The sequence below is a fragment of the Phocoena phocoena genome, chromosome 1, assembly GCF_963924675.1.
Source record: "Phocoena phocoena chromosome 1, mPhoPho1.1, whole genome shotgun sequence".
Taxonomy (NCBI): Eukaryota; Metazoa; Chordata; class Mammalia; order Artiodactyla; family Phocoenidae; genus Phocoena; species Phocoena phocoena.
Window position 1 is genome coordinate 115,197,866 of NC_089219.1, and position 144,179 is coordinate 115,342,044.

Consider the following 144,179-nt stretch of genomic DNA (forward strand, 5'->3'; position numbering starts at 1 on the left):
GGTTTTTTATGATAAATTGGTATTGAATTCGATAGGAAGCTTTTTCTGCATCTATTGAGATGATCATATGGTTTTTATTGTTCAGTTGGTTAATATGGTGTATCACATTGATTGATTTGTGAATATTGAAGAATCCTTGAATTCCTGGGATAAACCCCACTTGATCATGGTGTATGATCCTTGGAATATGCTGTTGGATTCTGTTTGTTAGTACTTTGCTGAGAATATTTGTATCTATGTTCATCAGTGATATTGGTTTGTAGTTTTGTTTTTTTGTGACATCTTTGTCTTGTTGTGGTATCAGGGTGACAGTGGCCTCATAGAATGAGTTTGGGGGTGTTCCTCCCTCTGCTATATTTTGGAAGAGTGTGAGAATATTAGTGTTAGCTCCTCTCTAAATGTTTGATAGAATTCGACTGTGAATCCATCTGGTCTTGGGTTTTTGCTTGTTGGAAGATTTTTAATCACAGTCTCAATTTCAATGCTTGTGATTTGTCTGTTTATATTCTCTATTTCTTCCTGGTTCAGTCTCAGAAGGTTGTGCTTTTCTAAGAATTTCTCCATTTCTTCCAGGTTGTCCATTTTATTGGCAGATAGTTGCTTGCAGTAATCCCTCATGATTTTTGTATTTTTGCAGTGTCAGTTGTTACTTCTCCTTTTTCATTTCCAATTCTGTTGATTTGAGTCTTCTCCATTTTTAATTTGTGAGTCTGGCTCATGGTTTATCAATTTTGTTTATCTTCTCAAAGAACCAGCTTTTAGGTTTATTGATCTTTGCTATTGTTTCTTTCACTTCTTTTTCATTTATTTCTGATCTGATCTTTATGATTTCTTTCCTTCTGCTATCTTTGGGTTTCTTTTGTTCTTCTTTCTCTAACTGCTATGTGTGTAATGTTAGGTTGTTTTTTGAGATTTCTCTTGTTTCTTTAGGTAGGATTGTATTGTTATAAGCTTCCATCTTAGAACTGCCTTTGCTGCATCCTATAGATTTGGGGTCATTGTGTTTTCATTGTCATTTGTTTCTAGATATTTTTTGATTTCCTCAGTGTTCTCTTGGTTATTTAGTACCGTTTTGTTTAGCTTCCAGGGGTTTGTATTTTTTACAGTTTTTTCTTATAATTTATATCTAGTCTCATAGTGTTGTCATCACAAAAGAAACTTGATATGATTTCAATTTTCTTAAATTTACCAGTGTTTGATGTGTGACCCAAGTTATGATCTATCCTGGAGAATGTTCCATGAGCACTTGAGAAGACAATGTATTCTGTTGTTTTTGGATGGAATGTTCTATAAATATCAATTAAGTCCATCTTTTTTATTAATGTGTCATTTAAAGCTTGTGTTTCCTTATTTATTTTCATTTTGGATGATCTGTCCATTGGTGAAAGTGAGGTGTTAAACTCCCCTAGTGCTTGCGTTGCTGTCGATTTCCCCTTTTATGGCTGTTAGCATTTGCCTTATGTATTGAGGTGCTCCTATGTTGGGTGCATAAATATTTACAATTGTTATATCTTCTTCTTGGATTGATCCCTTCATCCTTATGTAGTGCACTTCTTTGTCTCTCGTAGTAATCTTTAAAGTCTATTTTGCCTGATATGAGTATTGCTACTCCAGCTTTTTTTTTTTTTTTTTTTGCAGTACTCGGGCCTCTCACTGTTGTGGCCTCTCCTGTTGCGGAGCACAGGCTCTGGATGCGCAGGCTCAGTAGCCATGGCTCACGGGTCCAGCCTTTCCATGGCATGTGGGATCTTCCTGGACTGGGGCACAAACCTGTATACCCTACATCGGCAGGTGGACTCTCAATCACTGTGCCACTAGGGAAGCCCCTCCAGCTTTCTTTTGCTTTCAATTTGCATGGAATATCTTTTTCCATCCCCTCACTTTCAGTCTGTATGTGTCCCTAGGTCTGAAGCTGGTCTCTTGTAGACAGCATATATATGAGTCTTGTTTTTATAACCATTCAGCCAGTCTATGTCTTTTGGTTGGAACATTTATTCCATTTATATTTAAGGTAATTATCAATATGTATGTTCTTATTACCATTTTCTTAATTGTTTTGGGTTTGTAATTGCAGGTCTTTTTCTTGCCTTGTGTTTCCTGCTTAGAGAAGTTCCTTTAGCATTTGTTGTAAAGCTCTTTTGGTAGTGCTGAATTCTCTTAGTGTCTGTAAAGGTTTTAATTTCTACATGAAATTGGAATGAGATCCTTGCTGGGTAGAGCAATATTTGTCATAGGTTTTTCCCTTTCATCATGTATATATGTCCTACCACTTGCTTCTCATTAGCAGAGTTTCTACTGAAAGATCCGTTGTTAACCTTATGGGGATTCCCTTGTATGTTATTTGTTACTTTCCTTTGCTGCTTTTAATATTTTTGTTTGTATTTAATTTTCGATAGTTTGATTAATATGTGTCTTGGTGTGTTTCTCTTTGGATTTATCCTGTATGGGACTCTCTGCATTCCCTGGGCTTGATTGACTATTTCCTTTCCCATGTTAGGGAAGTTTTCAACTATAATCTCTTCAAATATTTTCTCAGACCCTTTCTTTTTCTCTTCTTCTGGGAACCCTACAATTCGAATATTGGTGCATTTAATGTTGTCTCAGAAGTCTCCAAGACTGTCCTCAATTCTTTTTTCTTTATTCTGCTCTGTGGTAGTTATTTCCAGTATTTTATCTTCCAGGTCACTTACCCGTTCTTCTACCTCAGTTATTCTGCTATTGATTCCTTCTGGAGAAGTTTTACTTTCATTTATTGTGTTGTTCGTCATTGTTTGCTGTGTCTTAATTCCTCTAGGTCCTTGTTAAACGTTTGTTTTATTTTCTCCATTCTATTTCCAAGATTTTGGATTATCTTTACTATCATTTCTCTGAATTCTTTTTCAGGTCGACTGCCTGTTTCCTCATCATTTGTTTGGTCTGATGGGTTTTTACCTTGCTCCTTCATCATTTGCATATTTCTCTGTGTTCTCATTTTGCTTAACTTACTCTTTTTGGGGTCCTCTTTTCTCAGGCTGCAGTTTCATAGTTCCTATTGTTTTTGGTGTCTGCCCACAGTGGGTAAGGTTGGTTCAGTGGGTTGTGTAGGCTTCCTGGTGAAGGGGACTAGTGCCTGTGTTCTGGTGGGTGGGACCAGATCATGTCTTTCTGGTGAGGCAAGGCTGTGTCTGGTGGTGTGTTTTGGGATGTCTGTTAACTTAGTATGATTTTAGGTGTACTCTCTGCTAATGAGTGAGGTTGTGTTCCTGTCTTGATAGTTGTTTGCTATGGGGAGTCTAGCACTGGATCTTGCTGGACGTCGGGTGGAACTGTGTGTTAGCATTGAGACAGAGATCTCAGGGAGAGTACTCGCCGATTGATATTAGGTGGGGCCAGGAGGTCTCTGTTGGTCCAATGTCCTGCACTTTGCTCTCTCACCTCAGAAGCTTTGGCCCGACATCAGCTCAGAGCACCAAGACCCTGTCAGCTACACAGTTCAGAAGAAAATTAGAATAAAAATAAATTATTAAAATAAAAAAGTAATAAAAAAAGAGAAAAAAAAGAAGAGAGCAACCAAGCCAATAAAAAAAATCCACCAATGATAACAAGTGCTAAAGACTTCTGAGCTGTGTAGCTGACAGGGTCTTGGTGCTCCAGGCTGATGTCAGGCCAAAGCTTCTAAAGACTATAATAAGACAAATGTAAAAATCAGTAACAAGTCAGTCACAGACAGCAAACCCCAAGTCCACAGTTGCTTCCAAAGTCCACTACATCAATTTTGGGTTGCTTTGTTGACTATTCAGGTATTTCAGAAATGCAGGGTACCTCAGGTTACTTGTGGGGATTTAATCCACTGCTCCTGAGGCTGCACAGAGAAATTTCCCTTTCTCTTTGTTCACACAGCTCCTGGTGTTCAGCTTTTGTTTTGCCCCACCTCTGCTTGTAGGTTGCCCTCAGGCTACTTCCCCCGCCCCCCCCCCCCCCACCCCCCGCGGAGACAGGACATGGCTAAAGCAGCAGCTGATTAGGGGGCTCTGGCTCTCTCAGGCCACAGGGAGGGAGGGGTAAGGCAGTGATAATTGGAATGCGGGGTGAGCCTGTGGTGGCAGAGGCCAGGGAGATGTTGCAACAGCCTGAGGTGTGCCGTGTGTTCTCCCAGGGAAGTTGTCCCTGGATCACTGGAGCCTGGCAGTGGCGGGCTGCACAGGCTCCCAGGGTGAGGGTGAGGGGCGCATGTAGATAGTGACTTGTGCTTGCATACAGGATTTGGGTGGTTGCATCCTTAGAGTTAATGTTTCATGCCTGTCTCTAGTGTCCGAGCTGATAGCGGTGGCTCGCGCCTGTCTCTGGAGCTCGTTTAGGTGGTGCTCTGCCTTCTGTTGGCAGACAGGGAAGGAATCCCCTATCCTCACGTACTCCAAAACAATGGTCTCTTGCCTCTCAGACAGGTCCAATTTTTTTCCCAGACTCCCTCCAGGCTAGCTGTGGTGCACTAGCTCCCTTCAGATTGTGTTCACACAGCCAATCCCAGTCCTCTCCCTGGGATCTGACCTCCTAAGCCTGAGCCTCAACTCCCAGCCCCCACCCACATTGGTGAGTGAGCAGACAAGCCTTTCAGGCTGGTGAGTGCTGGTCGGCAGTGATCCTCTGTGTGGGAATCTCTCTGATTTGCCCTCTGTACCCCTGTTGCTACGTTCTCCTCCATGGCTCCGAAGCTACCCCGCTGCCCATCCCCTGTTTCCACCAGTGATGGGTCTTGCTAGTGTGTGGAAACTTTTCTTCCTTCACAGCTCCCTCTCCAAGGTGCAGGTCCTGTCCCTATTCTTTTGTCTCTGTTTTTTCTTTTTTATTTTCCCTACCCAGGAACATGGGGAGTTTCTTGCCTTTTGGGAAATCTGAGGTTTTCTTCAGCCTTCAGTAGGTGTTCTGTAGGAGTTGTTCCACATTTAGATTTCTTTTCTTGTACTTGTGGGGAGGAAGGTGATCTCCCCATCTTACTCCTCTGCTGTCTTGAAGGTCTCTCCCCAATTAAGGCATTTAAGTTACTACATTTCTCTATAAATACAGCATTGGTCATATCCATTATTTTGTTCTGTTGTTTTTTTCCTTCCTAACAGTTTTGTAATTGTTATTTATTGACCAAATATTTTTTTGTTATTTATTGCCAAATTTTTTTTTTTTTTTTTTTTTTTTTTGCGGTATGCGGGCCTCTCACTGTTGTGGCCTCTCCCGTTGCAGAGCACAGGCTCCAGACACGCAGGCTCAGCAGCCATGGCTCACGGGCCCAGCCGCTCCGCAGCATGTGGGATCTTCCTGGACTGGGGCACAAACCCGTGTCCCCTGCATCAGCAGGCGGACTCTCAACCACTGCACCACCAGGGAAGCCCCAAATATTTATTATTTACTATAGATATTTCCTTGCTGATACCTAAATAATTTGTTATTTATAATTTTTTTTTTTGGTGTGTGTTAATGAGAGAATGATTTATATAAGTTCTACTTTTAGAATTTATTGGATTTCAATTTTTTGTTTCTTTCAAATTATTCCTTGTAAAGTATTTTCATTAAATTAATTTTCAGAGTGCATATTATTTTTTATTTTCTGTATATGGGACCCATCATGGTTTAATGGTACTGAATCCATATACTTCACTGCATATGCAAATTTGCTTTTTATTATATTTCTAGCAATATTGACTTACTAATTTTGTTATAGAATCTGTTTTTAAATTCTAAATAAATCTTTTGGAATTTAACATATATATTCTACCCCTAAATGCATCAAAATTACAGCAGGAGTATTAAAAACATAAAATCACTCACTAAGAAGTCAGACAAGAAAGGACAACACACAGGAGATATTAAAAATTTATAGAAGCAAAAAATTTAGTTCCAAGTAGAAGAGTGAGTGCTGAAAATAGAACAGCACAAGGTGGGAAATAAATGAAAAGCAACGAATTCACAGCACAGAACATCCTCCTCTCAAGTGAGTTTCTCAGATGACACAAAATGAGTAAGATTGGTTTCATGTCTTCCTAAGGAACACAGCTTCTCAGACAATGCTTGTTAAATCATCTGCCATGAAGGACCAGTTAGTTTTCTTTTTCCATTTGATCATAAGCCAATACTTCAGCAAAGTGCAATAAAAATGAATTGTTAGAAAAAAGAAATGAAAAACATAACTGTTCTATTCTTTGTTCCAAAAGATGTGTCCACTGATTAGATGTTTCAATAATACCAAATTCCATAAAAGTTGCTTAATACTTACAATTTTTTTGTTTGCTTTTTTCCTTTTATTGAGGTATCTTGGCATACAGTACTGTATAAATTTAATGTGTACAGCAAAACGATTTGGCTAACATATATCATGAAATGATTATCATATTAAGTTTAATGAGCATCCATCACCTCATATACATACAAAATTAAAGACAGAAAAGGTTTTTTCCTTGTGGTGAGAAATCTTAAGATTTACTTTCTTAACTTTCAGATATATCATGCAGCAGTGTTAATTATATTTATCATGTTGTACATTAAGTCTCTGTTACTTATTATCTTACGACTTGACATTTGTAGCTTTTGACCACATTCAACCAATTCCCCCTCCTCCCACCCACCAACTCTGGTAACCACAAATATGATCTCTTTTTGTATGTGTTTGTTTATTTTTTTTTAATTTAAAAAATTTTTATTTTTTAATTTTTTTTGTGGTACGCGGGCCTCTCACTGTTGTGGCCTCTCCCGTTGCAGAGCACAGGCTCCGGATGCACAGGCCCAGCGGCCATGGCTCACGGGCTTAGCCGCTCCGTGGCATGTGGGATCCTCCCAGACCGGGGCATGAACTCGTGTCCCTTGCATCGGCAGGCAGATGCTCAACCACTGCGCCACCAGGGAAGCCCCTGTTTATTTGTTTTTGAAGTATAAATGACCTACCACACTATACTGGTTACTGTTACACAACATAGTGATTCAATATTTCTAATAATTTCAAAATGATCACCACGATCATGTTGTATGACACCAATGATATTACACCATACAAAGATACTACATAAAAATTGACTATATTCCCTACATTGTACATTTTCATACAAATTCTCAGAGGAAATGTAAAAAAATGCATAGAATAGAAAATATTATAATTAATATACTCATATAAAATATATTGCATCTATGAAAGTACAGTATATTATATTCACATTTTATGGAAATAAAATACACTGATAGGAAAGCCGACAAATTGTGATTGACATATTGATAAATTATCACAAAGTGAACATGCATGGGTCAAAAAATAGACTATTACAAACAAATACCTCATTACTCATTCACTCTTCTTCAACAGAAACAACACTCGTGCCTTCTAATATCATGAATTAGTACTTGCCTAGTTTAAAAGTTTATAATAATAGAATTCTAGAGAATGTATCCTCTAGAACTATTTTTATAGTTTTCTCCAGCTTTTTTTTCCCCCCCTCTCTTCCTATCTGCTTTTTTTGTCATGGCCTTGTTCATCATGTTTATTCAGTCTTATTTTTCTACAGGTTTACACTTCATTTATAAAATGGTTTCCCTTTTTCTTTTTGAAACTTCTTCCATTTGGTACATTATAGTGATTCACAATTTTTATAGGTTATATTCCTTTTATTATTATCAATATTAAAAAATATTGGCTATATTCCCCGTATTGTACAATATATTCTTGTAGCTTAATTTATGCATAATAGTTTGTACCTCTGAATCCCCTACCCCTATATTGACCCTTTCCCTTTCTTCTCCCAACTGGTAACCACTAGTTTGTTCTCTATATCTGTGAGTCTACTTCTTTTTTGTTTTATTCACTAGTTTTTTGTATATTTTAGATTCCACATATGAATGATATCATGCAGTATTTGTCTTTATCGGCCTGACATTTCCGTTAGCAGAATGCCCTCCATGTCCATCCATGTTGTTTTAAATGGCAAAATTATATATATTATATATATATTATATATATATATTTTTATACATATATATATATACACCACATCTTTTTTTTCCCCATTCATCTGTTGATGGACATTAGGTTGCTTCTATAACTTGGCAATTCTGAATAATGCTGCTATGAATATTGGGGTGCATGTATCTTTTTGAATTAATGTTTTTGTTTTTTCCAGACATACACCCAGGAGTGGAATTCCTGGGTCATATGGCAGTTCTATTTTTAGTTTTTTGAGACACCTCCATACTGTTTTCTATAGTGGCTGCACGAACTTACATTCCCTGAAATGGTTTTACTTTCATTTCTAGCTGCTTCCTGATGTTCCTCTGTTTCCCAAACTTCTCTTTCTCTGACCACTCATAACTGAATTATTTTGAATTATGATCTTTGTTGTTATTTCACATATTCTATCACTTCTAAATTTCTTTTAGCTTATTTTGAAATATTTGGTTAGTTTTCACTAATTTTATGAGTATATCTTCCCGGCTTTTGCAGGTTGTGTTCCCCAGGAGGCACACACTGAGAGCCCTTGGCATGTAGGATGTTTATTAATAAACGCCTGGGACTAACACCCGTGGAATGAGGGGGTTGTATTGGGCAGGGAGAGAAGCTAAGCTGAAGGCACTCCTAGTGTCAGCCTCAGCTTGACCGACAGCAAGCTCTGTAGAGGTGTCCTGAGTTGGGCCAAGATGACCAAGAGTTTAAAAACCTGCATCAGTCAGTGTTTGGGCATGGGCTGCTACAGGTAAGGGCAGTAATTTGGGTGAGTTGTCTATGTTGCTTCCAAAAACCTGGAGAGGCAGACAGCTGAAGCCGGCCTACCCACAGCACTACCATCAGTTGGGGCAACAAGTCCTTTGTTTGCAGGAGAATCTGTACAGTGTATCTTAGTTTTCACTACAGAGGCACAGTTATTTCCTATAGGGATATTCTGCTGTTTTTTTTCTATAATAATTTTGAGTGGGATCTGAGCATGCCCTTTTTCTGGCTTCATGTTTCTGTGAGACTGATTTTCTTGTACTCTTAGAAGGGGAGGCTGGTCTAGCACAGTATTCCTCGTTTTGTAACTGTAAGGCTCTCTCTTGTGTTGTCATTAGAATGTATGCAACTCTTAATTGGAGCATGTGCACTTCCCTTGTTTTGGCTGATGTTCTCAGATTGGCCAATTGATGTTTAAGCTATTGCCTTTGGACATTGTTTTTTGTCCTTGCTCTTCTCCTGATATTAGGACTGCCGGAAAAATTGCTCTTTTCCTCTGTTTTCTCTTTCATGATTCTTAATACCATATTTTGAGTTCCTTGAGTATCTTTTGTTGATTTGTTTTTGAGATGTTGCCTTGGGGGTCTTAATTTACCTTTTGCATTTACATTTTTCCTTATCTTACTCTTAAATTAAGGGATAATTTATGTAAATAAAATTCAAATATTTTAAGCATAAGTTATTTGTGAGATTTTACAAATACGTTCACCCATTTAACCACCACGCCAATCAACAAATACAAGATTTTTGTCACCCGCAAATTATTTTATACCATTTCCTAGTTGACCTACCTCAACTAGTTCCTTACCTCAGGAAAACACAGTATTGATTTCTTTTATCCAGCTTTATTGAGATATATTGACAAATAGCATTGTGGAAAGTTAAGGTGTACAAAATGATGCAAAATGATTACCACAATAAGGTTAGATAGCAGTACCATTATATCACATAATTATCTTTTTTTTTTTTTGGTGAGAACATTTAAGATCTGCTCTCTTAGCAGCTTTGAATTATATAATATATAGTATTGTTAACATAGTCACCATACTGTATATTAGATACCCAGAACCTATTCATCTTATAAATGGAAGCTTGTACCCTTTGATCAATATCTCCCCATTTCTCTCAACCCCAACCCCTGGCAACCAACTTTCTAGTCTGTATGTCTATGAGTTCAACTATTTTAGATTCCACATATAAGTGAGATCCTATGGTATTTGCCTTTCTGACTGACATATTTCACTTAACATAATGCCTTCAAGATCTATTCATATTGTTACAAAAAGGAAGGATATCCTTCTTTTTTTAATAGACGAATAAAAAAGAATTTTTACAATATATTTTATAGGGAATTAATATATATATATATACATATATTTACTTATAATTTTTCTACCTTTAGCTCTTTTTAAATCTGCTGTATTTCTTGTGTCTTGTCTAAGAAACACTTTCCTAAACCAAGGTTAAAGAAACTTTCCCTTATATTTACTTCTAGAAGTTTAATAGCTTTAACTTTTATGTATGCTGTGAGTTTAATTTGTTTATGTTCCATCTCTTAACCAAATACATTGAAGCATAATTAAATACAATAAGACACCCATTTAAAGTATACAGTTTGATGTGTTTTGACAAGTCTGTACACCTGTGTAACCACCACCATGATCAGGATACAACACATATCCATCACCCTGAAATTTCCCTCATGCTCCCTCCCTATCAGTCCCCTATATCACCACCAGTCCCAGGAAACCAATGATTACTTTTTGTCCCTAAAATTCTTTCACAGTACTAGAATTTCTTATGAATAGAATCACACGGTATCTACTTTTTGCTTTTTGGTTTCATTCACTGGACGTATTTTTGAAATTTATCCCTGTTGGGTATGATGTAGTAGTTCATTCTTCTTGTTTCATTTTATAAATACACTACACTTTGTCCAGGCACATGATGATTGACATTTAGTTTTTTCTCAATTTACAGGTCTTAGGAATAGAGCTACACAAATATTTGTGTACATGTATTTACATAACTGTATGGAGATATTTTTCATTCCATTAAGCAAATATCTAAGTGTGGAATTGTTGATTTATATAGTAAGCATATGTTAACTTTACAAGAGATTGCCAAACAATTAGGCAAAATAGTTTTGCTATCTTACACTCTCAACAGCAATGTATGACGGTTACCAATTACTTGACATACTCAATAAAAACTTGCCAGTCTTAATTCCATCCCTCAAGTAGATGCACAGTGGTACTTAATTGTGGTTGGAATTTGAATTTCCACGATGACTAAAGATGCTGAATATCTTTTTTGTGTGTCAATTGGCCATCTCTGTATTTTCTTTAGTTAAGTGCCTCTCAAATCTTTTATACATTTCCTAATTGGAATGTCTTTCCAGTTTTTAGATTGGATCATTTGTCTCTTTATTGATTTGTAAGGTCTTGTATTTTCTAGGTATAATTTTTTTGTTGCATATATATTATGTAAATGTCTTTACCATGCTGTGATTTGCTTTTACTTTTTTATCAGTGTCTTTTGAAGAGCGAAAATGTTTTTTTTTTTTTTAGTTTTGCTAAAGTACATTTTATTGACATTGACTTTTATAGTTCATGTGTTTTGTCTCATATCTAAGAAATATTTGCAAAACCTAAGCTCACTAAAATTTATCCAATGCTATTTTCAAGAAGTTAACTTAGAGTTAATATTGTATGACTATACCTGAAATGTAAAAGCTTTGGAATTACATAGATCCATTTACCCCTATCCTATTCTTTATTCTAAAGTGTATTACATCTCTATACATTAAAAACCCATAAGAAAATGTAATACTTTTTGTTTTATTCATACATATTCTAAAGAAATTAAGAAAAAATAATGTTTTATGTTTAGTCAAATATTTATGATTTTAATGCTCATCATTTCTTCTTGATGATAGGTTTTTTTTTTTTTTTGATGATAGGTTTTTAATGTCTATACTTATTCCTAGTATCCTGAATGTAAAGATGAGGTTTTGGAGCAAGGATAGATTATTATTATTTACAGCAATAACTGAATAGGTTTCTACTGACCTAATTCTTCTGAGGTTATGTGATGAGAACCAGATGTCAGCCTACATATATGAGGGTCTGCACTATATAATAGAAATCCTGAAATTAGAAAGCTGGAGCCTATGTATGAATTGAATTGTTGCTAACCTCTCCCATTGAAATATAAACACATAATTATGGGAAGATAAATCTCTCACTAATTATTTAGCTATATTTTAGGTTTCAAAACTTGTCCTTTAAGCTAGATCTCAGGTTTCTTTACTCAGAAAGCCTAACTAAGAGGAAAAATAAGAATGTTCACTTTATGACACCTAACAATTTTCATTTCTGTCTAGTATAATTTCCCTTTTCTTGAATAATTTCCTTTAGTATTTCAGATAACACAGATCTGTTGATGACAAATTCTCTTTGTTTTTAAACTATATAAAGCTGTCTTTATTTTGCTTTTAACCTTGAAGAATATTTTTAGTGGAAATATAATCCTGAATCGGTATTTTTATTAATTATTTTTCTTTCATCATGTTTAGGATTGTGTTCCACAGTTCTCTTGCCCCCGCATTTTCTGGTGAGAGCCAGCATTAATTTGATTCCTATTTCACTCCTTGTATGATGCTTGTCCTTCATCTTCTTTTTCTTTCTTTTGTACTTTCAAGATTTTTCTTTATCCTTTCTTTTAAGCAGTTTGACTATAATGTGCCCAGGCATGATTTTCTTCATATTTATCCTGCTTGAGATTTGTTGGGATTCTTGAATCTATAAATTCATGTCTTTAAGAAAATTTGTGAAATTTTTGACCATTATTGTTTTCAAACAATTTTTCTGCCTTATTATCTAGCTCATTCCTTTCTAGAATTCCAATTACATGTGTGTTACACCATTTAACATAGTTTTCCAGGTGCTTGAGGTTCTGTTTGCATTTTTTTCATTGTTTTCCCATCTTCTTCACATTGGGTTCCTTCTTCTGATCTATCTTCACATTCACTGTTTCTTTACTCTGTTATCTCCATTCTTCTGCTAATCTCATGCAATAAAGTTCTTTTTTCCAGATAATGTATTTCAGTTCTATCATTTTTCTTTTTTTGTTGTTGTTGTTTTTTTTGTGGTTTCTATTTCTCTTCTAAAATTTCTTATATGCTTATAAGAAAGCACATTTTCCTTTACATCATTGGACATAGTTATCAAAGAAGTTTTAAAATCTTAGTCTACTAATTTCAAAATTGAATTATATATAATTAGGTCTACACTGACTGCTTTATTTCTTGAGAATGGCTTTATTTCTTGAGAATGGCCATGTACTCCTGGCTCTTTTTTTTTTTTTTTTTTGCTGTACGCGGACCTCTCACTGTTGTGGCCTCTCCTGCTGAGGAGCACAGGCTCCGGACGCGCAGGCTCAGTGGCCATGGCTCACGGGCCCAGCCGCTCCGCGGCATGTGGGATCTTCCCGGACCGGGGCACGAACCCGCGTCCCCTGCATCGGCAGGCGGACTCTCAACCACTGCGCCACCAGGGAAACCCTCTGTTTATTTCTTTTGTACTTCTGGACTGCTTTGAGTCTTTCCACACATGTGTGCTTCAGGAGTCAACCAGAAATTTGGGCAAAATATATACAGAGGTTTTGAAATTATCTCTCTGGCTCTGTCTTTCCAGGATTTGCTCCTCCCCTTCCAGCAGATCTAGTTACCCCAGACTCTATTTTCTGGTTCTTTATGCCAGGAAGTCTGTTGGTTTTCATTTTAAATTTTAAGCTTTTCACAAACAGTGGTGACTGTGGTCTTCATTCAAACAAAAACTCTATCAAAGAGAAATCATCCTGTGTACTTACCTTCTTCCAAGTGTTGAATGCATTCTAGATCTCCCTGCTTTTATTTATTTTAAAGTTTTTATTTTATTTATTCATTTTCTTTTGGCTGTGTTGGGTCTTCATTGCTGCTTGCAGGCTCTCTTTAGTTGAGGCGAGCAGGGGTTACTCTTCATTGCAGTGCACGGGCTTCTCACTGCAGTGACTTCTCTTGTCATGGAGCACGGGCTCTAGGCATTCGGGCTTCAGTAGTTGTGGGGTGCGGGCTTAGTAGTTGTGGCTCACGAGCTCTAGAGCGCAGGCTCAGTAGTTGTGGCGCACGGGCTTAGTTGCTCCACGGCATGTGGGATCTTCCTGGACCTGGGCTCAAACCTGTGTGCCCTGCACTGGCAGGTGGATTCTTAAACACTGCACCAGCAGGGAAGCCCCTGCCTGCTTCTATTCTATCTCCAGTGTGTTCAAGTAGCTGCTTTTTTTGTTTTTTCCAGAGTTTGTAGTTGTTATCTTCAAGATGTTTGACACACCTAGTACTTAACTCATTCAGACCAGAAGCAAAATTCCTACTTGCCTTTACTTTTATGAAAGTTACACCCCCAAATTTTAATAAAATATTTTATGCAATTTAAGTATTTTTCTTAATTCCTACTGAATCATTGATTCAGTTGAAAACTAATGCAGGAAATATAAAATTATATAGGTGTCTTAAGAAGAAAATTTAATTTGGGAAATTGTGTGCCTACAAATTATTGGAAAGTTTGAAAGAATCAGAAGTCTGTCACTGGAATTATTGATTTAAGAGACTTGACCAAGCTGAAATCTACAGGTCAAAGAAATGCTGCTGCTGCTGCTGTAATATTTTTACTGTCTTCTCACAATACTCACAAAAGTAGGGAGCAGAAACTGAGTCTAACTCTTACAGTATACTCTCAGCACTCCGGTTCTTATTATTTTGCTTCTCTATATAAGCAAGATAAAAGAAAGTTGACCTCAGCTTTGCTTTCCATTTTACTACCATGAGGAAAACTGAGAAGAGAATGAAACTGAAATAGAGAAGAAAGAAGACCTAAGAAAACAGATAAATTGAGCCTGTGGTGATGTCATAGCCTATTATTCACAATTTGCCTGTAACTCATCATTTGATGTTCTGATGTTTGTTCAGATATGGGAGTGATGAAATGGATTCCTTTTATCTACTGATTCTAATATAACTTGAATTTTTTTCACTTTTTACAGTACAATAGACATAAATTATACTGGAACCATTTCAAGTGTATCAGTCAAGGGACAAACGCTACCTCCTCCATCCCTTGTCATATGTTGGGTGAAAAGTCCTGTGAAGTCAATCATGCATCGCTCCAACTTCTATCTAGAAAGAATATTGATTAAATTCAAGATTTAGCTGTGTGAGACTGAAAATCTTTTGAATTGTATGGCTAAGAGTGGAGTTTTAAGAATTTCATCTTCATTTTTTCCGTTATTTGGATAAAGCCAGCTTATTGCAAAAGAAATCTAGCACAAAGTGTGAAGCTAAGTAAGTGAAAGACAGAAAAACTATTCATTTATTCAACAAATATTTATTGAATACTTATTATGTATCAGGCAATATCCTAGAGATGAGCCTAAAAAATTTAGCAAAACAGGAAAAAATTTCCCATGGAGATGGAAAATAGAGATATAAATGAAAAAACTATAATTTAAAGGCACATAAAATTGTGATATATGTTAAAGAGAAAAAGTAAATTATAGATGAGGATGTTTTTCAGAGGTTGACTTCTGAGTCAATACTCAGCATAATGTTGTAATGCAAGTCTCTGAATTGAGCCATATCTGATGAGATTTGTCTTGAACTTCCCAGTGATTTAAGCTAATAGATTCTCTTTCCTTATGCTGGATTGTATTGTGCTTCATTCACAATAAAATCAAAGCTACTGATTAACATACAACAGTCTTCTTTTTATAATTTTTAAGATTTCTTCTTTACACTTTTCCATTTCCATTTCTATCTATCACTTATGTGCAGAGTATGCTTTGTGTATTGGTCTTGGTTCTCCAGAGAAACACAAAGAACAGAATGTATTCATATACATTCTATTCACAGGAATTGGCTCATACAGTTACGGAGGTTATCTTAAGTCCACAATTGTTTCAAGAAGTGATTCTGAAATGCGACTAACTGCAGTATTTTTCAGATTTATTCCTGCTCTGACACCTTAGAGGTCTTTGAACAGATTTCTTTAAAGGCTTATGCAGCACAAAGGCTGAGGACTTGGCCAGCACCCCATGGGGAAATGTTTATTTCGGAAGATGCACTGAGCAGACCAGCTGTCCAAGAAATCCAGGAATTCAGCAGCTATTAGGAGGGACTGTTGTGCACATTTGAAAATTGCTGGAAGCAGCAGTATCTACTGTCATATCTCTGTTGGTAGCCTCTGAAAATAGTATAACTGGAAATAAAAATCTGAGTCAGTAATCATCTCACTTGGGAGTTTCTGCTGTTCTGAGAACAAATGCTGGGGACTGCCAACAGGTACTTCTCTGCCCGTAGCCACTGATGAGATCTGCAACAGAGTCAAATGCAAGAAGACCTTGATGCTAAGTGCCTGCAAGCCTTTCTGACCTCTCCCTGTGAGTCGCTCTTGACTCATGAGGGAAGGTAGAGAGGGTGAATTTTTTTTCATTATCTCACAGAAGAGGAAGAATAAAGATTTCTAGAAACTTTAAAGGTCTAGAAATTGTGTTGGCTGAGTCCAGCAACAGAGAGCTTGACTTTAACTTCATTTCAAATACAGGATATGAAAACTGTCACACAAATGCGGAACAGGCACTTAACTGTTTTTCCTTCAACCCCACAAACTCTCTCATCTGCTTTTGGTCAGTCCAACAGAGAACTGCAGGAAAGAATAAGGATAATTAGGAGACTAACCAAGCCCTCTAGGATGCTACCTAAGATTTTTTCATCCTATCCCCTACCCTTGAGGATGACACTTGATTGGAGGTCTTTTCACTCCATCAAGCTAGGAAGAAGTGGAGTATCATCTCTGTGACCTGCACCTAAACAGTCCACAGCTTTCCTTCAGTCCTCAAACCTGTTCTTTGCCACTGTTCTTCAGCATCTCAGTTTTGCTAGCTAAGATATCGCCCTTCCTCATCCCTCACACTATGCTCCTATGCCCCTATCCTTGGTGCAGAAACTGAATTTGTAGAGTTCAGATGAACCTATACTAAAAAGAAGAACTTTGCTTCTTCTTTTGCAATGATAAAACAGGCTTTACTTGCCCTGATGAAGTCCAAGGAAGAAAAGGGCTTCTCCAAGTTCAGGAACTTGAGTCTAGACTTAATGTCATACCTACTACACTCACCATGAGCAGATAAATTGTTAATATTTACGTACAACATTGTATGGTTTCCTTAGATTGAATAACCAGCTCTGAGGGGTGGAATACAAGCAGAAGAAACACTCTTTTTCACGGAGGCATTGACCACAGATGTACAGGGAAAATATTCTGCCTACACATGTGTCACAAAAGGTCAAAGGGAAGAAAATCGAGTCATGGCAAGAGGTAATTTTAATCAGTGTAAGTACATAATGATTTCCATCCATTATCTTACTTATCTTCGTAACATCCCCATAATTAATATAGGTCAGAAATTATTCCAACAGTTTTCATATGTTTTATGTACTCCAATCCTCAGTACAGTAGTTGTATCCTTCATGAGAGGACATGTTAGCAGCAGAACTGAGAAAAGGATTCAGAAGAGCCCTTAGGCTTATATGTTGGAATTTACAGAAAGACCACTTGCTATATATCTATGATATATAACCGCCAAGGTACTTCTTATTTTCTTCTGGGTAATATAAAAATTTGATGTTTTGTTTATCTGGTTTCCTTCATTACACATTGTATGTCTGCCAAAATTAATTCAAAACACCTTTTATTGTCATATCCATCAATAGCATGACATGATTTGTTTTTTAAACATTTGCTGTTTAATACATTCATCTTATAGAAAATGGAGATTATTTCTAGCCCTCATCATGGATTTCCCCAGTCATAAAACATACAGGCTCTACTGTCTTGTTTACTTATTTAAATCAGTGTTCCAAAATATCCTATATATTCAGATGCTAGCATCTGAGAGTCATTGAAAGACACCACCATGAACAGTGTTATTAAAAGCTTTTAAGAGTTGTTATGGCATGGGAATAAAACAATATCAACTCTGATATGCACAAATATACAGCTGATGATTACTCCATAGTGTATCTCCTATCAGAAATGGTTTATGTCATGAGAAGCACAAACCAGTACCTCACAACATTACCTAGAAAAATTATTCAACTTTTATATCTCTAGATATTTTAAACCATCTCTTAGTGTCATGGTCATAGGTGTTGATTTTTCCTTCCATAATCTTGCTTTTTCCACTTTATCTAAGGTGCAGAACACCTAGTTGTTGATTGAAAGAAGCCTAAAATCTGCAGGGACAGATGTAGAAGTCGTTGGACAACTTCCTTAACATGCTAAGTAAATGCTTGTCAAGGCTTAGGTCCAAGACTCAGTCACTTGATTCCCATATGCCAGCCTCTGTATAAAGGCAAATGATACAGATGTCACAGGGTAAATGCTTCACTGACTTCAGAGTACAATCAATCATGCAGTGATAATCCAAGATTATTCAAGGAATTTGTCTTTCCAAGTACCTTTCTGAAAGCATTCTTCACGTCTTTATTCCTGAGGCTGAAAATGAGAGGGCTGAGGAAAGGAGTAATGACAGTGTAAGGGACTGCTGTGAGTGTGTCATCTCCTCATGATGCTTCTGGCTTCAGATAAACAATAGATGCAAAACCAAAGTGGATTATGACCACTGTGAGGTGGGAAGCACAGGTAGAAAATGCCTTCTGCTTGCCCTCAGCTGATGGGATTTTGAGGACAGTGGAAAGAACAAAAACATAAGTGAGGATGATGAGCAGGAAGGTGCCCATCAAACCTGACACTGAGATCACTGTTACAATGAATTCTGTGAGGTCACTGTCTAGACAGGACAACCTCACAACTGCCCGCATATGACAGAAGAAGTGTTTGACAAGGTTGGAGCCACAGAAAGAGCCTCTGAATATCAGTGTAGTCTCTATCACAGAGATAAAGAAGCCAGCAACCCAAGCAGAGGCCAGAAGTTTTCCACATACCATGTTGATCATAAACAATGTATATCTGAGAGGGTTGCAGATGTCCAGGAAGCGATCTAATCTCTCAGGGACAGTGGAGCCTGACAGCCGATCTTTGGGTAAGAGATATGCAACTTGCCCTGACCTCTGATTTTTCCTTCAGTGCTCTGCATAGACTCACATGAAAACGGGCTTGTGGAACGGTGTTATAGATACAAGGGATTATTGTTGAGCAAACTCTTTCTTATTCTGTATTCATGTTAGTGTCCTACAGTGTCTGAGAAGAGTTATCATTGTTTGGGGGAAATAATGTTAGATTAGGACTCAAGTCACATCTTCTCTGATCTTGGCTTTCTATGACTTCAAGGAAGTCACTTTACCATCTTGGCTCTGTTGCTTAGTCTATAAAATAATATCCATCAAGCCACCCAACCTCAAGTTCTAATAGGCAACGTGTCTGTGTCCACATGTGCATTATGTGGCAGTGTTATGTACGAGGTTGGTATGAATGTATGTGTGTTTTACATATCTACATAGGTATGTGGCGTCTGAAAATATATGCATTTACAATGTATGTGCACTGTAATGGTAATGTAATACTACCATTAATGTAATATTAATAGTAAGTATGCAGTGCAGAGTGTTGGTTTTTGTTTGGTTGTTTTTTTTTATACTGCAGGTTCTTATTAGTCATCAGTTTTATACACATCAGTGTATACATGTCAATCCAATCGCCCAATCCAGCACACCACCATCCCCACCCCACCGCAGTTTCCCCCCCTTGGTGTCCATAGGTTTGTTCTCTACATCTGTGTCTCAACTTCTGCCCTGCAAACCGGTTCATCTGTACCATTTCTCTAGGTTCCACATACATGCATTAATATACGATATTTGTTTTTCTCTTTCTGACTTACTTCACTCTGTGTGACAGTCTCTAGGTCCATCCATGCCTCAACAAATGACTTAATTCCATTACTTTTTATGGCTGAGTAATATTCCATTGTATATATGTACCACACCTTCTTTATCCATTCATCTGTCAATGGGCATTTAGGTTGCTTCCATGACCTGGCTGTTGTAAATAGTGCTGCAATGAACATTGGGGGGCATGTGTCTTTTTGAATTATGGTTTTCTATGGGTATATGCCCAGTAGTGGGATTGCTGGGTCATATGGTAATTCTATTTTTAGTTTTTTAAAGGAACCTCCATACTGTTCTCCATAGTGGCTGTATCAATTTATATTCCCACCAACAGGGCAAGAGGGTTCTCTTTCCTCCACACCCTTTCCAGCATTTGTTGTTTGTAGATTTTCTGATGATTCCCATTTTGACTGGTGTGAGATGATATCTCATTGTAGTTTTGATTTGCATTTCTCTAATAGTTAGTAATGTTGAGCAGCTTTTCATGTGCTTCTTGGCCATCTGTATGTCTTATTTGGAGAAACGTCTATTTGGGTCTTCTGCCCATTTTTGGATGGATTGGGTTGTTTGTTTCTTTAATATTGAGCTGCATGAGCTGTTTATATATTTTGGAGATTAATCCTTTGTCTATTGATTCATTTGCAAATATTTTCTCCCATTCTGAGGGTTGTCTTTTCATCTTGTTTATGGTTTCCATTGCTGTGCAAAAGCTTTGAAATTTCATTAGGTCCCATTTGTTTATTTTTGTTTTTATTTCCATTACTCTAGGAGGTGGATCAAAAAAGATCTTGCTGTGATTTATGTCAAAGAGTCTTCTTCCTATGTTTTCCTCTAAGAGTTTTATAGTGTCCGATGTTACATTTAGGTCTCGAATCCATTTTGCATTTATTTTTGTGTATGGTGTTAGGGAGTGTTCTAATTTCATTCTTTTGCATGTAGCTGTCCAGTTTTCCCAGCACCACTTATTGAAGAGACTGTCTTTTCTCCATTGTATATCTTTGCCTCCTTTGTCATTGATTAGTTGACCAAAGGTGGGTGGGTTTTCTCTGGGCTTTCTATCTTGTTCCATTGATCTATGTTTCTGTTTTTGTGCTAGTACCATATTGTCATGATTACTGTAGCTTTGTAGTATAGTCTGAAGTCAGGGAGTCTGATTCCTCCAGCTCCATTATCTTCCCTCAAGACTGCTTTGGCTATTCGGGGTCTTTTGTGTCTCCATACAAATTTTAAGATGATTTGTTCTAGTTCCGTAAAAAATGCCATTGGTAATTTGATAGGGATTGCATTGAATCTGTAGATTGCTTTGGGTAGTATACTCATTTTCACAATATTGATTCTTCCAATCCAAGAACATTTTATATCTTTCTATCTGTTGGTATCATCTTTAATTTCTTTCATCAGTGTCTTATAGTTTTCTGCATACAGGTCTTTTGTCTCCCTAGGTAGGTTTATTCCTAGGTATTTTATTCTTTTTGTTGCAATGGTAAATGGGAGTGTTTCCATGATTTTTCTTTCAGATTTTTCATCATTAGTGTATAGGAATGCAAGAGACTTCTGTGCATTAATTTTGTACCCTGCAACTTTACCAAATTCATTGATTAGCTCTAGTAGTTTTCTGGTGGCATATTTAGGATTCTCTATGTATAGTATCATGTCATCTGCAAACAGCGACAGTTTTACTTCTTCTTTTCCAATTTTTATTCCTTTTATTTCTTTTTCTCCTCTGATTGCCGGGGCTAGGACTTCCAAAACTATGTTGCATAATAGAGGTGAGAGTGGACATCTTTGTCTTTAATTTTTGCCAATTTGATTACTATGTGTCTCAGCGTGTTTCTCCTTGGGTTTATCCTGTATGGGACTTGCTGTGCTTCCTGGACTTGGGTAGCTATTTCCTTTCCCATGTTAGGGAAGTTTTCGACCATAATCTCTTCAAATATTTTCTCTGGTCCTCTCTCTTTCTCTTCTCCTTCTGGGACCCTTATAATGCAAATGTTGTTGTGTTTAATGTTGTCTCAGAGTTCTCCTAGGCTGTCTTCACTTCTTTTCATTCTTTTTTCTTTATCCTGTTCCACAGCAGTGAATTCCAACATTCTGTCTTCCAGGTCACTTATCCCTTCTTCTGCCTCAGTTATTCTGCTATTGATTCCTTCTCGTGTAGTTTTCATTTCAGTTATTGTATTTTTCATCTGTTTGTTTGTTCTTTAATTCTTCTAGGTCTTTGTTAAATATTTCTTTCATCTTCTCAGTCTTTGCCTCCATTCTTTTTCCGAGGTCCTGGATCATCTTAACTATCATTATTCTGAATTCTTTTTCTGTAAGGTTGCCTATCTCCACTTCATTTAGTTGTTTTTCTGGGGTTTTATCTTGTTCCTTCATCTGGTACATAGCCCTTTGCCTTTTCATCTTGTCTATCTTTCTGTGAATGTGGTTTTTGTTCCACCAGGTGCAGGACTGTAGTTCTTCTTGCTTCTACTGTCTGCCCTCTGGTGGATGAAGTTATCTAAGAGGCTTGTGCAAGTTTCCTGATGGCAAGGACTGGTGGTGGGTAGAGCTGGCTGCTGCTCTGGTGGTCAGAGCTCAGTAAAACTTTAATCCACTTGTCTGCTGATGGGTGGGGCTGGGTTCCCTCCCTTTTGGATGTTTGGCCTGATGCAACCCAACACTGGAGCCTACCTAGGCTCTTTGGTGGGGCTAATGGCAGACTGTGGGAGGGCTCATGCCAAGGAGTACTTCCCAGAACTTCTGCTGCCAGTGTCCTTATCCCCATGGTGAGCCACAGCCACACAGCCACCCACCGCCTCTATAGGCAACCCTCCAACACTAGCAGGTAGGTCTGGTTCATTCTCCCCTGGGGTCACTGCTCCTTCCCCTGCATCCTGATGTGCACAATACTTTGTGTGTGCCCTCAAAGAGTGGAGTCTCTGTTTCCCCCAGTCCTGTTGAAGTCCTGCAATCAATTCCCACTAGGCTTCAAAGTCTGATTCTGTAGGAATTCCTCCTCCCATTGCCGGACCCCCAGGTTGGGAAGCCTGATGTGGGGCTCAGAACCTTCACTCCAGTGGATGGACTTCCGTGGTATAAGTATTCTCCAGTCTGTGAATCACCCACCCAACTGTTTTGGGATTTGATTTTACTGTGATTGTACCCCTCCTACTGTCTCATTGTGGCTTCTCCTTTGTCTTTGGATGTGGGGTATCTTTTCTGGTGAGTTCCAGTGTCTTCCTGTCGATGATTGTCCAGCAGCTAGTTGTGACTCTGGTGTTCTCGTAAGAGGGAGTGAAAGCATGTCCTTCTACTCTGCCATATTGGTTCCTTCCCCTCTATTTAATTTTTAACAGGTCACTTTGGAATGGTTTTTTACCGTGTTTCCTGCTTTTCCTCCATACTCCAGAACTCTACACTCCACAGGCCCTCCTTCCCATGTGCTGCCTCTCCCCTTCCCTGCGGACCCTAACCAGTGCAGAGTTTTGAATGTGTAAAATGTGCATAATTATGTGTGAGTGCTTTGTATGGGTATGCATGTATATATGTGCCTGCATATGTGTAGTCATGTATGTATGTGCACATATGTGCATATTGTGTATATTTGTATTCATGTATGCACATATACACATGTGAGAATAGATCCATACACCCATGTGTCTAATAAGTATATTTCTGAAGTTTATAGCTGTCTAAAAAAGAGTTTTCTTTTTGAGTTACAACAGGTACAAAGAAATGAGAATCCACCTCATCTTGCCTTCTAAAGAAACAATGCATCTTCTGGCAAGGCAGAAAGAATCAAATCTATCAGGGATGTCACTCAGAATGGAGCAGACCAATGCAAACTTCTGCAGGGGCTTTGTATTCCCGGGCTCCTCTAGCTTTGGGGAACTGCAGCTCCTGCTCTTCGCATTGTTCCTCTCCCTGTATCTTTTCACCCTGACCAGCAATGTCTTTATTATCATAATCATCAGGCTCGACAGCCATCTGCACATCCCCATGTACCTCTTCCTTTCCTTCTTACCTTTCTCTGAGACCTGGTATACCTTGGGCATTATCCCTAGGATGCTTTCCAGCCTGGTCAGGCCATTTTCTATGTGGGCTGTGCTGTCTAAATGTTCTTCTCTGCTTCGTGGGTCTGTACCACCTGCTTCCTCCTAGCTGTCATGGGCTTTGACAGATATGTAGCCATCTGTGCCTCACTACACTATGCCAGCCGGGTTGGCACCTCCTTCTTGAGTGGGTATCTCTTTGGGCTGGGAATGATACTGGTCATTTTCCACCTCCCATTTGCAGCTCCCATGAGATCCAGCACTTTTTCTGTGACACGCTGCCAGTGCTGAGCCTGGCCTGTGGAGATACAGGCCTGAGTGAGCTAGGGATCCTCCTGGTCTCCTTCTCCTCATCACTATCTCCTACACCTACATCCTGACAGCAATCCTGAGGATCCCCTCCAATGAGGGGAGGAAGAAGCCCTTCTCTACTTGCCCCTCACACCTCACAGTGGTCATTGTTCACTATGGCTGTGCCTCCTTCATGTACCTGAGACCCAAAGCCAGTTACTCTCTTGAGCGGGACCACCTTATTGCTGTCACCTATACTGTGGTAACTCCTCTTCTCAATCCCACTGTTTATAGTCTAAGAAATTGGGCTGTGCAGACAGCCCTGAGAAATGCTTTCTGAGGGAGATTGCTGGGTAAAAGATGAAGGCTACCATAATGGGACAGTTTCCTCTATGTAGGCTGGACATACACCAGAAACCCAGGCCACTGGGCCAGATATTCAGGGCTTTAGACCAAAGCTACCCCACCTCCAATTCCCCAAGAGAGTCCCATCCTGTCTCTTGCATACCACCCGCCCCCCCCGCCCCACCAGGGCTTCTGGGGAATGCAGATGCAGGGCTTCCTGCTCTGGTTACTGTGCTTAACTCACACTGATCTCAGAATCTGAATTTTCACTTTCAGCCTCCCATACACCACACTTAGTTCCTGAAACCCAGTTCATTAAGAATTTTCTAACTGAGCTGAACAAGATGAGGGGAGTTTCAAGTGCCCAAGTTCAAAGCAGGGCTGGCTGGGGTCCTGCCAGGTATACTGTAGAGATTTCTAAAATCATTACATAATTAGATTATCTGACCAATAATATTCTTCCAAGATCTGAAACTCAGTGACTATCAGGTTGGCAAATCAGTTTGAATGCTTTCCTAAATGAAGAGGCCAGTTATTATTATTTTTTCTCTCCCAAAAGGTGTCTTTAATCTTTTTATGTAGTTGTCTTCTTTATCTCTGGCTCATTATTACTTTGCCCTCTTCTTTTTAATTGGCTTTTCTAGTTGGGTAACTTCTATTTCAGAAAATAGATTTATTTCCTATTTTCCTCAATAATAGTTGTTGCTCTCTAATGACCTCCTAATCTTGGGTGTAAGGACCTCTTCACTTGCGTCACTCCCTAATATGGATACTACTCTTTAGAATCTATGGTGGAACTCTCTATCCTGCCTATTTTACTTTCCACTCACAACATGTCATGCACGGTACCAGACATTTCTGGGGATAAGTAAAGGTGGAATGAATTCACACAGTTGTCAGGAAGGAGTTTGAATACAGATTCTGCCACTTACAGTGTGACCCTGGGTAAGTTATTTAATCTTTCTCAGCTTCAAAGTCCTCACCTGTAAAATGGTTGTAACTTCATAGTTTTGTGTTCCTGACTAAACAGGGTCATACGTATAAATAATTTAGTGCAATAACTGGATCATAATAATCTTCCAAATGTCAGCTGCTACTATTAATAATGTGTTAAGCAAAGTGATACTGGCTTTTAGTTTAGGAAGAGGTTATTCTTGGTAGAGGATCATAGCAGATTTCATGTCTAAGGTAGTACTTGAACTTGTTCTTAAAGAATGAGTAAATTTTGAATGCAGTAAGTGGAAATAAAGTACATATATTCTAAGACAGAACAGAATAACTACAGTCTCAGTGGCAAGACAATATAGGCTTATTACAGTGTGGTGAGTTGTCCAGAGGGACAAAAATATCTTACAAATGATGGGTGAAGTTAACTTGGGTTAAGATTTCTTTGAGGAGAGCATTGTGAATACATTGCTTCAGACTTGATGCTTTTGGTAGTGGAAGATAGGACACAGTATACCTTTGAGCAGAGAGTGGGGTTGAATCTGGGAAGTGATTTAGGAAGATTAATCCAACAGCAGAGAGGATGATAAATCTCAGCAAGCAGAAAACAGAGCCAAAAATATCAGTAAGAAATTCATTGCCATCATTTAAAGAAAGGCAAAAAGACCTGAACAAGGATAGAGGTATTGGACACTGAAAGAAATGGAAACATAAGAGATTCTGAAAATGTAGGATTCGTGTGATTCTTCAATGAGTTAGAAGTAGGACAAGACTTAAGAGAGAGGAAAGAACTTACATTGGGGGAATATTTTTCAGATAGGAATCCATATTCTTCCATACTCTCAGGGAAGAAACACATCCTCTAGGGAGAATTCAGTGGAAATCAAATTTGGCAGGAAGAAAGCTAGTGCAAGAGAAGAGAATAGGTTGTAGAGAAGTAGGAGATTTAGTTAAATGGCAGAAAGGACTTGGGTTAGTGGGGAGAAAAGCCATGTACTCTAGGCTCCTTTTCACTAGGTCTGGAAGTAATCTCCTCATTGCATTTAGGTATTTGAGCAAATTCATTTCCAAAACATATTCAGTTCATCTAGCATAACATTCCCTAAATGTACACTCAGCAATGATGGGTAAAGATGTTCTAAAAATTGCTATGTAATACTCAAAGGTCAATCTACCTTCCAAATGTGGTAGTCTTAAGTATGAAAGGCTATAAAAATCACGTGAGGGATCTTTCAGTATATGTTCCTGGGAGCCATCTCAATAGAACTTGACACAATTGATCTGGGGTCACAGGCAGGAATAGTTTACAAAATGTGCCTAGGTGATTCAAATTCCCTCCCTTGATTACAAATATGGCCATGTGCTTAAAAAGAACAAATCCTCCTCCCAGGTATATACACACATATACACATAGCAAAGCAGAGGTCCCTCTGATGTGAACATGACCACATATGCTCAACCCATGGTTCTTTTTTTTTTTTTGGTGGTACACGGGCCTCTCACTGTTGTGGCCTCTCCCGTTGTGGAGCAGAGGCTCCGGACGTGCAGGTTCAGTGGCCATGGGTCACAGGCCCAGCCGCTCCGCGGCATGTGGGATTTTCCCAGACCGGGGCACGAACCCGTGTCCCCTGCATCGGCAGGCAGACTCTCAACCACTGCGCCACTAGGGAAGCCCCAACTCATGGTTCTTTAAAGAGCCAATTAATTCCATAAAGCTCTGGAGTCAGATTTCTTGAGTTTAAAGCCTAGCTTTGCCACTTTTTAGATGTGTGATCTAGAGGAAGTTTATTAACATTTCTGTGCCTCCATTCTCAATGGCAAAATGAAATTTTAACAGTATCTATTTTGTAGGCCTTTTTGTGATGATTAAGATAAAATCTTTAGAACAGAGTCGGCCATACATGAAACACCCAATATGACCATATTTTATTATTTGGAGTTTCTAGGCAGTATCACTTTAGCATGACATATTTGTTACCTAGTTCATGCTGGCAGAAGCCAGCGCCGGCAGTGTCCAGCACGTTATATTTCATGATATAACCAGCCAAAGAAGAGTAAAGTGCTGTTACTTGGCACTTTACTAGGAAGATGGACCTAGAGTAGGTACTGGGAAATGGATCAGGCTATAGGAAAAAAGAATCAGATGGCTTCCAGGCAAATGTTTGGCATCAGGGAAGCCCATAAAATGTAAAAGGGAGAGTTCTGTTAAGAGTGGGATAGTTTTTGAGTCCCAACCAAGCAGTAGGAATCATAAAAGAGAAATCAAGAATGTAGCCACAGGGCTGGGTCCCAGGGGCAGGCTCCCCTCTATAAATTTTATAAATATTTAAAGAAGAGAGTTACCAAGGAGCAGCAGGGATTCCAGTTCAAAGTAAGTAAACAGAAGGTCAAGAAAAGATCAGTTTGAAATATGAGGAACTTAACCCTGAGATCAAGAGGAAAATTTGATACAAGTTCTAATTGTTATAATATTATAAATTGAATATTTATAGTCCACAATTATGTATGATAATTTTTTGCTTGAGTGCATGGATGGTCAGAATCTGATTTCAGAAGATGCTGTATGTAATTCTAACAGTACCATCTTCTTGAGGAATTTTTGTTGATTCTTTAGATAAATACTATCTTCTTTAGCCTCTATATTATTAATCTCTTTTTATGAGATGGTACTACTGGTCCTTTGCCTTAAAGACTTACCACATGCCTAATAATCTGATTTAGGATTTACAGATACTTGGCAGGGTTCAGGAGAAGAATAAAACCATAATCACCTCTGCCTTTGGTTATTACAAACATACATTTTTTAGATTTTCCATATTCAGGCAGTGTGATATTAAATGATACTGATTTTTGATGGCCTAATGGGCTATGAATATTTTCAACTGTAATCATATTTTGTAACTCATAATTTGGTAACACAATTTAGACATTTTTGAACATTTTTTGAAATACTTTTTTTATTGTCATACTTCATAGTACCCAATCGTTTAAGCAAAAATCACTAGAAACACTTATACATTATTAACAGCAAAGACAGCTTTATAGTTTTAACCAAAATTTCTTTAAATGGCTCCTGTGACAGGATTTGTCCCTTAGCAAGGACTAATTTCTATACAAAGAATGGGATTGAGACTTGAAATAGTAACCAAGTGGCAATATACATGGGTTGGGAGGTGGAGACTGTTCCTGCAGGATACAAAAACAGCTAAGCAGTTTCATACTGAGCAAAGAAATGAACTAAGTCTTCTCACAAGCAAATGACAGCATAAATTTTTACAAGTCAGAACAGAATGTCAGCATTCAAACCTGTTCAGATCAAACCTGGTCTGGAAAATATTTGGAAATAGCACCACCTCTTGTTTTTTTTTCTTTTCTTTTCTTTTTTCTTTTTGAGCTTATTATTATTATTATTATTAGAGTATAATTGCTTTCCAATGTTGTGTTAGTTTCTGCTGTACAATAAAGTGAATCAGCTATATGTATACCTATATCCCCTCCTTCTTGGACTTCCTTCCCCCACATCCCACTCGTCTAGCTCACCACAGAACACTGAGCCGAGCTCCCTGTGCTATACAGCAGGTTCCCACTAGCTATCTATTTTACACATGGTAGTGTATTTATGTCAAACCTAATCTCCCAATTCATCCCACCCTCCCCTTCCCCCTCTGTGTCCACATGTCCGTTCTCTACGTCTGTGTCTCTATTCCTGCCCTGCAAATATGTTCATCTGTACCATTTTTCTAGATTCCACATATATGCGTTAATATACGATCTTTGTTTTTCTCTTTCTAACTTACTTCACTCCGTGGAAGCAACCTAAATATCCATCAAAAATGGATGGATAAAGAAGATGTGGTACATATATATATATATAAAGGAGTATTACTCAGCCATAAATAGGAACAAAATTGGGTCATTTGTTTTTTTCCTTAATTCTATAAAAATTCTACTGACTCTTAACAATAATAGGAGATAGAAGTAAATCAAAACAAAGATTCTTTTTATCACATTAAAATTTTGGAGAAAATCCAGGGACATACAGGACAAAAAGAAGACCTGCCATGCCCATATTTTGCTGTTCTGAGAGTAATAACATTCACTCTAATGGGGAAGTATGAAAAATGGACAGATTGAGAAGAAAATGTGTGCTGTGCTGGTCTTCTCTGTGTGATTCCATTTTATAGACTAAAATATTGGGGTTTCCCAGAATATCAAATATCTCCATTTTCAAATGTAAGAATTTAAACACATTTCAAGCTCAAGAAACACTGTTTGTAATTTATTTTGGATCTTATGTATCTACTGCACCCAAGCACTTATTTACAGTGTAATTAGCTGTCTATATTTAGATGACAGTACAATTCTCAGAAATATAGAAACCCAATTGAGTCAGGAACATTTTACTTCATATTGTTCTATCAAAAAGAACTTTGAAAAATGTTTTTTTTGAAAGGAAATACTTTATTCTATAATCAGAAAAAAACACAAAATAATAAGGATAGGTAGAACTCAACAAACGAAAAATAGAGACCTTGTTTAATACCCCTCAGCAGTGACTAGTTGCATATAAAACAAACCCATGGCCTCCTCTCCTCCAGTTTTGTTAATGCCTTTATCTCCCAAGCCCGAGAATTTTTTCAGGTCCTGCAATAAATGTAAAACACAAACACACACACCACACACACACACACACACACACACGACTATCTTTCCACCCTCTGTACTCGCCTGTCTCCTTCATCCCCCAATACTTCCCACAACATCAAGATTCTCTGACCCAGGAATAGCTGCTTATCACTTGCCAAAGTAGGAACTGATGAAGCCAACATAATCATAGCCAGCAGGCTGGCTTCGGCCCCGTGGGTCCATGTATTGCTGCATATGTGAGGCACAGAATGACACTTGTTCTGGGGTTAGGGCCTGAAACATAAAAAAAAAAAAAAAAAAAAGAAATACAGTCATCAGGATTAAAAATAGCTGGCTCTTTGGGGCTTCTAATATGCCCTAAACTCAGGAAATGGAGAGACTTTGGAAGAAGCAGCCGGTCCTGGTCCTATCACGTGCTTTTCTTATAGAAAGAAATCTATAATTTCTAATGAATAAGACCAACTCATCTCTTCAACTTAGTTCTTATCCAAAAAGTCCCATCTCACTCTGACTGCACTATTTACACCATTCTCTAAATTTGGCTTATTAAATAAACAGGATAAATAAATAGCCTTAAAAACCAAGTAGCATGTTTGGGATTGACACTGATAGTCATTAGAGGTTGACTGTAGGTTTTTGAGTTGTGTCAAGACAACATGAGTGATCAAAGCAAATGATATCCAGTGCATAACACTATCTGAGAAAAAGTGGGGGAGGGGAATGTGGTTGCCTATGGTAAGTAGGCAGCCAAGCCTGAGATGAGCAAAATGTTGATTATGATGAGAGTGTAATGAGAGTGGATGCAAACTGGAATCTGACCTGCTTCATGTCCTCTTTGGTAATATAGGCCTTGCCCTCTGCCAGGGCTTGGAAAGCATCCTCTAGTTCATCGCTGGACTTGATGTTCTCTGACTCCTTGACGATCAGGAAGTCGGTATAGTCGGTTTGTGAGATATAGCCCTTTCTGTTGGGAGAAATAGATCAGGAATTGTTCCCTCTCAAGACAAAGAGGAAGGCAGATCCCCTTCTCATCCTACTCAGTGTCTCAGAGACAGAGAGAAGCTGGATTCTCCAAGTGTCTGTCCCATCTCAGCTCTGTGAGACTATGGGGCTATGATCTCTATTTGACCCACATCCTCTTGCCCTTACAGCCAAATAAACAGTTTCCTAAGTTCTAGCCTCTGTTTCCATATGGGTCAGTCAGCCTGACTCTCTAAGTAGAATTTGGGGATTTTCCACTAGCACCAGTCTCTAAGTATCTCAAGCTCTTCAAGTTGAGTTGAAGTCCTCTATTTCTGATTTTTTTGGTCCTTGGTATAAGAAAGAATTGGTCTCTAATAGTAACGTAATCCCTCTATGACTCTGTCCCACCCTCACAATCACACAACAGCCCCATCCGCAGGAGCTGGCCTTTGAATAATCCATGTCTCGTTAAGATCTTACACAAGGGAAGGAATTATTCTCTCAAGTTCCTTTCTCTGAACAAGCTGAAATTCCTAGATCAAACATAAACCAGGAATTGAACAAATTGCAGAGCTGGTGCCTGAGTTGGAGTTAGTGCCATGAACTTCTGAGATAATCCTAAAAGGCCACCAAAAGCTGCTCAATTCATTTATGGTAGTCTGTATATTCCCACTCTCAAGATGAATTAATTTCATATTTTATGGATCATTTTACTTTCTGTGCTTGACCCCCCCCCCCCCCCCCCCCCACCAAGCCTCATTCCCTGCTACGGTCTGGTCCTTGGTTTTCCTCCTACCTCCCTGGATCAACAGCATCCAGGAATTTCTCAAACTTGGGCTCAGGTTCACCTTCCTCCACCATGGGCAAGTAGTAATTGAGCCCTCTCAGGCAGGACCGGAAATCTTTGTGACTTAAGCGACCTGTCAAATTCTCATCAAAGTGCCTAAAGAATAAAAACATTTTATCAAGTTCAATAAGAATCAGATTTAAAAAGGAAAGAATAGTTATTTTTGTACTAGTTGGGGCTTTAGTAGCATTCCATAAGTTTATCAGTTGAGTGGAGAGCTTGCCTGTGTTTCCACACTTTTTTTTAAAACATAATCGATGGAGGGAAATGAATAAAATGTTGAACATAAAATAAATGTATTTCCTAAAATCAAGGAATCCCATAGACATACTAAAAGCCAAGACTTGAAGCTAAATAACATATCTATATCTTCATTTAAGATCCTACTAAATCACACTGAGGGAAAAAATAATAGTTACTTGGAAATTCATTCTGATTGTCTGGAAAACAAAGAACCAATCAACTATGAAGTTATACTCACCTGAAGGCTGTTTCAAACTCCTGTAGTGTCTCCTCACTCAGACCAGTGATGTCTCTGAAAGGAAAAACAAAAATTAACCTATGAAATAAACAGAGAAATATAAAAAGACATGCCATAAGAATAAGAGAGGAATTTTAGCGACTATTATGCTAGTCAAGTGATCTAGTTCAGGGGTTGGCAAACTATGGTCTGTGGGCCAAATCCAGTCAGTCACTCACTTTTGTATAGTCAATGAACTGAGAATGGTTTTTACATGATTAAAAATAATCAAAAGAAGAAGTCTGTTTCCTTAAACATTAAAAATTGTGAGAAATTCAAATTTCAATGTCCATAAATAAAATTTTACTGGAACATGTCCATGCTCATTCATTTATGAATTAACAATAGATGTTTTCTCTTCACAGCAGCAGGGATGAGTAGTTAAACCAGAGGCAATATGTCTCACAAATTGTATGATACTTATTATCAAGATCTTTACAGAAAAAGTTTGCCAGTCTCTGATCCAGATAACTAATGCTGCCAAAAAAGCTATGGAGAACTAAGGCTGCTCTGATATAATTAATTTATTAAGAAAAAAAATTTTCTCTTCTGCTCTATACTTTGAATATTTATTTCATTCTAGACATTTCGGTGGGAATTTTACAAAAGGGAGTGCTTTCTGAAGAGGTCATAGATGGTGAATAGACTCAGAGAAATGGATGGTGAGTAGACACAGGGGTTTGGGAGCACTGTGTCCCAGTTTATAATAGCCTCCTATAAAAAGAGAAATAGTCATTCTGTGGGTCAGAAAAGAGAGAGAATATCGGTTCTGGGGATAGTGAGTGTACTATCGCTGAAGCAACTCCTGTATACAGTACCCCAAACTTTAGTTCTTGGAGCTAAGTTTCTAATACCTAACACCACCCACACCCTTGCCCAGCCCTGGCCATGGGTTCTCAATACCTGGCTTGGATCTGTTGTTCCAGACTGTGTTGCCTTCTCATCCCAAGCTGGTAGAGCTGGTCCCACTGCTGAGCCAGCCCAATGGTGCTGTATTTAATGTCCAGGACCAGAGCCTCTTCTAAGTTTTCCCCCAGGTCCTCAATCTTGGTCAGCTTACGCTTCATTGCCTGGATCTCCTTCTGCTTCCTCTGGAAAAAGATAAAGAAGAGAGGCAGTCACCCAAGGTACCAGATCCAAACCTAGGGATGATACAGAAGGTAAGAAGCTGATAAGTTTAGACTTCCCTTCATTGCTCCTTTTCAATTATCTTCAGGAAATTTCCTGTCCTCTGTAAAAAATGAACTACTCAGGAAAACCACCTCACTTATATTTGTATTCCTCATTTATAAAGTGGTGGAAAGGTTAAATGATATGACTTCTATCATTCTGGTAATCTGTAATATATAAATCTAAGTGTCAACAGTTATATACTGCAGATAAAGAAGGGTAGGATTTCCAGGATCCATGCTCCCAGTGATTTGCATCATGAATTATTTGCACTATTGATTGTGGTTGAGCTCTGAGGTCCACTTAAACTTCCCAGTGTTCACACTTCAGTCTCCTTCATTGGCTTGGACAGACTTCCACAAGACTTTTCTGTCATTCAGGCATATTATATGCCAAACATCTACATTTAGGTCATGTTTTCTGAACAGGGGAATGTCTTTTCCTAAAGAGGGGAGGAGTGAATTGGTTGTGATGAGGGGGGTAGTTGTGAAAACATATTAGATATTACAATGGTTTGTGGCCCTCCAAAAATTAATCCTGTCTGACAACATCTTTTTAGCATTAAGTTCTCTGATTAGGGATAAATTAGATTTAATTAGTTAAATTTTTATTCTGGTGGTGGGGGGAAAGAAAATAAGGTTAAGGTTAAAAACACTGTTCTAGCCAACTGTTTGGTTTTTTTTTGGGCCATTTTATTTTATTTTTTGAAACATCTTTATTAGAGTATAATTGCTTTACAATGGTGTGTCAGTTTCTGCATTATAACAAAGTGAATCAGTTATACATTTACATATGTTCCCATATCTTTTCCCTCTTGCATCTCCTTCCCTCCCACCCTCCCTATCCCACCCCTCTAGGTGGTCACAAAGCACCGAGCTGATCTCCCTGTGCTATGCAGCTGCTTCCCACTAGCTACCTATTTTACATTTGGTAGTGTATATATGTCCATGCCACTCTCTCACTTTGTACCAGCTTACCCTTCACCCTCCCCATATCCTCAAGTCCATTCTCTAGTAGGTCTGAATCTTTATTCCCGTCTTGCCCCTAGGTTCTCCTGACCATTTTCTTTCTTTCTTTTTTTTTTTTAGATTCCATATATATGTGTTAGCATATGGTATTTGTTTTTCTCTTTCTGACTTACTTCACTCTGTATGACAGACTCTAGGTCCATCCACCTCACTACATAAACTCAGTTTTGTTCCTTTTTATGGCTGAGTAATATTCCATTGTATATATGTGCCACATCTTCTATATCCATTTATCTGTTGATGGACACTTAGGTTGCTTCCATGTCCTGGCTATTGTAAATAAAGCTGCAATGAACATTTTGGTACATGACTCTGAATTATGGTTTTCTCAGGGTATATGCCCAGTAGTGGGATTGCTGGGTCTATGGCAGTTCTATTTTTAGTTTTTTAAAGAACCTCCATACTGTTCTCCATAGTGGCTGTATCAATTTACATTCCCACCAACAGTGCAAGAGGGTCCCCTTTTCTCCACACCCTCTCCAGCATTTCTTGTTTGTAGAGTTTTTGATGATGGCCATTCTGACTGGTGTGAGATGATATCTCATTGTAGTTTTGATTTGCATTTCTCTAATGATTAATGATGTTGAGCATTCTTTCATGTGTTTGTTGTCAATCTGTATATCTTCTTTGGAGAAATGTCTATTTAGGTCTTCTGCCCATTTTTGGATTGGGTTGTTTGTTTTTTTGATATTGAGTTGCATGAGTTGCTTGTATGTTTTGGAGATTAATCCTTTGTCAGTTGCTTCATTTGCAAATATTTCCCTCCATTCTGAAAGTTGTCTTTTCGTCTTGTTTATGGTTTCCTTTGTTGTGCAAAAGCTTTTAAGTTTCTTTAGGTCCCATTTGTTTATTTTTGTTTTTATTTCCATTTCTCTAGGAGGTGTAGCCCACTGCTTCACTCAATTATTAAGAGATAATCTAGATTCAATTTTATTTTCTTACCACATCAAATAATAACAGAAATTTGTCAATGTTGCAAGTTGTAGGCCAGGAGCTTTTGCATTTGTTCCCTTACTTAATCATTAGAGTAAGTCTATAATGTAGCTATTATTGACTCCATTGTATAGATACAGAAATTGAAGTTGAGATTTAAGCAAACTGACATCCATGTCCATGAAGTGGTGGCCAAAGATTAGAATGCAAATTTTTGGCAGGGTTGACACCAGAGACTTAGGCTTTTGACTTTTGGGCCAGGGGACTTACCTAAAAGAATCACCAGTTTCCTTTGAGTAGTTTTTCTTGCACTCTTTGTAATTCCAGCAATGTTTAGAGCTAATGAATGAACATTACTTACTTTATTTGCTTCCAGCTGGGATTCTAGAGTTCCTGTTTCTTTCAGCAAAGATCTAGTTAAGAACCAGAGGAATACATTACTTATAATATCAGAGGTCAGTATTTTACACAAACAGACCAACTCAAAACCCCTACACTTCTATAGTTCTTCCAAGTTATATAGCTTTTCTGAAATGAATTTTCACAATGCCAAATTTTCACAAGACCAAACCCTCTCTGTTTATTGGCAACAAATGAAAAGGAAAGTAAGGCTCTCCCAGTTCTTCTCTGCCTACGAGAAAGCTTCCATACTTCCCTCCTAGTTATTATTCTCAAATATACCCTTAACCTAATGTAGGCAAGACTTCACCTAGTGGGGTGTAGGGCCAGAATGATATACACTTTGCTTCTCTTTCTTACGCCACATTTTACTTAGGGACCATCAGATTGCAATGGGATGAAGATGCTTTAGTACTAAGGCCTCCTTAACTAATTCTTTCAGAATGATACAACAAAACAAACATGATAACATAAAATACTGACCCATCCAGAAAATAATCCCTGGATATGGAGGTCCAGATCAGGAATCAGAAGAGAGAAAAGTGAAATCACACGTTAACATGGTTTACTTAAATGATCTTCTTTCTTCAGATTTATGATACATTCTAAATTCTTTGTACCTAGAAAGCATGAACCTGTTCCAGCCACTATCCCCAAAGTGTCCCCACACTGAGAAGCTCAGAGCCTTCTGTGCATCTCTTTACTTTAGGACGAAGGGCTCAGGTGTCAGGTGATATGCTCAGTGTTGGGCACCTGCTGCCAGGGGAGGAGGGACCAAAACCAGAGGCAGAGGAGGGTGAGCTGTATATCTGCCTTCCGTCAGATGTTTTATTTAGCCATGATACAGAATTTCTTTTTGTTCATTTTCTGATTTATCCTTGTCAATGGGTTTGTAGGAACAGTAGCATGGATTGCCTGAAACAACACTTTAACTCCACAATGCTGACCCACCTGCTGAATATAGTCTACCACCTTTGACCATTTACTCATTTATTATACCCTCTAAGTCTCCTCTTTTCCAGGCCATTTGCCCCAGAAGATGTGACAAATGTTATTTTCATGTATAGAACATTTTGCATTTAATAAAAGCAATTAGCATATATTATCTCACTTGATTCTCTTCACTGTTTTAGTAGTCAAGCAACATAATAATTTCCTATGAAGTATTCACAGTGTACTCTGCTCTGGTTGTGCCAATAAATACATATGTGACCTTGATCAAGTCAATTCATCTACTGAACTTCTTTCCACATTTGGAAGCAGTGGTAATGGGATCAGCTCTGTACACTTTTCAAGGTTGCTCTGAAAGTTGAGATAATGGATCATAGAAATACTTTGTAAAGTACAAAGGGGAAGGCAAACATAAGGGACTGTTACTATTTTTGGACTGTAATTATAGGCAAGAGGGAAATAAAGTATCAAGGAGAGAATACAGAATGGGCAATGAGATGAAATTCTCATTTCTCAATTTTGCAATGATTGATTTAGAGTACAGTCGATTCCAAATACAAAGCACAGACAGGATATGGTGATTTTAGGACAGCATAAATACTGTAAGAGTTCCCCTTCCTTCCCTCAGTTATGTATTTCAACCCTATAGTAAATGGAAAGTATAGTGTAGGGATCATGAGTTTGGGGGTATCACAGCACACCTGGTCTGCACGATCCAATCAAGGAAGGCACTGGCATTCTGTTCAAATTCTTGGCACATCTCAAAGTTCTTGACCTGTCTTGACTCTTCCTTTTCCAGCTCCTGCTCCCTTTCCTAAAACCCCAAATCACAGATAGTAATGTGCACATTGCAGGCCTTTCTTTGAATAAAATAACTGTTTCTGAGTCTCACCTGCACATCTTCCCTCTTCCAAATCTCACCTATCTTCCAATACTATTGCCTGTGTGCTCACTTTTCTTCCAGCCCATCTCTTCTCATCTCAGAAATGTGAAAGAAGCTTATGCAACTTCCCATAAGTACTTACAGGTGTTACCAAGCCCAGTAACAAATAAACTAGTAACAAAGGCAAATCTTTCTTCAACTCAATTTTTTTCCAGTTGAAATTTCATTTAAATGAACATAAATGTAGCTTTAAAGGAAAAGATAATGAGTTGCCAAATGAAATTGGTGATTTTATAGTGAAATTTTTCTTTGTAAACTTTTAAAATACTTTCCATAGCTTCAGTAATGAGCATTACTATATACAGACAAAAAGTAAACACAAACACATTAAAAAGGCACTTTTGGAGATGTGTATAAAATAGAGAATGCCTTGGAGTATATACACTGTAAAGATATATACAAGCCTCATGAACTTCTCATAACCTATTTTTAGAGCCATCTCCTGGAGCTTGTGCTTGCTTCCTTGAATCACCACTCAACACCCAGATGCTTGAGACTCTAACCTATAGGGCATAGGGCTATGCCTGTTGTGAACATATTTCCAAATTTTTTCTTAGATTGTCTCAGTACATGACTGCTGTCCCAATATAATTATTAATAGTGTTCCTTTCTTTCTCAAAAGTCCCCAAACTTGGATAATATATCAAGTGATCATGCTTACTATAGCCAAAGGAACTCTCTGCTTTGCCCCAAGCTACCTTGACGATGTCAGATAGGTGATTCCAGATCCTTTCTAGCACCTCCACTGTTAACCACGTATAGGGACTAGAGGACACATTTAAGGCCTTAATCTGCTGGTCTAGCTCTAGCAAATAGTTGAAGTCTCCTTGGGCCCTTGCCAAGGAGGCCAAGAAATCCTCATGGTCCTTCTTCAGCCGCTGAATTGCATCCAGTGAGACACAGTGCACAGGCTCTGACAGGTCCTCCTCAGCATTCTCACACCAGTTGTTGAAAGCTGAAGCCTTGTGTGCAAATTCCATGAATAGATCCTCGGCCTAGAGAGGAAAAAAAAAAGACACCTCCATCTTTTCTGATAAAGCTCATCAGCAGAAAAGAAGACTGAGGATAAAAAAAATGACTATTGGGGCTTCCCTGGTGGCGCAGTGGTTGAGAGTCCGCCTGCCGATGCAGGGGACACGGGTTCGTGCCCCGGTCCGGGCGGATCCCACATGCCGTGGAGCGGCTGGGCCCGTGAGCCATGGTCGCTGAGCCTACGCGTCCGGAGCCTGTGCTCCGTAACGGGAGAGGCCACAACAGTGAGAGGCCCGCGTACCACAAAAAAAAAAAAAAAAAAAAGACTATTTTCAGGGCCAACACTCTAAGAGGGCAGAACTAAAACCAATGAAGACCATGTGATCAGATGGATGGACATGTAAATTCAAGGTACAAGCCCTGATCCTAGCATTTTCTCTTTTTCTTCCAACACTTACAAATGAAGTTGGATGACTTCTAGGATTATATTAGCTATAAGATTCCAAAAGTGGCAAGGGTAGATTGCAATGATAAGATTTCATGATTTCTTGTTCTGATGTCTGTGTTCCAAGTCTACTTGGCACATAGTAAACATGCACAAATAAGTGTTAAATGAATGAATGGATAATTGATTGAATAAAAAATATCAATTTGTGGCATAGGCATTTCTTCTTTCTCTCCTCTGATCTTCTGCAGACCACACTTCTTTGATGTCTGTTTGCGTATACTGAGTACTCATCCTACCTTCCTTCTGAACCTTGTTCAAGGCTCATCTCATGCCTGAATCCCCTGCTTAAACCCATTTCCTACCCTCTAACCTGTATCCTTATCCATGCAATACTCTTTGGAGTTATTTATATGCTCTGAATGACTTTGAATTTCTAAATGAGAGAAATAGCATGGATTTTCCCAAACAGTAGGTAATAGAAAAGTTTTAGATTTAAAATACATCACATAGGGACTTCCCTGTTGGCTTGGTGGTTAAGAATCTCCCTGTCAATGCAGGGGACACAGGTTTGAGCCCCGGTCCGGGAAGATCCCACATGTTGCAGAGCAACTAAGCCTGTGCACCACAAATACTGAGCCTGCACTCTAGAGCCTGCGAGCCATAACTACTGAAGCCCATGAACCTAGAGCCTGTGCTCCACAACAAGAGAAGCCACCGCAATGAGAAGCCCGTGCACCGCAACAAAGAGTAGCCCCCACTCACCGCAGCTAGAGAAAGCCCGTGCGCAGCAAGGAAGACCCAATGCAGCCAAAAATAAATAAATAAATAAATTTGTAACAAAAATTGAAATAAAATACATCATATATTTTGGGTCAGCAGATTGTACTTTCAAAGAAAGTTATGTTATACAGATATGAAAATCAGTTTTCATCTCCAAACATAGGGGTTAAAGAGAAGAAAATTGACCCAAATGGAAGGAGACTGCAAAGGTATTACACCATTACACCTTCTCTGTATTCATTTCAGCAATCTATACACTAAAATAGACCAAACACAGAGAAAACTAATATTGTCTCTACCCAAGAAGGACATGAAAACCTATAAATAATGTCATATTATTTTCATAATATTATGTATCAACTGAATATTTTACAAAGATTTTAAAATCATAAAATAAAATAAAACTCTTTGCAGTTTGAAAATTGAGTAAAATAGACTTAGAACGTGAAGTATCTTCTTATGTAGAATGTGTGTATGTACATATATGTCTGTGTGTGTGTATATATATATATATAGATATGGATATGCAGTTTTCCATTAATTGCTTTAACTTTTCACTTAAGATTAATTTCTGTAGGTTCCATGTCCTTCAATAGAGTAGAAATTAATTAAGGGTCTGATTTTGTACCTGTGTGTTTTCTGATTCCTGTAACTCCCTACCTTAACTTGTTGCCAGGTGCAATACTTCCCTTAACTTGTTGCCAGGTACAATACTTCTTATGGTCTAGAAATACTCAGCAATTTCACTGACCATCTTGACTTCCTTTTACTATTAATATTTTTATCATCAACATCTAATACCTTAGCAGCCACCACTAGAAAGAACATTTTAAAACTTATATCCATATAGAACATGGTGGTTTATATTGCATTTTCGATCTATTATCTCTTTTAATACTAATAACATAGAAACAGATATGATGGTGATATTATCTTATTTTATAAATAGAGAAATCAAGGTTCAGAAATGTTAAGTTACACATGCAAGGTCCCCTAGCTAGGAAAGATGAGAACACAAGTTATACTTGTCTAATATTCCTTTTATTTGAGTTAGCAAAAAAGACAAGGACAACCTTGACTCCTACATGCCAGTATTAGTTCTTCCATACAATAAGATCTTCTATCCCTTGTCTCACCTACCTGTTTCCATTATATGTACCTGGCTTCCATCATAAGTCAGCTGGATAACTGATAAATCAGTCAAAAAAATACTCCCTATCAATCTAAAAAAATGAATTACTTCTTGCTCATAAGAATGTCTTCCTGATTCTTTGCAATGTACTCACTTAAATGTCTATAGTATTCAAACACGGTTTCCAGTATCTATTTCTGGATTTCATGGCTAAGGTACAGATAATTGAGGCCTGATGGTGATTCATCATTTTTTTTTTTTTTTTACCTTCTGTAGGGGCAGCTGTTTTTCCAGCAATTCCTGTCTGTGGGCTTCAGAAGCTTCCAGCAGCTGTTCCCAGAGCCTCAGCAGGGCAGCATGGCGCTCTTTAATGGATTCAGTCTGGCTGTGCTCAGCAGCCACCAGTTGGTTCTTCAGGTCAGTTATCTCAGACAGTCTCTCTTGCTGGAAACTCTGCAGACTGGCATGCAGTGTGTCCTGAGAAAGACCCATAGAGAAGCTGTGAACAGAAAAATAATGCAGATTCCAAGGGGTCATTCATACCTGGGTTCCACCAGATTGGACCTATACAAGAGTTTAGAGTGATGCCCATGGAAAATGAAATAGGACTTAGAGACTTTTGTAAACATTTGGGATTGGAATTATAGTTAAATTCCAGTGTTTTAAAATTGGATTTTAGATTAGGTACAAAATTAATATTAAGAGAGTATTGAAGCATGATGTGATATTCCAAATTTTTCCAAATCAAAACTAAATTCTTCTTAAGGCTCATATTTTAAGAATCTTTTATATCACTTATTAGATTTTGCATTCTTATTAGCACTAGAAATTGTGGGAGTATGCAAACTAACAAAAGACCTTATATAGGTGCCAGTTATACAAATGATTGTGTGTGTGCATATGTGTATGCAAATGATATCAGAATCACAAAATTCAGGATGTTCCACTTCCAGCTTTAACAGGATGGTATTTGACCAATTCTCCCTTTGAGAACAACTTTTAATGCTGGATAGAAGTACAAAAAATCAGCTGTTTGAAAGGGATCAGAATGTAACTCAGGTAGCTATAACTTGAGGGATCAAAATTCCAGGGAGAAGGAAATAGTAGCAAACTAAGAGTAATACTCTCTGTCACTTTCCCCTTTGAAGTATAAGCTGTACAGGGTGAGGTAGTAGAGGAAGCAGATGCTCAGATCTTTTGATCATCTCATGGAACTAAAGGGACAAAAATTGGAGTTCTGGGAAACTGGGGCATCCACGGTTTGAGGAAATCATGAAAAGGGAGCTGCAGAAAAGGAGGCTCAATAATCTCCCTGTATGTCCCCATCAGGGTATTTATAGATTCCTAAACACAAGTCCTAGAAGTCAAGCAGAAAACAGTAGCTAAGAATGTAAAATCTAAAGAATCTAAAGTCTAAAGAATCTAAAATCTAAGAATTTTCTGCAGTCACACAGTGCTGTGATCAGGACACATCAAGTAGGAGCAGACTTAGTGAAAGAGGTTTAGTTGAAACCTCTAAAGTCCCTAGGTTTAAGAGCAAACTGAAAAAGGCTAGTCCTCAGGAAAACTGAAATCACATCTTGAATCATTACTGAAAAAAGTGGGGTTGGATAGGGGATAGGGTAGGGGAGGTGTTAAATTATAGCTTTAAATAAAACTCATGAATTAATTACTTTAAATGTAAATGGATTCACTACTCCATTAAAATCATCAATAGATAATAAATCAATTCTCATCTATATTATATTTATAAAAGATACATCTAAGACTTACAGACACTCTGCACTTCTATGTTCATTGCAACATTATTCACAGTAACCAAGATACAGAAGCAAACTAAGTGCCTGTCAACAGAACAATAGATAAAGAAGATATGTGATATACACATATGGAATATTATTCAGTCAGGAGGAAGAAGGAAATCTTGCTGTTTGCAACAACTTGGATGAAACTTAAGGGCATTATGCTAAGTGAAATGTGTCAGAGAGAAAGACAAATACTGCATAATTTTACTTACATGTGGAAACTAAAAAAGCCAAACTTAGAGAAACAGCCAAACTTAGAGTACATTGGTGGTTGCCAGGGGCTGGGAGGTGAAGGAAATGGGGAGAAATTGGTCAAAGGGAACAAACTTCCATTTATAAGATTAACAAGTGCTGGAGAGCTAATGCACAGCATGGTGATTATAACTAATATTTCTGTATTATGTACTTTAAAGTTGTCAAGAGAGTAGATCTTAAATGTTCTCACCTTAAGAAAGAAATGGTAATTATGTCACAGGATGGAGGTGTTAGCTAATGCTACAGTGGTAACCATTTTGCAATTTATAAATGTACCAAGTCAACAACAAAAACAAAAAATATAAAGGCATAGAAATATTTTTTAAAGGGTTGGAAATAGATATACATTGCAAAGAGTAAACAAAAGAAAATTGGTATCGTATAATAATATATGGAAAAAAATTTAAGAAGTGTGAAAAACAAACGTGTTATTGGAGAGAAAGAGAAACTTTTCATAATTAAAAGAATCAATTCATCAAGATTATTTCATAATTCTAAATGTCAACACAACTTTTAACCTAGCTTTAAAATATATAAAAATAAAATGTATAAAATAAAATATTTAAATAACATAAGTAACAAAATCTGATAGGTAATATAAATTATTGCAAAATACACATTCTTTTCAATTGTACAAAGACTATTCACCAAAAGAGTGAATAAAAAATTTTTTTAAATTTTAAAAAATCAAGTAATATCAAAGGAAGTTAAAAAATAATAAAGATATAAAAAGATATTAATGGAATATAGTACAAAGATACAACAGAGAAAAAAATTGGTTCTCTAATAAAAATGAACACCTACTGGCAAGACTGATGAGGGAGAGAAAACTAGCAAATTATCTCTATCATGAAGGAAAGGGGAACAATATTACAGGTCCTACAGACAATAAAACCACAAATTTAGGAATGAAATAATCCTGTGTGAAGCTTCTGTGTGATATGGGTCTTGGACTTCACGGGCATCTATCAACAAGGCAACCCTGCTCTCACCTGCTTTGCCAGGAGAGTGAGGAAGGCAGCGAGGTCTGCACCATTGCCATTGGTCTTCAGGCTTGTTTCTTTCTCAGCTGAAGAGCAAAGATAATTAATAAGAAGGGAAATAGAGTTGGTCTTGTATCAGCCGTGGTAAGGAGAAAAGGAATATTTACTATAGGCCACAAGACAGCCTCCTAACTCTCAAAGCAGATGATTCATTAGAATATGGGGGGTGTAGGGTCCAGTGAATTGTTTTTCTAGACTTATGCAGGATAAAGCTGACTGAAACAGAGCTGGAGCCAAGAGGACTTTTGAATGTTTCATAAGGAAAACTGCAGACTAGAGATAAATTATAAGTAAGTCAAACACACAGTTTATTGCCTAGAATGTTTTGCCATGGCCTTATCTTGCTGAATATCACATGTGAAATTACCAGTTTCCAAAAAAAGATGTTCTCTGGAATTATAGTACTTAGTTATCCACTCAGCATGTGCCTCTGTGTGTTTGTGTGTGTGTGGGCATGTGTGTGCTTGCACATGTGTGAATGTAATTGTAATTGTGTCCAGACAGGATAGGAGTGAGTAATGAAGGGAACATCTTCATTCCCATGGTAAGCAACAGAGCCCCAGGATCCATTCTATAAATGGAATTATCGGCGTTTCTCAAACCTAAGACCTGGGCCCTCACACATCATACCTATCCAGGCCTCAACCACATCAGCCTTCCAGTTGAACTGCTGAAAGTCATAATCATCTTCTAGTTGTAACTTCCAAGCAGCCATTGCCTTGGCCAGAGAAGGGGTCTTTTCTTTTAGAGCCTCTATCTTGGTAGAAATCTTCTCTTTATGCTGACTTTCCTCCTGTAACACCAAGGCCGAAAGGAGGAGAGACAGATATACTGATGAGTGTCCAGGGCCAGAAATGTGAATTCTTTAGTATTATTAAAAAGCTTTCATCTCTCTCATTCCAAATATATAGCTACTCTCTTCTAGGTCTAGTGAAATTATTCTATTATTCACCTATAATAGAATAATATCTATGCCACCCAGATGATTATTTCTACCCCAGCATTTGGACAATCTTCTCATGTTTGTCCATATAAGTGTGATCTTCTTAGTTGGCATAAGCATCTCAAACGTAAGGAGTCACCTCTGTTTAGGATTCTTTTGTATTCTTTAGGATTCAGCATTTAGATCACTGAGCCTCTGTTAAAACAGGCAGTTAAACAAAACAATGGTTCTCAAATTACAAAGAGGTTTCAGTGGGGTCCTCATCTCTAGAGGCATGCAAAGAAATTTCTTCACATTCTTAAAATACTCTATGACCAAAGCAAGTCACGTATAATATATTTTTTAAGCCCGTATTCTGCAGAGGATAAGAGTAAGAGTGTCAACAAATGATTTTTTTAAAAATCTAAAAAGTGTACCTATAAGAACTTGAAGAAAAAACTTCCAGAAAACAGAAATTGAATAAAAAATTATTTACTGAAACAATAACAACAATAACAAAAACCAGCTTAGAAGAGATTATCAAAGTTCTACGTATGATTTTAGCACTGCTCATGATTCTACATTTGGGCCAATCCCTTTTTGAAAATCCTTTTTTGACCCGGAACCCCTAGCACAGCTCACCTTGCTCAGGATGTCTTCTCCTTGAGCACACACATTTTTCACTCGGATCTCATGGACAGCGAAGTCATTCTCCAAAGCTTCGAGTTTCTTTAGCAAGCTCTGTGTAAATGAGTCAGTGAGAATCAAAACTTCCAAGACTAGACAATCTATCCCACTTACATTCTGATTCCTTTTGATGCCATTCACCAGGGATGATTCAAGTAAATTGGCAGACCAGATGAGTGTTCCCTTACTCCTGCATAGCTCCACTAAATTCCTCTCCCCAAACTCTTCACTTGCCAGAAAGGCAACCTTACCAGAAAAAGAGCCAAAGGAATACAAGTGACATTGTTTCTAACTTACCATGTGACCTTAGACTTTTCTGGATTTGGGAATGAGTGTTGATCAAGGTAGTACATAAGGATTTCCCCACATTGAAATTTACGTAATTCTAGGAAACATTCCATCTAGTGGAAAAATATTAAGTATCAAGAACATCGTATACTAAGAACTGACCTGAAAGTTTTATTCTTCCACCACAAGAAAGATTCTAATTTTACAGGTGAAAATGCTGACTACTTAAGAAAAGATTCCAAGAGAAGAAAATTGATCCATTCAGCCTGTTACTCACTTGAGTAGCAGCCAAAGTGTCTCCAGAATCCCCTTGGGTAACCATAGCTTCCTTTTCACTGATCCAAGCTTCCTCCTCCTCAGCATTCTCCATGAATTCCAAGTATTCTAGGGACTCTCCCAACCGAATCCCTCTGTAAGAGGAAAGTAAACCCCAATAGATAAGAAAAAACTAGTAAACAGTGGGAATGAAGCAGAGTGGAACTATCTTGTAAGATTTTAATTGGCTATAGGACTATATGGTTATAAGGGAGAAAAATATCCCTTCATTCATTTATTTATTACTAAGCACTGCATGTAATGTTAAAACTGGAGAGATGTATAAAGTACAACGGGGATGTGGGGGATAACGTGGTATGAAGGATAACATGTGTAGGGCAACAATGATAAAAGACAGCAGCTGCAAGTGAGCACAAGAATAGAGGTATATTCAGAACACAGAGGCAGTGTCATTTCTGCCTGGGGTACATGGGGAAAGCTTCATGGAAGACTTGGCATTTGAGCAGGCACTTAGAAATTAGACAGAGATTGGTAGCTGGGGAGAAATGCTGAGCAAGCACTTAAATATCTTCTCTATACCAACCGAATACCTGTAATCCAAGAAGAGAATTGGGCCTCATAGCCCCAACTCACCGAGCCTTGGTCAACTCTTTGAGCTGGTCCCAGTGTTGAACAAACTGATCCAGCCTCTCCTGGATCTCCTCTCGCCCCACGGCAGCCTTGTCTCCCAGCCTCTCCGCCATATCCAGCACATTCTGAAGAAGAAACCCCCTCCATGTCACATTACCCCGCAACCTCTCCCCATTTATCCACAGTTTCCTGGCAAAAAGTGTCTAGCCCTTCACACCCTCTGGCTCTTTTACAAACTGGAAGTACTCAAGGTGGTCCTGACAATCCTGGGAGAATGAAGAAAGCTGCAGTAAGATCTAGCAAGCTAAACGTCGCCAAGTATTCGAACAAATACCTTGACGTTTGCATGAGGCTACTTTTCAGGATCTGCTTTATGCATTATTCGTGGTCACAGGGTGACCCTGTTGCCAAGCCAAGACTCAGGGCTGCCCTCTTTCCATACGGCTCAGCTCAGGTACAGATTTTCCAGATGTCCCAAACTGTAACCTAATTGTCAGCAATTGTGCCCTGGACTAAAAGTGCTCCTTCCATGGAAGAGCATGAGTTTCCATGCAGATTCTTCTATTCATAGGAGTCAAAATGTGGAGGAGAACACTTGTGAACTCTACAACTAACTCTCTATGTGACCTTGGCATGCCACCTTCATGTTTTGTAGCCTCAACCCATTTATCCATAACATGGACTACTATTAGATTATCCCAGTCTTTTCAGGTTTCATATTCCTACCTGGATGATGGGTTCATGTGTCACCAACTCCCCTTCTAGGCGTTTGTGCTTCTTCAGTAAGTTCTGAACCCCCTGCAGATCCCTCCCATAATCCTGGGATCGCACTCGTACCAACTTCTCCCTAAGACCAAGGAAAATACAAAAAGTGTAGACTTTAGACATCTGAGGTCATCCTAAAATGAAGGTTTTCTAAGAGTGTGTGTTTGGCTGGGGGTGGGGTGGGGGTAAATTCTGGAACACGGTGGTGTCATTAATCACAAAGTTAATTAGAGGCAGAGGCTTTCAGCAAAATATCTGACTGATGGTAATACAAGTTAAAATAACATACTGATCTCTACCATATGCATAGCCGTAACAGCCTTCCCATTATTTCCTTTGCCTGTCTACGTGTGTATATTCTCCACTTTGCTCAAGAACTTACAGTAATGTTTCTCTTGCAAAAAATGTGAAAATTAGAGACACACACACCTACATATATACACATACAAACATATATGCATATATGACTTTTGTCATTTTTGTCTATTAATATCAGTAACTAGGTAAAATAGGTATAAAGAGGGACATTATAGGAATCATGGCCATTGGATAGGTTCTGAGCGTAAAATGTTTGTATATCACCATGAAGCATGGTAAAAGACATCGTAGACAAGATTATATCATCTTACTATTTCTAAAAAGGTTCAAAAATATCCTACTAGTTGCCCTATGCACATTTTTTCCCTCTAATTCATTGATTACAAGTAAGAATCAGCAGGTTTGTAGAAGAGGAACATGATGAGGCAGGGTGGAAGTAGGGCAAATAATTTAATTTCTAAGATATTCCAATCACGTTTTTTATAACAAAAGTAGAATTAGCAATAATACCATACCAGGTACTATGTAACATTTTATGCCAGTGTCAAGTTCAGTGGCATATTACAACAGATACACAAGATACAGAAAGAATCACGACAAAGATCTCATCAGTCCGGCAAGTTGTAAATGCTCAGCTGTCTCATTCAGAATAAGCATTACACATTCTTTCCAAAACAAATATATACAGTTTCTTAATTTTCCTCCCAGAATGTATATGAACTGCTCCCCACTCCTTCCATGCCTGTCTCCCTCTGCCTGCGTACAGTGAAAAAATTTGGGAAAAATAAAACCAATGTTCATTTCAGGCTAAGGCAGACATGATTAAGAAATAATGTGAACTGCAAGAAGCAACTATGTATTTCATTTCAGCATCAAATAAGAACATGTTTGGTGGATTATCTATTTTCTTGGACTAGCCATGCAATGTGAGCTGGCAGTACATACTCTATCCAGAATTCCTCATTGTCTAGGTCCTGGAAGAACTGGAACAAGGCATAAGCCTCTTTCAGTTTCTCATGATGTTCAGCTGCCAATTTCTGGACATTCAGGAAGCGCTCGTTGACATTATCCCTTTTCTCCACAATCTGGTCAGTATTGAAGGTCCCGCTGGAGATCAGATCTGCAGCCAAGGTATTCAGGTCCTTGAGTGCATCCTAGAAAGCCCAAGTGTCCTCAGTGAATAGTATAGTATAGGTATTAAGTAGACCCTGGACTTTAACCACCACTAGTTCAAGTTCAAAGACTGGGTCAAATAGATCATTTTTGAAGATAATGAATTTGACCTTATGCTCTTTTAACTCAGATTGGATAAGGGCAAGACCAGAGGCAATAATGGATAGCATGGCTACATTATTCGAACTATACATTTGGCCTTCTGATGTTTTCCCCTGTATTTTCTTCCTCCTCCCCATATGGAAAATAAGACCTTGTTGAACAATGCTGTGTCTCTGCAGAACTATCTTTTCACAGTGCAGAATATGACGCAGATTGATGGATTGAAATATTCAAGAAGAAGCTACTCTATTGGTAATATTCTTAGGCTGGTCCCACCCAGAGCACAGCCTTCTTCTGTGTCTCTTTGCATTCTAAGTCTGTCGCCTAGTGATGTCACAGGGAATATCATCAAGTCCTGAAACTGAACTTAGAAAGCCTTTGACTTCTTGCCCTTTCTGTGGATATCTGTGTTACCCAATAAAACCGATAATATAAAATGCTACAGTGTGAAATGAACACCTGTCTGAATGTTTATTACAGCTCTCAGGACACATCTATGCTTGATATTAGGATACAACTGGAATGCTCCATAGAATTTTCAGAGTGTATTTATAGTTCATCTCCACAGCATGTGTCCCCTATTTTTTTTTTTCAGTTCTGTAAAATAAAATTCTATTTTCTCTCAAAGACCAGATCAGATATTCAGCTTTGGAAGAGATTGAATTTATATACATAGGTCATTAAAAAGTAAACAAGATCATTTTTAGGATCTACTTCTTGGAGTCTTAGAATCTATTCAATATAATTTAATGAAAATAGGTTAATGGCTTTGAAGCCCATGGACTTGACCAGATTATAATGACTGATGGATGAGAACACTAAGTTCAGTTTTGCAAGCCTATGTTCTCAAGTGGACTCCTAAGACAGGAGAGAGAAATGTCACAAACATTTCCATTCTGGCCAGAGGAGTGGGATTCCAACACTACTTAACCTTTCGGGCCAACATCTCTGTTTCCAATAGCTGATGCTTCTTTAGCAAGTTTCCTGCCGAAGCCAAGTCCCTGGCGTGATCTTTCATGGACAGCAGTGTCTCTGCCTGGGAATGGAAGGATAAACAAATAAAGCTGTCAGACGCAAGCTGTCTTTAAGGAGACCAAGATTAGCAAATACATCCTCCAACTTTTCCCAAGAAGAGTCAAGGAAATTGTTCATGCAAAAGTCTGTTTATCTGACAAGTATTTATTAAGATCCCATGCCCACACCATTTCCAGGTATAATTACCTCTGAGAGCCAGAACTCAAAGTCCCGGATGCCTGTGTTGAACCTCTGCTGGCGACTAGCTTCGTTGAGCTTCTGTCCTTTGTCAATTGTTCTCTCAAACAAGTAGTCCCAGTTTTTCTCCAACTCTTCTACTTGACCCTAGCCTCCCAAAATTGAGTGGTCATTATGGTGTCTAGGGTCCTGTGACAACTTGAAAGGATAACGTAGGGAGGCTCTGGAGTTAGGGTCTAGTCAAAATCTGCCAGTACTGGAATCTTATATATTGATATTTTAAATCAGTTATGCTGGTTTAAATCTGAGAAAGCAACGGGAGGTGTTAGAAGAAATTTTGAATAAAGGGTCATGGGCTGATTACGGAGGCTGATGCCTAAATATCAAAGCTCTTGGTAGTAGGGTTAGAAAATATAAGGCAAGCATGATAACACATAGGAATTAAGTCTAAAGCTTTCTTGGAGGTCAAGGTACTGAGTATGATGGGAGTGATAAGGTCTGAGCATCACTATTTTCCTCCTCCTTTGTGCAAAAATCAAAGGGAAGACAATTAACTATGAAACATGTTTCATATCCCTACACATGAAAACATTGAAAGAGTATAAAAGATTTCTCTTCGTGTGCCTTTGTAGCCCAAAATCCATTGTGAGCAGAACCTACCTTCATGGTCTCTTCATTGCCATCACATGCCCTCCTCTCAATCAGAGTGTTCCCCAAGGTGATGACTCCTTTCACCTGTTCAGCTCGGCCATAGACCTCATTTTCAAAGGTCTTGTGCTTCAGATATTTTCTCTGAAGGGAAAGCAGAAACTAAATTACCACCTAATTTAGGAAGCAAGATGAGATAAATTCTGTTTAAAAGGAAGAGTTAACATTTCTATCATAACCAAGGTGATGATAACTTCTGAAGAACTCACTCCACATTAGACTCAGAAGTCCCTGAAGGCAGTGACAGTGCTCTGAACAGTAAGGAAGGGTTCAGTATCACAAGGTGACCATTCATCCAACAATCTTAGTATGTTGAAGTTTTCCAAGATTCTTATCTTGAACTTGCCTGAATGTTGGTGGGGTCTTTGTAAGATTCATCACAGGCTATGGGCAGCATCTCACTGATCCATTCTTCTTGGTCCTTGAGGTCATGGTAGAATTGTTTTAGATCAGCATAGTCTCCAAGTTTCGTTCGCTCAGCAATCAGCTGTTCTTTGAGAGCCTTCCATCTGGAAGTCGGGGCTAGATTACTCTCTGTCCTCTACCCTTCCACCAAGCTTTGATGCCATATGCATGAATCTTCTTATTTGCTTACCTGCCCTTTCTCTTCTCATTATTTATATATTTATATGTCATATATATAAACATAGTTATATATTATTTATTCATATATTTCCTTATGTATTACATATTATATTATATATTATTATATATTCATATGTTATATATAACACAGTCTCATTATTTTCAGATATAAAATAAAGTGATTAAGTCAGGTAATTTCTAAGGTAACTTCCAAGTCTTTCATTTTATGAGTCTAGATCAGAACATTTCCCAAATTTTCAAGATAGTTTTAAGCATTTAGAAATGAGAACTCAGTGTTACTACCATCCTCAATGTTAACAAAGAGGCCACTTTGCTACATCTACCTATAACTCACAAAACAATTGCTTGGGCCTGACCTGTCTAGTACCCGTTGGCGCCGAGCAGAAATCTCTTCCTGGGCATAGTGGTCATCAGCTATGAGCTGCTCAGCAAAAAGTTCTAGTTCAGTGATCTTCTTTTCCTAGATAAAAGAAAGAGAAAAAGCCCAGATGCACGGAAATTAGGCCCTTCATGCAATCCCAGACTCCCTCCTAGAAAAGGTCGGTGATATCTTTGTGGTTTCACAAAGGGAAACAAAACCAAGGCCAAAAGGTAAATGTCTTATGAGGAGGTGGGTTTTAACTCAACAAGAGGAGAAACAATAATGATACTGAAATGAGCTACTTCCCATCTCAGTATGGTGCTGAGTTCCCTATAGAAGAGACACTTCCCATGGCCATTGTAGAAGATGATTCCCACATTGGATGGGATGTTAGGCAGTATATAAAATAGCTTCCAATTTTAAAAGTCAAGTTTTAAAAAGCTGGATTTAAAGTAAAAAGTCCAGTGTCCCATGCTACTTGGCTAAGACTAAGCCACCATGTGCCCTGCCTACTTCAGAGTTTTCTCTAAGAATCAAATGGGAATTAAAATAAGTATAAACCACAAACATGTGTAGAATTTCTGTTATTATTACTAATAGCTATTATTGGAGTTCTTATGTGAGTTGTTATTACCTGGGCAGTGATTGCTTTGTCCAAATCGTCACGTTTCTTCATCAAGGCCTCCAGACTGTCTAAGGAACCCTTATCATCTGACCTTAGGTAATTCTCACGTACCACCATCCAGCTCTCAGCCTGATCACAGTTCCCTCGGAAAAACTATGGGGAATAAAGTTGAATGTATATGATATATTCATTCCAGGTGGACAGAGGAAATTATCTCCCCAATCTCCTGTGATATTGATATAAGGGACCCTGTAAGGTGGGCCAATATTCTTCCAAGAAACATTTATACCATAAATCTTAGATATACTGGATCTTTTCCTCTTCCTTGAAAACATGTTTTATGTTCTCATATAAGCTATACTCTCATATAAGTATATATCTCTATATATCTCATATAAGCTATACTCCATCCTTGGAGTATAGGAAATACTCTCACTATTTCCCATATCCTATACATGAATACTGGCTGGTTATTTCTTTAAGACTCTGGTAAACACTATTTTTCAGGGTAAGCTGTGACACTCTCACTCCCTTCCCTTAAAAGTGTTAATCACTCCATCTGCCATAATCTCAAAACACTCATACATTTTATCAGTAATTATCTTACTGTATGAGAATGATCTGCCTACATGTCTAATTTCATTACTTTTAGGAAAGGGACACTATCTTACTAATCTTTGTGTTCCCAGGGCCCTGCACACAGTAGGTTCTCAATAAAACAAAATCAATCAAACCCTCAATCAATCAATAAAGTATAATCACCCAATTTTATGCCCCCATGCCCTGGGACTGACCCCTATTTTGTTTGCCTTTTTTAACAGGAATAAGGAGTAAAGAACACCACAATGAACAGTCTACAGAGCAGGAAATACAATGTCAAATAATCAAGAGATGCCCTTATGCTTTCACCATGGAAGTCCAGTGAAATAAACACCTGTATTAACCACATAAAATTGCATAGATGAAACAGAGTGCAGCTAATCCTGCCTAATGATTGGGAATTTGCAGTACCTGCAATTCAAGACACTGATCTAGCATCTTCTTCCGTTGTTTCCAAGCTTTCTCCAACTCATCTCTCTCTAGTTTGACAGCTTGAAGTTCTTCTTCAATTTTAGGGCTGGCACGGTGCCCACTGCTTATAAGATCTGTACCGAAGTCTTCTAAGGCTTGGAAGGTGGGAGCCTCGGCCTCCATTTCAGCAAGATGCTCCTGTGGCGAAAAGGGGGCAGAGATTGGTGAGGCCAGTGACATCTCACCAAAGTTGTAAAATGAGGGAAGGTCGTGAGGTCATGTGATCAGGGACTACAGCTTTTGTAACCATACCTGGTGTCGCTCTATCATGATCTCTGTGCCAGTTAAGTCCTCAGCTAGCTCCTGGGATGATACCATACCACCAATGCCACTGAGCCAATTCTGTTGGTCCCTAGAGAAAGAGAAATATTGACAAGAGAACCTTGTAACTTGCTATAGAACTGTCTGTCCTTGGGCTTTTTCTCCTCTAGAAAACATTTCCATATCAGTATTTTCTATCACGTTTATATACTTCACAAATTTTAGACTTGTTGTTTTCACTTTATAACTTAATAATAGCATTCCCTTGCCTTTGAAATTTTCTTCACTTATTATCTCTTTTGATTCTTGCAATCATTTTGTGTAGAATTCTGGGAATTCTTTTCTTTCCATTTTGGAGATGCAGAAGTTGGCCTAGAGAATGTAAGCAATTTGCCCATGTGCTAAAACTAAAAGCAGACATCTGGAGTAGAACCCAGACACTGGAATCCTGGACTGGTATACATTCCATTACTCCTAACAAGTCCTGTTCCTTTAAAGTACATAGATCTTGGGTTTAAAGATCTATTTTAGTATAGAATCTCAGGGAAGGCATGTCTTTCTTCTTACTTTTATTCCCAATAGAATCCAGTACATGATTCTGTCCAACACATACACACACATAGCACCCCCAACCCCTACTCCTGTGCTATTGACTAAATCAGGGCCATTTCCCACTCTTTTAGCAGTCAAGAAATTAGGCAAGGAGAGCTCAAGTCCATCTGCTCCAGATGGTGAATGTCAAATAATAATGCACTGACTTAAAAAATTATATATGATGGTCAGATTAAGCATCTCATGAAGAATGCCCTTGCTCTTGTTTGCTAATTAGGAATCAGTAGCTTTAGGGCAGAATGGTCTCTTCTTTTGTAAACTTATTTATTCACTTATTTAAACAATTAAGTTTTATTGGGTGTTTACTATGCACCAGACATTGTGAAAGAGATATATTTGTGCCTTCCAGGAGCTCACACTTTATATTGAAAGAAGAAAGGAAAAGCAAACAAAACATAGACACTAATACATGTTTTTAAAAAGTACTAAAAAGCAAGACTGTCCTAAAGAGAAAATAAGGTGTTAGAGTTGCTCTGAGGGTGGGGATATTACTTTTGAAATATTGAAGAGTAAGACTTCATAAAGAGAAAGAGGCAGCATTTAACTTGGAATCTTAATTACAGGTAGAACCTATATATACAGAGATAGATGAGCATATATATGATTTGGGGGAATGAGTATGGATGCTATTTATTTATACTGTATGAAAAACTATAGCTTTCCAGAGACCCTGAATTGGGGAAGGGTTTGCCAAGGGCAACTACAATCATTTGCCAAAGTTGCCCCCTTTTTTCTTCAAAAGTGTTGCATTGCAAACTACTACTTCCTGAACACTCAATTCTAAATGATCCTCTCAGCAGACTGATATGATGGGGCAGAATGTGAGAACTCTTCCACAGATAAAGTGCATATTTGCTAAAACGTGATAATGTCTAAAGTCTTTAGCAAGGCAGTGAAACTTCTCCAGGACTTAATTTTAACATTTCTGAGTTTATCTCTTGCTAGTTCTCCTTACCCCTGTGACATACAAAACCCAGGCTCTAGCTGTCCCCACATCATGGATATTCTGTACCTTTCTTATTCTCACACTTTTGTTTGCATAGTTCCATCTATTTGTTAGGATGTGTGTTTTGGGCTGTATTATGTTCTACCATGGTTATCTGTATTCTTCTTTGCTTCTCCAGTAGACTACTCCCCCCCCCCATATCCTGTAATTCCTGCTATAGCACCCTATATATAGTATACACGCTATAGAAACTTACTTAATTGGCATAGATAATCTCACATTCCTTCAAACTGAAATATTTCAGTTTGAAGGAATTGGCTTGAAATATTGAAAATGAGAATTTTGTGCCTTACCAGAGGTACAATCTGGACCTAGAGGTACACTCCAAACCCAGCAGTGAAGAGCACCTGTACATAGACTGCTCCTAGATGCTCCACTCATGGGCCAGACTTGGAAATTGCCCACCCCACCAGGTGGAAGTCTGCCTCTGGAGCTTTACCTGGCCTGGCTGAGGAACAGGAAGAATTTTAGGTCCTCCTGTAGGGTCTCCTTACGTTCCTCCGTAAGCCCCAGCAGGTCATCCCAGGCCTGATTCAGCTCCAGTCGCTGCCTTTGCAGGTCATCGGTGGCATCTGGGTGGGACTCACTGAGCCGATCTGCTGTCTCCCCCAGTACAGCCACCTAGGAAGTCAAGAGCTCTGACAATCAGCCTGGAGCCGCACCTGAATCCTAACAAAGGAAGAGTTCCAAGCCCTGGCGGTGCTCCTTCCTCAAATAGACTTCAATGAGGTACAAGAACACCTTGCTACTTTATAAAATATTGTACATTTAAGAATAAGCCTTTGTAAAAATAAATAAACAAACAAACAAACAAATAAATATATAAGAAGGCTATCAGGCAGGGTGATTGACTTGGCTGGTGGCAAGTGTCTAATTCTTAATGTGAAAATCTTTTCAATGTAGACATTTTCTGTGCTTCTTTTTTCTTTACATAATAATGCAAGTTCTATGATGTCTCTGATTTTTCCAGAGTGTATCTGGCAAGCTCTAGAGTTCATTTTTTGGTCAGAGTAAGATTAATCTCCTTCAGTCCCTTGCTAAGGAAACTCTGTACCATACTCAGGCATAGACCTGGCCATTTCCTATTTATCTGAGGCTGCTGACCTCCAACTAACTTTGGTAAGTTCTGGCCTATTGGAACTCACTAAAGAGGTACTTAGATAGTAGGAAGTTAATTTACAATATATTTTCCCTCAATGAAATTTGGTGCAACCACTGTGGAAAACAGTATGGAGGTTCCTCAGAAAACTAAAAATAGAATTACCCTATGATCCAGCAATCCCACCCCTGGGCATATATCCAGACAAATCTATAATTCAAAAGATACTTGCACCCCTATGTTCACAGCAGCACCATTTACAATAGCCAAGGCATGGAAACAAACTAAATGTCCATTGACAGATGAATGGATAAAGGAGATGTGGTATGTATATAAAGGAATATTACTCAGCCATAAAAAGGAATGAAATAATGCCCTTTGCAGCAACATGAATGCAGCTAGAGATTATCATACTAAGTGAAGTAAGTCAGAAAGAGAAAGACAAATACCATACGATATCATTTATATGTGGAATCTAAAATATGACACAAATGAACCTATCTATGAAACAGAAACAGAATTATGGACGTAGAGAACAGACTGGTGGTTGCCAAGGGGGAGGGGGTTGGGGGAGGAATGGAATGGGAGGTTGGGGTTAGCAGATGCAAGCTTTTCTATATAGAAAGGATAAACAATAAAGTCCTACTGTATAGCACAGAGAACTATATTCAATATCCTATGATAAACCATAATAGAAAAGAATATAATAAAAGAATGTATATATATATATGTATAACTGAATTACTTTACTGCACAGCAGTAATTAACACAACATTGTAAATCAACTATAATTTTTAATAATTTAAAATGTTTTCCCTCCATGTGAATGGTTCTGGGGCATGCCCTCTTAGTGGACTTGCCTTAGGGACAAGGTAAAAGTATGAGTATGGAATAGGATAAAAGTACAAGTATGGAGTAGGATAAAACTATAAGAATAAGAGACTCAACAATAAAACCAAAGAAAAGGACATTAATAGGTATAAATATGAAGATGAACGCGTTGGAAAAGCTTAAAAGCACGTCTCACCTTTTCCTCCAGGGGTATGAGGTCTCTCTCAAAGCCCTCGTGCTGTCGCTGAAGGGCCTGAACACTGAACAAGTCTGAGCCAGGGTCAGCAGCACTGAGGGCCTGGCACTTCTTCTCAATCTGTTCCTTGGTGTCATCTGCTTCTCTGGTACACGACAGTGAAGAGTTTAAGAATAATAGGCATACTAGAGGCAGACTAGCTGAGTTCACAAAGAAGTCATCACTACCATCATCATCATCCTTTTTAATGTGTTAGAACTTAGGTGTATTTAATCTTTACAACAACTACTTGAGGCCTAGTTACTATTACCAGTCCCATTCACATATGAGAAAACTAAAGCTTAAGAGGCTAAGCAGAAAGAAAAAAAGTTAACTATTTTTTCAAGGTTATACCATTGCCAAATGGTGGAGCCTAACTTTCAACCAGGTAGCCTGATGGCAAAGCTCCATGCTTAACTGTTATGTTTCATGATTTTCCATCTTAAACCATTCTAAACAAGATCTGTCTGAATTTCAGTTTTCCCTTCTCTGACTATTCAAAAATACATTTATACACAGTAAAGGTGTTTGATTTTCATTAGGCTTGTTCATTCATTTGTTTGCTTAATTAGTTGTGTGTGTTTCTTAGTGTAGACACAGATTTGGAAATCAAACATAAAAAATTGTTGAATCAACAGTTAGAGTCAATGTGATGTTTCTTGCCCTCTACTGTCTACTTCTAGTTCAGAAATATAATTACTTAAACCTCTTGTTTCAACTTCAATTTTCATTCACTATCATGAAAACATATAAAGACTGCTAATTATGTATGTACCAGGGCCCAAGCCTAGGTACTAGAAAATTGAAGTTGGTTGTCTGGGAGTAGCCTATGTGCCAAGTGAGGAATCTACTACTGAAGCAACTAATTTCCAATTTTCTCCAGGAAGAAGGGTTAAATTTACAGCTATGGATCTACTATACTAAATAGAATTGGCAGTTCTTGAGTGGGTTCTAGAGTAGCATTGTTTTTCAGGTAAAATTCTTACCTGTGAAACATTTGGACAGCATGGGCACTGCCCAAGAGCTGGCGCTGTTCCTCTGCCAGCCTCTGCAAGGACCCCCAGCGGGCATTCAACTCCTGAAAGAGGCAAACACAGACTTTAGCTAGGGAGCTAACTCAGACAGCTCAGTGGTGTCTAAAGACTAGATGATTGTGGCTAAAACTTCCAAAAGTATGTTGAATAAGAGTGGTGAGAGTGGGTAACTTTGTCTTATTCCTGATCTTAGTGGAAATGGTTTCACTTTTTCACCATTGAGGATGATGTTGGCTGTGGGTTTGTCATATATAGCCTTTATTATGTTGAGGAAAGTTACCTCTAAGCCTACTTTCTGCAGGGCTTTTACCATAAATGGGTGTTGAATTTTATCGAAAGCTTTCTCTGCATCTATTGAGATGATCATATGGTTTTTCTCCTTCAGTTTGTTAATATGATGTATCATGTTGATTGAATTGCATATATTAAAGAATCCTTGCATTCCTGGGATAAATTCCACTTGATCATAGTGTATGATCCTTTTAATGTGCTGTTGGATTCTGTTTGCTAGTATTTTGTTGAGGATTTTTGCATCTATGTTCATTAGTGATATTGGCCTGTAGTTTTCTTTCTTTGTGACATCTTTGTCTGGTTTTGGTATCAGAGTGATGGTGGCTTCGTAGAATGAGTTTGGGAGTGTTCCTCCCTCTGGTATATTTTGGAAGAGTTTCAGAAGGATAGGTGTTAGCTCTTCTCTAAATGTTTGCTAGAATTCACCTGTGAAACCTTCTGGTCCTGGGCTTTTGTTTGTTGGAAGATTTTTAACCACAGTTTCAATGTCAGTGCTTGTGACTGGTCTGTTCATATTTTCTGCTTCTTCCTGGTTCAATCTCCGAAGGTTGTGCATTTCTAAGAATTTGTCCATTTGTTCCAGGTTGCCCATTTTATTGGCATACAGTTGCTTGTAGTAATCTCTCATGATCCTTTGTATTTCTGCAGTGTCAGCTGTGACTTCTTTTTCATTTCTAATTCTATTGATTTGAGTCTTCTTTTTTTTCTTGATAAGTCTGGCTAATGGTTTATCAATTTTGTTTATCTTCTCAAAGAACCAGCTTTTAGTTTTATTGATCTTTGCTAGCATTTCTTTCATTTCTTTTTCATTTATTTCTCATTTGATCTTTATGATTTCTTTCCTTCTGCTAACTTTGGGGTTTTTTTTTGTTGTTTTGTTTTTCTTTCCCTAATTGCTTTAGGTGTAAGGTTACATTGTTTATTTGAGATGTTTCTTGTTTCTTAAGGTAGGATTGTATTGCTATAAACTTCCCTCTTAGAACTGCTTTTGCGGCATCCCATAGGTTTTTGGTCATTGTGTTTTCATTGTCATTTGTTTCTAGGTATTTTCTGATATCCTCTTTAGCCACAGCAATCAGAGAAGAAAAAGAAATAAAAGGAATAAAAATTGGAAAAGAAGAAGTAAAGCTGTCACTGTTTGAAGATGACATGATACTATACATAGAGAATCCTAAAGATGCTACGAGAAAACTGCTAGAGCTAATCAATGAATTTGGCAATATATCAGGATACAAAATTAATGCACAGAAATCTCTTGCATTCCTATACACTAATGATGAAAAATCTGAAAGTGAAATTCAGAAAGCACTCCCATTTACCATTGCAACAAAAAGAATAAAATATCTAGGAATAAACCTACCTAAGGAGACAAAAAACCTGTATGCAGAAAATTATAAGACACTGATAAAAGAAATTAAAGATGATATAAACAGATGGAGAGATATACCATGTTCTTGGATTGGAAGAATCAACATTGTGAAAATGACTCTACTACCCAGAGCAATCTATAGATTCAATGCAATTCCTATCAAACTACCATTGGTATTTTTCACAGAACTAGAACAAAAAATTTCACAATTTGTATGGAAACACAACAGACCCCGAATAGCCGAAGTAATCTTGAAAAAAAAAAATGAAGATAGAGGAATCAGGCTCCCTGACTTCAGACTATACTACAAAGCTACAGTAATCAAGACAGTATGGTACTGGCACAAAAGCAGAAATAGAGATCAATGGAACAAGATAGAAAGTCCAGAGAAAAACCCATGCACATAAGGTCACCTTATCTTTGATAAAGGGGGCAAAAATATACAGTGGAGAGAATACAGCCTCTTCAATAAGTGGTGCTGGGAGAACAGGACAGGTACATGTAAAAGTATGAAATTGGAACACTCCCTAACACCATACATAAAAATAAACTCAAAATGGATTAAAGACCTAAATGTAAGGCCATACACTATCAAACTCTTAGAGGAAAACATAGGCAGAACACTCTATGACATAAATCACAGCTACATCCTTTTAGACCCATCTCCTAGAGAAATGGATATAAAGCAAAAGTAAACAAATGGGACCTAATGAAACTTAAAAACTTTTGCACAGCAAAGGAAATCATAAACAAGACAAAAAGACAACCCTCAGAATGGGAGAAAATATTTGCAAATGAAGGAACTGACAAAGGATTAATCTCCAAAATTTACAAGTAGCTCATGCAGCTCAATATCAAAAAAACAAACAACCCAATCCAAAAATGGGCAGAAGACCTAAATAGACATTTCTCCAAAGAAAATATACAGATTGCCTACAGACACATGAAAGAATGCTCAACATCATTAATCATTAAATAAATGCAAATGAAAGCTACAATGAGATATCTCACACCAGTCAGAATGGTCATCATTAAAATATTTACAAAGAAGAAATGCTGGAGAGGGTGTGGAGAAAAGGGAACCCTCTTGCACTGTTGGTGGGAATGTAAATTGATACAGACACTATGGAGAACAGTATGGAGGTTCCTTAAAAAACTAAAAACAGAACTACCATACGTTCTAGCAATCCCACTACTGGGCATGTACCCTGAGAAAACCATAATTCAAAAAGAGTCATGTACCAAAATGTTCATTGCAGCTCTATATTTACAATAGCCAGGACATGGAAGCAATCTAAATGCTCATTGACAGGTGAATGGATAAAGAAGATGTGGTACATATATACAATGGAATATTACTCAGCCATAAAGAGGAATGAAACTGAGTTATTTGTAGTGAGTTGGATGGACCTAGAGACTATCATACAGAGTGAAGTAAGTCAGAAAGAGAAAAACAAATACTGTATTCTAGCACATATATATGGAATCTAAAAAAAAAAATGGTCATGAAGAGCCAGGGGCAAGATGGGAATAAAGATGCAGACCTAATAGAGAATGGACCCGAGGATAAGGGGAGGGGGAAGGGTAAGCTGGGACAAAGTGAGAGAGTGGCATGGACATATATACACTACCAAATGTAAAATAGATAGCTAGTGGGAAGCAGCCGCACAGCACAGGGAGATCAGCTTGGTGCTTTGTGACCACCTAGGGTGTGGGATACGGAGGGTGGGAGGGAGGCAGAGGCAAGAAGGAAGAGATATAGGGACATATGTATATGTATAACTGATTTGCTTTGTTATAAAGCAGAAACTAACACACCATTGTAAAGGAATTATACCCCAGTAAAGACGTTTAAAAAAAGACTAGATGGGGCTTAAACCCTGGTTGTTTTCATCTTATCTCCTTTAGAAAATGCACAGGTTTCTTTCTTTCTTGGATAGCTTGAACTTGGGTCTCATCTATGCCAATGTAGCTAAGAAAGGAATTAGTTTTCCTCCGAAACTGATGGTCTAGGATGGAACAATCAACCTTAGAGCAGCAATTGCTATTGGCTGCCACAGAGATACATTACAACCTCTGAAAAGTGAGTGGAAAGTGTTGCCTTGGTAGGTAGAAGGTATTACCTTTCTCTATGAGAAATATAATGCCATTCTGCATCGTGAAAGGACTAAACCAGGTAGCTTCTTAGAGCCCTATTTTACTGTAGAGAGTAAGCAAATTGTTCCTATGCACTTTCCTTCTCACTCTTACCCCAGGTCAATCACCACAAAAGGAGGCAGAGAATTCATCCTCACTTGTTTATGACGACTCAGAGAACTGGACTAGACATTCTATTAATTCGTTACATCTCTTATGGAACCACAAGTCCAAATCTGAGTCAGGTCTAGAGTGCCTTCTCCCCCATCTCTACTACCTATATTCTTCTTTCATCAGATTTTACCAGAGTATCACCTCCAGTAAACTTTCTTGATTAACCACTTCCCACTGTCTGCCTTTTCTTTGTATTCATGCATTTAATCACTGAATTTCTTGTGGTGATGGGGTGTGTGTGTGGCAATTTATAGATTTCAGATCAGTTAAAATGGATACATGGCTGGACTATCTGAACTATTTCCTTTGACCTTTCCTGTAGTTAGCTCCATACTGCCATTACCTTCTGCATGTTCTAGTTGATCTTCAGGATATGCAATTAAGCATTTTTAAATGAAATGAATATTTCCCAAACCTGGTAGTGAGAAGAAAGAAGGAGCCATAGTTACCTGCTGTATTTGAGCTCCTTCTGGTGTCAGAAGCTCTTCAAATTGAAGATCATCAGCCACCTTGTTGATATCCCTCAGCCGAGGCTCATTGGTCTTCAAATCCTAGGTGGGAAAATGTATCCAGAGCAGTATAAAACCCCTTCTCAAGAATCTTTCATACTTACCTGCTCATCTTTGCCCCGACTTGGCTACAGGTTAAAACGTATTGCTAACCACATTTGCAGTACACAGCAAATTGCCTTCCTCCAGTCTGCCACAAAGAAGAGAACCTTTAAACTCCCTGATACCCAGTGGCTTTCAAAAACGTGGCAAGACAGCTGTTATTTATATGGATTATGGAGCACATTAATTTTCCTAGATTTCTCCCTGGATTAAATTATAACATCAAAGGGGTCTATACCTGAGCCATGTAATGTTCTTTGCTACCAATACAAATTCCTCCATCCTTTGTAGGATTTCATTGTCTGAGTTGCAATTTGCTTATATTAAGATGTTGTAACAGCTCTAGGGAACTCATCACCACGTCTATGGTGATGACATTGTTTATTCCACTATACAATGGCCTTTTAATGAGTTTTCTCATGGAAGTCTCATTCTTGGTATTCTGTTATAAATTGTACCCTTTTTTCTCCCTTCCCTTTCTTTCACTTCTCTCTGTCTCCATATGTATATATATGTACTTTATCTTTATCTATTGATCGATCGATAGCTTTGTATAGCTTTGTATTCCATGTGTAAGGAAAGTACCATATGGAAAAGAAAGAAGGAAGTAGTTTATACTAATTGCTAGTTAAAATAATAGAATGGATCTGAGAGAATAAAGGAGAATGGAAAGGTTTTAGGTAGGCAGAAAATTAGAAATTGTCTGGTTGTAAAGTCAGGTTGTTCTTCCCACCTTTCCATCCAAACTTCTGCCCCATAATTAGACCTTGCAAGAGTCTCACAACACCCCATCTCAACCTGGGAAGCAGGAACACAAGACAGTATAGGACAAGTTGTGAAGATTCTGGGAGACCAGCATTTCCAGTAGGATGTGGGAGTGGCAGGAAATGCAGGCTGCAAAGTCAGGGTGACTAGTTTCCTCTGCATTTTCCTTCCACTTGTAATACCCAGAGAAATATTTGAAATGTGGAAGTCTCAGTAGTTTTGGGGAGGATATTTAGCAAATATGAAATTAAGGAGTTACTAAGGAGGAGATATGAGGTAAAAGGAAATGATGATAACCCTTGTAAAGCTGTCTAGAGGAGGTGGTTCTTCTTTCTCACCATTTGGAACTCATCAAACTTTTTCTGCAGCTCCCAAACATCATCTAATTCCACCCCGCTGTTTTCTGCCTTTTTCTCTCGGATCCAGTCCAGCATGTCTCCTGCCTCATAGGCCAGCAAAAACTCATTGTAACGTTGCAATAGATGACGTCTGCGTTCTTCTGCCCGATCCAGGAGAGAAAGGTACCTGGGTGGAGAAACAAAGAGAATGGGAAATGTGGAATAAGAGATGGAGAAAACACAAAAGAGTAGAAGCAGGGTGAGAAAGGGAGAGAATGAAAGGGAGAAAAATGAGAGGGAGGAAAAAAAGAAAAAGAAAACAGTAAAGAGAAGAGGAAATAAAGATGGAAGGAAAACAGCATTGAGAACAGAGAGAAAAAAGTGTTCCATTTAAAAACAACAAAAATGTCAATGTTCCAACAGTATGACTGTCAATACACCTTCCTCATTCTATAGAAGTGAAAATCTCACATTCCTATTGACAACTGGATATGAAGTAGCTTGGCATAGTAAACAAAGTTCATATGGAAGTCAGAAGACCTTTTGATAACCTTGAAAGAGTGAAAGACTGCCAGGCAGGGAGTCAGAATACGTGACCCTAATATGTGTCTGACCTCTGGCACTTGACTTAATGGTTCTGGGGTTCCCTTTCCTCATTTAAAAAGTAAAGGGTTTGAATTACCCTAAGTTAACTTTCAGCTCTTAAAATCTGTGAATTTGCAAAGCATTCTTAATCTAACAGATATAGACTCGTAAGACGTGTTTTTGACCAATCTGGAATGTTTGGCCAAACACTGTTCTGTTCTCCAGCCTTCAGAACTTACTGGTTTTCAATCTGTTCCTGACGCTGGGTGATGTTGCCTGGTTCTTCTCGCCTCCATTGCGGGAGCATAGGAAACTCATCACGGGCAAGTTTCCTGACGTAGACAGCTGGCACAAAGCCCTGGTGATCATCAGCTTCCACTTTCCACCAGTCCTAAAGGGAGAGAAAATGCCCACTTCTTCCTTAGTTCTTGGAAAAGCCACATATAGGAGAAGTTTTAACCCTCATAACTAAGTCTCTAGGAAAAGGGACAGGCTGATGGCCAGAAGAAGCAAACCATTGCTTATGGGTAGCATATAATGTTTATATATTACAAAGAACATACATCAGAAGTTGCAGGAAGTGCAGAGATAAGCCTCTTAAGTCAAGGAATTTGATGTTAGATCCTTAACTTTGATGAGGTTTTCAAAAACTGACAGCCATTCTCTTCATGATGGGGCATTTTGTCCACTAGGAATTCACAAAAAACCCATAGGGCCAGGACTGAACTGGGCTTTTCGTGGGTGAAGCACCTGTATATGACAATATTGTATAATAACTTCTCACCATCCCTCTCCCAGAGCCCCTAAAAATTGTGTGTTGCCCTGAAATTCACCTATGCAAATGCTTTATGCTTAAGTATGACCTTTATCTCCACAGGAGGGTTGCTATACTAACTGCTCTGGAGTTAACATCCTCAGAGAATAATGTGGTGAAATGAAGAAGACTGGGCAAAGAGAAAAGAGGACTGGAACACAGCTTATTTAATAATAAAATTCTTGCTTCTCTAAAAAAATTACTTGGCCTCAGAGTAACAAATCCCAAGCTCTCTTCTTTTCTTCTCAATCGTTTTTGGAGATTAATGAAGCATTAGAATATAAAAATATTTCTCATGCTCTTATGAGAAATATATTTAAAATCCTAGACAATACTTTGTCAGTATGCTCACAGTCATAAGGGCTAAAGAAAATCTAAGTTGGCAAAAGACTTATCCTTGAACAGGCTCCTCTTAACACCAGCCATTTTTGTTCCATTACTAGGAACACTGGGTCAGAAGAGCAAGGAAAGATGAGAAGAAAGAGGCAGTTTAATCCTGTAAACATATTACAGAATTGTCACTCATGGCTTACATGTCTTTGGGCTAGTTACTTAAGATCTTTGAGTCCTCACTTTGTTAACTGTAAAATTGGTATTATAATCTCAAAAGATATGTACAGGATCCTACACAGCATCTGAAGGAAAGATACTGCTCAATAAATTATGGTTATTTAAGAGAGAGGGAAATAGAAAAATATTGGCTGGTTAAAATATGGGTATCTGGCAGGGTTGGGAGAGTCGACTGCAAGAGCCACCCTGTTGATGGGAAGAAAGGTCGAAGGGAAAGTCACCTTGTTGATGGAACTGAGCAGTGTTAAGATATCATCTTTCTTCATGGTGACTTCTCGGGGGCTGCGGGCCTGGAAGTCATATAAGGCCACAACCCTCTCTTCTCGAGCAGCTTCCTCCACAGGTGCAGCCTGTTGTTGCTGAACAAAAACAGTAAGCAGAACAAGCCAGTCACCCGTAGGAAAGATTTCTCTGTACAGCCTAGCCATGGTGGGCCGTCCCTGCACCTTGCAGGAGAGAGGAGCCCCTGGCTGAAATCTCTTACATGGCTGCCAGTAACAGAGCTATTGCAATATGCCATCTTCAGAGATATCATTCCATCCTAACACTTCTCAGGGGACAGGTGGGCTGGGAAATACGAACACAGAGCGAGCAAGTAAGAATGTAAGTTTTCAAAAACATATTACATGCTCTAAACTACCAGTTCTTAAGCAGGCAATAAAGGATTGTGTGTATCCATGTTTCAGAAAATTGTTTGAGAAAGTGAGAGACCCACTATCTCTCATCACCTTCTCCATTCCCTGGGTCTTTAAAGCATTTTGTCAAGCAACCGTGGACTTTCTTTTTTAGAGATGAGTGATCTACAGCACAGGAAAGGCCACAGAATTTTAAAAGTTGAGAACATAAACTGAGATCAAATATCTTGTCTCTCTCTCCTTTTTAACCTGTCCTCTAAGGTATAGTCTTCTCTGATTTTCATTTTTTCCAAATATCATATCTCTCAGAGAATGAACAAAATATAATCCCTCTTCATAAGCAATGGCCCACATCTTCTTCAGATTGGAGCTGAAGATGTACTTCCCCTTACATATCCCTCTGATTTTGTATCCTTCAAATACTGCTTCCTCATAACTTACAATTCATAAATCCACCTGTTTTTGTGTAGGCACTCACTGTGCAGAGCTTGAGGAAGGCACAGCACCGAAGCTCTGTAAATATATATTGACTTGACAGAGTGAGTCTATGTCTTTTCTACTCCCAGTGTATGGATTCAGAGCCCCTCATAAGACAGAATTCCTTGAATGTGAGAAGTGTGTCTCTGTTGCTTCCACTATACTAGGAGATACCCATATCATTTAGTTGATTGCAGCTCCCATCACTCTTCAGGACACTTATTTTCACCTTGCAGTCTAGCCATTCTCACATTCTCAATCCTTTGCATTTCCCATTTCCCAAATACACTTGATTATTTTGTGCTTCAGTGCATTTGCTCTCATAGCTTATTCACTAGAAGAGCCCTTCTTCTCATTATCTGCATAGTAAACTACCCTTAAAAAAATAAACTGGTTTGCCTCAGCTATGAAGATTTTCCTATCCTCCAGCACTCTTATTTCAAGAGAATGAAACACTCCTTTCTTTGAGATTCTTTTTCCTGTTCATATATCTATTATATGCAATTATTTGTTAAAATTTATGACCTAATAGACTGTAATTTTCCTTCAAGTCAGGATTATTTTTTATTCATGCCTGCACATGGTAGACATTTAATAAGTGTCAGTATAAAAAAAAACTAAGAAAGGGAGGAAATAAATCAAGAGGGAATATAAGAGGAGAGATGCAAATAAAAGAAATAGGAAAAGACAGAGAATGAAAGTATAAAATGAAAAAGGAAAGTAAAAAAATAATATACCAGTGAATAAATGATAATACTTACTGAGAAATTCTTATAAACTAAATCTCTGTAGGTGCTACAAAGATGCCACAGTGCCTGCCTAAAGATCGCAGGACTTATTATTTTCTATTGCAGTTGCTTCGACCATGTAAAGTAAAAACTGGTAACAAAGAGAATCTCCTAATTCCTTTTCCTCTGTGGTGGAGAATGTGATTCTTGTCATACCTAAGTCCTTCTTACCTGGCAGGCTTCTGCCTGATCCCGAAGAGCTTGCATACTGTTTCCAAAAGCCTTCAGATCCACTAGAAAGGCCTCATGCTTCTTTAGAAGAGCCTGAATTTGTTGATGGGAAGATCATCAGAAGCAAATACAGGAAGAACACTAAGCATCCCTGGGGAGTGTTTCAACTATTGTTTTGTGTTATACTTATTGTCCTAATTCCTGGTAAGAGACACTCTCCACATATAATAAATTTTTTAACTCTAAATTTGCAAGTATCAAGAAAATAAGAGTTAAATGAACAATATCAATATATTTGCTTTAATCAAAATAAAGTCAAATTGCACAAGTGTCTTCTCAATGCACATCATAGCTGAAAGAGGACACTGCTGAAAACATTGCTTTGTAGGATTAAATATTGGCATAACTTTAGATGCCCATGTCAAGTATTTCTAGTGCATAGGGTTTGTGAAATACTATACTGGCAGATCATAGGACAATGAGCAAAACAAAGAAATGGATATAAAGGGTAATTATAACCTTAGAAGTTCTTCTTGCCCCAACATGTCTGTGTCTGCCTGGCTTTATTACAATAAAGTAATTAAGTATATGTTAAAACTATGGTTGGTTTGTGAAATCCCAAGCTCAGACTGGGAAATTTAGGATGGGACCAAGACAGGCATAGATGTCTGGTCATGCCTTTTTGGGCTTAGATAATCTCTAAGAAATATGGCTCTCTGTGGGGTTAGGAAAATGTGGTGTATCTTTTGGGATTTCTGTTAACTCAGGTTATCCCAGCAGATGAAGGCCAAAGGTTATCACTCTGTAAACTCTGAAAAATCTGAGAAAACCTGTAGTTGTCACACAATCTAATCAGGTACTAATTTGGTACTAATTTGGTGAGTACTAGACAATATCCTTCCCTGTGCCCACCTTACCCCAGCTGCTTCTTCATCAGCCCCATAGTTAGTGTTGTCTACTATAGGTTCCCTCTCTCTAATCCATGCTTCTGCTTCATGCAGGTCAGCTAGGTATTGCTGGAACTGGACATTGGCTTCAAGATCATTCTGCCGTCTAGCAGCTCGAGCCTGGAGAGATTCCATATTCTCATTCAAACTCTTGACCCTAGAGGCCACATCTTCTGCAGCAAAGTGTCCTATGGAGTAGTTATAGAAAAGGAGAATTTTACCCTCATTAATATCCACTATACTTTAATCCTTTTGGTGAGCTGGGAGAGAGAAAGGGAGCCATGAGAATGACGCTGCATGTAGCCAATGTGACATTTCACCTGAGTTCCTGGGAACTGGGATGTCATAAGTGAGATTAAGCATCAATAGATGCTAATGGGGGATAGGGTATATGTGTGGTGGTGAATTGGGTGGTACAATCTCTGATATACGGACTGAAAACAAAAGACCTATGTGTGGGTACTGCTCAGAGTTCCAAAAACGTGTATTCTCTAGCTTAAGCAAAAAATTCAGCAGATTTTCATTCTTTTTTAACATCAATGAATTAAAATTCATTCTTAGGATTGTGTTAAGTATGTTTTTTAGAATTTGGTGAACACCTCTACAGATAAACCAAGAAGATACAGTGAAGTGTCAGCAAAAATCCACAAGCAGATTTTCATTTTTACCCATAAAAGATTGATTACTGCAGGAATTGTTCTCCCATCCTAAACAACTAGAAAACCAGACACAGAGTAAGAAACAATGATTTTCAGAAGATAGGCAGACGAGTGTGACTCCCGAGAGAAGGGAAAGAAATGAGCTGTGCCTTATGACTGCCACAGTTTATGCCTGGGGCAGTCTGTAGACTGCAGTGCTGGGAGGACTAGCCCAAATAGAACTAGCAATCACACCATTCTGAGGAGACAGAGATCAGAGTTGGGGGAAGACAAGACAGCTAGAGCTCGTGGAGCAGGGTACTGAGAAGGGTGCTGTACTGGGGATGGAGTTTTGGGGATACACAGAGAGGTCCCGTGAAGTATGTGACTGATTACTCCTTTGCACACATGTGTCAGGAAACTCTTCAAGGGTAAGGAAAAGAAGACTGGAAAGCAGTAGGCCAAAACACTCCTAAGGTCACATAGGGCTGTGAATAATTAAAATTAGCTCCCACCAAAGTGGAAAGATTTTATAATACATGAGGTAGTATCCTCAGAAGGGTTATACCTTAGTAGTGGACTAGTCGCTAAATTAGTTCCAGAATAAAAACTTCCCTGGAAGAATCATAAGAAAGCAGATCCAAGAAGCTCAATGATTGCAAAGCTAAAGAAACAAAGACCACTACACCAAGTTATACTGTAATCAAATTGGCGCAAATTGGTGAAAACCAGTGATAAAACAGTCAGAGGAAAAAAAGACCTTACATACAAAGGAGCAAAGATAGTAATGAGAGGAGACTTCTCACCAGAAACTCTGCAAGTCAGAAGACAGGGCAGCAGCATCTTTAAAATGCTCGGAGAAAGACAATATCAGCCAAGAATTTTATATCCAGTGAAAATGTGTTTCAAAAATGAAAGCAAAAGGAAGTCTTTTAGACCAAAACAGAAGCCCAGAGAATTTATTATTAGCAGGGCTTCACTACAGGAAATGTTAGAGGAACTTCATGTAGAAGGAAAATTATACAGGTAAAAGTATCAAAGTAGATAAAGGAATGAAGCCCTAAAATTGAAAAAAACTCATAAATCTGGCACAGTGATGACAGGTCAATTCAATCTGAATCATAACATACCTTCCTCTACCATTTTGTTTCCCCTCTCTGTTATCACTTGGATGCGTGGCTCATGGCTGGCAATATTAGCCTGGATGACTTGGTGTCTGTTCAGAAGATTCTTGGAGGAAATCAGGTCCTTGCCTAGAGATAAAAATAATTTCAAGGTCATTGTTGTAGTGCACAGAATAATAAGAAGCTACTATACTTCTTTTTAACTCTTGGACCTACAAGTTCTTCCCATTGAAGTTCATTAAGTGGGCTTCCTAAAATTTATGCTGTTTGTCTGAATTAACTCTGCTCAGCTTTGTTCTTCCCCTTGCCTCTTTGTACTAAGAAAATGCATTATTCTACAAAGGACAATGAATAAATCACTCTTCTCTTTGGATGATAAGTAGAAAGGCATGTAACTCTTCAGCTCAAACTTCCAATAATTTCATGCAACCAATTTTCTTTCAACATATTGTGGTATAAAAAGCAGGATCTTCTATTTGCTTATTTCTATGGATGCCAGAAAGTTATTAAGTCCTCTAAACTAAAAATAACCGGTTTTTAGTTTTTTTTGTAAAGATTAGACATAACTTACAAAAAGTGCCTCACTCGTTGGTTAACACTAACAAGCACATAATAAATACTATGTGCCGTTAATTTCCTGCTTCTAAAGTCCCCAGTTCCAGCTATCTACTTCATCCTCCCTGTCTCCCGTCAACACTTCAACTCTTTTTCCTCCAAAATTTTCTTCCATATAGTTCACACTAAATGTCTCCAGAAACCCTCTATGCCCGTCTCTCCCTCAAAGAGATATTTTCTCTTCTAGGATATTTTCCCAGACTAGCCCCTCTGTTGTCATATGGTCCAGCCTCTCACAGATGTACCCAATACATGTATATTAAGTTTGCATTATATTTATGTGCACTTTTTTCTGTATTTCTATGCAAGTGTCCTGGCACTAACAATGGTGGACTGATTGATTCCAAAGGAAAGAAAATTATATACTTTATCTGCTGCTTCACCCCTTCTATCCTTGTAATAGCTCATACATATCCTTGTGATAGCTCCCCTTATAAAAGGGAGCCACTGACAATATAAACAAAAACACTTGTGACCTCAAACGCTAACCATGACCACTCAGCCAAGGACCTTGGCAATAACTTAGAGCAAGTAGCAAAAAGCTGGTTACTTTAGCTCTTCCCAGAGGCCTTAAATTCATGGCATTCTTCATGTCTTGTTTTAGGAGGAAAACTTCTCAGTATGAATTATTAAAAAATCTTTTTTTTTGGAAAGCAGGAAAAATGTTCAAGAGTCTAAGGAGAAAGACCTAAGGGCAAACTTTGCTACGGTATCCCAGATCCCTCAAACTATCTGCAGACCTTGGTCTTCTCCTTATGGCTCCGCCTGCTTGGGCTGTACGGCTGCACTAACCAAGGTAGGTGGAAGCTGCAGAAGGTTCAGTCTCTTGGATCCAGGCCTCCTCATCCTCTGTGTCTCTGCAGATCTGGTGCAGGAGGAGAAGGTCAATGAGCTTGTTCTTCCGGTTGGCCAGCTGCTTTTTCAGGTCTTCAAACCGAGACACCAGGGACTCCTGCCTTGCCCGTACGTCCCCAGCATTGGGATGGCCTAGTTCTTCAATATATGCTGCCAGGTCTGTGAGGGTGTCCACCTGATCCTGAGGAAGAAATAGAATCGGTGTCAGAAAATCCCATCATTCAGTAGAAAAGGATGAGAGTTTGGTATCTGGCATGGAGGGCAGGACGGGGGGGTGGGTGGTGATGAGGAGAATCAGCTCTATATGTACTCAGGTTTAAACTTCTAATCAAATCAGTGAAATAGAGTGGGAAAGTTTGCTACACTAAGAACCAATTCTTCAAGCTAAAGGCTATTTATAAGAAAGTAGTTCTGAAACCACGTGTTAGAAAGGACAAAATATGTGTAGAGTGTGCCGAAGAAATCAGGGAAACCAGAACTACAAAGGCTTGCTTGTTTGGGAGTAGTGATAAATTGAGGCCCCAAAGAAAACAGCAGGAGGCTTCTTCTATCTCAGTTCCCTTTCCAGCCTCTTTCTCACCCTTTAAAATGAGCTGGAACTGTAAATAACAAGGAAATTTCTGAGGCTTAAGTTTGTTGCGTAACAGGAACCATGCCTATGAGATGAAATGTGACGTTACAGAAACAAATGTCCGAACCTCAGAAAGAAAAATTAAAAGGCCTTTCTTTGGCCACTAACTAGTATGAATTTAAGTAAATAATGGTCCCCATTTGGGTCGTATCTGAGAAAGGAGGAAAATAGAAACAGAAGTTTGAAGGATCTTCCTAGAAATAAAATTTTAATCGTATTACTATATGGTAAAATACATACGAGAGATTCGTCTCATCTTTATTAATGAGGTCAACTGTAACTGGTCTAGCAAGAGCACAGAACACAGGATTTTTGCTTGTCTGCTTGTTTCATTTTGTTGTTGGAATGGGGGTGGTGGTGATAAGAGAAGTTCTTCAAAAAATGGATGAGCAGCAGGTATTGGTTTTACTTATTCTATTTTGCCATCCAGTGTTCAACCTACACAGGGTTTGATCTATCTCTTCTTAATTTGGAACAAACCATTGATCATCAATAGCTTCTTAAAATGTATACTCACTTCTCCATAAAGAAATAAAGGCACCACAAAGAGTTAAAATTAAAATCTCCTACTAGCCAACGGTTCTCATCTCTTAGGACATTTTAACTTTGAAAAACATCGTTGTGTCATAGAGTGATTTTCAAACATCATAATTGTTATCATGATTATGGTTCCATTGTACTAGTTGAAAGCTAATGTAGTGCAAGAGGCTTCAGACTAAAGAGACAGACTTGACTGCTCCTCAATTGACATTTTATCCAGCTCTTCACCTGTTTTCATAATAGTTTCCTCGTCGATATAATAAGGACTTTGGGCTAGAGAATATTCATGATCTTTTCCAGCTTTACTAGTCCATAGCTAAAATTTTTTTTTGCAAGCATGATATCTTAGCCGCTACTCCAACTAGGAGTGTAACCAAGGGGAATTCTATGGGACCTTCCCGGGACAGATCCCTCCCATACCCTCTGTTTTAGCTCCTCTTTGAAGTTGCCAGGTAATAGTATCTGATGCATATTTCCTGACTGCTTCAGATGCTAATACCAGCACCAAATGGAAGAAATTAACTAGAATACTCGATGATCATGAGCACAAAGTCCCCAGACCTTCTGGAACTGAAGGATTAATAATGTTAACTGCCATGTTAGCTCAGCATCAACCAATCAGAGAATTGTGCATGAGCTGATCACAGACCCCCACGATGCCCCCTCCCTCTCCTGGCCTTTAAAAATGCTTTGCTACTCAAAATGGATTAAAGACCTAAATGTAAGGCCAGACACTATCAAACTCTTAGAGGAAAACATAGGCAGAACACTCTATGACATAAATCACAGCAACATCCTTTTTGACCCACCTCCTAGAGAAATGGAAATAAAAACAAAAATAAACAAATGGGACCTAATGAAACTTCAAAGCCTTTGCAAAGCAAAGGAAACCATAAACAAGACCAAAAGACAACCCTCAGAATGGGAGAAAATATTTGCAAATGAAGCAACTGACAAAGGATTAATCTCCAAGATTTACAAGCAGCTCAATAAGAAAAAAACAAACAACACAATCCAAAAATGGGCAGAAGACCTAAATAGACATTCTCCAAAGAAGATATACAGATTGACAACAAACACATGAAAGAATGCTCAACATCATTAATCATTAGAGAAATGCAAATCAAAACTACAATGAGATATCATTTCACACTGGTCAGAATGGCCATCATCAAAAAATCTAGAAACAGTAAATGCTGGAGAGGGTGTGGAGAAAAGGGAACACTCTTGCACCGTTGGTGGGAATGTAAATTGATACAGCCACTATGGAGAACAGTACGGAGGTTCCTTAAAAACCTAAAAATAATACTACCATATGACCCAGCAATCCCACTACTGGGCATGTACCCTGAGAAAACCATAATCCAAAAAGAGTCATGTACCAAAATGTTCATTGCAGCTCTATTTACAATAGCCAGGACATGGAAGCAACCTAACTGTCCATTGACAGATGAATGGATAAAGAAGATGTGGCACATATATACAACAGAATATTAGCCATAAAAAGAAACGAAATTGAGATATTTGTAGTGAGGTGGATGGACCTAGAGTCTGTCATACAGCGTGAAGTCAGAAAGAGAAAAAGAAATACTGTATGCTAACACATATATATGCAATCTAAGAAAAAAAAAGTCATGAAAATCCTAGAGGTAAGACAGGAATAAAGACACAGATGTACTAGAGAATGGACTTGAGGATATGGGGAAGGGGAAGGGTAAGCTGTGACAAAGTGAGAGAGTGGCATGGATATATATACACTACCAAACATAAAATAGATAACGAGTGGGAAGCAGCCACATAGCACAGGAAGATCAGCTCGGTGGTTTGTGACCACCTAGAGAGGTGGGATAGGGAGAGTGGGAGGGAGGGACACACAAGAGGGAAAAGATATGGGAACATATGTATAACTGATTCACTTTGTTATAAAGCAGAAACTAACACACCATTGTAAAGCAATTATACTCCAATAAAGATGTAAAAAAAAAAAATGCTTTGCTGAAACCCTTTGGGGAGTTCTGGATTTTTGGGGCTCAAGCTGAGGCAAGAGATAGATGGCCCCCAGGCTGGACAGTTTCTCCCCTGTGGACAGACATTCCAAAATAGCAGGAGAGAGGAGTTGAACCCTGCCTAGGTAAGAGCTAAAAAACCACATATTCCTCATTCTTGAAGTCAAGGAGACCTTCCAAACTACACATGTGCAGAAAAGCTCCCTGAAAGTAGAAAGGAAGAGGGCGCCACCCCATAGTAGGTGATGTCAACCTACCCATAGGCCTCTTTGCTAAAATCCATCTTGGCTAAGAGATGTGCATGCACACAAGGGAGAACACTGAGATATACCAAATATAGACTCAGAACCAGAAAAAGCAAGATGACTAGCCAAAGGAAACCCGGAAGAAATGCCCCATATAAGTGATTCAAACTATCACGAGGGTGTGACTCTCTCTCTGAGCCCACCTGTGTGTCTATCCACACATACTCATTTTCCTCCTAATAAACACTTTACTTGTTTCACTACTTTCCGTCTCTCTGTGGAAATTCATTTCTACACAGCTGATGGGCCAGGGCCTTGTCACTGGTCACTGGTCCCTGGTTGTCTAGTGGCTAGGATTCAGTGCTCTCACTGCCTCAGTCCGACCTCAACATCTCTCCGGGAACCGAAACCTTGCTCCAAGCTGCTACAGGCTGAGACCATCTGAAATCAAAGCCACCCATTCTTGCATGGCCCTGCAATCAACCTTTCTCTTCTCCAAACTCCGAGATTTCACTTTGTTGGGCCTCACTGTGTGTTGGGCACAAGAGCTTGTGTTCCATAACAGAACAAATTCCAAACTAGGGTCAAATACTCCTACTTATTGCATGTTTACACATGCTGTTCCTCTTCTTTATATGTTTTTAGTTACTTTTCACCAAATCTTTTCTTTTCCCTTCTTTGAAAATCTGTTCCAAACTCTCCTCCTCCATGTAGATTTCAAAGCTATCTTTGTATGGTTTTCCTAACTCCAGCCTTTTACTTCAAGCTCCATTAAGCCATACCTAGAGCTATGTAAGTGACTGGGTTTGCTTTGTTTATTTCTATTTTCTGTAGATTATTCTGTCTTTTCCTTTTAACCAAGAGTAACCAAAGAGCAGACATCATAAAAGTGTATTGTAACAGGAAAAATCAGTGGGACTTTGTAGAGAAGAGCAGAATAATTTTTAAATACAAGCTAGGATTCCTGGGATGAGAGATTGAGTCAGCTGGAAGTGGATTTCCGCTGAGTTCTCCAGAAACTCACATACAGTATCGATACTCTAGAAAAGTATTGGATAAATTTATTTAAACTAACAGTCTGGTGGGATTTCAGTGGGTAACTCTGAAACTAAGAGCCTAGACATCTGCTTCTTAGTCCTGGCCCTGCTATTAATTTTCTCTGTGACATTAGGGAAGTTACTTCACTTCTCTGGGTTTCAATTTTCTTAAGAAAAAAAAATGGTATGATTAAAAATATTTTCAAACTTTGAGTTGCAGGATGCCAGAATAGAAAGAGGAAATTTTATAAAAACTTTTATTTTACAGGTGAGGATACAGAGGTGTGAAAATATACACCAAATATCACAGAACTAGTAAGTGATAAGGCTATATATAAAACCCAGGTTTTTGGATTGAGAGTACAATGTTATATTTAGAAGAGTCAATAAAGTCTTACATCAGCCATGGGGTTCTGAGAAAAGACACAAGGCACCCAGGAGAAAGGCTGGATTAAAGGAGATATTGGAAAGAGGTAGTTGACCAACTAAAAGTTTTGAATTTTTACCTTTGGTTTCCTGCTCTCTCTCTGTTTTTTTTTAAACAATAATTACTTATGATCAGTGTGCTCAGAACATATACAGGTGAGTTGGCCTATAATTGGCCAAAGAGCTAGCAACAAACCTGACGAGCAGCCATGGCAGACTCCAGGAGGCCGTGTTTCCTGAGCAGATTCTGTATATCAGCCAGACCTTTCCCATAATCCTCAGACCTAGCCTGCCATTCCACCTCCTCCAGCCAGTGCTTCAGGTCTTCTGCATTATTTTCAAATTGCAGCTGCTTGTTAGCTTCATATAACTGAGTCCCTAGGAAAAGACAGCAAGTATAAGATAACTGATAACTGTCATAACTGATCCTCATTATATGCTAATACATGTTACATCAATTTAAGGAGCAATATAATATTTTGACCCTCCAGTGGGAAAACGTATAACTGTTTCACATGTGATTATATAAGAAATTATCATAAATTTGTAGAATTCAGAGGGTATTTGTTTTTGAAGATAGTAGTGTTCGCAAAACAAAGATAAACGATTTGTTCATTTCTTGTTGAGGTATAGTGCTGCTATGTTAGATTTTAACTATCTTGGGTATTTTCATGTCACTTGTTACTCTCTATTGAGACCTCCTTTTCAAAGGGATTCAAACACAAATACTGCGTTTTCTGAGAGAAGTATAAAACTTGGGGTTGGCTCAGTTTGAAATTTTGCAGTGTCTTTTCCTAAATATCTTTCTCAGAACTTTGCTAGGCCCCTCTCTTAGTGCCTCTCCTTCATCACCAACCACGCCTTACAATTTTTTCTTCCAGAGAATATCTTGATTATCCACATTGTTCTCAGCTAAATTCTTTATTCTATGATCTTATAGCAATTATTTGTGTTATTTCTGTGAAGCAATTACTATGATGTAGAGTAGCAGCAACTTATTGTTACAATCAAGTTGAATTTTTTTTTCCTAAACCAAAACTCAGGATGACATCCGATAAAATCAGTATGATGTATTTTTTCTATAACCAGGGCAGAGTCATGTCTATAGGTGATGTTTATAACAAGGGTGATATGGACAGAGAAACTTCATTATTGGTGTTAATTATGGCAATTGATTAATTTTCCAAAATAAAAGGTGAAGTTAAATTTAAGTAGAGGCTCTTCAAGCAGACATGGGAATTTTCTAAGAGCTTACAACAAAGCCTGAACATGCTCAGATAGGTAAAATAAGTCATCAAGCCCTATTCATAAGAATAAAACATCATGGGAACATCATATGGGGCACCAACAATATTTTAATGTCTAATTTTATAACCTGGGTCAGAAAACCTTATTTCATCTATAGAACCAAAATATGTATAATATAATTTAAGGACACTAGTTTTAGGTGCATAGCCAATACTGAATTCATGGTATCTGAATATTTATTCAAGAGGAAGAAAAAAGTGAAGAAAACAAAAGTAATTTCAGTTGAAAAGACTTACATACATGAAGAAAACATAAAATTGTGTTAATATATAGTGTGATATATTAATCACACTAATATATAGTGTGATTATATTAATATATAGTGTGATATATTATCACACTAATATATAGTGTGATAAATTTAGGTTAGATTTTTAAATTTCTTGACCAATACAGGAATACACAGGGAAACAAATGAGTAGCATCCCTTCTTATAGAAGTCACTAGGTAAACTCAAGGTGGAAAAGATGAAGACGGTGGGTTTCAGAATTTAGGAATTCGTTTTCAACAAGACTCTGCTTCTGACCTTTCTGTGCTGTAGCCTCCAGCAATTCTGTCCAGAGTTTGGCAACTTCACTCAAACGAGCATCCACACTTTCAGAGGCATAATGATTGCTCTCAATCATCTCCTGGCCAGTTTTCTGTATGTTATTGAGCTGGATCTCATTAGCTGCCAATTCTTCTTCAAAGACTTGCTGCTTTTGAACCTGGCTCTTCAAGTTCTGTGTATCCTGAGACAAAATGAAAACAATTAAGGAGAACCATTCCTTGAAGAATGAGGAGCAGACATTCTGAGGACAGGAATTTCTTTTCACTATAAATCTAACTGAACTAAGAAGAGGATATAAGGCAGAACTGTCCTAGTCCAAGTATAGAGGCAGAAGAGGCTTAGGAAACTGTGTGACCAATCTCTCCTCTATACAAATGACAGACGTGGCTAATCAACCCTTGAATTTATTTCTGTTGAGTCTGGATATAGTCTGAAGACCATTTTAAATACAACGCCCCATGCAAGCACTAACAATCTATCAGAGCTGTCATGAAAGATGGAGATTATTTTCCATTCCTGTCCTAGTATATGAAACATCCATCCTTTTGTCCCATATACAGAAGATCTGTTTACCCTGCATACACTGGAACCATAACTCCTCAGGAGAACACAAGCACATAGTGCTGAGTTTTACAGAATGAAAGGTACAGATTAGATGCTCAAAGTTCTATAAAAAAAAGTGAGAACAAAAGCATCAGAGGTATACATTTAAGACTAAATGTTATCTAGAAAGTAAATACTGTGAATAGATGTTGGCCTAGAAATCAAGAGACTAATTCTAGCCCTGATTATAAATGCAAAAATTTGTGAGTATATATGTGTGTGCATAATAGTTTATATTGTGAGTGAAAAATATGTGTTTTACACAAGCAGAAGGTAAAGAAACCTATGTATAGCTCAGAGATAATTCAGAAAAATTTCAAAGTCATACAAACTAAGACAGGAGAGGGAGAGAATTCAAGCCCAGTTTTTACCTTCTCCAAAAAGAATTCATGCTTCTACCCCTTATGTTAAACTGCATTCTAAACATTGATTCTTGGCTAACCTTGGGCAACTCACTTCACAATTCAGATCCTTGGTTTCTTCATCTGTAAAATAAGGAGTTGTTCCTTTCCAGCTACAAAACCACATAAGTCTATATTATATCAAACCATTAGGTTACTTTTGAGTTCCGGGTAGCTTGAATGTACATTATGATTAGACACAACATTTTCTTACTATAAGCGTGCAGAGGGCAACAGAGGGCTAAATAAGGAGAGTTCCTCCTTTTCTCCATTCTGTTACGGACCACTGGAAATTGTGCCAGAGAAAAGGGGTGATGGACAACAGGGTGTAGGAAAACCAGAAACTTGATGTACAGTCTTGGAGGAGTCATTGCCCTTCTCTGAGTATCTGTCTCTCCATCTATAAAATGAGGCTCACCAGCTGAACGCTATTGTCCTTTCAGTTCCAAGACTAATTCCATGAAATTCAGTCCCAATGAGTATGTCCAGGGTCTGCAGTTTGCAAATCCTGCCTACCTTGTAATCTTCATCATCTGCCAACTTTTTCTTCTTGTTGATCCAGTTCTTTAGGTCATCTGAGTCCTGATACAGTTGCTGCAGAAGCAATGAATCCTCCAGCAATCTGCGTCGAGTGGCAGCCCTTTCACGTAAAGCATTCTGTCGGGCCAACAGCTGCAAAAAACATAAACAAACTCACTGTCAGCAAAATCAAATATGGATACATGAGATTCACTGCCCATCAAGGTTATCATGCTCTAACACTTTCCCTGATCCCGTGCATAAGCAGGCAGAGGCACATATGGGACCTTGGACATACCCCATCCCGGATAGCAGCAATGTTCTCTGAATCATAATGGTCATTATCAATCAGTTTGGTTGCAGTCTTGTCTAAGGTCTGGAAAAAGAAAAAAAAAAGGAGTGATTTTCCCTCAGTGGCCACTGAGTAAGTGGCCACAGTTTGGCTAACTGTTTAAAAAGGAAGCATGACAATGTTGGAAGTAGACAAGTTTCAGGGTCAGAAGATCTAGGTTCTACTTCTGACTTCTGTTATAAATTGTATCTCAAAATGTATTGTATCTCAGGCAGGTTAATTACCTTCTCTATGTCACAATTTTTTTTTAAATCTAGTTTACAGTAAATGAATCCTGATGTCACTATGAGGTGAATATCTGATCTAGTCTTAAATTTTTAAGAGGAAGCATTATTGATATAGTCACATCCAGTGCCACCAGTCTCTCTCTCTCTATCATCTATCTATCTATTCATCCTTCCATCCATCATATATCATATATCTTTTTATCTACATCTATATCTATAGCTACATGGGGAATGGAGTCACAAATTGCAGACATGAATTTTTACTCATATTCATTCATGATTCCCAAAATTGCTAGGGCTCAGGATGGATTAATTGATTGGGAATAAGAAAATGATCTAAAATAAACAATAGCATTTTATGAACTGTAATTTATTTTACACGGTTAGCTTTTACCAGTGAAAATCAACTTAACAAGCATATGGACTGGGAATGACCATATTAAGCTCTGTACTGACTGAAGATTAACAGAGAAGACTTGGAATTTTGTTTTTAGTGTGGTTGTTGCTGCTGCTGGTGGTATACATGCACACGTACAAGGTTAAAGTCAGTACTGTCCTAGGGAACATACAGTAGATTGGACAAATAAAGTCTTCCTCACACTTCTCTGAGACTTGCTTATGTATTGACATAAGACATTTTCTGGGACATTGTACTTACAGTTCACAGGAAGACTACAGTAGCATTAAATGAGAAACACATAGATGAAGGTATACAGGAAAAATTAGATACTACTTAGATATCTAGATATTACTAAAGAAAACCAAATGGAGATATTATCGGAGGGGAAAAAATATAAAAAGTAAATAATACATTCAAACTTTTAAGTTATGATTCTATGTTGGATATGGATCCAATAGTTTCTACTTATACTGCAGAAAAAATAAGACAATCATGCACTTCATCAGAAAATATAAATGGCTCAAAATCTTTAAAACTTTCTAAATATGTTTTGTGGAATACAAATGTATTGATAAAATATGGGTATGATTATTTTTCTGGATGTTTTCTCTTTAAAGAACAACCCTCATGTTATGTCTGATAGTTATGAGTGATTCTAAGGATTGGTATTGTATGAGATGATATGTACAAACATGAAGCCAATACCCAAACCAGGGCCCATTTCTTACTGTGATCTTCTCCTCCTGGGCAGTAAAGGCTTCCTCAAAGTCATCATGCTTCTGAAGAAGGGCTTCAACACTGCCCAAGGAGTTTCCCAAGTCCTCATTTTCCAGGAAGGCCTATAGAAGACAGAAAGATACATCCCAGCTGTACCTCACTGGTGGGAAACATTCCCTTTGGAATATCTCTGAGAAAGGAGTAAGGAAGGAGGTGAGGGGAATAGAGAGCAAGGTGGGAATTAGCACAAAGTAGGAGAGGAGATAGAGGTTAACATTTAGCAGCAGGAGGTTCAGAGTCCCTTCCCAATCTTCTCATACAACTTTATCATTTTTGTCTCTGTGTCTGAACCAACCAATCTAGGCACTATTCTGAGATCTCAAATACTCAAGAGGACCACTCACCTCCTCCGGGAAATCTCTCGTTAACCCTGCCTGACTCATTACATTTTCTCTTGCTGAACTCTTAACAACTGGATATTCATTTCACCTCATGTTCAGTAGAGCTTAAAGACTCTCTGCTTTTTTTCTTTTTTACGTTTTATTTTGTTTTATTTTTTTATTTTTTAAACATTTTTATTGGGGTATAATTGCTTTACAATGGTGTGTTAGTTTCTGCTTTATAACAAAGTGAATCAGCTATACATATACATATGTTCCCATATGTCTTCCCTCTTGCGTCTTCCTCCCTCCCACTCTCCCCATCCCACCCCTCCAGGCTGTCACAAAGCCCCGAGCTAATATCCCTGTGCCTTGCGGCTGCTTCCCCCTAGCTATCTACCTTACTACGTTTGTTAGTGTGTATATGTCCATGACTCTCTCTCGCCCTGTCAAAACTCACCCTTCCCCCTCCCCATATCCTCAAGTCCGTTCTCCAGTAGGTCTGCGAAAGACTCTCTGCTTTGTATTTAGGTATTTTTCTGTGCGTTTGTCCACGAGGGAATTTCAAGAGTCTCACAGAGAGGGCCAATCTTTTCTCTTCCTTGTGGCTCACCCTTCAGTTCCCAGGTGAACTGAAGTGGTTGTAAGGGTGTTGATAGTAGTAAATAAGGAGAAGGAGAAATGGCTTCTGGACACTTTCTGAGCCCCTTTGTTACCTCTTGTCTACTCATCCAACTGTCCACTTGCTCACTGTCACGGTAGAAGAGGTGTAGTTCCAGGCACTGCTCATACTGCTGCCAACGCTTGTCCCACAGTTCCAGCAGAGCATCCCAATGGGAGGTAAGTACTGCCATCTTTGGAAAGGAAGAGATAACGTGCCAGGAAGATACTAATTAATTTATTTTATCCTATATTCACTGAGCATCTAATAAATGCAAGGCTTTTTGAAGGATACAAAAATGAATAGGAAATGGGATTTTCTCTTAAGGCTGCAACATCTAAGTGAATCACTGTAGTATAGGAAAAATGGGATAAATGCCATAACAGAGGTACACCACACTTAATATGTATAAATAAAGAAGGAAAGATTAATTCAGATTTGAAGAAGCAGGGAGTAGAAATATAGAAAGTATTGTATCAAACAAAGATTTGAAGGGCAGGGAGGTGTGTATCGGGATTGTAGGAGGACATAATACCACAAGCAAATAATTACTCCAAGTAATCATTAGATTATATGAAGTGCTCCAGAGAAAAATGCAGTGTCTAAAAAAGATAAACATTTAATGAAATTCAAATTTATAGGGCACTTAAATGATCAGATTGAGAAGTTTGCATTCTATTCCAAAAGCAAATAAGAACCATCACGGTGAAAGTGACATTCTCAAACTCATAAAAGCCTTTGTTTCTGCCCAAGCATCTGCCCAAGAATTTCCAGCTTATTAAAACAGCTGCTGTGTTAACTCCATTAAAAAGACAGTAACAATTCTCAGAATCCCAGGATAATAGGTAAGTTTTCAAGGATTTAGGGTCCCACTATTCCTTTGGCAAGAAATAGTTAAAAATAAAAATCCGTAGTATAATTTTCCCATAGAGTTCTTGATGAACTGAAAATATGGTCATCTCAACCTTCATCATATAGCACTCGGGGTTGTGCTTGGAATCTAATGATATGAAAAGAGCCTGCAAATCTTATTTCAGTTATCATCCCAAGGAGTTCCTGTGACTCTGTGACTGGAGTAAAATGTCTCAGGGATCAGGAGGTTTACGTGAGCCCTTGGGATCTAGGAGTTTAGGACGATGGCAAACCTTAATCTTCATTCAGTGGAATTCTGAGTGTTTAAAGCTTTCCTGTTGCTTAATGGAGATTTGAGAAACACAGATATAGGAAAATCAATTTGATTTGAGGTTGTATAGAGGAGAGAAGAAAGGGATCCATGTGCCAGGAACCATGCTAGGTACCTTAGGGAACCCAAAGATGAATAAGGTGCAGTCCTCAAAGAATTAACAATCTAGAGATGAGCATGGGAAAGTGACAAAACAGAGCACATGTGACAAGGCAAGATGGTATGGAGGCTTCAAATTAGGTAGAAGGTAGGTGATGAAATTAGTTAGGTTGATGAAGTAATGTCTCAGAGGTGAGGGAGCACACATCAAGTCCTGAGAACTTCAAATGCCTCAAATTAGCTAAAGCAACATATGAAGGAAGCAGGGTGATATTTGAGCCCACATTAAGATGTTTATACGTCTTCTGTCCTCTTTCAGAGATTGTCATATTAGTATGAGATTAAGTGAAGGCTTAATAGGTATCCAAATTTCACAAATTCTGTTAAACTAGATTACCTTATCCATGACTTCATCAGATGCTTCATGACTGGCATCCAGCAGGGCTTGACCAGTCTCATTAGCAGATTGAAATCGGTCATCATAAGAGTCAATCTCATGCTGTGGTCACGAGACAAAATGTTTTAAAATGCAGCAAGAAACCTTCTGGCATTGTTGGAAACCGCCCTCTTCCTCCTACTGGGGAGATGTTTCCTCTCTACCTTATGCTGCTGATGCCTGTCCAGTAGGGCTTCCCCACCAGTCACATCTGTGGGCAGCTCATCAGCATTGATCAAAGCAGTCTTCTCCTTCATCCAGCCTGAGAGCTCATCATAGTCAGATAAGAACCGCTGGTACCTGAGGGAAAGGTAAGGGAAAAGACAGGAAGGAGGAACCAGATACAAATGGACTTTGAACAAAGAGTCAGGGTTGGGTTGGGCTAAGATGTACAACATGTGCCTTGCCCTAATCCTACACCTCCCATTCCTCTGATGTACTTCCTATTCCTTTAGCAGTGCAGGTTGTAAATCCTTCACTCCAGGTTGTATATTCCTAGGGCAGATGCGTCATTGTGTGATGAAGCACTTGGACATGACATCTCCAACATCACAAAGTCACATCCCAGATGCATTTGAAGTAGAATAAAGTACTCACAAGGAGGCCAATAAATAAGGACATAACATAACCAACAGGAAGCCTAAGGGACGACTAGAGTTAGGGTTAGGAGTCCTCATGTATTTTAGTTCACCCTTCACCATACCAGTAAAAACAAAAACTACAAAAAAAGATTACCTATTCAAAAAAGTCAAAAGCTCACCAGTTCATTTAAAATCATATCAATAAGATAAACACTATTTTCTAGTGATTTAATAACTAATCATAAAAATTAACTACTGAAATGTTGTCCAGATTTTTTGTAAGCTGACCTACATTCCAGAAATAATTCTAGATTTATTTTGTGTTCTTCAGCTTGGAAATTAATTCCAGTTCCTTAGCTAGGGCCAGGATTTTAACATGTGTCTTCAGCTAATTTTTCAGTTCCATGGACCACTTCATAGTTTCTTACAACTGTACAAACAGAGGAAGACAGGAAGGGTACAGGTGAAAGGAGGTGTCACGCTGAGGATTACATCAGCCTTCAAAGGACTTCTCCTGGCAAATTAAAATTTCTTTTGCCTCTACTGAGCAGGCAGGAGGGCTGGGTCACTCATTATTTTACTCCTTTCACTCTTTTATTCCTGCTTTTGATGTTATACTTTGACCTAGAGATAGGTAAAGCAATAGAGAAGAAGGATTTCTCACCTATAAGAAGCCTGCAGCTTTTCATATCTGCTGGTAGCCAAGGTGCGAATGTGCCCCCAGTTGGAGACCAGATCCTCTTTCATCTGCTGGATCTGCACTGCATCTGAAGGATGGGAAAGCTTCAACTTGTCTGCTTTGGCACATAACTCCTTCACCTTTGGGATAAAAAAGAAACCTAGTATGTGAAGGTAGTCAACCGTATGGTGATGGATGGCAACTTTGTAGTATATATGGATGTCTAATTATAATGCTGTACATCTGAAACTTATATAAATAAAAAAAAATGATAAAGAAACACAGTGGGAAATCCAAGCATTCTGATCCTCTTGGCAAAGTTTTATGGGAAGAATGTAACATAATAATCATAAGAATTAGAATAATTTATTAGTGCTTTTATATTGATATATTTATATTAATATACTCATGTAACTATATTAACAATAATAATTTACTGATTACATTTTGTCTCTCATTGTGCTAAGCCCTTCATATGCATTTTCTTGTTTTATAGTCTTCCTTTAATAATACTGTGAGGCAAAACTATTCTTGCTCTCCTTGTATGTGAAAACTGAGAGGTTGAGTATTTTATTTGCCCAAGGTCATTGAGCTAGTCAATGTCAGAAGCAATGTTTAGACATACATCTGTCCTTCATTACCCTCTATACTAACTCCATAAACATTATTGTGGGAACCAGAAAGACATTTCTGCCAAGGAAAATTTCTGCCAAGAAAATTTCAGTAATGCCAGGCTGTTTTGAGCACAATTCTTGAGGAGCAGGCTTACTAGGGCAAATTCCACATGTTACCATTAGTTCTTCTACTATACCCAACTATAATTAGGTGTTGTCTAGGATTTGAGATTTCATTATCATTATTCATTAAATCATGGTATTTTATCATCCATAATTAGAAAAAAAAAAAAAGACCAAAGAGAAAAAATGAGGAAGAACAAAAGAAGTAGAATGGTGAAATCATTTTCAGAAACGACCCAGGCACAGAGCTATGATTAAAGCATAACAAGTAGGGATCTTCCTGTGGGCTGACTCCACTGTAGAAGCTCAGGCATAATTAGTTTAAGTTATGGTTAAATTGTGATGGGAAGAAGTAAGAATGGGAATCATTCAAGAAAACAGGCTTGCTCCAATTTCTAGTGTGTCTATACCTACTGTAGGTATAGGAACCGGGGTTTTCCAATTTCCAGAAGAAAACCCAAAGGTGGGTTTAGTAATGTGTTGTTGTCGTTGTTTTAACATCTTTATTGGAGTATAATTACTTTACAATGGTGTGTTAGTTTCTGCTTTATAACAAAGTGAATCGGCTATACATATACATATATCCCCATATCTCCTCCCTCTTGCATCTCCCTATCCCACCCTTCTAGGTGGTCACACAGCACTGAGCTGACCTCCCTGTGCTATGCAGCTGCTTCCCACTAGCTGTCTATTTTACATTTGGTAGTATATATAAGTCCATGCCACTCTCTCACTTTGCCCCAGCTTATCCTTACCCCTCCCTGTGTCCTCAAGTCCATTCTCTACGTCTGCATCTTTATTCTTGTCCTGCCCCTAGGTTCTTCAGAACCATTTTTTGTTGTTGTTATTGTTCTTTTTAGATTCCATACATATGTGTTAGCATATGGTATTTGTTTTTCTCTTCCTGACTTACTTCACTCTGTATGACAGACTCTAGGTCCATCCACCTCACTACAGATAACTCAATTTCATTTCTTTTTATGGCTGAGTAATATTCCATTGTATATATGTGCCACATCATCTTTATCCATTCACCTGTCAATGGACATTTAGGTTGCTTCCATGTCCAGGCTATTGTAAATAGAGCTGCAATGAACATTGTGGTACATGACTCTTTTTGAATTATGGTTTTATCAGGGTATATGCCCAGTAGTGAGACTGCTGGGTCGTATGGTAGTTCTATTTTTAGTTTTTTAAGGAACCTCCATACTGTTCTCCGTAGTGGCTGTATCAATTTACATTCCCATCAACAGTGCAAGAGGGTTCCCTTTTCTCCACACCCTCTCCAGCATTTATTGTTTGTAGACTATTTGATGATGGCCATTCTGACTGGTGTGAGGTGATACCTCATTGCAATTTTGATTTGCATTTCTCTAATGATTAGTTATGTTGAGCATCCTTTCATGTGTTTGTTGGCCATCTGTATGTCTTCTTTGGAGAAATGTCTCTTTAGGTCTTCTGCCCACTTTTGGATTGGGTTGTTTGTTTTTTTGATATTCAGCTGCATGAGCTAGTAATGTGTTTTAAGTGTCTGAGTTTATTATAAAAGGGGAAGAAGAAACTTACTCCCTTTTCGACTGAGCGAAGCACAAGAAGAAACAAGGTTCAGCCCCAACAGGAGAAAGCGTAGTTAGATAAAAGAAAAGACTCTCTGGCCATAGGGTACTGAGTGAGATTAGGAAACCATTCTTGAAGCTATCTATTTTGGTTTAAATTATGAAATATATTACAAAAAGCTTGAGTGTATATAAAACATATATGTATATTTAAATAAAAATAATTAAATAAATTAAGAGATATCCAAGATTCATGTACAAGTTATAAACTAGAATAAGGAGGTATATTCAAGTGGCACAAAATTTCTCCTTCATTGAAATAGTGAATTTACTGTGTCCTATGGAGATGAGATGAACACCAAATGCCTTTTCTAGCTCAAGGGATTAGCCATTCCTCTAACAGGCTTACCTTGTCATTCATGACTGCAAGGTTCCTCTCAAGTGTCTTGTGACTGTGAAACAGTGCCTCAGAGCTCACAAGGTCTTTGCCATAGTCTTCAGAGGTGACTTGAGGCTCCTTCTCTTTAATCCACTGGATGGCTTCAGTCACATCCCTGTCAGACATCTCCATGAGCTCCAGCAAAGGAAGAAGGCAGGCATTCCAGGGCAAACAGCACACAGCAAGGACCAGTCTAGCTCACTCAGTCAGAAATTACCCTATCTTCCCCCACACTAGCAAAAAACATAAGGTAAAATGTTCTTTACTGCTTTTAATGGTTTCCATTGAGAGTTAGAGACTTGGGCATCATGACAACTGAGCCTCCAAGATATATTTCCTGTATCTGGGTCAGCTCTTCATGAATGTCCTTCTTCCCAACTTCACCCTCCATTCCCTTCCGGTTCTTAACCTGCTTTTCTTGCCTCTGCAGAGCTTCCATCACTAATTTACCAGTGCTATTTGTATTGCTTTAAGCTCCATTAGACACATACTTGGCTATAGAGTGGGTCACAATTTTCTTAACTACTCTCTCCCTTGTTGTCTTTAAAGACAAGCACGTGAGTTTCTTTTTTTAGAGGTATTGGCCACTAATTGCTAACAGTAGACAGAGGTTAACACAAATAACAAGCATGGTGCTATTGCAGTTTCATACAGTTCAGTGGTGAGATTCCTACCTTTTGAATCGCTGGAGGTCTGCAGCGCTGGACAGCTTTTTCTGTCGTTGGAGAGCCAGACCATGTAGCCGCTCCCAGGCTGCATTCACTTCCTCCTGCTTTGACTGAATTAAGGGCAGCTCAGGATGCTTTTCCTGTGGGAGAAAGTCAATGATGGACTAATGCAAAAAATCATTTAAACACTTCTTATTTCACACTTCACTTTATCTCTGCTCTCTAACTCTTACTTGATCCACCTCACCAAAATCTAGAAAACCAAACCACCAGATATTTTGCCCACAGCTCCAGACTAGCTTACTAACACAGCCTTGCCCAACCTCATTATTTTCAGAACTCCATCATGTTGATGCCTGCTAACTCCCTTCAAGATCCTGGAAACCAAGGAAAAGAAGAGAAAATTCCTTTTGTGAAATCTGACTTAATTTTTCAAAACTCTAATACTGTGGGTCTTGGTTCTTTTGGGGTCCTAATACCTTTGAGAAGCTAATGAGAGCTATTTCCCTCTTTGCAGAATTATACAGACATGCAGATAAACTTAATTTTGCAGAAAACTCCACGCATTTTTGCAAACTAACTGAAGCAATGAGATTTATGAATACTAGATTAAGCTAGCAGCATCAGTCCATTTTGATACTTGGAAATTTTGAGTAGTTCCCAAATACCCAAGTCTCCCTACTCCTCCTAACCCTGTTTATTCCCATTTCCATTTCTATTTTGAAGCCTCATCAGACTGAATTTTCTACTTCTCCTTCCTTGCTTATAAATAGAAATGATATTCTATGAGCCCCAGCACTTAGGCATCAAGAGGTCTTTCAGCTTCTGTTCTTACCTTCTTGGAACACATAAAAAAAGCATGATTTACTGAAAGATGAGAGAGCATATGGAGAAAACCTTCATTATCCTTGCTAAATCTCCATACATGGGAGCAAGGCCATTTTAGACACTCCACCCCAACTGACTCATTGCATAACTGCAGTGACTTAAGAAAACCAGGTGATATCAGCAGAATAACCCAGCTGAGCAGCTGAGTCACTGAATCATGAATCTGATTCACTCAAAAAAATAGGTTATTTGTTGTTTTCAGTTTTGTGGTAGTTTGATAGAGAGTAATAGATAACTTAAAAATCTCCACAATAACAAAAAGGTGATAGAGGGAGAAAATTTGGGACTGTTGGAAATGTGGCCTGGAAAAAAATTGAGAAATATGTTATTTTCCCCTACTCCAGTATCCGTTCATCCTGAAATCTTGGTTCTATTAACACAGAAACATCATTCCCATTATAAAGCTGCAGTGATAATGAAACCTTAAATGGAAAAGCACGATAGCCAACTGTTAGAATTTCTAATTCCTTCATGTACATATAAAATCAGACTGACTTCCCAGTTCTCACATATGTTAGGATTATTTATTCACACACTGAGTTTTACATGCCCAGAAATTAAAAACTTATTTAAGCACTTTCTTAAGAAAATGAAGATAAATCTGCCTCCTTTTCCCTTCCCCCCAAAACACAAAAAAATTAGTTTAATTATATCATGTATATTATGATAGCCCACTGTTATTTTATATTCTTTGCCACTTTATTCTGGTTCTTCTTCATGAAGAAAGAGTGCTTCATAAACTTGAGAAATCAATGTACTGCATGGTGCAGGAGTAACCCCATTGTGGATTGAATTCCTTTATGTAAACACACATACACTCACTCTCTCATCTCCATTTCCGTGGACTGGCAAGGGATACATTCAGAAAGGAGAGGAAACTGCTCTGGGCATGTTGCTCCAGGGACAGGCATACCTCTGCTTTCTCACAATGTCCTATATCTTTCATGTCCCATCTACTAATGGCCAGAGAGTCTTCTTGAAGATCAGACCCTTTTGCTGGCTTGGCTCTCTTGTTCCCCACCTCACCTCAGCACACTCATTGGCATATTGGTTCACTCCATTCAACCTCTCCTTTCGAACTGCCAGATCTGCTTGGAAATCTTCAAACTTCTTATGCAGAACCTCTGTGCGCTCCCAGTCCTCACCCAGCTCCACTGATGTCACTATAGCCTCCTGTAGACAGAGAAAACTCTGGTAAGTCACCCATAAACATTTAGGAATTCCTGCAGTTCAAATGCCCAAAACCCTTGCTCACATTCCCAGGATAACTCAGAAGGAGATACTGGTGGAACTTGGGAGAACCAACCCTTCAGGAAAGAGCCAGAAGCAGCAGTGTATTTCCTGAGGTGGCGTTCTGACCCAGGGAACAGTGGTCTTTGGGGTAATTCTTTGGAGAGACCAGGAACATTGTTGGCAAAAGCCCCTGGGAATACCCTTTTGTGTATTGGAACCTGAAAAATAAATTCATCCTGGTTCTACTCAATTCAACAAACTGAGCATTTACAAAAGTATTGTGCTAGGCACTTGCTTGTGTAAATGTTCAGTCCTAACCACAGGATTATGTAGAAAATAAAAACCTCCCTAGTTATAGGTACTGAGAGACAAAGAATTAGGGAAAGAACTGCAATGCTCTAAGCTGGACACAGAGTAAAAGCAAAAATCTAGGAGTGAAGGCTCATGGAAGGTAGAATGGGGACAATCCTAGATCATCTTTCAATGCAGTTTTTGTGTAAGTCTTGCCTTCTTCATATTCAGATTCATACATTTAGACTTATCCCCCTACAGTGTTAACTACCTCCAGAATACCCCTAAATCTTTGCCAACATTCCTCTTTCTTCCAAGGAACTAAGCCCAGAAAGAGACATCCTAACTTCTTTATGAAAGGCCTGCATTAAATTGCTATGGGATGTCTGGGGCAGATGGATGGGAAGTCCTATATGCATACTGTTTGGTCCTATACCTTGTCTCCAATCCACTCCAAGATGTCAGCACACTCCTGTAAGTACTGCTGAAGCTTCAGGGCCCGCAGCAGCAAGGTGCTCTTCTCTTGAGTCAGCTCCAGAAGCAGGTCCCACAGGTGGCTGAGTTCCTCCAGAAGGACCTATGGGGAAAGTAAAACAACTCAGGCACAGTACCTGCTGTGGAGCAGCAGGTATAGACTCACAGACCTGTGCAGAGAGGGGCCTGGATAAAAATCCCTCCTCCCATTCACTCGTGCATTAATTGATCAACAAATATTTAAAGGAGGAAATAGGACATGTATGTGAATAGCAATTAAACCATATGATCTTCCATAATAGAAAAAAATGAATAATGTTTTGGTGTTTTAGAGGATGAAGTGATTACAGACAATAAGCCAGGATAGAATAAGAATTCATGAAAGAGTGCTCATTTGAATTGGACCTAGAGGGATAGGTAGAATTTTGATAGGTAGACAATGGGCAGAGGGTGTTCAAAGTACTGAAAAAGACATAGAAAAAACTTAGCATGGACTGTTTGTCAGAAAGGATAAGAGTTACAATGTTTTTCTGACTTATAAAGGAAATAGTGGCACCAAAGCAATGAGAATTTGAGAGTATATAGTTGAGGGCTCTAATGCCAAGTTAGCTTAGAAGACCAGATTTTACATATACTGTAAAATTGAAGGTGTCATATATGTTATGCCTTCAAGATTCTTGTATTTTTCAACTACTTCATGGTCCTAAGGTAACATGTAGCATGTAGACCACATTTATCTCTGAATCCTGCCATGGTACAGATTGATACAGCCCCAGTGATTCTGATAGACGTGAAGATGTTTCAAACATTTCTCAAATATTTTAATTAATGTAAGGGATTGGTTTTTGTATAAATTATACAAAATGATTTCTATTTTATGACAATAAATAAAATTTGAGATTTTCTTTTTAGAGTCTTCTTTCTAATAAGGTTTATTCTGGTTAATGTCTGTATCGCCTGACCATGTTTTGTTGACAGTAAAGCAAACTAGAATTTGTATGCTAAATATGGAACTACAGCCCTAATTTTTAAATACAAAACAAATTTTTTTTAAAAAATATTTAAACAGTAAAAAAAGTTCACTTCTACAAAAAAGAACCTGAATTGACTGTATCAACACAAACTTGTTGGAAGAGTATATGAATTAAGTCAGAAAAAAAGCTGATACATTAGTAGTGGGTTCCATAGTGGTGGTGATCTTCAGTCTTCAGGGTTTAGGGAAGACAAGGGATTTTAGGAGGTTTTTTTCCCCCAAAATGAACAAATGAGAGGGTTTGGAGAACTACAATAGTAGTCATAGTATGTGGGCTGTGAAGAGAAAGAGGCATCATAGACAAACGGAGAAAGATTTCGGAGAAGATTCAAAGAAAGAGCATCCCTTGTTTAGAGAGTTTAAGAGACAAGAACTCTGAGGCTAGAAGAATTAAGTAGAAAGGACATTTCAGAAAACCAATTCATCTGGGTTGAAGTGGGTTTGATCTTGAGCCACCTATACTGTGGTGGCATAAGCAGGAATGTGATGTTATTTGATGACAGCTTTGTATCATAGCTTTTCTCCCCACTCCAAGGAACACTAGGACATCCCATCATTTTTCCTGCCCTAACCCAAGTAAAAGATATAAGGAAGTACCATGGTTCCAAACCAGTTATATCAAGGTTTATACCTGTTGTAATCAATTAAAACTCTGATAACATAATCAACATGATAACTTAATTAGAAACATCTCTCACAGAGCCCTGCCATAAATTTACCTTGGTGTCCTCATGGGCAAAATGCCCCTCAGGAAATCGAATTTTCCTGGTTTCTTCCAGCTCAGGAATGACCCTCGATTTTGCTTGCACCTCTGCTTCAAAGGATTCATGCTTCTGATATTTCCCCTGAAGATTAGAAATCAGAGTTTATGGCTAATGCAGCCTGGTCTCTTTGGAAGGGAGGTTCTTTTATTCCTCTTCTTTCTTGCAGTCAGAACTACTTGTTTCCCAACCTAGATTAAGTGATAACCTATGACCATACCTGGAGGAGTCCTATCCTAAAAGAAACGGTGGTGGCACCACTGCACTTAGGTTTTCAAAGGGTCCTAGGCTCAATGTCCAGGACCATAGTGAAAGTTTTTTTCCAGCCCCCACTGCTTTCAGGGAATTTCCAGTAAATATTATTTTAAATTCTCAATTGCCTTCTGTGGAAATGAAAAATGTAACACAGAGTTTTTCCTCTTCAGAAAAGAGGAACTAAATGTTACTGAAAGTAGTGAACAATGAGGAAGATGATCATGGCAACAATAGCTTTTTTTTTTAATTGAGGGGTTTATGTATGCCAGATTATGTTTTTGCTGTCATATATAAATTGATCCATTTAGTAGATAACACTTTGTTCTTGTTCCAGGTGCTTCCTCTCCAATATCCATTGCACATTTCAGGCATGCAAGCCTTTCTACGGATCCTGACTGTGCCTCTTTCTATAACATTGTACAAGTAGGAGTGGGAGCTTCCACCAAAGCTCTCCACCTGACTCCTCTCATTCGAACTTAACAAGAGGCATGAATAGCCATTTGGTAAAAACCCTGGTTCAATCACATCTTTCTGAGGAGAGCGAAGAACAGTTGTTTCAGAAACATTGATGTCTCGTCACCTCAATTCCATCCTTAATGTCACAAAATATTGAAATCACATAGTGTGTCATAAATTCTTTGAATTCTCAGTGTTTTGCCCATGGGTTAACTTCAGAATGAGTTTATAAAATATTATCTAGAATGAGTTTCCTTTGTAAATAAGACATTGAGGCTTAAGGAGTTGAAGACATGTGCTATTTAAAGACAGAATTACAGTCCCCAAAGTCTAATCTTTCTGTTATATCATCCCTCTACAGTTTACCAGATGTACACCTACGTTATGAAAATGTTTCCCTCCCTAGAGATCTTAGAGTCTACTCTGGGGAAGTCAATGAAACTAAATGACCTGTATGTTAGTTGGGTCTTCATAGCTTTTATCGCCTGCAATCTTGATTTTCTCCAAGATCCATTTCTCGAGGTCATCTGCATCTCGTATGAAAACCTGGTAGTAATAGGAATCTTCAAGCTTCTGACCCCTCTCAGCAACCAGTTCCTTGAACCTCCGGTACCGGGTCAACACCTCCTGACGCCTCTCCTGGATCTCTTCTGCTGTTTCCAGCACCTTTGGCCCACCACTCTCCATAGCCTGCAAGTTAAAAATCCTCTACCTGTTGTTGGTTCTCATATCTCTAGTATACTGTCCTTTTATATGTCTCAAGGCATTTACTCATATTGGACTTATGTTCAGATATCTTTAAGCCTATAAAAGCCTGTTTTTAGAAAGACGGTAGTACATTTATATAATTTTAACCATATACAGCTACAACCTAGGCTAATAATTCTTGATCATTCAGAACACTTTTTCAACTTTTCACATAAGTGTGTGCTAACATTAATAAATTTAATAAACTTAATAAAGTTTGATAAATGCTTATTATTGCACTAATAATCGAAGACAAGTTTAAATTAGCAAAATCACAGAGTTTCAGATTGATAAAAAAGAAATATAATTTTATTGCTTTCAAAGGCTGAAGAGTTGTTAACATGTACTGATAATGATGAACTTAGTTTAATGAATAAATAAAAGTGGCTTGCAATTAACTTGATGAATGATATACCCCAAAGTTTGAAAAGGTTGAATTCTTCTTACATCAAAATATAGCTAATATATTGTTTACTCTTTTTATTTGCTTTATTTATAAACACTACAAATCAAAAGTTTGGCACATTTGCAACCTAATTATCACAAATTTCAAATTATTAACATCTTGGTAATTGGCTTTTGCTATATAAAACATTGTATTACTATCAAACAACATAAAATATTATTTTCCTATAGTGGAATCCAACCTATTTGTGACAACATCCAGCAAAATCTCCATAGGGTCCATCTTCATTCTTCTGGATATAAGCACAGTTTTCCTAGCTTACCACAATGAAAACATTCAATATAAAGTTTAAATTTTAGTGTCCTTCTGCTATACATAATTGCTATTCTGTGGATGGCCTTTACAAGTTTGGCTATAGAATTAAATCCTTCTATGGAGACTCAAACCTTTACTGTGTGTTACTTTGCTCCAAGTTACTAGGTTGTTCTCCATGTGAACCCATAGAAACAGGTCATTGCTAGATTTTGGTGCTGTATACTGGAAAGCTCAAGGTCATTGTTTACAGTGAGACATTCATAAAAAGAGTTAAAATTAAACTTCTTTACCTCTTAAGAATCAAGAAACAATTCTTGCTGATCCTGTCAAAGATAGTACAGAAAAGTCAAAGGAGACAGCTTTCCTAATTATATTGGTGACAAATTGTACTGTAAAGAATTCTGTACTCACGGTTTCCTTTGGAAAGTGTTACGCTTTTCCTAAAGGTCAAGAACCTGTCAAAATAAAATGTATCCAAAAGACACAGAGAGAGAGAGACAGAGAGACAAAGGGAGAGAAAGAGAAACAATTCACATGTAGTTGTCTAGTCTAATTCAGATAGAGATGAGAGAAACGTTACATATGTGGCAAGACAAAGAAAAAAAGTAGCCCTTCACTTGGGCCAGAATCCCGCCAGCTACAATCTACATTATCTTCAGGAGACAGATTCAGCTGAGGCAGCTGCTAACTTTCACAGATGCTGGGTGACTCAGCGGCCTGTGGGACTATGGCTCTCAAAGTTTCTCAACAGGACTTTATAAAAAATGAAAGCAAAAATTTTAGATGAAAAATTAGAAAAAAACTCAGTGATAGATGTAAGATAGAGTCAGTGTTGTGATGGTGTTTTGTTTCTTTGATTAGTTTTAAATTTTATATCTGAGAATTGTAAATCAGGAAGGAATTCTGGGATGCCCATTCTTCACACTCTGTGAAGAATTACAAGAACTCAGGGCATACATATGTTCTTGTTCTAACCTATCTCTAGGAAATGCAAATCAACGACTCCATCAAAACCCAACTACAGATTTTTAGCAACCTTTAAGCAACAATACATCCTATTTTTTTGCTGTAGAACCTTTGTTAAAATAGAAAATTTTACTCTTTGCCTCACAGATTGGGTTTTTAAAAGTCTGATTTAGCCTTACCCTTAATCATTTAAATAAAAAGAACAAAGGAAGTAAGATATATGCTTTTTTATTTGTATTTTGTGAAACAAAAATTAGGATACTTCATTTGACAAACTAATGAAGTCATAAAATATTTGAAAATTGGACAGAGTTCTAAACTGTAGGATAAAAGTCATCCTAATCTATGTATTATTTTTAATGGAGAGAAAAGAAACAGAAATCCTTCTCCAAACATATAGTTTGTAAAGGCAACTTTACAAAAATGAAACAAACCAAAAGAAAATAGTGGGATGGTTTCAGACCCTCCTACAAAACAGGGGGTCTATCCATGCCAAACTTCATTCCAATACAAATCCAATTTGAATAATCTAGCTTTCATGGTCTACTAGGGTAGATCAAGGTTCTACACTTCTAGTTTCTTTTCTTCCTGGATCATCTCACCCAATGAAATTGAGAGAGCTTTAAATTCTCTTCTTGAAAGTATAATATTTACTTTTTCACATAGTTTCTTTATATTAAAATCAAATTTGGGTGCTAAATGCATGAACACAAGTCTTAGAGAATGCATTATATCACATGAACCAGGGAAACTCTGACTGGAGTTGGTTAGGGAGGAAATATATTTTTAATCTTTATCCAAGAGATAAGAATCAATTCGAATCTACCGTGTCTTGTTTATATATTGACATGATTAATTTACATTAATTTCTACTCTTTAGAAGATTCTGTGAAGCAGATATTATCAACCTCATTTTTATATGAGAAAACAAAAGTAGTCTCTGAGAGGTAGTCTCATCCCATGGTTGTTTGGTTTGTAATTATTTAAACAAAGGATAAAATCCATGTGAGTGTGACCATCATGCCCCTCATCTATTTTAGTCAATCTTCTCTTAGTCCACCAATATTTCTGGTTGACTTATTCCAGGATCTTCTCACCAAGAGTGTCAACCATGTGATAGCATTGTAACCAAAGAAATGTTAGGACTCAATTAGCAGGATTGGTCATCATGAAATAGAATAAAAGTGGACCAGAACAATAGTCATTAGGTATCAATGTGGAAATGCACAGGAGACAAGGAAGAGAATTTATACATCAAGACAGAAGTGTTCTTTGAGTTTTCAGTTTGCACCCAAGAGAGATTCATGCTAATAGTTTCTGTGCCAACACCCTGGCTGCCACTCTGGCTGCTGCTGACTTTAAATTCAGTCCCACCCTATCTTCTCACTCCCTTTAGATTGACAGAGTTTATTCAGTCTCTGAGCATGTTTACCATTATTAGTACAAGTATCAGGGTGTCTCTTTGGGATTGATGGAAGGGTATGATGAAAAACTCTTAAACCCTGGTAGCTTAACACTTGGACCTCTGACCTTCTTGCCACTATTATAGTTTTCCAAGAATGTTTATTGGCTCTGAGGACATGGAGGCCTTGAGTACAGGGGACACAGGTAAAGAATGTATGAGAGACACTGTGGATATTTAGAATCATGTATAATCTTTAAAATTGCATGTAGCCATGTACATAAATGAGTGCTAAGAGGTTACAGGGAAAGCGTGAGCTGATGACAGACAGCTTCATTAAAGAGAAGTCTTATATTCAGTTTTACAGGGTGGGAGTAATTTGGAGAGCTGTTTTATTTGATCATGGTTATCAGCTCTGGGCAGAACTGCACTTCACACACTAGTTTTATCAGCACTGCCCAGCTTGCCGGAGTCTCTTCTCAGTTATCAGATCTTCTTTTCCTGGACTCAGAAACTCCAAGAGATGCTTTATATGCCCAAATTCTAAAGTCTCCCCAATTTGCAACACTAAAATTCATATGCTTACTATGGATATTTTGGAGTTCAACTTTCTCGGCCCATTTACCAACAAGGAAAAATATGTTAACTTTAACGTAAAACTAAGTTTTCCCATGAAATAGAAGTCATCATTATTTTATTTTTAAAATTTTATTTTTGTTTCTCTAGAGTTAGTTCTCATTTTAAAAGGTCTCAAATGGGGCTTCCCTGGTGGCGCAGTGGTTGGGGGTCCGCCTGCCAATGCAGGGGACGCGGGTTCGTGCCCCGGTCCAGAAAGATCCCACATGCCGCAGAGCAGCTGGGCCCGTGAGCCATGGCCGCTGGGCCTGCGCGTTCGGAGCCTGTGCTCCGCGACGGGAGAGGCCGCATCGGTGAGGGGTCCGCGTACCGCAAAAAAAAAAAAAAAGGTATCGAATGGTTGTCTCCTAAATGGGTTAAAATATTAAATATTGTCATTCAGAAAAATAGCAGGACCTTTTTGCAGTGAACTGTATCCACTTTAACTCTTATCTTTTCGGGTCCTCTAAAGTTATTTGTCCCTTAACTCTATAAGGAAAATTACATAATTAAAGTTTACAATCCTATAATAAAAAATAAAACTCTTTTTTTCCCCCTTACCATTATCTTCTCTCACTCTCCCTTACTTATTTTATTATTTTTCTGTTTTATTTATTTGGTATTACTGCATTGAATAAGAAAAAACAAAACCCATGATGTCTCCTTTAACAACAAACTATGTAATTATAATTGAAAAAGACCTTGGGATAATGGAAAGTGCACTGGATTTGAAAGGGAAACCATCTAATCTGAAGACTCAATTCTACCATTTTATAATCAGATGAATATTGGAAATTTGCTTAAATTTTATTAAGTATATAATGGAAATAGTAATGACAAGGCTACTTATTCCAGAGAATTTTTATATGACTTAGTTTAGATGGTTGGTTAAAAAGCACTTTATTTAAATATACACAAAAAAAGAATTTTTATTGTTATGAATAATGCCAAGCACATATATTTCATTTACTTCAAGTCATCTATTTTGTTCTGAATCAGAAATCTGGAGTGCTTATTTTTTAAAGAATGATTTGCAATGTATCATTAGAAAATCTTATGTAAAATTGCTGAATGTTTCCATCCAGTACTAATTATCTCTGAGTACAGCAACCCTTAAGGAAACGACATAAACTTAAATCTTTACAAACTTTATAAAAATGGCATTTTTGGTGACACGGTCCTACTCAGGGAAGAAAGAGCACAACCAAAAAAATTATTTCTTATTAGAATAAAGGAAAGTAGGAGCCAGGACTAAACATTATTTCCTTTATAACCATGACTAAACTATGAAGTTTAATTCTTATATTTAAGGGATTAGATTCCCAAGATATCAATAAAATCCCATTAAACATGTAAATAAAGGCCAGTCATTGAAATTTAAGTGGATTATCTGTGACATTGCTTCATTTAACTATTAAAATTTACTCTAAGTGTAAATACACTATGCATCTTATCTTTATTCATTATCTCTGGCTCCCCTGCCATCCTCTGTTAAATGTGTGAATAGCCTGAGTTTTCTGTAACATAACTTTTTTATAAATTATAATTATGTCAGGAGGCAAAGAATGCCTCTGTTTATTTACTCTTTTAGTGAAGCATTACTGAGCATTTCTCTGGGCAAAGAATTCTAACAGGCATGGGGAATATAGAGATGAACAAAATAAGATACCTACTTTCAAAGAGTTCACAAACTAGAGGGCTCACAGAAGACATGCAAACCATGACACAGGATAGAATAAAAACCATACTAAGTAGAAGCTCAAGAAATGTGTTACAGAAACACAAAACAAAGAATGTTTCTTTCTTGTTTCAGCTAACTATAGCAGGAGATATTTTGCCAAATCTGGCTCCCTGTGCACCGATGCCAAATAAAAATACAGAGACAGAGAACTGGAAGATAAGAAATAGAGAGGCTTTTTATTTTCTTTGCCAGGCAAAGGGAAGACACAGTAGGCTAACGCCTCAAGAACTGTGCCCCCCTCCTTGAAGAATTGGAAAAGATTTTATACGTGGGGCTCATGGTCTGGGGTAGGTGATAAGGATCAAAGTAGTGAAGGTCTTGCATTTCTTTTCTTCTGCAAATTCATGGCCAAAGCTGGCATCAGGCAGCTCAACAACCTGCTCTGTTGTCACCGAAGTTATGGGTCATGACTTTCTTTCTGAAATGAAGAGTGCTACAAGAGAGTTGTAAGGGAAGAAGAAATGCCAAGTGCAAAGGGTAATTCATATGGAGTCAGAGAATAATCAGTTTTGTGAAGGACAATTCTAGCTACAAGTGTTTGTTAGTAGTAACAGCTAAAGAATAACCAAGATTGCTTAACTCTTTCAGGCCTGTTTATGTTGTTTCCCCAGCCTGTTCATTGTTTCCTTATTTTCCTTATTTATCAAAAAAGTCTCATTTCTATTTTTGCTGCAACAATGTCAGGACAGAGGTAGAATTTTATGAGTCCTTCTGGATTCAAAGAATAAACGACAGGACTGTGTGAGTCTTCACCCCCATTTTCTTTGTATTCTATCATTAATCAACCTCTGAGGACATTTCCTAAGTGAACAGAGATTGGATGGATAAATGTCCCACTTAGAGTCAATGCACAGAAAAAATAAACACAACAGGAACACACTGAAAACATAAATACAGATACTGGCATAAATATACTTTGTTAATGGGTATGTCTTTTGTCTTATTTGATAGCAGATCGGCATGTGTGCACTTTTATTGCTTCCTTGATCTCTTTACTCCTTAGACTAGATAATTGAGTTAAAGGATGGCCATAACACTGCAAAGAGTGGGCTGATGGCTGTGTCCCAGGAAAAGGAATCCTTAGTAGAGAAGCACAGGGATATAAAGGCTACATTTCCAAAAAAAATCAAGAAAATAGCAAGGTGGGAAGCATATGTAGAAAAGACCTTTGGTTTCAGCCAACAGAGCAGATAATGTAGGATTACTGCAATGATACAAACATAACCCAAAACCACAAGCAGTATAGCCATGATGATCTCCACAGCATGGACAATTTCTACAACCTTGATTAAAATAATCTATCAGTGTTCATGCATGTCAGATTCAGGATGAGATCAAAGTTGCAAAAGATATTTTGAATTTGATTTGGACCACAAAATAATAGTGTAGATATTCAAGCAATCTCAGGAAGTGACATGAAGAAGCCACAGAAGAAACAGCCTACAGTCAGCTGAGTGTAGGGCTGAGATGTTTTGATTGTGGGGTAATAAAAGGGGTTGCAGATGGCCAGGTATCTGTCCGTAGACATGGTGGTGAGCTTGTAAAGCTCAGAAATGACAAGAGAGTAAAATAAATACATATTCAGGAGGCAGTCAGAGAAATGGTCTTCTGCTCACTGACTTGATTGGAGAGTATCTTGTGGATGATGGTTGTAGTATACCAGATCTCCAGGAAGGACAGGACACTGATGAGGAAATACATAGGAGTGTGGAGGTGGGAATCCAGTTTGATGAAAAAGAAGACCATAAGGGTCCCAGTGATGATGAACAGGTAAATTAGGAGCAAGAGATAAAAATAAGAGTTCATCTTCCTGCAAATGAAAAAAAAAAAAATCCAGTGAATATGAATTCAATCACTGCTGTCTGATTTTTACTTAAAATCTTCTCAATGTGGGGCAGAAAAAAAAATAGAAAAAAGGAAGTAGTAATTGGATAATCAATTCATTCATTTATTATATTTTTATTTGTCCATTCAAGTATTTGGTCAGAGCTCACTATGTCCCATATAATATGGTCGAATGAGAGGGATCACTTAAAAAGAACCAATATTCCAAATGCATAAATTGCTGTATTTCTCCTAGCTAGCCACAACATAAGATTCAGCTTATATAGGCAATTGCCTCTGTTACCCAAGAACACAACTTTATAATTAGCAGAATTGTCCCCTTTATATTTCCTTCATTTCTTTCACCCATATCAGCCCCTCTCCTGCTCAGAATAAAGAATAAATCAGGGTTCAGCTCAAATAATACTTCCCATGAATTATTCTAGTTAGATTAAACTTTTCTCTCTGTGGTACTCCCATAGCAATTAATTTTGCACTTTCTATATCATGGCTAATAATACAATACCTTGTCTGCTTCTCCAATTCCTTTTTATACTCTATTTTAATCAGATGTTTTACACTAATAAGTGCTCAGTAGACATGTGTGAATGTGGGGAGGCAGGCTTGCCCACCAGCACACTTAAGCAGTCATGGCTCCAACACAATAGAAAGGCATACATAGCCCACATATAGGAGACATCCTTGTACGCTGTTGCTGAGACTGTAAATTGGTGCAACTACTATGGAAAACAGTATGGAGACTTCTCAAAAAATTAAGAATAGAACTAGTATATGACCCAGCTATTCCACTCCTGGATATTCAACCAAAGAGCACAAAAACTCTAATTTGAAAATATATTTGCACCCCTACATTCATGGCAGCATATCTACAATAGCCAAGATACGGAAGCAACCTGTGCCCATTGAGGCACAAAGGGATAAAGAAGATGTGATACACACACACACACACAATGGATTATTAGTCAGCCATAAAAAAAACGAAATCCTGCCATTTGCAGCAACATGAAGGTAACTTGAAAGTGTTATGCTAAATGAAATGAGTCAGATGGAGAAAGACAAATAATATATGATTTCACTCATATATGGAATCTTAAAAAGCAAACACAATAAAGCAAAAAAAAACAAATACAGAAAACAGATTAGTGGTTAGCAGAGGGGAAGGCTAAACGCTAATTGGGTTAGTTGGGGAGAGGGTAAAATGGTGATGGATGGTAAGTAGACTTGTGGCGGTGATCTCTTTGTAGCGTATACAGATGTTGAATTATAAGGCTTTCCACTTGAAACTTACATAATAAAAAATATATGAATGGAAATGAATTTTATTGAAAGTGGGGAGGTAAGTAGCATATGGCTGAGCAAGTTGAATTCACAACTATGGCAATTTTGACCTGAATTTTGAAAAGTGAGAAAAAGTTTGTCATCTCCCTTTTTCCTGTAGATGAGTGCAATAAATTCAGTTCTTCTCAGTGGGCATGTCCTATGTGGAGCAAACAAATAACATGGGGAAAGAAAATGATATATGTAATTGGAGTTGGAAAGAGTGTTTGACTACTTGATCTCCAATCCTTTTTGGAAGAAGATAGGGAATAAATATATAAATGAAACAAATGCCTTAACCCACTTAATGGAACCTTCATTCTTCCAGTTCTTTAGACCAAATTCTTTGGAGTCAAGCTTGTCTCCTCTCTCACGCCCCATATTCAATCAGTAAGCAAATCAATTAGTGATACCGTCACAATATTTCTAGAACCAACTACTTTTTTAAAAAATTACAACTTCTTTATTATATAGAGTTTTAGTAATTTCTTATTGGACAACAGATAACATTTTAAAGAAAGAAACAATATAAATTATATCCTTCTCCTCAAGAATAGACCTAATATAACTGCTTTAGGAGTCTCTTCACTTTGCATAGCAGATATCCTAAAAGTTTATTGTGATACGATTTGAGATCTCTGGATGTTTTGGGCAGAAATTATTTAAAACAAAACCAGAGAGAAGTCACTTTGGCCACTGAAAGTCCTGGGAATGTCACAACAGCACTCCTGGTACTGTTGGAGAGAGTCCCCTATAGTCTTGAGATATTATAGTAGTTTTTGAGTCATGAATTTAGGGACTCAGGTTTTAGGAGGCGAAGCAATGCCAAGGGCCCCATGATGCCTGGTGATATTTGAAGGAATCTGATTCTTAGGATTCAGATGTAATGACCAAATGGACTTCTCATTCTAATTGTCAGAAGGAGGCCAAATTGCTGAATTGCTCTCTTGCTAGTATAGAGAAAAGGGCACTGCAGTGTATCATGGAACTCCACAAGGTTAGAAGGCTTTATATGTAGCCTATTTTAATGTCGGGTTTAATCCTGGGTTTAAAAACAAAACTCATAAAAATACATTGATTTCATTTACCATCTTCTCTCTTTTAAAATTACTACCCATAGGTGTACGACTTAATATTTGGAAATGGCAGGCCACAGGATTCATCCTTTTTATTTAAAATAGTGTGTGTGTGTGTGTGTGTGTGTGTGTGTGTGTGTGTGTGTGTGTGGAGGTGTGTTTATTTTTTTGCATATAACCTATGCACTTCCTCCCATATACTTTATTTTTTTTAGCATCTTTATTGGAGTATAATTGCTTTACAATGTAGTGTTAGTTTCTGCTATATAACAAAGTGAATCAGCTATAGGTATACATATATCCCCATATCCCCTCCCTTTTGAGCCTCCCTCCCACTCTCCCTATCCCATCCCTCTAGATAGTCACACAGTACTGAGCTGATCTCCCTGTGCTATGGAGCTGCTTCTCACTAGCTATCTATTTTAGATTTGGTAGTGTATATATGTCAATGCTACTCTCTCACTTTTCTTTTACTTCACTATGTATGACAAACTCTAGGTCTATCCACCTCACTACAAATAACTCAATTTCATTTCTTTTCACAGCTGAGTAATATTCCATTGTATATATATGCCACATTTTCTTTATCCATTCATCTGTCGATGGACATTTAAGTTGCTTGCGCGTCCTGGCTATTGTAAATAGTGCTGCAATGAACATTGCAGTACATGACTCTTTTTTTTTTGCGGTACGCGGGCCTCTCACTGTTGTGGCCTCTCCCGTTGCAGAGCACAGACTCCGGACACGCAGGCTCAGCGGCCATGGCTCACGGGCCCAGCCGCTCTGCAGCATGTGGGATCTTCCCAGACCAGGGCACAAACCTGTGTCCCCTACATCGGCAGGCGGACTCTCAACCACTGCGCCACCAGGGAAGCCCCATGACTCTTTTTGAATTACAGTTTTCTCAGGGTATATGCCCAGTAGTGGGATTGCTAGGTCATATGGTAGTTCTAGTTTTGGTATTTTAAGGAAGCTCCATACTGTTCTCCATAGTGGCTGTATCAATTTACATTCCCACCAACAGTGCAAGAGGGTTCCCTTTTCTCCACACCCTCTCCAGTATTTATTGTTTCTAGATTTTTTGATGATGGCCATTCTGACTGGTGTGAGGTGATACCACACTGTGGTTTTGATTTGCATTTCTCTAATGATTAATGATGTTGAGCAGCTTTTCATGTGCTTCTTGGCCATCTGTATATGTTCTTTGCAGAAATGTCTATTTAGGTCTTCTGCCCATTTTTGGATTGAGTTGTTTGTTTTTTTGATATTGAGCTGCATGAGCTGCTTGTAAATTTTGGAGATTAATCCTTTGTCAGTTGCTTCATTTGCAAATATTTTCTCCCATTCTGAGGGTTGTCTTTTCATCTTGTTTATGGTTTCCTTTGCTGTGTAAAAGTTTTTAAGTTTCATTAGGTCTCATTTGGGTTTTTTTTGTTTGTTTTTATTTCCATTTCTTCAGGAGGTGGGTCAAAAATGATCTTGCTGTGATTTATGTCATAGAGTGTTCTGCCTATGTTTTCCTCTAAGAGTTTTATAGTGTTTGGTCTTACATTTAGGTCTTTAATCCATTTTGAGCTTATTTTTGTGTATGGTGTTAGGTAGTGTTCTAATTTCATTCTTTTACATGTAGCTGTCCATTTTTCCCAGCACCACTTATTGAAGAGGCTGTCTTTTCTCCATTGTATGTTGTTGCCTTCTTTAGAACCAACTACTTCTTAAAACATTCATACTGCAACCCTGGCCCAAGCCATCAACCCTTGCCTGGATTTTGCATAACCTCCAAGAGTGTCTGCTTTTGTCGTTGCTCTCTTTCAGTCTATCCTCAGCACCAAACTAAGATAAATCTTATTAAAAGGTAAATGAAATAATTTTGCTTCTCTGCCAAAAACCCTCCAATGGGTCCCACTTAATGAAAAGCAAAAACCTTTACAATGGTCTTTTAGTTCTTATGTAATCTGGCCCAAGAAAATTTTTTCTGACTTCATCATCTATGTCTCCACACCCACCCCAATCACTCTATCCACGTGCCACCTGGAACGCCCTTACATTAGAGCCTTTGCACTTCCATGCCCTCTACCTAGAACATTCTTCCTTGAAATACTCACATGCCTAGAACTTATTTTCTTATACTTCTTTTGGCCATAATTCAAATAATACTTGCTGAGAGATGCCATTCCTGATTACCTTACTTAAAATTAATCACATTCCAGCCCCCAAACTCCTTATTTGCTAACCGTATCTTATTGTTTTTTCTCCCTACCATCTCTTACTACCATTTAAAATATAATTGCATTTTATTTAGATTATTGTCCACCATCCTTTCATATATAGACTCCGTGAGTACAAGGATTGTTTTCTGTTTTTTTTTTTTTTTTCAATACGCGGGCCTCTCACTGTTGGGGCCTCTCCCGTTGCGGAGCACAGGCTCTGGACGTGCAGGCTCAGCGGCCATGGCTCACGGGCCTAGCCGTTCCGTGGCATGTGGGATCTTCCCAGACGGGGGCATGAACCCGTGTCCCCTGCATCGGCAGGCGGACTCTCAACCACTGCGCCACCAGGGAAGCCCCAGTTTTCTGTTTTTAAAATAGTTTTATATGTAATGCCTAGAACAGCAATTGGTACAGAGTTGGCATGTAATTCCCTCTTTAGAATTACATGATATATACCATTTCTATTCCTCTCAGGTTGCTGTTACATACAGAGCAAGTTTCTTGAAATGCCTAAGACAGAGATAGTTCAAAGTCCCTATGGCTGATGGAAAAGATATAATTAGGTAACCATACTCATATTACAGAGGAAAAGTGGTGAAAGTGTTAATTGTGTCAGGCTATGAATATGTGCAAATGAATAGGTTAGAATAGTGATGGGAGGAGAAATTCTGAACTTATAAGTAAAATATCTAAGAAATTGTTTCCTAGCTGTATAATGATCAACATTTTAAAACCTTCAGCCTGCAATTAAGTTTTAGATTTTTCATACCTACTTGCCCTAAGGTAAATGAATTTAAAAGAGTAACAAACACTCTCTTTTTCTAGGAATCTAGATGCTCTGTTTCAATAGACAAACCTCTGAAAATCTATTATTCAAACTGCAGGAAAGTTAACACGAGCAAAATAATGTCAGCAATGGAACGGTAACTCATAGCATCTCCTCCTTTTTGCACCCTTCATAGATGTGACAGTACAGAAAATCAGAAGTCATGAAGCAATTCAATAGTTATTTATTGAGGCCATTATTATGTAGAGCCCAGTGCTAGGCACAGGGAGCAATGCACAATGAACCAATGACACAGTGCTTCAAGTCGGATGTATTAATGATAATTCAAGGTAGAAAGCAGGCAGTGTCATAAGAGTGGTACAGATAAAGTACAATGAAACTTCAGAGAAGTTACTGCCCATCGTCTCTGGAGTCCGAGTGTTGGGATTCCTGTCCTTGTTCGGCTACTTTTATGGGTAAATTACTTACCTGCTCTTTGTCTCAGTATTTTCAACTGCAAATTAGAAATGATGAGATGACTCATATTGTAAGTATTAAATAAAGTAAGAGATGTGAAACACTATGTGCTTGGCACATAGAGAAAATAAATTGCTAGTTATAATCAAAATAATTATTTATTCTCATTTGTTAAAGGGATGAATAAGTTAAAATATGCTTATTAGGAGAGTTTAAGAACAGCACAGTCAGTAATGCTGAGACACTACTATTAAGTATTGCTGTGGTGAGAAAAGCATGGCAGTTTGAAGTCTGGACTCATTTTTGTTACTTGCTCTATCATTAGCCAACTATGTGAACATAAAAAGTCTGTTTGCTTCAATTTTTTTTTTCTTTTCTTGATCTGCATAATGGATGTGATAATATCAACTGCATGAGTTTGTTATGAGGATTAAGTGAGTTAATCCAGTGAAAACTTGGCTTATAGGCCATAGTTCTTATTAAAACCGGCCTCAAGTCCTCAAGCCCATGTTGGTTTATACCAAAAACCCTTCCTAAATTAAATGCAAGTAGAGTTCTAAAGATATATAAATAAAGATTAAAAAATAAAGGTAAGTATATGATAAATATTTTTCATGTTTCAGAACAAATACAATTTCTCTTTGCAATTTTTCTTCATTTTTTAGCACAGTTACTACTTCTGCTATGATTTTATGAATTTTGTTGTTATTACTTTTTATATTGTACTTTTATGGGCCTCTCCAATTCTTTAGTGGAGACTCTTTTAGGTAGAGGTTCTATGTTTGTCCAGAATTTACCACACTGCTTGACATGTAAAATTTGCTCAGTAATTAATTGTTCAATATGTTCATGCAGATAAGGTTTCTGACATTTAAAAAATGATGGAAAGTAGTTAACAGGGAAGATAAATAGCCATCTTCAGATTACATGCTTCATTAGTTATGAAGGATTTTCAGTAAGTGATTATATATTCTTTCATTCATTTATTTATGTATTTAATATAATCCCCCCAAAATGTCATAAAATATAATAAGCAGGCTGGTGAGGTGGAAAGCAGTGTGAGAGAACTCACTGCTCAACCCTCAGCAATGTGAATTCAAAGAAAATCACTGTAAGAAATTCCACCAGTAGATTAGCGCCGTGATCTCCCCTCTGAACGTTGTCCTTATTTTTGATCATCAGACACTGCTGTATCTTTTCCTTTTGTTTTTCTCTCAGTTTGGAATCTTCTTTATTCAACACACATGAACACACGCACGCATGCACAGATACACAGGTTAGCTAGGAAAATTACATTCACAATTTGGAGTGAGGGCGTATTTAATCTTAGAATGCTTTTAAGCAGTGTAGTAAAGCAATAAGATCTAAGTTTTGAGAAATAAAGTAGTCTCAGTTGGGAGAGCAGATAGAAGGTGAGAAAGTACGGATGTGAAAAGGTAGTTTCAGTTATATACATTTTTAGGGACAATGATAAATTTTGAGGGACTAGGAAAGTGATAAATAAATTTTATATTTTAAGGCAGGACAAGAACTTTTCAGCATAAAATTCTCTCTGTGTGTCCATTTGGGCCTCCTCTCTCTCTCCTTAATGTGCAATGTGCATCTGCATTACACATCAAAAAGAACTTCTCAAAGATGGGAGTGTCTGCTGGACCATAAAGATCGTTTTGTTTTATTTTGTTTTCCTTTCTTCTGACCCTAGCAATGTAACTTCTTTAAAAAAAATATTGTTCTTTCCCAACTCTGTAGGGAGTCATGATGACTTGATGCTTGTTTTGTAACTGTTTACCTGGACTATGTATCCTTGTTGAACTTTATGTAAAATATCAATGTCATTTTGATGCATGATACTTTGTCTCAAAAATGTATCTGACTGTGCCTTTGACCTCTAACAGGAGGAACAGTTCTCAGAGCTTACTGAGAGCCTGTCTCCCTCGTTGTAATGCTCAGTTTGGCTCAAATAAAGTTCCTTTAATTCTTCTTAACATGATTGTTAATTGGACTTTCATTGAGAAATTGATTATATACTACAAAATCTTAAAACAGACAAAACATAAGAAAACTGTGTAACCCTTTCATATGGAGGTTTATGTGAATCAATTCTGTAACAATATTGCACTTAGAAAAGCACAGTTAAAATAATTAATCTATCAGTAATTTCATTCCTCATGTTTTATGAAGAACATTAAAAATATATACACTATTTAAACCCAGTTACACTTCTCATATCCCTTTTCCCCCTTCCCTTATTTTCTTACACTAAGTATACTTTCTGAAGACATTCCTTTACCAAGACTTCTCCACCCACAACCTATGATTTTTCTCACATTTTCTCTCTTCTCTATCTGAATTCTTTATTAAATAGCATTATCCTCTTCTTATAAGACATTTCCCTTTACTTCTGTCTTTGCATCTGACTTTTAAGTATCGTAAGACTTAAGGGTGAGGATGAGGGCATGACTATGGCACACTGGTGGGGAAGTGAGGCTGACTACCATAGGATTCCTGTAGGTGGGCTAGGGAAGAGTGAAAATCTACTAACATTTGCATAGTAATCAGCTTTATTATTGCATCCCCATGAGGTGTGAACCTTGGAGAAAAGCACCTTTTATGAAGCATGTATAAAGAGAAGAATCCACAAGAGAAAGAGTCCTCAAACAAAATAAGATTAAAAAAAATAAAGAGTCCAGCATCCTGAAATCCAAGGGAGAAGAGGTTGAAAGGGAAGCATTGTTGTCCAATATGGTTGGTCAGTTGTCTGGGACAGTCAGAATGCAGCATGGTGATATTGGTTTATTTACTCAGTAGGTATTTATTGACATTATTGCTTAATTAATAAGTACAATACATTTGATTACAGTGAAACCAAGGGTTACATTTTTCAATTTATCATGAAAAAATATTGATTAGCTAATGAATGGATTAGTTTTATTACTTTACTTATTTTTAGAGACAAGGTTTTTGTTTGTTCATTTATTGCACTTAAAATATTCTTCAGTGACCTTCTTGGCCTGGGATTCTTTGCCATAGTCCTTAACTACCACAGAACTGCAACCAACCCTTTTATGGGGTTTCTCTCTCTGTCAGTTTTAAAGAGGCCTATCCATTCTCCTCATTTCTAGTCGTCATTGATATTAATGAAGTTGATTTGGGGTTCAGCAAAACAGCCTCCACTAACTCGACACACACAGGCTCAATACAGGTAGACACAGGGCTTAGTGCCTGTTATTGACACAGACATGGAATTAATATTGTGTAGTACTGCCAAGATATAAATCATACAAGGGATTCATAATAGAACCTGCTGAAAAACATCTAGACTGCTATTTATCAATACATGAATACTCAATTAGAAATTAGGGTTATTCTTCAAGTATATCCATTGTGAATACCATGGAGAGAACTTAGTCTTATGAAGATGGTTTTCAATTACCATGTCTTACAAACAGAAGTCTCGACTCTGTTAAAATTAGTAAATTTTTACCCAGATTATTTCCACAAATTAAATTTACCTTGAATAAATTGAGTGGCGGAAAACTTAATCAAAAAAGTCAGATCCAAAAAAAAAAAAAAGTCAGATCCAAAATATGTCAAATTGAATAAAGGTTGAAATAAACTATTGAGTTCAGTTATCAGTGAACTTTTTTTATTGGTGACTTTTGGGAGACCAGTTTCAGCAAAAGGCTGTTGGGAAAAGACGTATTGCAGAGAGTTGAGGATAAAAAGGCTCCAACAATTATATAGACTCCCAACTACTAGATCTTACTTGAGGTCCCTGGTCTTATGAAAAATGATGTTAGCTTGACTTACGTGCTTTTTTTATAGCTTCCTTTATCTCTTTATTCCTCAGATAGATAATGGGGTTAAAAAAAGGGAGACAAAACTACAAAGGCCAGAGCAATGGCTATATCACAGAATAAGGAGTAGGTGGCAGAGAAGTGTAGGTACATGAGAGCCACACTGCCAAAGAAAACCAGAAAGACAGTGAGGTGGGAGACGTATGTGGAAAATTCCTTGCAATGACCCTCAGCTGAACGAATACATAGAATTACAGCCACAATACCAACATAGGACATGAAAATGAGCATCACACCTGTAATGATCTCCACTGCATGGACAACATCCACTGCCTGAATCATGACGATGTCTTGTGTGTCTAGGCAGGCCAGGCTTGGCACTGGGAAGAAGTCACAAAAGATATGCTCAAGGTGATTAGAGCCACAAAATAGCAGTGTGGAGATCCAGGCAGCCTCAGTGAGGGGCATGATAAAGCCACAAATACAGCAGCTTAAAGTCAGCCGGGCACATCGTTTAGGGGTTATGATAGTTGGATAATGAAGAGGGCTACAGATGGCCAGGTAGCAGTCAAAAGCCATAGCTGTCAAGAGACAAAACCTCACTTATGCCTGTGGAATGGAAGAAATACATCTGCAGGAGACAAGCACTTAAGGAAATACTCTTGTCACTAAGCAGGCAAGACAGCACCTTTAGTATGGTAGCTGTGGTTTACCAGATCTCCAGGAAAGAAAGGGTGCTAATAAAGTACATGGGAGTGTGGAGGTGAGTATTCAACTGGACCACTGTGATGATGACTAGGTTTCCAACAACAATGAAAGCATAAATGAAGAGCAGTGGAACAAAACAGATGATAGGATCTCCCCAGGAATAAGGGAAAGCAGAGAAGATAAACTCCTGAGCAGTGGTTTGATTGGGGCTCTCCATCTCCAGGTGAGAAATGAGGATTTCAATTCCTACTGCACTCAAGCTTTCTAGGAGATGCTTACTATTGGTCATAGAGTGAGTACACTTACCAAATGACAGCATCTGAATAAATCCCTGTATTGGGGCTATAGAAGAAGAAGGAATATTCCATATTCCATAGATGCTTACAATTAAAATTGGAGTATGGAAAAAAAAGTACAGTCAGAAAACACAGCCAGTATTTTAGACCAATGATTCTCAAAATTCATGGGGCTTCCCTGGTGGCTCAATGGTTGAGAGTCCGCCTGCCGATGCAGGGAACACGGGTTCGTGCCCCGGTCCGGGAGGATCCCACATGCCGCGGAGCGGCTGGGACCGTGAGCTATGGCCGCTGAGCCTGCGCGTCCGCAGCCTGTGCTCCGCAATGGGAGAGGTCCCAACAGTGAGAGGCCCGCGTACCGCAAAAAAAAAAAAAAAAAAAAAAAATTCAGCATGCATCAGGATCACTTGGAGGGCTTGTTAAAACTGAGATTACGGGTCCCCATCCTGAGAGTTTCTAATTCAGTACATCTGGGGTAGGGTCAAAGAATTTTCATTTCTACCGGATTTCCAGGCAATGCTGTCTGCTAATCAGAGGACCATATTTTAAAACCACTGCATTTAGACAAAGAAAGAACTAGATGAGGTAGTGAAAGAATAGCAAGGTGATGTTTTTGCCCATATTCAAGTCTTATTGATTTTCTAACAATCTTCCCATAACTGTTTCAAAATTCTTCCTTATAAACTCTCAGTTCCCCATCTGATTCTTGGCATATGATTTAATTGAACATTTTAATGATGAAGACAGACATCATTAATAAATTCCAACCTCTTCCTCCTTTTTCTGCCTCTAAATAACACATCCTCTCTTTCATCTCTCTTTTCCTTCTCCATCTTCTAGGAAAATGGATCTGAAATGTATTTTGTACCAGAAGCCTTTAGTCAAATTAAATAATTGATGGAAACTGACTATGTCAAGCAATAAATGCAAAGCTTTTCTAGTATAATTATATTGGGTGGTTGGGTGGAGAGAGAGAGCTGTAGTGTTCTGTAGAATACAGTTTAAATACAACACATTTTAATATATTGTCCTATTCATTTATCTCCTGTTCAGAACCATTTGTTTTACTTTCTTTAATGATTTCCTCTCTTCTGCTATCAAATATGCACAAATCTTATCTTGAGAGGAAAGTCCTATCTCTATTCAGACTACTTCTCTCCTTTGTGTCAACATCATTATTTCCTATCATGTTAATACGTATTTACTGTTTTCATTCCCTCCTGAATCCCTTTGAATCAATTATCTTTCAACTTTCCATATCTCTTTTCTTAAATTATACCAATGACTTTCTGATTGAAAATTCAATGGCCTCCCTCTGTCTTTGTTGCCACTAACCTTTGAAGGTTAATCACCCAATCCTTGGAAGTCTTTCCTTCTTTTGCCTATTCCACACTACATTATACAGGTTTACCTCATTGGCTACTCTGTCTTCCACCTCCCAAGTTTATGGAAATAACACAAAATTCTATCTTTGTTCTTTGTTTCTCATTCCATCTTCCCTTCTTCAGAGACAACTCATTTATTCAAGTTTATTGATAAGGTCCTTAGGTTTTCAACTCTCATTAATTAATGTGACTCCAGAATTCCTTGTTTTGTATCTCAGTCCTGAGCCCCACATTTTCTTTAGGACTCTCCCACTTAGATGAATCACCTTGACCCAAAGTTGCCACCTCCACCTGTTATAGAGTGAATTGGGTCCTTCCCCCAAAATTCATATGTTGAAATTCTAACCCTGATACCTCAAAATGTGACTGTATTCAGAGATAGGGCCTGTAAAGAGATAATAAAATTAAAATGAGGTTATTAGGTTGGGCCCTAATCTGATATGACCAGTGTCATAAGAAGAGGAAATTTGGACACAGTTTCAGAAGGAGGCTCATAGAAAATTCAAGGAAAGGCAACCATCTACAAGCCAAGGAGAAAGTCCTTGGAAGAAATCAACTCTGTCAAAACCTTGATCTCAGACTTCTAGCTTCCAGAACTATGAGAAAATAAATTCTTGTTCAAGCCATTCAGTCTGATACTTTGTTATCAGCTCTAGTAAATTAACACACCATCCTTACCCCCAACACTCAACCAATTTCCCTTGCTGATTTTCTTATTTTTGTTCTTCTAGATACCAACTTTACACATTTTTGCATCTATTGTCCCATCATGTCTCAAACCTAATTAATCATCAAAGTCTGCTTAACTTTTTTTTTTGCTGTATTACCAATACCTTTTATTTCCATTGTGTTACCCCTAATTTAATGTCTAGTCATAATGTCTACACTATTGTAATGGGTTTCCAAATGTTTCTGCTTCCGGTCTTACTTTTCTCATACAAGCCTCCATTCCCTCAAGATTAATCTTGCTAGAGCATCAGTTTACTCATGTGACTCCCCTTCCACACCTATACTTAAGTTTTACATTCTCATCATTTTCTTCCTCTAAATTGTTCCTTCTTTAAAAAGGAAACAATCTCAAATCCTCTATGATAACACTTTTCTAATCACTGAGATAGGAAAAAATAAGCTCCCTTTTTGCCTGTCATTGATTAATAACCTTGTGTTGTGTGTGCATTAGGAAAGGGCACTTTATTAATGGTCTATTATTTATATTAGCTATAGATATACTTGTTCATTGATTATGTGATTAAGTCCCATCAAACTCCCAACTACATTGTCTTTCTTTAATATTGCACTGAAACGATTTTTTGTTATTTCAGCAGAAAACAAAGTCATCTTATCTACTGTTGCTGTAAAAATTATTCATTACCAATCCAGTTTAGTAAACCTGTTATTAATCCAAACATGTCACTTTCATTTTCTGGTCTCTGAATATTCCTGAAAGAAATCTTTCCTGCCTGAAATATCCTCTTGTTCTTTCCAAGCTCTGCCTCCTTTATTTATTTTTTTTGAATTTTATTTATTTTTTTATACAGCAGGTTCTTATTAGTTATCCATTTTATACATATTAGTGTATATATGTCAATCCCAGTCTCCCAATCTGCCTCCTTTTTAAACTAACCAAATTCTACATGTGTCTTTTCTAGTTTTAAAAAGCTAATCCCGGGCTTCCCTGGTGGTGCAGTGGTTGGGAGTCCGCCTGCCGATGCAGGGGACACGGGTTCGTGCCCTGGTCCGGGAAAATCCCACATGCCGCGGAATGGCTGGGCCTGTGAGCCATGGCCACTGAGCCTACGCGTCCAGAGCCTGTGCTCCGCAACGGGAGAGGCCACAACAGTGAGAGGCCCGCGTACCGCAAAAAAAAAAAAAAAAAAAAAAGCTAATCCCACGTCTCTAATCACTCTATTTCCTGTAATATTTATATATCTTTCCCTCTTAAGATAATTTTCCCCTCTAAGTGTTCTTGAGTTTTCATATGCATATCTGATCTTTCCCATAAGTCTTGATGTCCTCAGTAATAGTCACCACATCTTGTGACTATGGTCCTATGAACTAAACTGGTCTACTAGTTCAAGAAAGTGCCCCTGAGCAGACCCAGATCTAATTCCCTATTCTATTGAAGAGATGTGGCCTAGCCAAAGAAAAGGTAAGGAAAATCGAAACCAAAAAGAAAAACTATTAGACTTTCCCCAGTGAACACTCTATCTTTATCCAAAGCGCAGTAAAGTCTAGTACAATTGTCAATGACGTTAATGCCTAACAGTGAACTGGAAATCTCACTTGATTCCTGAAACATTGATTCCTGAAACATTTCAGAAATCAATCACAATGCTCATTTGTTGTTTTAAAGCCATCCCATGAGTTTGACCCCTTTGTATCCTACCCATTTCTTGGGAAATTTAGTAACTGAAATCATTTTTCTTTGTACTAACTTGCCTTATAACAATCTTTCCTGATTTCCCCTTGCCCAGACGTCCCAACAGTTACTCACTGTATCTATATTCATACTAGGGCTGTCTATTGTCATGTGTGAGTATTTTTCTTTCTCTGGATATCTACCATTCCCCAAAATTAGTTAATTTACTCACCTTGTTGCTGTTGGGTTCCAAAGTTGGAAGAAACATGGGTGAAGACTCTATCTTTCTCTACCCTGACGTGGTCAACCAAGTAAAGCTACTGAGATAAGAGACAAACATCTTTTTCTCTTCTGCTATGTTTCTACCCTAAGCGCTCCATCTAAACAATATTTCCTTCATCAGTCAGTGATTAAAAAGATCTGACTTTCCGGTAGAGCTCTCTCTATCTCCCACACACCTTTGTGTGGACAAGTATATATATATATATATATATATATATATATATATATATATATATATATATATATATATAATTTTTTACATCTTTATTGGAGTATAATTGCTTTACAATGGTGTGTTAGTTTCTGCTTTATAACAAAGTGAATCAGTTATACATATACATATGTTCCCATATCACCTCCCTCTTGCGTCTCCCTCCCTCCCACCTTCCCTATCCCACCCCTCCAGGCAGTCACAAAGCACCGAGCTGACCTCCCTGTGCTATGCAGCTGCTTCCCACTAGCTATCTACCCTAGGTTTGGTAGTGTATATATGTCCATGCCTCTCTCTCGCTTTGTCACAGCTTACCCTACCCCCTCCCCATATCCTCAAGTCCATTCTCTGGTAGGTCTGTGTCTTTATTCCTGTCTTACCCCTAGGTTCTTCATGACATTATTTTTTTTCTTAAATTCCATATATATGTGTTAGCATACAGAATTTGTCTTTCTCTTTCTGACTTACTTAACTCTGTATGACAGACTCTAGGTCTATCCACCTCATTACAAAGAGCTCAATTTCGTTTCTTTTTATGGCTGAGTAATATTCCATTGTATATATGTGCCACATCGTCTTTATCCATTCATCCGATGATGGACACTTAGGTTGTTTCCATCTGCAGGCTATTGTAAATAGAGCTGCAATGAACATTTTGGTACATGACGCTTTTTGAATTATGGTTTTCTCAGGGTATATGCCCAGTAGTGGGATTGCTGGGTCATATGGTAGTTCTATTTGTAGTTTTTTAAGGAGCCTCCATACTGTTCTCCACAGTGGCTGTATCAATTTACATTCCCAACAACAGTGCAAGAGGGTTCCCTTTTCTCCACACCCTCTCCAGCATTTATTGTTTCTAGATTTTTTGATGAATGGCCATTCTGACTGGTGTGAGATGATACCTCATTGTAGTTTTGATTTGCATTTCTCTAATGATTAATGATGTTGAGCATTCTTTCATGTGTTTGTTGGCAGTCTGTATATCTTCTTTGGAGAAATGTCTATTTAGGTCTTCTGCCCATTTTTGGATTGGGTTGTTTGTTTTTTTGTTATTGAGCTGCATGAGCTACTTGTAAATTTTGGAGAGTAATCCTTTGTCAGTTGCTTCATTTGCAAATATTTTCTCCATTTCTGAGGGTTGTCTTTTGGTCTTGTTTATGGTTTCCTTTGCTGTGCAAAAGCTTTGAAGTTTCATTAGGTCCCATTTGTTTATTTTTGTTTTTATTTTCATTTCTCTAGGAGGTGGCTCAAAAAGGATCTTGCTGTGCTTTATGTCATAGAGTGTTCTGCCTATGTTTTCCTCTAAGAGTTTGAAAGTTTCTGGCCTTACATTTAGGTCTTTAGTCCATTTTGAGCTTATTTTTGTGTATGGTGTTAGGGAGTGGTCTAATCTCATACTTTTACATGTAGCTGTCCAGTTTTTCCAGCACCACTTATTGAAGAGGCTGTATTCTCTCCACTGTACATTCCTGACTCCTTTATCAAAGATAAGGTGTCCATATGTGCGTGGGTCTATCTCTGGGCTTTCTATCCTATTCCATTGATCTACCTTTCTGTTTTTGTGCCAGTACCATACTGTTTTGATTAATGTAGCTTTGTAGTGTAGTCTGAAGTTAGGGAACCTGATTCCTCCAGCTTCATTTTTCGTTCTCAAGATTACTTTGGCTATTTGGGCTCTTTTGTGTTTCCATACAACTTGTGAAATTTTTGTTCTAGTTCTGTGAAAAATGCCACTGGTAGTTTGATAGGGATTGCACTGAATCTGTAGATTGCTTTGGATAGTAGAGTCATTTTCACAATGTTAATTCTTCCAATCCAAGAACATGGTATATCTCTCCATCTATTTGGATCATCTTTAATTTCTTTCATCAGTGTCTTATAATTTTCTGCATACAGGTCTTTTGTCTCCTTAGGTAGGTTTATTCCTAGATATTTTATTCTTTTTGTTGCAATGGTAAATGAGAGTGTTTTCTTGATTTCATTTTCAGATTTTTCATCATTAGTGTATAGGAATGCCAGAGATTTCTGTGCATTAATTTTGTATCCTGCTACTTTACCAAATTCATTGATTAGCTCTAGTAGTTTTCTGGTAGCATCTTTAGGATTCTCTGTGTATAGTATCATGTCATCTGCAACAGTGACAGCTTTACTTCTTTTCCAATTTGGATTCCTCTTATTTCCTTTTATTCTCTGATTGCTGTGGCTAAAACTTCCAAAACTATGTTGAATAAGAGTGGTGAGAGTGGGCAACCTTGTCTTATTCCTGATCTTAGTGGAAATGCTTTCAGTTTATCACCATTGAGGACGACGTTGGCTGTTGGTTTGTCATATATGGCCTTTATTATGTTGAGGAAAGTTCCCTCTATGCCTACTTTCTGCAGGGTTTTTATCATAAATGGGTGTTGAATTTTGTCGAAAGCTTTCTCTGCATCTATTGAGATGATCATATGGTTTTTCTCCTTCAATTTGTTAATATGGTTTATCACATTGTTTGATTTGCATATATTGAAGAATCCTTGCATTTCTGGAATAAACTCCACTTGATCATGGTGCATGATCCTTTTAATGTGCTGTTGGATTCTGCTTGCTGGTATTTTGTTGAGGATTTTTGCATCTATGTTCATCAGTGATATTGGCCTGTAGTTTTCTTTCTTTGTGACATCCTTGTCTGGTTTTGGTATCAAGGTGATGGTGGCCTCATAGAATGAGTTTGGGAGTGTTCCTCCCTCTGCTATATTTTGGAAGAGTTTGAGAAGGATAGGTGTTAGCTCTTCTCTAAATGTTTGTTAGAATTCGCCTGTGAAGCCATCTGGTCCTGGGTTTTTGTTTGTTGGAAGATTTTTAATCACAGTTTCAATTTCAGTGCTTGTGATTGATCTGTTCATATTTTCTATTTCTTCCTGAATCAGTCTTGGCAGGTTGTGCTTTTCTAAGAATTTGTCCATTTCTTCCCAGTTGTCCATTTTATTGGCATAGAATTGTTTTTTGTAATCTCTAATGATCTTTTGTATTTCTGCAGTGTCAGCTGTTACTTCTCCTTTTTCATTTCTAATTCTATTGAGTTGAGTATTCTCCCTTTAGTTCTTGATGACTCTGGCTAATGGTTTATCAATTTTGTTTATCTTCTCAAATAACAGCCTTTTAGTTTTTTATTTTTTTTGATTTATTGCTATCATTGATTTTTTTATTGATTTTTGCTATCATTTCATTTCCTTTTCATTTATTTCTGATCTGATTTTTATGATTTCTTTCCTTCTGCTAACTTTGGGGGTTTTTGTTCTTCTTTCTCTAATTGCTGTAAGTTCAAGGTTAGGTTGTTTATTCGAGATGTTTCCTGTTTCTTAAGGTAGGATTGTATTGCTATAAACTTCCCTCTTAGAACTGCTTTTCCTGCATCCCATAGGATTTGTGTCGTCATGTCTCCATTTTCAATTGTTTGTAGGTATTTTTTAAATTTCCTCTTTGATTTTTCTTCAGTGATCACTTTGTTATTAAGTAGTGTATTGCTTAGCCTCCATGTGTTTGTATTTTTTACAGATCTTTTCCTGTAATTGATATCTAGTCTCATAGCATTGTTGTCGGAAAAGATACTTGATACAGTTTCAATTTTCTTAAATTTACCAAGGCTTGATTTGTGACCCAAGATATGATCTATCCTTGAGAATGTTCCATGAGCACTTGAGAAAAATGTGTATTCTGTTGTTTTTGGATGGAATGTCCTATAAATATCAATTAAGTCCACCTTATTTAATGTATCATTTAAAGCTTGTGTTTCCTTATTTATTTTCATTTTGGATGATCTGTCCATGGGTGAAAGTGGGGTGTTAAAGTCCCTTTTATGAATGTGTTACGGTTGATTTCCCCTTTTATGGCTGTTAGTATTGGCCTTATGTATTGAGGTGCTCCTATGTTGGGTGCATAAATATTTACAATTGTTATATCTTCTTCTTGGATCGATCCCTTGATCATTATGTAGTGTCCTTCTTTGTCTCTTCTAATAGTCTTTATTTTAAAGTGTATTTTCTCTGATACGAGAATTGCTACTCCAGCTTTCTTTTGGTTTCCATTTGCATGGAATATCTTTTTCCATCTCCTTACTTTCAGTCTGTATGTGTCTCTAGGTCTGAAGTGGGTCTCTTGTAGACAGCATATGTATGGGTCTTGTTTTTGTATCCATTCAGCCAATCTGTTTCTTTTGGTGGGAGAATTTAGTCCATTTACATTTAAAGTAATTATCGATATGTATGTTTCTATTCCCATTTTCTTAATTGGTTTGGGTTCGTTATTGTAGGTCTTTTCCTTCTCTTGTGTTTCTTGCCTAGAGAAGTTCCTTTAGCATTTGTTGTAAAGCTGGTTTGGTGGTGGTGAACTCTCAGCTTTTGCTTGTCTGTAAAGGTTTTAATTTCTCCATCAAATCTGAATGAGATCCTTGCTGGCTAATCTTTGTTGTAGGTTTTTCTCCTTCATCACTTTAAATATGTCCTGCCAGTCCATTCTGGCTTGCAGAGTTTCTGCTGAAAGATCAGCTGTTAACCTTATGGGGATTCCCTTGTGTGTTATTTGTTGTTTTTCTCTTGCTGCTTTTAATATGTTTTCTTTGTATTTAATTTTTGACAGTTTGATTAATATGTTTCTTGGCGTATTTCTCCTTGGATTTATCCTGTATAGGACTCTCTGTGCTTCCTGGACTTGATTAACTATTTCCTTTCCCATATTAGGGAAGTTTTCAACTATAATCTCTTCAAATATTTTCTCAGTCCCTTTCTTTTTCTCTTCTACTTCTGCAACCCCTATAATTCGAATGTTGGTGCATTTACTGTTGTCCCAGAGGTCTCTGAGACTGTCTTCAATTCTTTTCATTCTTTTTTCTTTATTCTGCTCTGCAGTAGTTATTTCCACTATTTTATCTTCCAGGTCACTTATCCGTTCTTCTGCCTCAGTTATTCTGCTATTGATCCCAACTAGAGTACTTTTAATTTCATTTATTGTGTTGTTCATGTTGTTTGTTTCATCTTTAGTTCCTTTAGGTCCTTGTTAAATATTTCTTGCATTTTGTCTATTCTATTTCCAAGATATTGGATCATCTTTACTATCATTATTCTGAATTCTTTTTCAGGGAGATTGCCTATTTCCTCTTCATTTGTTAAGTCTGGTGGGATTTTATCTTGCTCCTTCATCTGCTGTGTGTTCTGCTGTCTTCTCATTTTGCTTATCTTACTGTGTTTGGGGTCTTCTTTTTGCAGGCTGCAGGTTCATAGTTCCCATTGTTTTTGGTGTCTGTCCCCAGTGGCTAAGGTTGGTTCAGTGGGTTGTGTAGGCTTCCTGGTGGAGGGGACTAGTGCCTGTGCTCTGGTGGATGAGGCTGGATCTTGTCTTTCTGGTGGGCAGGTCCACGTCTGATGGTTTGTTTTGCGATTTCTGTGGACTTATTATGATTTTAGGCAGCCTCTCTGCTAATGGGTGGGGTTGTGTTCCTGTCTTGCTAGTTGTTTGTCATAGGGTGTCCAGCACTGTAGCTTGCTGGTCGTTGAGTGAAGCTGGGTGCTGATGTTGAGATGGAGATCTCTGGGAGATTTTCATCATTTGATATTATGTGGAGCTGGGAGGTCTCTTGTGGACCAGTGTCCTGAAGTTGGCTGTCCCACCTCAGAGGCACAGCACTGACTCCTGGCTGCAGCACCAAGAGCCTTTCATCCACATGGCTCAGAATAAAAGGGAGAAAAAGTAGAAAGAAAGAGTTAGTAGAAGTAGAAAGAAGGAAAGAAAGGTAGAAAGAAGGAAAGGAAGAAAGAAAGAAAGAAAGATAGGAGGGAGGGAGGGAGGCAGGAAGGAAGGAAGGAAGGAAAAAAGAAAGAAAGAAAGAAGATAAAGTAAAATATAATAAGGTAAGATAAAATATAAAAAGGTAATTAAAATTAAAAAATAATTATTAAGAAAAAAAATTTTTTTTTAAAAAAGGACGGATAGAACCCTAGGACAAATGGTGAAAGCAAAGCTATACAGATAAAATCTCACACAGAAGCATACACATACATACTCACAAAAAGAGGAAAAGGGGAAAAAATCATAAATCTTGCTCTCAAAGTCCACCTCCTCAATTTGGGATGACTCGTTGTCTATTAATGTATTCCACAGATGTAGGGCACATCAGGTAGATTGTGGATATTTAATCCGCTGCTTCTGAGGCTGCTGGGAGAGATTTCCCTTTCTCTTCTTTGTTCCCACAGCTCCCAGGGGCTCAGCTTTGGATTTGGCCCCGCCTCTGCGTGTAGGTCACCAGAGGGCGTCTGTTCTTCGCTCAGACAAGACGGGGTTAAAGGAGCAGCTGCTTTGGGGGCTCTGGCTCACTCAGGCCAGGGGGAGGGAGGGGCACGGAGTGCGGGGCAAGCCCGCGGCGGCAGAGGCCAGCGTGACATTGCAGCAGCCTGAGGCGTGCCGTGCGTTCTCCCGGGGAAGTTGTCCCTGGAATCCGGGACCCTGGCAGTGGCGGGCCGCACAGCCTCCCCAGAAGGGAGGTGTGGAGAGTGACCTGTGCTCTCACACAGGCTTCTTGCTGGCGGCAGCAGCAGTGTTAGCATCTCATGCCCGTCTCTGGGTTCCGCGCTTTTAGCCAAGGCTTGGGCCAGTCTCTGGAGCTCCTTTAAGCAGCACTCTTAATCCCCTCTCCTCACCCACTAGGAAACAAAAAGGAAAGAAAAAGTCTCTTGCCTCTTTGGCAGGTCCAGACTTTTCCCTGGACTCCCTCCCGGCTATCCATGGTGCACTAACCTCCTGCAGGCTGTGTTCACGCCACCAACCCCACCCAGTCCTCTCCCTGTGCTCTGATCGAAGCCCGAGCCTCAGCTTCCAGACCCGTCTGCCCCGGCAGGTGAGCAGACAAGCCTCTCGGGCTGGTGAGTGCCGGTTGGCACCAATACTCTGTGTGGGAATCTCTCCGCTTTTCCCTCCGCACCCCTGTTGCTGCGCTCTCCTCTGCAGCTCCGAAGCTTTCCCCCTCCACCACCCGCAGTCTCTGCCCGCAAAGGGGCTTCTAGTGTGTGGAAACCTTTCCTCCTTCACAGCTCCCTCCCACTGGTGCAGGTCCCGTCCCTATCCTTTTGTCTCTGTTTATTCTTTTTTCTTTTGCCCTACCCAGGTACGTGGGGAGTATCTTGCCTTTTGGGAGGTCTGAGGTCTTCTGCCAGCGTTCAGTAGGTGTTCTGTAGGAGTTGTTCCACGTGTAGATGTATTTCTGGTGTATCTGTGGGGAGGAAGGTGATCTCCGCTTCTTATTCTTCTGCCATCTTCCCCTCCTGACACGTCTTCTTAGGAGGCTTCTGGTATCTGCTAGACATACAGCATTGACCTGGTGGGGACTCTACACTGAGGAATTTGAGTGATCTTCTGTAATAATACTTGAGATGATGGGAGGTCACACAGGTTTTTCCAGGCATTTTTTCCCATATTAAGAGTTCTCTCGCTTCCCACTTACCTCATTTCCGGTTTAGCTCATCTCATTACAACAATGAAGCGTTGCACATTCTAGAAAAACACTGATCCTCTGGAAGTGTTGAGAGCCTGACAAATCACTTTGTATCTCTATGATGGCCCTAACCATCAAACACTTGGCCACTAAGAATCACAAAAAGCTCACAATTACTTTTTCCATTTCTTTTGTCCATCTTTTAAAATTTCAACTGCACAGTATGGATTTAAGAGCATTGTTCTGAATTCGTCTTATTTGGGCCAATAATGTGTGTGCTTTCTGTTGCTGAAACTCAGCCCCTGTTCACTGGTGCCAAATAGAAACACAGAGACAGAGTTTTGGTTGAAGTAGAAAAGAGTAGCTTTTATTGCTTTGTCAGGCAAAGGGGACCACAGTGGGCTAATGCTCTCAAGACTGTGTGACCCACTGATTTATCTTCCTACTTAAACAAAAGAATTTTTGAGTAGTAAGGAGTTTTATAGTGTTTAAGGAGCAGGGTATGATCAGCTCTTGGAAAATTCTCAGACTGGTTGGCATCAAGGTGAAGTTCCAAGCATCATCAACCTTCTGGTTTCAACCTGTCTAGGGTCTATGTTCTTATGGTCAGCAGTTTTCATCTGGAGAGCGTCTGCTCCCTGTAAAAACAACTTAGGAATGTGTGTCAGGCCTTTATCTATATCTTTCAGCGAACTGGGAGTTTGGTGCTTCTGCTGTGTGGTGGATTTATAGTCTAAATAGCTACCAGTTGTTCAGCCCAATAGCTATTCTTTATTTCTACATCTTCACATTTCCTGATCATTAACTCTTTTTCTTTTATGGTAGAGAGATTTTTTATTTATTTTGTTTTTACATCTTTATTGGAGTATACTTGCTTTACTATGTTGTGTTAGTTTCTGTTGTTCAACAAAGTGAATCAGCTATATGTATACATATATCCCCATATCCTCTCTCTCTTGCACCTCCCTCCCACCCTCCCTATCCCACCCCCCTAGGTCGTCACAAGGCACCGAGCTGATCTCCCTGTGCTATGCAGCAGTTTCCCACTAGACATCCACTTTACATTTGGTAGTATATATATATGTCAATGTTTCTCTCTCAGTTCGTCCCAGCCTCTCCTTCCCCCACTGCGTCCTCAAGTCTGTTCTGTATGTCTGTGTCTTTATTCTTGCCCTGCCACTAGGTCCATCAGTACCATTTTTCTAGATTCCATATATATGCATTAACATACAGTATTTGTTTTTCTCTTTCTTACTTACTTCACTCTGTATGACAGACTCTAGGTCCATCCACCTCACTACAAGTAACTCAATTTTGTTCCTTTTTATGGCTGAGTAATATTCCATTGTATATATGTACCACATCTTCTTTATCCATTCCTCTGTTGATGAACATTTAGGTTGCTTCTATGTTCTGATTATTGTAAATAGTGCTGCAATGAACATTGTGGTACATGACTCTTTTTGAATTATGGTTTTCTCAGGGTATATGCCCAGTAGTGGGATTGCTGAGCCATATAGTAGTTCTATTTCTCATATTTTAAGGAACCTCCATACTGTTCTCCATAGTGGCTGTATCAATTTATATTCCCACCAACAGTGTAGGAGGGTTACCTTTTCTCCAAACCCTCACCAGCATTTATGTTTCTAGTTTTTTCAATGATGGCCATTCTGACTGGTGTGAGGTGATACCTCACTGTGGTTGTGATTTGTATTTCTCTAATGATTAGAGATGTTGAGCATCTTTTCATGTGTTTGTTGACAATCTGTATGTCTTCTTTGGAGAAATATCTATTTAGGTCTTCAGCCCATTTTTGGATTGGGTTGTTTGTTGTTTTGATATTGAGCTGCATGAGCTGCTTGTATATTTTGGAGATTGATCCTTTGTCAGTTGCTTTGTTTGCAAATATTTTCTCCCATTCTGAGTGTTGTTTTTCATCCTGTTTATGGTTTCCTTTGTTGTGCAAAAGCTTTTAAGTTTTATTAGGTCCCATTTGTTTTTTTTATTTTTGTTTTTAGTTCCATTACTCTAGGAGGTGAATGATCATAAACTCTTGAGTCAGCCTTTTACTTCAAAAAGCGAGGACATTGGGGCTTGCATATGGTTTAATTTCTGCTGCAGAAACAACTGAAGAGTTTCTAGTAACAGGAGAGGAAAATGTCCTGACTCATGGTCGTTCCTGTCATGTGTCCTCTATCTCCTGGTCTGTGGATTGGGACCCTCTGAAGTGCCTAAAGTCCCTCTCTCCCCTTTACATTTAGATCATACAACATGTCCACATAAGCAGCACTAAAGTCTGTAATGGAAATGCATGAAAACCTACTGGTTATTGTGGTGCTCTTGCCAAATCCTCCTTGATTTTCCCTGACTTACTCTTACATATTCAGATTTTTAAATTTTTATTCTAGTCTTCAACTCTCTACTCCCCAAACCTAGTTTGAATTAACTCAATCAGTTTTATTATCCCTTCAGGAGACCTCAAATCATCTACTAAATGTACCAGGTCTTTGGGATCATTTTTCATTTCATGGTCTCATCCTTCTTACAGATCAGATAGTGGGCTACCACAATATTATCTCCTGATTAACTCATTTATTTGACATCTCAGGATTATTTTTCAAATTATTTCCATTGTACTATATGGGAAAAAATGTAGAAAAAATATTTATTAAGTCCTCAACCCTTCTAGAAGCTCATTGCTCTTCCAGAATTTTTATTAGGGGTGCTAATAAAATTTACTGACCAAGATGGTATATCATCTTGCATTTACTTTTTGATAATTTATTGAGCTGTATTCTTAAGATCTGTGTATCTTCTATATTTGTGATATAATACAGTAAAAAGTAGTATATATACACACATACATACTGAAATGTATATATATATATATAAATGTATAAGGTGTATAGATATTTATATATAAATGTATATTTCACCTAGTAACTTAAATTATTTGAATAAAACTAAAGTATCCTCCCTGACAATGCCTATTCACTAACCTTTCATTTCCAACCTATCACCAAATCTTAATACTTCTCAAGTCTCTCTAAATTCAGTATATTTTCCTCCATTTCCATTTTATAAGCAAATCAAAGTTACTAATATCTCTTCCAGACCTATGGGGTAATAGTTATTCTCCCCAAAGTCAAACTGGCTACTCATTTTTTTCCAAATAGTATCCAGAAGTTTCACTATAAAATGAAATCTAGTAGCGCTCTATGGCCCCAAACCTTTTGATCAATCACATCTGATAAAAACAAAGAATTCTAATCATGTTCCACAGGACTTACACTGTCTTCTCTCAAAGGGCATCATACCACCCTTCAGAGATTCTCTGTACTTCAGCCACACCGGTTTTCTTTTAAGCCCTCAAGCAAGTCAAACTCCTGCCACAGGCCTTTTTCACACTGTGTTTCCTCTGACTGAAGATACTTTTCATTCCTGTTCATTTTCAGAGTTTAGCACAAAAGTCACTTCTCAAGAGAAGCCTCAGCTGACCAACTCCCACTCTAACTCCCGGCTGTTATTAGGTTTCTTTGACACATGCTCTGCAACGACCAATGTCCTTTCACTTGGAACTCTTACCTCAGCTTATTAATTCATTAATTTGTGCTCAAGATCTACCTCTCTCATTAGAATGTAAGCTCTGTAAAACTTGGATTTGTTTTTAACTCCCTGTTTTATCACCAGAACCTAAAAGAGTTCCTGTCACCTATTAGAGGACTCAAGGGATATTTACTGAATGGGTAAGTGGATAGATGGGTGGATGACATGCTGGCCGCTCACCAGTGGCACCACAGTGCAGCTGTATCATCTGCCTTGGGTACCCTAGGTCTCTGGCCTAGAAGTTGGCTTTTCTTTAATGAAAAGCCAACTTCTAGCCTTGATTTTTAAAATACCATGTCTCAAGATGTCCTTTTCCAATTATTTGGTGGGGGATGGTGGAGGGGTTGAGGTAGAGGGAACAGCATTCTCTGTTTTTTTTTTTTTTTGTATTTAAGTATAATTTACAATGTTGTGTTAGTTTCAAGCATACAGCAAAGTGATTCAGTTTTATTTTTTTTCAGATTCTTTTTCCATTATAGATTATTACAAGATATTGAGTATAGTTCCCTCTGCTCTGCTCTGCTCTATGGCACATGAGGAGAAGTTGTGAGAAGAACCTTATACAGCAGTCTGTGTGCAGACATGCCTGGTTATGCAGAAAGAACCTTCAACAAAGGATGGAAGACGAACCCTACAGGAAACAAAACAAAAACTGGTTTCCTACCAGAATAGTTAGGGGTGGCATGGAGCACAAATAAATTTGCTACATACAAAGTAGACCTAAGAATACTCCAGGATGGAATTTCTTAAACAAAATAGGAACCTAACTGACTTCTTATATGGAGTACTGAGCTACCAGTCATTCATAACTTTCCAACCAGATTCTCTTACTGAAATCTTGTCCCATACTGGATCATTTTTACCTAGTCTGGATAATAAAATTCTAGGATCATTACAACAGCAAAAGAAGGAAAGATTGCAGTAGGGGAAATTTGGTGCTATCCTGGACAGAGAGGGATGAATTCTTCAGTTTAGAGAAAAAACAAAAGACATTCCTAAATATCTTCAACCTATGTTCACCAACACTTGCTAGATTCCTGGTTCACCCTCAGAAAATCACAGAGCTTTGGGTTACTTGGGGCAATTACGTGTAGTTACTGCCACCTTGAGGTCATCTCGAAAACCTACTTCTTCTAACTGCTGAGCAGAGGAAAATACAATGCAAGACACAATCAGTCCCTTTTGTAAAGTGCCTTAGAAACTAGATAACAATTTATATCAGTGTAGCATCATGTGCTTATATCATCATTTACATTCATCATTTACATCATGTACATTTATCTCCTCAGTGTATATTCTCTACCTGGGCTTTCTAAGCCAATAGTGTAGATGAAAGCCAGAATAAATCACAGTTGTCAACTCACATGTCTCGTTGTAGAATGATTTCAAAAGGAAGAATGGTTGAGAAGGCTTGTTAAAATCTAAGTCTTACATCAAAATATATTCAAGGTAAGTGACTTGGAAACTTCTATCCCAAAGAAAATAATCCAACTTTCTATTGTACCATTATACCAGCTAACCTAGATTCTAAGAAAGAAGTAAACCATGCTATAGTACAGGGAAATTTAAAGTAATTCAGTTTGTGTAAACTTGTAAGCTGATACCAAATCAATCATGGAGTTTATCTGAATGCATTTCTGCTATTAGTTATTTTAAACCATATTTTCACTGGTGAATACAGTAATAATTGACACCACGGTCGTGTTTTTATTCTGGATATATCAATACATTTTGAAACTACAAAATTACACAAGCCCTAAATTACTGTCATAACACTAAGAAACAATAACTTGCCATATTTCAAACCCCTGGAGGAGTTATATCCCTGTTCCCAAAGTCATCCTGTTCTTTACTTTGTTAATTGGTGATCCCAAGACTAGAGTCCCAGAGTGAAGTGCTTACATCAGTATTTGGCTTTATAAGCCTGAGAAGCTGTCTGTCATTTGTCATGGCCAGGGAACAAGACTGGCCAAGTCAGTAAGCATTTCCTCCAATAACTTTCTACCACTTGCATGTCAATAATTCCTTTTTTTTTTTTTCTTCTGACACTCATGAGGTGATGGCTTAACCAATTTAAGAATACAGGAACATTTATTTGGGTGCACAAGAGCTTCTTTCCCTGGGCCAAAATTCTTAAGCCCCAATATGAAACTAAAAGGAAAGAAAATTCTGAATCCAAACACCACTACTCCAGTACCTTTAAATTATTTCCCTCATCTCAGTAAGTCAATATATGTCAAGTAAAAAAAAATACTATGAGGGCTTCCTTGGTGGCGCAGTGGTTGAGAGTCCCCCTGCCGATGCAGGGGACACGGGTTCGTGCTCCCGTCCGGGAAGATCCCACATGCCGCGGAGCGGCTGGGTCCATAAGCCCTGGCCGCTGAGCCTGTGCGTCCGGAGCCTGTGCTCCGCAATGGGAGAGGCCACAACAGTGAGAGGCCCGCATACCGAAAAAAAAATATACCATGATATTTAAGTTCTAATTCATTTTGCCCCCTTTGCTGAGTAAATCTTAGTAAATCATGTATTTTAGTAATGTGACAGTCTCAAAATTAGACATTAGGGTGGAGAGCTCAGTGTTTTCAACAGTAAAGCATCTCATCACCAATTTTAGTGTAAAGTAATATCTGAGAAAACCTTGAGAGTAAAAAGAGGAAATCCTGAAATAAAGCAGAGTAAAGGAATTCTTGTTCTAGCAAGGATCATCAGAGAAGCCCTCCTGGAGGATGGTCTGTCTCAGACAAAATGATCAAATAGGGGATGAAAATAGCAGAAAAGGCAGAGAGGTAGGAAAGTATGCCTTGTCCACTGTTGTAAGGGTCAGAGAACAATAGCTATGATGAACCAGGAACTGCATCCATTCATATACTTTCCCTGTGGCATGCAATGCAGATGAGATTAATGATGCCAGTTCTAGGTGTGTACAGTAGGAAAGAACTGGGCTATATAACCCCTGATGCTTTCATAGAGGTTCAGTCTCCTTTCCTGCTCCAGCACTGAGTCTCATCTTTATTCTACTTAAAATGGGGAGATCATCACAGAGCCACTGATGCCTTTTCTGCCACCAGAATTATCCAAGGCTTACGGTATTAGTTTGGGAAAAAGAAAAAATAAAAGAAAATAAATTTGAGATGCAGATTGCAGAATGGGAGAGAAGAACGACTATATGGAAGAAGCATTCGAGTTGGAAAGAAAAGAATTCCACCTTATAATTTAACTAAATCCCCACTTGGTACAAGTGTTCCAACTTCCCTCTCATGCCTAACCTTTCTAACCCTAAATTTTGCACATAACTGCTTATCACTGAATTTTGGGTTTTGTTTTCTGAATTCTTTATCTTATTTCCTAACCACCATAATGTTCTACTCCTGATTTTCAATTAAAATTTATTTTCCAGAAATATCCACTTACTCTCTCCTGGCAGTTCATTCACTTCACCATGTTTTGGACCCGGGCTAGACAGTTTCCACACTTTATCTCCTAACCAACCTATAAACACAGGCGATACTAAGAAATATTTAACAAACTGCATGGTGCAACGATTGACCAACTAGAAAAGTGTCCACTGTAAATGGCCAGTATAGTCATACAAGACAGTTATCACTTCACTGACTTTATCTTCCACAATTTTCTCCCTCATTCCACTCCAGACACACTGGCCTCCTCAGAGTTCCTCAAGCTTCCAGGAACACTCATATTTCAAAGACATTTGTAACTGTTGGGTTTTTGTCTGCCTAAAAGATCTTTTTCTGAGTGTATTTGGTTTGTACTTATCACTTTCTATTCTATATGTTTTATTCATTTTACTCATTTTATTCATGTCTCTACCCATTAGAATGTACACTCCATAATGGTAAAGATCTTTTTTTATTTTGTTTCCTGTTTTACTTCCAGCATATGGAAGGGTGACTGGCACAGAGCCTGGGCTCAGTGATTATTTTTGTCTAAATTAATTTACTAATTTAATCTACAGAACAGTGTCCTGATATAGATAATTTTATTATCTCCATCTTATAAAAAGGGAAATTGCAAATCAGAGAGACTGTATAATTTGTCCAAGAATACACAGACAGTCAGTGGCAGAGCCTGGATTAATCTCCATCTATTTGATTACAAAAGTCATGCTTTTTCTACCGTGCCATGCTGCCTTTAAGGAGAAAATGGTTCATGGTTGGTGTCCGGTCCAACACAGATGTAGATGTGTGGATTTTGTGCCCTCTTAAATTCCCTTCTGGCCAAAGAATTGTATTCCTCATGATGGATCTAAATCGCTCTCAACATGGCTTATACTTTTATGTTTAGATCTTGAGTTTCCAGGATATATACTAGGGCCTTAAGGAAGTGCAAAACAGAAACAACAGTGTAGAAGAGGAGGGATTGGAGCTTAGGGAGATTGATCCACAGGCACTCACCAACAATTAAAGGTAAAAGAGAGAGAGAAAAAGGCAATTATCTCAAGTTTCTAGTTTGGAAAATTAGGTGGTAAACAAAAATAAGAAAGGAGGAATTCATTTACCATAGACGGAAAGGTATACATGGGAGAAGTTTTGATACGTCTTTAGGACTTTAGAATTTTAGGGCCGAGATATCTGAGTATCCAACTGGTTCACGGCCCAACTCATTATATCCTTTCCCATGTAATGTGCTTCTCATTTTGATTACCTGTCCTATATCCCTGGTTATGAATTTTCCTGTTTCCTTCATCATGTCATTATTTCTGATTTAGCTTCATAACAATTTGGCTGAAATAAAGTGGCTTAAAATTTAGAGCAATGCAGACTGAAGTAGAGGGGAGAGCAAGGTGAGAAGAGTGGAGATGAAGCTGGGGTGCTAACTCAGTAGGAGGGCTTATTCTGCTGGAGGCATCAGCATTCCATGGAACTACATCCAAAGAGACAAGGCAAAACAGAGATTGGCTCAGGATATATCAGTAACTGGAACAATCCAATGTGGCAGGAAGTGTCTGTAATTTAAACCAGCGGTTCCCAGCCTTTTCAGCATCAGGGACCGGTTTTATGGAAGACAATTTTTCCACGGGCGTGGGTGGGAGATAGTTTCAGGATGATTCAAGCACATTACACTTATTCCGTGGCTGATCTGACAGGAGGCGGAACTCAGGCAGTAATGAGAGCGATGGGGAGCGGCTGTAAATACAGATGAAGCTTCACTTGCTCACCCACCGCTCACTTCCTGTTGTGCAGCCAGGTTCCTAACAGGCCAGGGACCGCCACTGGTCCCTAGCCCAGGGCTTGGGGACTCCTGATTTAAACCTTATGGGAGCCCCATAAAAAAATATGAGACTCAAAGAAGGCCAGGCAACTGAGGCTTATATTACCATCCTGAGTTAAGCAGAAGCGGGTAGAGGTCTGGGGTTTCAAAGGGGAGGAAGAAAATTCACAGGAAGATAAGAAGAACAGATGTTTGGTAAATAGATATTTGCCCTACTATGCAGATAAGTCTTTCTGATGTAAAAAGTTACCTTTGGTAATACCTCTCTTTCTGGTAGAGGCCCCCTATCTAAATTCTTTTAGGTAGGTTTAGGGAGATGTAAAAAGGTTTTCCTGAGTCTGCTGGTTCTTAATTGCCTTTAGCTCAAAATCCACATGTCTAAGTGCAATATTTGGGGGTGACATTGTACTCCTCCTCATTCCTAACTCTTATTTAGACTCTTCAGTAGGTTTTGCATCATTTGCTCATGTGTCTCTTGGATTTGTTGCTTTAAGCAATTGTCCTCCAACTCTGGGATTTCTTTCCCCTGCCTATTCTGACTACTGGCCCTGACCAATTATTGGCTCACATGGCCATCCTAACTCCTAAGGGAAGGGAGCTTGGGACTGGAAAGATGGACGTAAGAGGCAATAGGATCTAAGAAAAACATAACTATCTTCTCTACTTGAAGTTGCTAATGTCTACTAGCTGTATACGTGCCAGATTCAACCTGCAGTTTTTCCCTATATCTCTATCTCTTTCTGGAGGCTGTTGCTGGCACTTCTGATGTGTGATTGATGTGGCATTCCTTAATCAGATTACCAAAAGTTGGGTGTTGATTTTATTTTTGCAGAAAGCAGAACAGAGGAATCATATATATATATATATATATATATATATATATATATATATATATATATATATATATATATAACCTAAATGACAACACAGGAAGGATGAAAGTATTTGGTGTTTGGAAAAGAGAACAAAATCCAGCGTAAAGAAGGGGATAAACTTCAACTTACATTCTTCAAGCTGTCAAAAGCTGGAGAAAAACTACAGCTGAAATCTGGAGGTCATAGTTTCATTAAGGTGAGAACTTCACGGAGGAAAGGCAACTCTCCAAAAGGATAATGTTTTGTGTTCACTTTCAGCAAACTGGACAGGTGCTATTGAAGAGGATATGGTGTGGAAGACCCTGATATTTAGTTCACTTACAGCTCACAGAACTTAGGAGCTTCCTTTTAGGAAATACACATCCTAGACACACAGTTAAGAGGACATGGACTTCATAAGGCAGAGACACATGCTGTGGTACCCACACAACCCTACAGACTGTTGAATACTTAGTGTTCAACACTAAGTCTAATGCAGGTGGTTTGCCCAAAGTTGGACAAATTATTCTGAAAGAGGTATATAAAAGTAGACACAGACCAGGTATACCTTGAGGACACATTTCTCAAAGCCGATTCCTTGCACCTACCATAGTCCAGGGAAATTGAGTCAGGATAAACCCGTACTGCTGACTTTTCATCTCTCCCTCATACCAGTACATCTTGCTGCCACTACTTGGCCCTCTTCCCCATTTCTTAGCTTTGTTTGCACTGGCTGCTGTCTCCCTTTTTAAGAGTGGGGTGGAGACTTGAGACACTGGCATATGTGACCTTGTTAAGTAGGAGTGTATATCTCGAGCCAGATTTAACTTCAGAAGAGTGATTCAAGAGTGAACAATGTACTAGGAGGAAGGAAAGAAGATAATTTTATGAGAAGAAAAGAAAGATGCACTTTAAGAGGACAGTGGAAGCATTGAAGGGGTAATTGATCAACTTCATCTCAGACTATGTATATGTTTTCTCCATCCAGGTTATTAAGGTCAAAAATTGAAATGAAATGGATCAATTCAGATCAACTGGTCTAAACAGCATTTAATTGAAGAATACCTAATACAGACAGCCTCTTCAATCAGACTGTGAGTTACTGGAGAGCAGCCGTACACAGGTTCCTTCCCAAACCCAGGCTAGTCAGAATGGGATAATTCCTGGATAAACAATTCCATACAGATGAGTAAAAATAACCAAATTCACAGGAAATCAAATATGAAAGATTTATAGCATGAAAAGATTGTCAACCTCACAGATAATCTGAAAAATGAAGTTAATATAAAATTTACTTTTTTCTTATGTTTAAGTGTACTAGAAGACCGCTAAGGTTCCAAAAGAGGGCTTGGCAAAATTTTTCTGTAAAGCACCAAATAGTATATATTTTAAGCTATGTGGGTCCTAGAGTCTCTGTTACGGATGCTTAACCTTGCACTGGCTACAAAAGGAGCCATAGACAATCCATAGATGAATGAGCATGTCTGTGTTCCAATAAAACTGTATGGTGGACAATGAAATTTGAATTTGATATAGTTTTCATGTGCCACATTCTTCTTTTGATTTTTTCCCCAAGCATTAAAAAAATATACATAAGAAAATTTTTTGATAATTTAAACTTCACCAAAATGAACATGTCTTTTCAAAAGTTACCTTTAAATCATGAAAAGGCAAGCCAAAGATTGAGACATAGTATTTGCTAGTCACATAGCCACTAAAGACCCTGTACCCAGAATTTATAAAGGATTCTCAAAACTCAGTATTATGCAAACAAACAGCTGAATTTTTAAGATGGGCAAAAAGAAATACATAGGTGGCAAATAAGGACATAAAAAGATGCTCAACCTTATTTATCTTTAGGGAAATTCAAAATAAAACTACAGTGAGATACCACTATGCACCAATTAGAATGACTAAAATTTAAAAAGATTGACCATACCAGGGGCTGATGAAGATGAGGAGGAAGTAGAACTGTCATGCAATGGTGGCAAGAATGTTAAGTGGTACAGAACTTGGCAAAAAAGTTGGATAGTTTGTTTGTTTTTTAAAATTAACATGCACTTACAATGCTAAACTCTGAGGTGGATGCAGAGCAACTGATATTCTCACACATTGCTCAGGGGAATGAAAAATGCTACAGCCACCTTAGAAAACAGTTTGGCAATTTCTTTTTTTTTTTTACTTTTTTTTTTTTTTTTTTTTTGCGGTACGCGGGCCTCTTACTGTTGTGGCCTCTCCCGTTGCAGAGCACAGGCTCCGGACGCACAGGCTCAGCGGCCGTGGCTCACGGGCCCAGCCGCTCCACGGCATGTGGGATCTTCCCGGACCGGGGCACGAACCCGTGTCCCCTGCCTCGGCAGGTGGACTCTCAACCACTGCGCCACCAGGGAAGCCTGGCAATTTCTTACATATTTGAAATACATTTATCATATGAACCAACAGTCTCACCCCAAGATTTTTATTCATTGAAAATGATAACACAGGTTCACACAAAAATCTGCGTGGGAATATTTGCAGCAGTTTTATTTGTAAATATGTCAAAGTGTCAACAATCCAGTTGCTCCTCACTTGGGGAATGGATAAACAAACTTTGGTGGGTCCACACATTGAATTCTACGCAGCAATAAACAGGAATAAACTGATACACACAACTACATGGATGAATCTTAAACGTACTATACTAAGTGAAAGAAGTCAGACTCAAAATGCTATATACATTTTAACTTCCATTTTAGGAAACTCTGGAAAAGGGAAAAGTTTAAGTTAAGAAACTATATCAGTGGTTACCAGGAGCTTGGATTGGAGGAAGCCTTGACAATAAAGTGTCATGAGGGAAATTCTTGTTATGATGGAGCTGTTCTAATCATTAGGAACATGATCTTACCTTCTGTCCCTTATTTTTCTTACTAGGGGAGTGAAAAGAAGAACACTATCAACCCTCTAGAGCTAATATAAGATTAAGTGACACAAAATAATTGCAAAACACCAGGTACCAAGTATGTGATCAAGAAATACACTGTAAGGAAACTATACTCAATATCCTGTAATAAACCATAATGGAAAAGATTACAAAAAAGAATACATTCATATGTATAGCTGAATCAGTTTGCTGTACAGCAGAAATTAACACACACTATAAATCAACTCTACTTCAATAAAATACATGTAAAAAACAACATTGTAAATTTCAGTGTTAGCGATCTACTTTCCGCCATTGTACTCTAAACTAAATTAATTATTTGTCAGTGTTTGCCTAATGCAAGTCTTTGCCTGGAGCAACTTCCTCATAGGATCCACACATGTGAGAACCAGGAAGTATAGCTGCAGAGCTACTTACCTGTTAGTACCTGAATAAGTAAGTGGAACCAGTTATTTCACATCAGACAGGGCTAGAATTACTTCCAACATATACTAGTGACTTCATGCAAATCATCAGAAGCTGCCTTATTTGGTACACAAATTACCCAATTATGGCCCCTCCAGGAGATCAATTCTGAAAAGATATCATTGTTTTGGACTAAAGCAACTCCACCCTAGGATAGGGGTTGGCAATTGAAGCATAGACTGGATTTCAGCTGGTCTGGCTTCCTCTTGGGTTTCTTTGAGCAGGGCACAGCTTGTTCAACCTGTTCATTCTTTACCAGAGTTATATTCTGTAAAGATCACAACCAAAGTATAAATCCAAATATTGCTTGGGTCTTAAGTATCCCTATCTGATTTGCAGCCCACCGACTATTTGCTTTTAAGCAATGAACTAGACTCCTAGGGAGGCATGTCTTTCGGAAAAATCATGTTTATTATTATTTCCAAATTATAAAAGTTATAGATGCAAAATTAGGAATTGAGATGGTACAGAAAAGTATAAAAAAATGCAAAGCACCCCACTCCTAAGAATTAATGGCTAGTATACCTATTGTGATATTTCAACCATATGTATACATATATACTTTTTTTCTGTACTTAGATCTTAGCTCCATAAACATCAATATTAATGACATCCAGGTTTTTAGAAGAACAGCTATAATCAGGTTTCCATATATGATTCAAGATTGAATGGTTGTTCCTTGCTTTTCCTGGCCTTGGTGACCTTGAAGAAGAAAGAGATAAGATAAACAATGAGATGACCCTGATTATACATTTCCCCCTTCACTCACACTGTGTCACCTTGCTATGGGCTGCATCCCTTTTTCTCTTCCCGTCTGAGGGGCTCTTCTCCGACTCTCACCTATCTTCTTTAGTGAATTCCTGTCTTTTGAGCCACCACCCCCAATTCTTGGCTGGAACCCTGAAATGAGATATGCACTCACACCCAGCATGAGTGCATGTGGACAGGCAGGAGTTATTGGAGAACAAGAGAGAGGAAGGAGCAGGTGTACTCAATGCCAAGAGTTGAAGGGAAAGTTCTTACTGGAAAGAAAGGTGGAAGAAAGGGGCAAAAGTTATTCCTGCCACCATGCTGTGAAGGAAGGATTGGGATATATCATTGAGAGTCTGAGTAATGGCAAGATCAAAGAGCATGTGCATGTTGGTGGGAATGTAAATTGATGTACTATGGAGAACAGTATGGAGGTTCCTTAAAAAACTAAAACTAGAACTACCATATGACCCAGCAATCCCACTACTGGGCATATACCCTGAGAAAACCATAATTCAAAAAGAGTCATGTACCACAATGCTCATTACAGCTCTGTTTACAATAAAATAGCCAGGACATGGAAGCAACCTAAGTGTCCATCGACAGATGAATGGATAAAGAAGATGTTACAGATATATACAATGGAATATTACTCAGCCATGAAAAGAAATGAAACTGAGTCATTTGTAGTGAGGTGGATGGACTTAGAAACTGTCATACAGAGTGAAGTAAGTCAGAAAGAGAAAAACAAATACCGTATGCTAACACATATATATGGAATCTTAAAAAGAAAAAAAAAATGGTTCTGAAGAACCTAGGGACAGGACAGGAATAAAGACATAGAGAATGGACTTGAGGACACGGGGAGGGGGAAGGGTAAACTGGGAAGAAGTGAGAGAATGGCATGGACTTATATATACTACCAAATGTAAAATAGGTAGCTAGTGGGAAGCAGCCGCATAGCACAGGGAGATCAACCCGCTGCTTTGTGACCACCTAGAGGGGTGGGATAGGGAGGGTGGGAGGGGGGAGATACAAGAGGGAGGGGATATGGGGATATATACATATGTATAGCTGATTCACTTTGTTGTAAAGCAGAAACTAACACAGCATTGTAAAGCAATTATACTCCAATAAAGATGTTAAAAAAAAAAAAGGGGGGGGGCAGTCTTCCCTGGTGGCACAGTGGTTGAGAGTCCGCCTGCCGATGCAGGGGACACGGGTTCGTGCCCCGGTCCAGGAAGGTCCCACATGCCGTGGAGCGGCTGGGCCCCTGAGCCATGGCCGCTGAGCCTGTGTGTCCGGAGCCTGTGCTCCGCAACGGGAGAGGCCACGGCAGTGAGAGGCCCGCGTACCGCAAAAAAAAAAAAAAAAAAAAGGATCATCAGAGTAGCTACTTCATAGGGTTATTCTGAAAATTAAATGAGAAGATCTATGTAAGATATTTAGCACATGTCCAAAATTATCAATATCATCCACTCAAGCAAGCTCTGTTCCACATTGACTATCTTCAGTAATAAGCAAATTCGACGTTAGCTGATTCCACATGTTTTGTGCAATGATTGGGTCCTATGGGATTAACTGCAATTAAGTACTCCAAGTTTGATGTCCTTTATTCCTACATAGGCATCTATACACAGACTAGAAATCCAGAGAGCACTAAAAGCACCATCATGATGAATGGCAGGGAGCAATATTATAGTATGAGATTTTTTTACAACCTCAGTCACAAAAGATTTTGGGGAGAACACTTAATCGTAAAGACTTTTTTTATACCTACTATTTCACTTAAATGTCAGAATAGAGAATAGGCTTTAATTAAAGTTTGTAATAAGTAAAAAAAAAAAAAAAAAGAGCATGTGCATTTCTGAGTGCCTGATATGTCAGCCTTTGTATTTGATCTGTTTGCATTCCAGTGCAGGCATACCTTGAAGATATTATGGGCTCAGTTCCAGACCACTGTGATAAAGCGAATATTGCAATAAAATGACACACAATTTATTTGCTTTCTCAGCTCATAGAAAACTTATGTTTACACCATACTGTAGTCTATTAATGCAGTAGCATTAATTAATGTATTAATCAATGTATTCATGTACATACCTGAATCAAAAATACTTTATTGCTAAAAAGACATTAACCATCACCTGAATCTTCAGTGAGTCCTAATCTTTTTTTTATGGAGGAGGATCTTGCCTGGATGTGGATGGCTGCCGACTGATGAAGGTGATGGTTGCTGAAGGTTGGGGTGGTGGTGGCAATTTCTTAAATAAGACAATGATGAAGTCTGCTGGATTGATTGACTCTTCCTTTTCATGGAAAATCTCTCTATAGCATGCATTGCTGTTTGATAGTGTAGGGGAACAAAGTTTGCCACGTTTACCACCCCAAAATATGTCTTTCTGGCATAAGGATTAATTTATGTTGATTATTTTTAAGAAAGAGAAGAGTCTGTAAGTCTTTCTTTTCACCTCCCCTTTAGCTGTGTAAAGAATTTAGATAAAGGGGCTGTTGCCAGAATAAAGGCCTCATCAGAGGTACCTGCAAAGAATATGGGCTAGGTGTAGTGGAGGAAAACTTGGCAGGGCCCAGAGATCAGAGTCCAGTCTGTGTCCCATCCTCTCTGCATGCCCAGAAACCATTTGTTTACCAAAACATTTGTTTTTCCATCTTCATGTGAATTGTCTTTCTCCCCAGTGGAAGTCCCAAACAACTACCCCCAACATACTCTTTTGTCATTAACTGAAGATGGTATTTAAGGTGAGGGTTTCAGTCATCTTGGTGAGTTACTCACTTTTTCTGGGTCTCTCCCATGTATACATGCTAGTAAACTTTTGTTTGCTTTACTTCTGTTTATCTGTCTCACGTCAATTTAATTCTTAGACCAGCCGAAGAATCCAGGAGGGTAGAAGAAATTTTTTTCCTCACTGAGAATAGCATTTCACACACAGTAGAACTTCTTTCAAAATTGGAACCAAACTTCTCAAACCCTGCCAAAGCTATATCAACTAAGTTTGTGTAATATTATAAATCCTTTGTTGTCATTTCAATAGTATTCACAGCAGCCTCATCAGGAGTAGATTCCATCTTAAGAAGCCATTTTTTTAATTCACCCATAAGAAGCAACTCATTATACGCTGAAGTTTCATCATGAGATTGCAGCAATTCAGTAACATCTTCAGGCTCCACCTCTAATTCTAGTTCATTTGCTATATCTACCACATCTACAGTTACTTCCTCCACTGAAGTCATGAACCTTTCAAAATCATCCATGAGGGTTGGAATCAAACTTCCTCCAAATTTCCTTCAAACTCTCATTCATGTTGGTATGTTCACCTCTTCCCATGAAATAGGAATGTTCTTAATGACATCTAGAATGGTGAATCCTTTCCAGAAGATTTTTATTTGACTTTGCCCTGATCCATCAGAAGAATCATATCTACTGCAGCTATATAGCCTTGTGAAATGTATTGCCTAAATAATAATCCCTGGGCTGCAGAATGGATGTTGTGTTAGCATGATAACAACATTAATCTCGTTGTACATCTTCATCAGTGCTCTTAGGTGATCAGGTGCATTGTCAATGAGCCGTAATATTTTAAAAGGAACCATTTTTTTCCTGAGCAGTAGGTCTCAACAGTGGGCTTAAAATATTCAGTAAACCATGTTGTAAACAGATGCACTGTCATCCAGGCTTTATTGTGCCATTTACAAGAGCAGAGGCAGAGTAGACCTAGCAATCTTAAGGGCCCTCAGAATTTCAGAGTGGTCAGTGAGCACTGATTTCAACTTAGTCACCAGCTGCGTTAGTCCATAACAGGAGAGTCAGTCCATCCTTCAAAGCTTTAAAACCATGCACTGACTTCTCCTCTCTAGCTATGGAAGCCCTAGATGGCATCTTCTTCCAATATCAGGCTGTTTCATCTTCATTGAAAATCTGTTGTTGAGTGTAGCAACCTTTATCAGTCATCTCTGCTAGATCTTCTGTATAACTTAGCTGCAGCTTCTACATCAGCAGCACTCGCTGCTTCACCTTGTACTTTTATGTTATAGAGATGGCTTCTTAATCCTCATGAACCAACTTCTGCTAACTTCAAACTTTTCTTCTGCAGATTTCTCACATCTCTCAGCCTTCACAGAATTGAAAAGTGTTAGGACCTTACTCTGGGACTATTGTAGCTGGTTTGACCTTCTATCCAGACCACTAAAACTTTTTCCATATAAAAAATAAGGCTGTTTTGCTTTGTTATTCATAGGTTCACTGGCATAACATTTTAAAATTCCTTTAAAACGTTTTTCTGTACATTCACAACTTGTCTATTTAATGCAAGATATCTAGCTTTTGACCTCTTTTTTGCCTTCCTCACTAAGC

General features: G+C 38.3%; 2 protein-coding genes and 2 pseudogenes across 2 annotated transcripts in view; 1 reads left to right on the forward strand and 3 right to left on the reverse strand.

Annotated features, from left to right (window-relative positions):
* The first annotated feature begins 23,447 nt into the window (after positions 1 to 23,447).
* On the forward strand, positions 23,448 to 24,341 carry LOC136139323 (olfactory receptor 10Z1-like; annotated as a pseudogene).
* Positions 24,342 to 29,716: 5,375 nt separating this feature from the next.
* Positions 29,717 to 97,734, reverse strand: SPTA1 (spectrin alpha, erythrocytic 1). The gene is made up of 52 exons (XM_065873884.1): positions 97,480 to 97,734; positions 96,051 to 96,290; positions 94,848 to 94,973; positions 93,058 to 93,198; positions 92,124 to 92,270; positions 90,216 to 90,349; positions 89,512 to 89,656; positions 86,795 to 86,949; positions 85,714 to 85,849; positions 85,511 to 85,612; positions 83,887 to 84,024; positions 82,802 to 82,912; positions 81,393 to 81,470; positions 81,092 to 81,247; positions 79,548 to 79,752; positions 77,910 to 78,091; positions 72,766 to 73,009; positions 71,365 to 71,487; positions 69,567 to 69,784; positions 68,650 to 68,742; positions 66,800 to 66,937; positions 65,434 to 65,585; positions 64,610 to 64,796; positions 63,345 to 63,446; positions 58,878 to 58,969; positions 57,853 to 57,997; positions 56,166 to 56,347; positions 54,100 to 54,199; positions 53,788 to 53,985; positions 52,786 to 52,929; positions 52,147 to 52,250; positions 51,531 to 51,693; positions 51,137 to 51,268; positions 50,486 to 50,623; positions 50,196 to 50,300; positions 48,935 to 49,143; positions 47,633 to 47,753; positions 46,910 to 47,031; positions 46,278 to 46,410; positions 45,668 to 45,766; positions 44,734 to 44,896; positions 44,053 to 44,129; positions 41,268 to 41,477; positions 38,367 to 38,663; positions 37,427 to 37,539; positions 36,258 to 36,275; positions 35,737 to 35,788; positions 33,148 to 33,335; positions 32,206 to 32,259; positions 31,674 to 31,820; positions 30,734 to 30,878; positions 29,717 to 30,187 (listed from the first exon to the last, which is right to left on the reverse strand). Exons 2-52 carry the CDS (start codon positions 96,285 to 96,287, stop codon positions 30,062 to 30,064), a joined length of 7,227 nt encoding a protein of 2,408 aa, XP_065729956.1. The 5' UTR covers positions 96,288 to 96,290; positions 97,480 to 97,734; the 3' UTR covers positions 29,717 to 30,061.
* A 15,504-nt stretch (positions 97,735 to 113,238) lies between these two features.
* LOC136136862 (olfactory receptor 6K2-like) lies at positions 113,239 to 114,205 on the reverse strand (annotated as a pseudogene).
* A 29,649-nt stretch (positions 114,206 to 143,854) lies between these two features.
* Positions 143,855 to 144,179, reverse strand: part of LOC136139477 (interferon-activable protein 203-like) — a 22,018-nt gene continuing 21,693 nt past the window's right edge. Inside the window, exon 8 of the mRNA XM_065898189.1 lies at positions 143,855 to 143,938. Within this exon, the coding sequence (XP_065754261.1) occupies positions 143,855 to 143,938 (84 nt within the window). The remainder of the gene's footprint in view (positions 143,939 to 144,179) is intronic.

Excerpts from the sequence above, each read along its gene's own strand:
- SPTA1 (XM_065873884.1), bottom strand. The coding sequence starts at position 96,287 with ATGGAGAGTGGTGGGCCAAAGGTGCTGGAAACAGCAGAAGAGATCCAG. Across the intron at positions 69,785-71,364 it reads AAACAAAATGGTAGAGGAAG|GACACTTTGCTGCAGAAGAT; the intron begins GTATGTTATGAT and ends ACTACTCCATAG. Across the intron at positions 53,986-54,099 it reads TCATGATAGAGCGACACCAG|GAGCATCTTGCTGAAATGGA; the intron begins GTATGGTTACAA and ends TTTTCGCCACAG.